This window comes from Oculina patagonica, chromosome 14 (genome assembly GCF_052425735.1).
Source record: "Oculina patagonica isolate OP01 chromosome 14, crgOcupat, whole genome shotgun sequence".
Taxonomy (NCBI): domain Eukaryota; kingdom Metazoa; phylum Cnidaria; class Anthozoa; order Scleractinia; family Oculinidae; genus Oculina; species Oculina patagonica.
In genome coordinates, this window is record NC_135771.1 from 24,483,504 (window position 1) to 24,607,907 (window position 124,404).

At 37.9% G+C, this 124,404-nt stretch overlaps 10 protein-coding genes, 1 long non-coding RNA gene and 1 pseudogene across 16 annotated transcripts; 4 read left to right on the top strand and 8 right to left on the bottom strand.

The window, feature by feature from the left end:
- Positions 1-3,135: 3,135 nt before the first annotated feature.
- Positions 3,136-6,314, bottom strand: LOC144637912 (uncharacterized). The gene is made up of 2 exons (XR_013567823.1): positions 6,096-6,314; positions 3,136-6,035 (listed from the first exon to the last, which is right to left on the bottom strand). It is a non-coding gene; the product is annotated as an uncharacterized LOC144637912 (long non-coding RNA).
- Positions 6,315-6,431: 117 nt separating this feature from the next.
- Positions 6,432-7,979, bottom strand: LOC144639321 (ELAV-like protein 1 pseudogene; annotated as a pseudogene).
- A 7,577-nt stretch (positions 7,980-15,556) lies between these two features.
- Positions 15,557-22,654, bottom strand: LOC144639328 (S-methyl-5'-thioadenosine phosphorylase-like). Its single transcript, XM_078498648.1, has 7 exons — positions 22,526-22,654; positions 21,292-21,378; positions 20,569-20,627; positions 19,680-19,950; positions 18,507-18,746; positions 16,895-17,017; positions 15,557-16,099 (listed from the first exon to the last, which is right to left on the bottom strand). Exons 1-7 carry the CDS (start codon positions 22,538-22,540, stop codon positions 16,061-16,063), a joined length of 834 nt encoding a protein of 277 aa, XP_078354774.1. The 5' UTR covers positions 22,541-22,654; the 3' UTR covers positions 15,557-16,060.
- On the top strand, positions 22,626-27,181 carry LOC144639310 (N-sulfoglucosamine sulfohydrolase-like). 2 transcript variants are annotated; one of them, XM_078498620.1, is made up of 4 exons: positions 22,626-22,970; positions 23,822-23,973; positions 24,445-24,631; positions 25,663-27,181. In XM_078498620.1, the coding sequence occupies exons 1-4, from the start codon at positions 22,712-22,714 to the stop codon at positions 26,616-26,618; spliced, it is 1,554 nt and encodes a 517-aa protein (XP_078354746.1). In that variant the 5' UTR covers positions 22,626-22,711; the 3' UTR covers positions 26,619-27,181. The 2 variants fall into 2 exon arrangements, with proteins under 2 accessions (XP_078354746.1, XP_078354747.1); XM_078498621.1 differs by having other exon boundaries at positions 22,816-22,953.
- Positions 27,182-34,260: 7,079 nt separating this feature from the next.
- Positions 34,261-36,101, bottom strand: LOC144639314 (ELAV-like protein 3). Its single transcript, XM_078498628.1, has one exon. The coding sequence runs from the start codon at positions 35,974-35,976 to the stop codon at positions 34,894-34,896; it is 1,083 nt and encodes a 360-aa protein (XP_078354754.1). The 5' UTR covers positions 35,977-36,101; the 3' UTR covers positions 34,261-34,893.
- A 189-nt stretch (positions 36,102-36,290) lies between these two features.
- On the top strand, positions 36,291-40,087 carry LOC144639332 (uncharacterized). 3 transcript variants are annotated; one of them, XM_078498654.1, is made up of 2 exons: positions 36,291-36,643; positions 36,888-40,087. In XM_078498654.1, the coding sequence occupies exon 2, from the start codon at positions 36,928-36,930 to the stop codon at positions 37,705-37,707; it is 780 nt and encodes a 259-aa protein (XP_078354780.1). In that variant the 5' UTR covers positions 36,291-36,643; positions 36,888-36,927; the 3' UTR covers positions 37,708-40,087. The 3 variants fall into 3 exon arrangements, with proteins under 3 accessions (XP_078354780.1, XP_078354779.1, XP_078354781.1); XM_078498653.1 differs by having other exon boundaries at positions 36,292-36,682; positions 36,888-40,086; XM_078498655.1 differs by having other exon boundaries at positions 36,292-36,559; positions 36,888-40,086.
- A 1,566-nt stretch (positions 40,088-41,653) lies between these two features.
- LOC144639334 (gamma-glutamylanilide hydrolase-like) lies at positions 41,654-42,881 on the top strand. The gene has a single exon (XM_078498656.1). The coding sequence runs from the start codon at positions 41,770-41,772 to the stop codon at positions 42,529-42,531; it is 762 nt and encodes a 253-aa protein (XP_078354782.1). The 5' UTR covers positions 41,654-41,769; the 3' UTR covers positions 42,532-42,881.
- A 2,633-nt stretch (positions 42,882-45,514) lies between these two features.
- On the bottom strand, positions 45,515-54,426 carry LOC144639340 (calcyphosin-like protein). Of its 2 annotated transcripts, none has more exons than XM_078498665.1 (8): positions 54,298-54,426; positions 52,561-52,679; positions 50,932-51,028; positions 49,697-49,777; positions 48,641-48,738; positions 47,960-48,068; positions 45,699-46,685; positions 45,515-45,605 (listed from the first exon to the last, which is right to left on the bottom strand). In XM_078498665.1, exons 2-7 carry the CDS (start codon positions 52,641-52,643, stop codon positions 46,584-46,586), a joined length of 570 nt encoding a protein of 189 aa, XP_078354791.1. In that variant the 5' UTR covers positions 52,644-52,679; positions 54,298-54,426; the 3' UTR covers positions 45,515-45,605; positions 45,699-46,583. The 2 variants fall into 2 exon arrangements, with proteins under 2 accessions (XP_078354791.1, XP_078354792.1); XM_078498666.1 differs by lacking the exon at positions 54,298-54,426 and adding an exon at positions 53,082-53,212.
- A 1,128-nt stretch (positions 54,427-55,554) lies between these two features.
- Positions 55,555-67,125, top strand: LOC144639338 (calcyphosin-like protein). 2 transcript variants are annotated; one of them, XM_078498663.1, is made up of 8 exons: positions 55,555-55,794; positions 58,426-58,550; positions 61,624-61,720; positions 62,935-63,015; positions 63,648-63,745; positions 64,374-64,488; positions 66,353-66,457; positions 66,812-67,125. In XM_078498663.1, exons 2-7 carry the CDS (start codon positions 58,462-58,464, stop codon positions 66,452-66,454), a joined length of 582 nt encoding a protein of 193 aa, XP_078354789.1. In that variant the 5' UTR covers positions 55,555-55,794; positions 58,426-58,461; the 3' UTR covers positions 66,455-66,457; positions 66,812-67,125. The 2 variants fall into 2 exon arrangements, with proteins under 2 accessions (XP_078354789.1, XP_078354788.1); XM_078498662.1 differs by having other exon boundaries at positions 55,556-55,794; positions 66,353-66,477; positions 66,803-67,125.
- Positions 67,126-67,191: 66 nt separating this feature from the next.
- LOC144639304 (uncharacterized) lies at positions 67,192-77,141 on the bottom strand. The gene is made up of 9 exons (XM_078498604.1): positions 76,437-77,141; positions 75,712-75,893; positions 74,462-74,576; positions 73,531-73,700; positions 72,846-72,976; positions 71,773-71,894; positions 70,402-70,519; positions 68,621-69,135; positions 67,192-68,062 (listed from the first exon to the last, which is right to left on the bottom strand). Exons 1-9 carry the CDS (start codon positions 76,561-76,563, stop codon positions 67,536-67,538), a joined length of 2,007 nt encoding a protein of 668 aa, XP_078354730.1. The 5' UTR covers positions 76,564-77,141; the 3' UTR covers positions 67,192-67,535.
- A 6,970-nt stretch (positions 77,142-84,111) lies between these two features.
- Positions 84,112-89,488, bottom strand: LOC144637629 (pancreatic lipase-related protein 2-like). Its single transcript, XM_078496687.1, has 6 exons — positions 89,434-89,488; positions 88,749-88,985; positions 88,274-88,573; positions 87,339-87,524; positions 84,868-85,086; positions 84,112-84,236 (listed from the first exon to the last, which is right to left on the bottom strand). The coding sequence occupies exons 1-6, from the start codon at positions 89,486-89,488 to the stop codon at positions 84,226-84,228; spliced, it is 1,008 nt and encodes a 335-aa protein (XP_078352813.1). The 3' UTR covers positions 84,112-84,225.
- Positions 89,489-95,242: 5,754 nt separating this feature from the next.
- On the bottom strand, positions 95,243-102,131 carry LOC144637630 (pancreatic lipase-related protein 2-like). The gene is made up of 6 exons (XM_078496688.1): positions 102,055-102,131; positions 98,267-98,503; positions 97,449-97,695; positions 97,108-97,160; positions 95,581-95,772; positions 95,243-95,481 (listed from the first exon to the last, which is right to left on the bottom strand). The coding sequence occupies exons 1-6, from the start codon at positions 102,107-102,109 to the stop codon at positions 95,243-95,245; spliced, it is 1,023 nt and encodes a 340-aa protein (XP_078352814.1). The 5' UTR covers positions 102,110-102,131.
- Positions 102,132-124,404: the final 22,273 nt, after the last annotated feature.

The following is a 124,404-nucleotide window of genomic DNA, read 5'->3' on the forward strand; positions in this document are numbered from 1 at the left end:
ATAAAAGATAAATCCGGCGCAAATCCGCTCATCAGTAAAGGAAAAAATAATCTTTCCGCAGTAAATGAAACTGTGAATAGCCTTTGTTACTCTCGGAAGCCTTCATTAACCGCTTTCTTTCATATTTCTAAACCAATTCATCACAACAAAATAGAGCTTAATGATCAGGGAATTATGTTGGCTTCGCTTTGTTTTCCCGAACGCCTTAATTACGTCAGTGTAGAAGATACGTTGTTCTCAGTAAACGTGCAACATTTTGAATGTTTTAGGAAATGAATTCCTTAAGCAAACACGTTGCAATTACTGGAAATGTACGTGGTGTTTTCAACATGTTAAAGAATAAACGTTAATTAAGGGTGCGAAATGTTCTTTAGTTCGCTAGGAATTATCACCCGCCGAAAACAGACTCATTAGTAATCACAAGAACTTTGATGAACCTTCCAATTTTTGTTGTTGTTTTTTAACCTCGCAAAATTAACATTTCATTTTCTCCTGTGAAATAGAAAACATATTTCAGTGCGAAGGGAAAAAAGAGTTAAATAATATTATAAATATTTCTTTCCCCAAAAAAGCCTGCGGTTTTTTTGATTTGATTTCTTTTTTTTCTCTCGAAATGGAGCCATTTAAAAGCAACATTTTAATGTTAAAGACAATGTCACTAATCAGCTAGCGGCACCAATTAAGCCGTCGGTTAGCGACCAACACTACTCGTAAAGCATTTTCTCGTTAGCGTAGGAAATTACAACAAATGCTTTTCTTACTGACAAACAAAGCAGGCTCAATTATTTTATCGCCGAGAGAAATTAACGGGAGGAATAACATTAACATATTCAGTTGAAAAAGAAAAGATGAAAAGGCTCTGAAAATTATCGTTTTCAATTCTTGTTTCGTTGAGAACTTTTCCGTCAAATGACAGTCAATCAAAGAAGAATCCAAAAAGCTGTCTTTATTTTTTTTTTTAGTTTTACGCATCTTGTTTTGGCTAGAAAAGTGAAACTGTTTTTTTTTTTTTATTTTAACTTGCAATTTTTAACTGAGTTTAGTTAGCTTAAACTCTACTTTAGCGAGGGTTTATTGTTTTGTTTTCTCTCTTTCTTTAATTTAGATTTTAAAACGTGTCTTCAGCCCTTATTTTACTAGTTTAATTTTATTATTAAATTTCATGTGCTTCCTTTTTCTTACGAATAATAAACTACTAATAAACTGCTAGTTAAAATGTTTTTAATTCTGTCGTAAAATCAACGTTCTTTTTAACTCACTAGCAAAGGACGTGAAATGTCTCACAAAAGTGTCCATCTAATGGAAAATCGATTTTACAACACCAATGTAATGATGCTGGCCTGACGATTGGCAAGTTGATAATGTTGGACAAAAAATAAGAAACTAGGAGGAGTAACGAGGTTTAAGACTGTCACGGTTGAGGGGTGCAGAGATGGCGCAGTGTTGAGAGCGCTCGCCTCCCACCAATGTGGGCGGGTTCGAATCCTGCACCCGGCGTCATATGTGGGTTGCGTTTGTTTTAGGTTGTCGTCCTTGCAGCGAGGATTTTTCTCCGGGTTTCCTCACTCCACAAAAACCAACACTCCCAGCTCCAATTCGATCTTTAATGCTCTTCCGTGTTTAATACATTTTTTTGCAGTTCCAAAAGGCTCCCGTCTCGTCAGCGCACGTAGCTGACGAGATTTTCGCGCGCGTTAAGTAGCAAAAAGAAAGCACTCGTGCGCAACCCCCGCGAAATCGTTCCCGTTGTCAGCAGATTACACTTTCATTGCCTCCTCGTTTTTCCTCTCATGTACATAATGTAACTTTCCAGATCGCACCAACTCTAGCAGCCTATCAAAAGAGGAACTCTGGGGCCGAGTCTTCCACCGGGCCGCGTAGGTCCGCATTTGCGTACATAATAGTAGAGACTAGAAATTCGTGTAATTCGTTAAGATAAATCTTGCAGTAAGCGCGATTGGCGAGTCTTAAGAGGTGAAGATGCGGTGTATTCATTTTATTGCATTGAATGATCGACTATATTTTTATGGCTAGCATTTTAAAAGCCCTCCATTTAGCGTGATGAGAAGAAATGGCTTCATATTCAACAATTCGACAAAGAAGTCAGTCTGTGGTTATGCCCGGCGTATCCAATCGATGAAATTCGATAATCGATAGCAATTAATCGATTGATATCGGAAATCGATGAAAATCGATGACCCAAAGTGTTGTGAGTATCGATTTTCATCGATTATATCGATTGTCAGTTGCAATCGTTTAATAATGTTCTCAGATACGTTTGCGCTACGCATTGGCAATTGAGTCTTAATCAACTCGAAATGCCTCCCCTCTGTCGCCAATTTTTTTCTCAAGGGATAAAGACCCGCCTGTCTTTACTGAAAATGGGCACTCGTGGTAGCCCTTCACAATAGCCTCTATTATTAGCACGTTCATTTCGTGCTTTGTTTGACTCGCAGAACTTCGACTGGACTAAGGATGCGTAACGTATCGCCTTACAAATGCTGCCCGATAATAATCGATAAAATCGATGAAAATCGATACAATTAAGTGGACGTGAATTGTGAGTATCGATTTTCATCGATTAATGGAACCAATCGATATTAATCGATTGATTTTTATCGATTATATTGATTATATCGATTGGTTTCCGATGATCGATTTTCATCGATTGGGCACGCCGGGGGTTATGGTAAGCACCCTGTAATTTACCAGTTTTTAATATCTTTTACTAGTACGTATACTGGGTTGGTGACCTGGGAACCTGAGCATTTTGAACAATCTCACTTTCTCAGAATGTTAACACTGTACTAAGAAACACGGCAAGTCACAAAGTGTATCCCTGTTAATCCGATAAGGAAAAGAATAAAGCCCACCCCTCAGGACTATTCCCTGAGACCAAAAACATAAACAAATACTTTTTAGTACTATTTTTATTTATAACGTAACTGACAACATAGAATTGAAAACAAAATATATTTTAATAAGGAATGCACTGAAAACCTGAACTGAGTGTAAATTTTGCAATCTTAATTCATCTATCATCGCTATTGATTCTATTGGATTCCTAACAGATTAACACTACAGTTCAACATCAAAACCATTACATGTTATTTGTTGGCGTACTTTTTTGGTATCTCAACAGGACAGGACTTAAGCTGTAATTGTTTGGGTGGCCAGCCCCACTCCCCTCTAAGTCCATCAAAAAACATAAAAATAATCACATTGAAACAGAAAATAAAAACACGAGCACATTTGGATGTGTACAACACGTCATACTTTAAGCTAAAATAAAATAATAACAAAATATATTTTATGGTGTAATTGGTGTGCCTGTTGTGATACAATTTTCAATTTATTATTTTCCAGTAAGCATGCCCAACCTCTTCAAAAATCCTTGGTTTTACCCGGTTGAAAGTTTGAAAAAAGAAAATACCAAGTGGCATTGCGCTAGAAGAGAAATGCTTGCTCAGCATTTCATGGTTTTGACACATGCATTATTACAGTCAAACATTTATTAAGCTAACGCCATTGGAATAAGAGACATTATCGGCAAGCTATACCGTCAGATGATTTTGCAGCTGAAGCCCTTTACTCGCACTGCAGGCCAAGAAAACTTAGTAATTAATGTAAAAGTTTGCTTTAGGTCCTTTAGTGTTCTGGTCAAAACAAATAAGAAGATATGTAACCCTATTACCTACATTGAGCAAATTTTATTGAACTTAATATGACAGCACCAAAACATGAACAACCATATTAAACTGGTTGGCCAAGCTAAGTGCCTGTTAAGTGATGGCTAAGTAATTAAAGCAATTAGAGTCCTTTTCAATTGAGTGCCATAAAACAAACCAAAGTAATCACAAAGGATGCAAACCATCCACTGATCCAATCTGGATTTACTTTTGATTGACTGAGAAAGTGGCGAGAGTGTTTTAGTGTTACACCAATCATATAAAGCAAAGCAAGTCAACACCTAAGCACATGCGAATTCCTTTTCGAAACTCAAGTGAAAACTGCTCTTACACTTGTGTCTTTATGAAGTGTTCTGGGTGAGCTGCCTGCACACTACTGCAGGGTTTCTGGTTAAATACAGGGTTTGACTGTAATTCACAGTGGGAGAATTTTGTTTCAATTTATGCTTTTTGTTCCTGAGGTAAACAGATTATGTATTTACATGATTTACTAACCTAATTTCTCATAAAAAGGTAAGAAAAGCTATAATGTACGAGGATTAACATGTTAAATATACAAAGATATAAACTAGCTTCTATAAGAATATAGTGAAACCTCAACAACTGGACACAGAACTGAAAAATCTTAGTTCTTATGTCTCCATATTATATACCAGGAAGTAGAGTAAATATGAATTTTAGACTCTCTTTTTAAAAAGTTAGTCTCTCAAGCCGCTATTTAGGTTGTAACAGATCTACATCTACAAGCACAACTGAGTTACTGGATCTTATGTAAGGGGTATAGAATTGTCCAAAAAATAATAAGTCTTGGTAATTTTTAGCTGAGCCTGAATATCTCAGCATCTTAAAATAGAATCTTGAATTTCAGAAATGAAGCAAATCTTGACTCTCATGTAAAGCAAATGAAGACATTGACACTAGTCTTGGTAGCTGACATAATGCACCTATCAATGTTAATCTACAGAGGGAAGGCGGTCTCAGGGGGGGGTACTCCGCGATCAAAGTGACGGAGATGATCAAATGGAGGCAGAACTCAGGACCCAAAAAAATCCCTAAGTCTCCCGACATTACCCAAAAATCCCTGGACCAAAAAAAATGCCCAAAAAAATCCCTAGTCAAATTACCCCTAAATTGCCAAGGCACTTTAGTTAGATTTAATACCCAAAAAAATCCCCTATTTAAATCAAGTCACCCAAAAAAATACCTGCCAAATTCTCCTACCCAAAAAAATCCTGGAATCGAAAATTTCGACCCCCAAAAAATCCTTCGCACATCCCTGTTACTTGGATCCCGGAGTACCCCCCCTGGTGGAAGGCTGGGGATAGGCGGGGCATTTGAACTAAGCTAAGTTTTCTGTTCACATGCTCCACCACAGGGCATTAAATTTTGTAGATGGTCAAAACACTGCAGTGGATTAAGGATAGGGGCAAGCTGGCCCCACTCCTTATTTTTGGTAAAAGACATTTTTTTGTGATGACTAACCCCACAAAAAAGTTTTGGCTGTATACACACAAAAAAGGACCTCTCCCTTGTCGTTCAAGGTCTGTATCTGCACTGAAATAGTCATTCAACCAGGGCTCGAGACTAACGGTAGCCAACTAGCCAAAGGCTAGTAAAAATGCAGTTTTGGCTAGTAGGTTTTGGCCTTTCACTAGCCAAAATGGCTAGTGAAAAAATCAGGAATTAGTGGCAAGAAAGCGCATTTATTTAAATTGTCTCTCAGAGAATATAACTAAGTAAACTGTTGACATTATAGAATGTGAAGCTTTAAACAATCTAGTTGACAAAAAGGCATGTACATGTACAATAATTATAGTGAAGAACAAAGCCCAATTTTGTAAGAATAAAAAAACATGAAGATTTAAGAAACATTTTACGGCTTAAGGTTTAAACATTATCGCACATTGTCCCCCCCCCCCCTTAAAAGAAGAACTATGCTCAAAAAGTGTGGCTAGTAGAAAATAAGTTTTGGCTAGTGAAATCATAGCTGTCACTAGCCACTTCGCTAGTTAACAAAAAGTTAGTCTCGAGCCCTGTAAACTCCAATTTTATTTTGTTAGAAAGTCCTCTAAAATGGTCAAAGGTCAGCACTACAAGCAGACGACTGCTGTCAAATCCCCCCCCCCCCCCCCGGCTTAACATAGATAGGCAATAAATGTAAGCTTGTCCTCACTCAACATGAGCATAAGCAGCAGTAATGGCAGATGTGTGATGAGTTGATTGCGTTGTACTTATGTTTTTGTCATCACATCCTTGCCAAGTTCTGCTTTAGCTTATGCTGCACCAAGATACGGTGGCCCACAACTGTCACGGCAAAAGAAAAATACTCGCGGCAAAAAGAAAAACCTCGCGGCAAAAAGAAAAGCATCATGGCAAAAAGAAAAACCTTGCGGAAAAAAGAGAAACCTCACGGCAAAAAGAAAAACCTCGTGGCAAAAAAGAAAATCTCACGGCAAAAAGAAAAATTTGCGGCAAAAAGAATATTAACCTCACAGCAAAAAGAAAACTCCTCACGGCAAAAAGAAAAATCTCACGGCAAAAAGAAAACGCAGTGGCTATTCGTACGGCACCCAAATTCAAGTCAAATTCAAGTCCTCGTATGGGTGCCGTACGAATAGCCACTGCGTTTTCTTTTGCCGTGAGTTTTTCTTTTGCTGTGAGAAGTTTTCTTTTTTGCCGTGAGGTTAATTTTTTTGCCGCGGTTTTTCTTTTTGCCGTGAGGTTTTCTTTTTGCCGTGAGGTTTTTCTTTTTGCGCAAGGTTTTTCTTTTTGCCGTGAGGCTTTTCTTTTTGCCGCGAGTCTTTTTCTTTTGCTGTGACAGTTGTGGGCCACCGTACCAAGAAGATTGTTTTTCTCAAGGCCTGTTTACAGAGGCGATTATTGTCGCACAATTCAATGCAATTTTGGAGTGCCAAAGTTGCAACTTCGTAACTGCACCTGTAAACTAGCAGCGATTTCATGGCGATTTTATCCCCACCATATTGCACAAGTTTCAAACCTGTTCGAAACTTGATGCAACAAAACTTGCATTAAGTTGTGTGACACAAATCGCCCGTGTAATTATGTATTATGGATTTACATGATTTACATGATGTTAATTTCATCCTTTAAGGTTTGTGCAAATGGTTACATCATCAGCAAAACCCAGCCTAATCAATTGACTGTTGTTAGGGTTTGTTTTTCTTAAAAGACACTTGTAGACGTGTATTATGTTGCTGAACAAAATATCCATTCAAGTTCATTACAGCTTTTAAAGCTTCATCGTATCTAACCATGTTGACAAATCCATACCCTGTACCTTTCTTGGCACAAATTGACATTATAGCTCCATGAGGAGCAAACAGTTTGTATAAAAGCAGCTCATTTTCTGCCTCCTCGACTGTAGAGGGCAGGCCATATATAAATAAACAGTGTTGATTTGGCGGAGAATTTAGATGTAAAGAGGTCAGAAGATTCGGATCGCTTGGATGATGTGCGTTGAAATTTGGAGCATTACGAGCAAATCCGGCAGCTCCTAGAGGCGAAAAGCGATTGTTGGCGGTTTCGTGATGAATAGGACCCACTCCTCCAAGATTTAACGCTGGCCTCAAAAGTTCGTTTGCAGCTGACGGAGTTTGCATTAGTTGTTGTGATTGTGGTCCTTTCGGAGGATTTGCAAATTTCACTGAAAGAGTTGAACCTGGAGCTAAACTCACGCCATTTAGAGCATCAATAGCAGCTTGGGCTTGAGCGCGTTTATCAAAACGAATAAATCCTACACCGCGACTTTCACCGTTTTCCAACATCAAAATCTTTGAAGAGATGATAGATCCATACACTCCAAACCATGTTTTAAGATCGTTTTCGGTGACAGCTTTAGGTAACCCACTGATGTACAAATTCGCGTTTTTGATTTCATCCGAAGACGGCCGAGCGTAGCTCACTCGTATCTTCTTGCTGCTAAGCTGCTGTCCGTCAAATTTTTCAATGGCTCTAGCAGCTTCTTCCTCACGACTGTAGTTCACAAAAGCATAGCCAAGACTTATACCCGAGGACTTGTCTCGCATAAGTTTACAACCGACAATCGATCCACACGATCCAAACATGTTCTGGAGAAAAGTTTCCGTGATATCTGCTGGGATGTAGTTGACGATGACATTTTTTCTTTCTTTTCCGTCGCTATCGCCGTTCAGCGGTGTGTCAACCATCTTTTACGATACCAAAAGGCTAGGGACAACCCCAAAAAACCACAAAAAATTGAAGAAAATCTACAACCTTAACTCTTTCCTTGTCGAGTTTTCACCGACGCTTTGCTTTGAGCACATGTTCATGCCCAGTCCTAACCGGTCGTTTTCAAAGTAGGCATGCAAGGTGTGCTAAGAATCCGCTGTTTTCAGCGTTTTCAAATAAAACAAATGAACTAAGACTTGCGGTGTTTTTCAAGTCAACAGTAAAATAAGAGGTGCCAAAAGTAAGGGTAGTCAAGGTGCTGTGTTTCCTTAAGGGGAAAGGGGAGGGAGGGCAAAGATGAACAATTTACAGTTCTGGGAAATCTCCATACCCAACTTACCATCACGGAATTTTAAGTGGGCGTCCGTGTAAGAACCGACCACTCGATTTTCGGCCCAGAACAGAATTCCTTCAAATTTTCTGTTCAAGACAATTGATCCATATGATAAACAAAAATAGCAATATTTTGGCTTGTAGTGTTATTTGTCAATATTTTTGGCGATGATTGCTGAGAACGGTCAAAAACCGAAAAAATCATCCTGTTTCGAGTCAAATTTAGGCGTCGCGCTCAACGCGCTGAAAAATTACTCTTTAACTCAAATAAAATGAAACTTGTTTATCATTTTATTTTATGTCTTGTCTATTAGTTCATGTTAAAATATTTGAAATCGGACTTAACAAAAATTAATTATGATTTTTTTTAAACACCCCATAAAGAGCCATCGCAAAAATCACGCAAACATACTGTTGGTTAGAGAGGTTTTTCTCAAAAGTTTAACGCGATCTAGAGCCCTAGACACTATCCACGATTAGTACTAGGGTTGGTGTACTAGAAACAAGAAAAAAAATTTTGGGCACTAAGCTTTTCGAATTTTAGGAGTTCTATCAACAAAGCCTATTTTTAACGGTCGTAACGCGCGTCACGCAATTTCTTACTATTGTGTTTCCTATCTTTCCCACATAAAACAGTTGTCCGAGGGAGCAAATATTTTCGAAACTAGCTTTCTGCTCGGAATAAGGCATGGACAATCCTACATTTATCAAATATCGCCCCAAAAATAAGAATTAAGAAGGTTTTAAAAATCATAGCGGCTCCGGTGTGAGTCTTTAGTTTCACCGGAAAGCTTCGAAAAAGACGGCGTTTCCGTGATTTGGATATCATAAGGAATGAACTATGAAAAAACCCTTCGCGCATTTTGACAACGAGATTTTTAACAACAAGAAGTTTTATTCATAGTATAAAGTGCCTTAAAAAATTATGTACGGCGAATTTACATCGACAAACTACGGCGAAAATCTTTGCAGGGAATGTAGATTTCAATCGGCTAACACGCTGGAATGTAAATGTTATTTTTAGGATGTCACGTACATTAATATTTTGCCCTCCCTTTATACTTCATTTCTTAAATTGTTACGTTGGCAAAGCAAAACGACTTCTATAATTGGTTTCGACTTTTGAAAATAGCCCATATGCCGTCATCAAATAATTCTCAGTCTTCGCTGAATTCAATTTATGCAAATTTGTAGAAGGTTTACACGTCGCGGCGTATCAAAACAAAGTTGATTTCAATTCTGGTAAAATTGACCCCCCAAAAAAGAAAAAAAGAATTGGGTGTCTGCTTCCACTTTTATTAAAAGATACTGTAAGGCTTACATCGATGGCGAATCGAAAAAGAAGAGAAGTAAGGGACCTGTCAATGCAATCGAAACATTACTCAAGCGTTATTGTAACAACTGGCGAAGCTGAAATCTATAACAGTCAACTGTGCAGCGATTTCTACCCAGCCGATTTCGTTGAAACTTGCTCAAATGAATTTTTGGATAATTTTAACTTATTGACAGTAATAAAAAAGCTATCTTTGCGTTTAGAAAAATAGTATTACAGTCGAAGCTCTCATAAGCGGACACCCTCGGAACGCGAAAAAAGTGTCTGCTAGCCTGTTCCAGGCGTTCGGTTAGTTGGGAAGCGCGAAAAACGCGGTTACCGCTTCCCAACTAACCGAACGCCTGGAACAGGCTAAGTGTCTGCAACTGGTGCTAGCCGCTTACGAGAAGGGTTCTTGTAAGCGGCCACTAGAGGTGTAGGGGGATAGATGGTTGCTTACGGCAGCTTGTGTTTCAAAATGTAACCGGACGTGAATGACGACAAAACAAACACTGAAATATGGTTCTGTAATTACAGTAAAATCATTGTGACGAACGGCGATGTGAAGTTGATTGATTAATACAAGATACAGAGGTTTTTTTATATGATTCTCTTTGCGGTGTCCGCTTACGGGAGCTTAAAAACAAAGAAAAAGTCTAAGTCGTAATCTCGGAAAGTGTCCGCGGCCGCTTACGGGAATGTCCGCTTACGAGAATGTAAAAATACAGAGTTTGTATCAATTGTATGGGAGTAAAAACGGGGTTTCTAACAAGGTGGCCGTAATAATAAAAATAGAGTAATTTAAATATGCTGATATTTCCTGTTCATTTATTTCGTTTATTTTATAGTTCTAGTTTGTCATTACGACTACCGAAAAATAAGAAAAATCGGTTTAACTTTCCATGCCCAAAATTCGATTTTTAAAATAGCATCTCCGCTCCTGGAAATACCCGCGGGCACCCTTAATAGACTCCAATTTGGGGAGGGTCACAATTTTTGGTTCCAGTGTGGGGGAGGGTCATAATTTGTTAGCCCACTTTTTCCACAATTTCGTGGGCCCTCCACCCCTGATAAATAATGACCGGTCTCTAAAGTGGATAGTATAACTAATTTAACTCAGCAACAAAAAAGAACGACTTTAATCCTTTCCTACATTAACAGTAATACAGGGCTTTAAACTATTTTTATTTTCTCGGTTCACAGAAAACTATTATTAAACGTTTGAACAACAGCCAAACGCATCCGCGAATTAAATAGATAGCAGTTGAACGTTTTTTCCTATTGGCGACAGTCACATTCTTCCAAGAATGAGAACAAGTTCACTACTAGATTTTTTTTCCGATCTCGTGAACCAAAGGGAATCTCAAAATATCTTAATATCTCCTTAAGCATAACTACACTGAAACTGTCAAGACTCTCGTCTCGTGCCAGTTCACACAGGCAGTAAGAATCATAGCAGATTGGATGCCTGGGACTGAGTTCAGCGGCGACGCTCTCTAGCACTTCACGCCTTTCTTCCTCTTCCTCCTCTGCGTACACATCCTCCATCTGTAACTCTTGGTTCCCCTGCTTTCTTCGTGTGGCCGCTAGTCTCGAAAAAAAAAACCCTGTACTTGACTTTTCGTGAGCCAGTTTTACCTGTCAAATATCCGCAAACCATCTGGTCTTCTTGCTGTTCTCATGTCTGCAGCCACTTTTCCGGGATCTGCCTTGTTGCCGGTTCTCTCTCCAAGGTCGAATTTCCTCGTTAGGTATTGTTTAACATCATCAGGAAATCGCACACCTTGATTTCGCGCCTTGTGTAGAGCCCAGCCAAGCTGTAAGTCACTGCAAAAACTAGGAGCTTGATATTCAAATTCGTCTCCTCGCTCATCGCAATGTGCTACCGGTGCACTGCTACTTCCCTCGTTGTTGTCAACAATAAGGAATTTCTCGGCCCAGTCTCTTCTGAGTTTGTCATACACCGTTTCGGACCCTCCGCGCATTTGGCGGTGCTCGCCAACATCAAGATGATTCTCAAGCTCACTAACTTTTTTGAAGACCATTTGACACCCAGGCTCAGGGCAAGAGAAAAGACCGCTGGTTTCCTCACCATCAGTTGATGTGGCGTTATGGATTCGTGCTTCCTTGACTGGAAAAAAGTCGACATCTATAACAAGATCTGTAGGACCCTGAGGCTTGACGATGATGTCTTGGTAGGGAATGAGCCTCCCTTGCCCTACATTATAAGCTCTCCAGATCCTAATGCCATTTGATTCAAATTGAAAGTTATGATACCTGCTGAAATGATCTGTCATTTTTACTTCAAGTGTCTTTTGAGACTCATTCACAGAGCAAACACTGGCAGTTGTGCCTCGGACAGGACGTTCGGAAAGCGCTGTACGCATGTCCTTTGCAGAAAGAACATCGTGTCCCTCGTTGCAATAGCGTCGGATAGCTGACTTCATTGGGCAAAGGATCCTATCACAGACATCTTTCCCGTATTGTGGCTCGGAAAAGTCGTACCGTGTGACGGTGATACCAACTCGGTTCCCAGCATCTCTTACGGCCGCCACGAGAAAGTTGTTGTAGTAACAGCCTGCTTCGTCACTTCTAAAGTTCACCTGAGTTATGTGAGGATGTTCCTTCTTTAAGGCCTCCAGTGTGTTCTCGATGATCGAACAGACTGCATACCAATTCTGCTGGCAGGAATCAAGAATGTGAGCATATGATTACCAGTGCTGACATTCTTGGTTATGACGGTGGATATATGCCAGCTGAGCCCTCGTTTTCCGAACCATTCGGACTGCTTCTCACGATATTTCAGTTGAAGAAATTTCATGGCCCAGTCCATTATAACAATGGCGGACGTCGCGTCGGCTGTTTTCAGTAAATCTTGCTTCGCCTCTTCCTGGTTTATTGAGCGGACAATGTGCGCTTTCCATAGAAAGATATCTGACTTTGCGCGGTCAAAGTCGTACAGTAAATCTTCTCGTTGTTCTGAATTAACTGGCGTCCAGGATGGACCTTCGATCTCAAGTCGTAGTTCCTAAAGTACTTTCTTTAGCCCTTGGCAGTCATCGCAAGTGGATAAGTGCTGATGTGAACAGGACTTTTGAAATTCGGGTTCTACCGGATCACTAAGTGCAAAATTCCTGCAGTGGTCGGGTTCGAGTCCTGGCCGGGTTCAATATGTCGTGTTCTTTGGGCAAGACTGGGGGTAACCCTGGGATGGGAATACTCCTAGTCGCTTTATGCTACGGAAACGTGATGGGCCCCTAGGCTCGTATACATGCTTTACATTTTTATATACTTAAACTTGCAAAATTCTGCCCATTAATATACCTAAACCATGCAAATGGGCAGAACCTCCACGTATAGTAACCCCCCCCCCTCCCCCACAATCGCCTTCAACCAACCCTGACGCCTGTGTGCGCAGCAAACTTGAAAGAGTAATTTATTTAGTCACGGTTAAAAACATCAGGTGTTGCAAACTATGTCACTAAGAATAAATTATTAAGTCGCATTCAAATTACTTTATAATAACATTTTATCCTGTGTTTGAGCCGGTCTCAGGTAAGCTAACAGAACGCGTCCAGAGAACAGTTGTCACCATGCAACAATAGTAATGACCTAGCATTTCATATTTACGGAAGTGAAATCTGTTTCAGCCTAGGGCTTAACAATGTAAACAATTTTTAGCGATTAAGAACAATCTTTAACGATAAAACTTACGGGAACCAACGGGTGCAGCTTCTCCAAAGAGGTTTTTAATTTCCCTGGCCAGCTTGAAATTTATAACATGAGTCCCTGTTACCGCCGATTTCTTTCCATGATGTCTTGGATACTGGCAGGTCTTCGGAGCTTGCCAGTACTTTCCTAAGGTAAAACGATGGGCTGGACAAACCATCATATTCTTAATCTGTTCTTCAGTGAGTTCTATTAGATCCCTTTCACATGAATTTTCTCTTGACAGGTGGTGATTTGCTAGATGCAAACTGATATCGCCGTCACAATCATTAAGGGCTATACAATCTGTATGTCCACGACTACTTTCGCACTTACCACCTAAAATTGCCGAGAAGGAACAAAATCCTGCCATTTCACAGAACGAAACAACACGAAACGCAAAGAGCAAAACTATTCCTGCCGTAATGTAAGCACGCACGACATCAATTGTCACAAATTTGCATAAGTTAAATTTAGCACAAGGGCAGTGCAAAAAGAAAAAGTGAAGAAAATAAATATTAAAGGCAAAGTTTGTAGCCTATTCACAAAATTGAAAAACAAATGATATAAAGTAAAACAAGAAATAGTTTTAGCAGCAAGCATTTGTCACACGGGTTGAAATTAACCTACTAAAAATAACTTTCATTGACATTCCCGCGTGCATCAAAGCCGACTGAAACAGACATTTTCTGAGAAATTCGCTTTGGCCTATTTTCATTTGTGTTGTATTTTCTCTGGGCGTACACTTTAATAATACAATGATAATAATTTCTAGCTGTTAAATGTGTTTAATATGTTAAACTATTAAGGGTTTCTTTCGTAGTTCTTTCCCTATTTATGATTACCGAATCACGGAAACCGCTTTTCGAAGCTTTTTGCACAGTTAAAGACGGAACTAAAGACAACTCATACCGGAGCCGCTCATGATTTAACCTTCTTAATTCTTATTTTTGGGGCGATATTTGATAAATTTAGGATTGTCCATGCCTTTTTCCGAGCAGAAAGCTAGTTTCAAAAATATTTGCTCCCTCGGACAACTGTTTTATGTGGGAAAGATAGGAACACAATAGTAAGAAATTGCGTGACGCGCGTTACGACCGTTAAAAATAGGCTTTGTTGATAAAACTCCTAAAATTCAAAAAGCTTAGTGCCCAAAACTTTTTAACTTGTTTCTAATACACCAACCCTAGTACTAATCGTGGATAGTGTCTAGGGCTCTAGATCGCGTTAAACTTTTGAGAAAAACCTCTCTAACCAACAGTATGTTTGCGTGATTTTTGCGATGGCTCTTTATGGGGTGTTTAAAAAAAATCATAATTAATTTTTGTTAAGTCCGATTTCAAATATTTTAACATGAACTAATAGACAAGACATAAAATAAAATGATAAACAAGTTTCATTTTATTTGAGTTAAAGAGTAATTTTTCAGCGCGTTGAGCGCGACGCCTAAATTTGACTCGAAACAGGATGATTTTTTCGGTTTTTGACCGTTCTCAGCAATCATCGCCAAAAATATTGACAAATAACACTACAAGCCAAAATATTGCTATTTTTGTTTATCATATGGATCAATTGTCTTGCACAGAAAATTTGAAGGAATTCTGTTCTGGGCCGAAAATCGAGTGGTCGGTTCTTACACGGACGCTCACTTAATAGTTATAGTCTCAGAAAGTCACGCCAGTCACGGCAACTTTCGCGCCGAACGTTCAACACATTCCAGTTTCGAAATGGCGGAGATTGGCTATGAAGACTGCTTCTGACAAATTGATCCTGATCTATGTTGAAAATATTATGCATTTGCAGGTTCACTTGAATCACTTCTGGTGTAAAGTTTTGCCTGTACTCAGTGTTTATGGTGAGCATTTTGAGCGCGAAAGTTGCCGTTACGGTCCGCTAAACTTCAACGTTTGATGACAAATCATGCCATGTTTGGTACCCAATTAGATCATGTTTCGGCAGCGAGTCTTCTGATGCAAGTGACGGTATTTTTTAAGAAGCCAAAGTTCTAAAAGTGAAGTATGAAGCTAAACTGGAATTTTCCAGAAGGGTAGGGACTCAAATAGAGAACTAGTCTGGGGGAAGGGTGGTGGGGGCAGGCTTTCTTTGCTCAAAAAGAGGGAAATTTTGCCCTTTAGGCCACATTGTTTTTCAACAAATAGTTTGTTAGCCTGCATTGCAGATAGACGTGTTAAGTCTATACCGGTGGTTTAGACTACCTGTAACGCAGGCCATTAGGTGGCTTGAGCTATGCCTGAAACATGAGCTATTTTACCTTAACAGTAGTTTTATAGTAATCAACTCCAACTTGCTGTACAAAAAAATGCTTTTATTTCAATCCTCCTGCAGATGCATCAAAATGGCTCCCTTAAAAACTCCTTCTGTAATCCATTTTTCAGTTAATCAAGACATTAGTTTGCATTAAAAAATCACAAGGAAGTTCACACTGTTTCAAATAAGTTAATGTCAAATGTCTGGTGGGCAGAGAGTTGACAAGATTAGTGTGAAGCAGGTAGACTTGCTGCAATGCAATTGATGCAATTCAGTTCCAGACATGTTCCAATGTGTTTTACAATTTATGTCGAGGTGAAATCAGATGTCAGCATGTAAAGGCACCAAGGCAGCCACTATCAGTCGTAATCTCACCACACCCACCCATCCCACAATACATGTGAAAAAGACAGACAACATCTGTGATGTGTACACTTTAAAGAGAAATCTAACTGAGTTGTTCATTTGTCCTGTGTTAACGGCATTTAAAAAACACTAACTACAGACCAATATTAATTACTACTACTATTATGATTAGTTATCAGCTTGCATGGTGCAAAATGTTATTTGTGACAGCAGCCTACAAGACAAAGAACAAAAAAAGAGAAACAAATCACTCAGTGATTCTCTTTATATGAAATAACTAGAGGTAATTGCTTCTCCCTCATTAGATACTTAGGATGATTATAGGTTGCGCCCCAATTTTTTTCTGTCAGATAACTTCAACAATTTGTCAGTACCAATCTTATACTCCAGAGTGGAAAGACAAATCAAGAAACTGTGACTGTAGAGAGGCCCTGCCAGGGTAAATTCTGACAAGCGACATGGCCCAAAAAGTAGCGACAGCACATAAAATAAAATTGCGACAAACGACAACCCTTTTGGAAAAACTTAAATTCCGACAAGGACAAGCAATTTTCCTTCAATTTTACTACCAACAGCGACGTGGAGTTTGATAAAACAGCGACAAGGCGCATTGTTAAATTAAGACAAGTGACATGGGGAACCCCCTGGCAGGGCCTCTGTAGAGGGGACAGGGGGTGGGTGCCCAGGGAGATAGGGGGTGGGAAGGGCACAGGATTTGGGAGAAGAGAGGAGGGGAAACAAGATTCCCAAGGTGCAGGAACTGGGAGAAATCATTTGAGAAAAATTTCATAGCATTTTGTAATGTTTTGCAACAGAAACAGCAAAAAGAGATGGGAATCACTACAGAAAGGGCAGAAACCGGGGGTAAGAGGTACTGGAAGTGGGGGTTAGGACCCCCCTGTTTCCCCCTCTCCACATGACTGGGGACTTGTAAAACAAGTTCACCACCTTGGACAAACTTATTAACTACACTTAACATATGTACATGTATAAGAACTTTTCAATTTACCTGTCGTTCTTTAGTGATATCTTCCCATTCTTTAGTAGCAATTTGTGGAATTGCAGCTAGAAGAAGAGTCTTGACATGTGCCACATTGGATTTAAAAATTGCCATCACTGACTCGACACTCACCTAGTGTACCATGATAAGACAGATAAATTGTCACTGAGATTTAATTTATTTATTTATTTTTTTACTTTTTAATTCATGATAATGATAATGGTTTCAAGCAACAAGCAGAAAAGTAATTATAAAAGTGTTTTCTTTTTAGTTTAACACGTCTGACACTTCTTTATATTTTTATTCCACTATTACCCATTTTCCCATATTGGGTCAAAAGAATGTGCAAAATATGAGTCAGTAATTACACTCCTTCTTATAAAAGCGTGAACACTAAAAAATATGTCTGGAATGTTTATGTTTAGCCAATCACATGCAAGAACTTCAGACCGCAGAAACCACAAACAACAAATGGGTTTCCATCGGTCACGGAGCAACTTTAGTTCTTTTTTTGTTTCAGGATACACGCTCTCTCTTTTTCAGGAATTTAAAGAACTGCTATTCTGTCGTATCGAGGGCCATCCAGAACAAGGTTTCAGGGATTTTTGAAGGAAAAAAAAAGGACGGTTCCTTCAGCGACGTTATACGACATAGTTCAGTGCATGCAGTATGTTGTAGACACGTCTAGACATAAGATGTAAACACAATAAACCAGAAGTAAATACAAAATTGTGGAGTTTTCGTTACTGATTGTAAATCTTTTCGGTAGAACAAGGGATTCGATTTATTTCGGCAAACGATTTCAACCCTAAGGCAATCAGAGGTTCCGTGATCGTAAGACTGCAAACTGTAAAGGCTCCAGACGAAAATTATTCAAAATGTTGCCGTGATAACAGATTGGTGCAAAGTAAACACCTCAATCGCTTGATTTTCGCTTTTCCTTCCCGCTATCGTTTCGCTGATATCGAAGAAACGAACCTTCCTTCTATCAGTGTTTAGGTCTGCTACAATAGTTGGGGTGAGATAAAAACCGGAAAATGCAAGCTTACCTCAGTTCAAATTGTAACATGCCATCAGGCGAACGGTAACTGCAGAAACGAATTCGTTACAATTTTTGAAAATTGGCGGCAACTGGGGCAAATCGTGGCATCGGGCTCATTGGTTTTTCAATTTTTTCTATAAAAAAATCACTCATACATATTCTTCAGTACGGCAGTGAATGTTCTCAAAAAGAAAGGAATTACAATTAGTGTTTCCTTGTAAATTGGAGCGAAACGAGAACCGAATATTGTTCCGTGACCGATGGAAACCCATCATTCGTTGTTTGTGGTTTCTGCGGTCTGAAGTTCTCGCATGTGATTGGTTAAAACACAAAGAACATTCCAGACATATTTTAAGTGTTCACGGTTTAATAAGAAGCATGTTAATACTCTGTAGAACAGGGAAAAAATAGGGATGGAAAGCGGATCAGCAACAAAATGGTCGGACTAAACATCCTTCAGGCTTGAAATAATAGTGAAATAATAAATCCCTTATTCGATGATTTAATATATAATATATGTGCAGACATTTTGCTCATTGCTTGTATTTGAAAGCGTTTAAACAGAGAACTAAAACTTACTGGTTCATGGTCATCTCGCCAACAGTCATAGTCTGTAACCATAGCAATAGCAGCGTAACAAAGTCCAGCTTCGTTAGCCAAGACAACTTCTGGGACAGCTGTCATATTGATGATGTCTCCGCCCCACATTTGGAACATTTTGCTTTCAGCTTTAGAAGAGAATCGGGGACCTTCAACGACAACATTTGTTCCTGAACTATGGTGTTGCAAATTTAATTCTTTGGCAACTTCAGTAAGAATCTGAAAAAATAATGAAATGATGTATTTGTGGTGATGTTTATTCTGAGAGCCCACTAAATAAGTACAACCAGATAATATGGTGTACGTCCATAACCCAGGGGGTACTCCGGAATCAAAGTGACGGGGATGATCGAATGGAGGCAAAACTCAGGACCCAAAAAAATCCCTAAGTCTCCCAACATTACCCAAAAAAATCCCTGGACCAAAAAAAACGCCCAAAAAAATCCCTAGTCAAAATCCCTAAATTGCCAAGGCCGCGCCAAGGCACTTTAGTTTGATTTTAATACCCCCAAAAAATCCCCTATTTAAATCAAGTAACCCAAGAAAATACCTGCCAAATTTTCCTACCCAAAAAAATCCAGGAATCGAAAATTTCGACCCCAAAAAAATCCTTCGCACATCCCCGTCACTTGGATCCCGGAGTACCCCCCCTGGGGTCCATAATAGCCAGGTTCCACTGTACCAAAATAATTATTCACTAAAAGAAGAGGAGTAAAACCAGTATGTCTTCTGTGCATCAGAATAAAAACAGGACACCAGTGTGAGTCTAAGGACAAGTTTTTGTGTCTGCCATTTTGAATCGGTCATGAAGAATAAGTGTCTTTGGAAAGAAACTCGGGATGGTAGCACAAGCAAAATCAAACTCTAATTTTTGTCCCTGTGAAAGTATAACTTCATGCTTCAGATCGATTTTGTGTTGCTTTCAACTTTTTCATGTTCCTTTACCCTCTAGTAAAGGGACTTCCTGTAAACCTACTGCTCCCCTTAAAAATTTCTGCCTTTAACCCCTCCCTGTCAGAATTTTCAGTGACTTTCCTTTGGGGAGGGGTGTACGGATATTTTCCGGAACCACACATAACATATATGAATTGTGATGAGAGCTACACTTACTTTGTTTAAAAATTTTCTATAAGAAAATTGAAATTTACAAACCTTCCTAGTATGAGAACAGTAAGGATCATGCATAGGAATGTGACAGATTCCCACTGGGCTCCCTTCTTTACCATCATAAAATGTCGACACTCTTTTAGTGGTCCGATCAATGAACTGATCAGGAAACACAAGATCACCAGGCTTATACTCTTCTTTTAAAGATCCACAGGCAGTAGTCACAACAACATGAGTGCAACCTTCTTCTTTCAAGGCATAAATGTTTGCACGGTAGTTGATGTCTGTTGGCATAACAGTGTGCTTTCTTCCATGTCTGTAGAAATATATAATTCTCAAACTCATTTAATATGCAATAATTTAAAACAAAGGAAATCATAACCGTAAAGGAGGTTTCAATACCCGGTCTTAATTAGTATAGATTTTTACCATTTTATTTCTTTAGATTATACTCCATAGTATTTGTTTAAATTGAGAAGATATATCAAACACTTGAGACAGTGTTTCATTGGCTATACAAACACCATGTGCAAAATTTGCCAAAAATACTCTGCTGCATGGGCATCGTATTTTCCATTCCCTCCTAGGTGTTTGGATATCCTGATGAAACACTGTCTCTTGTTTAATATATATTTACATTAAAAATAAGGAAGGCCTATATATGGCAACAAAATGAAAAAACAAAAACACTGTACAGTCATGTGACCGTTTGAAAATTAATCTTGCAACAAAAAATACCATTCTATACTTATATTTATAATGATATTATTTTTTCAGCTTGTGGCCAGTGACCCTCACTGGTATACTGGTAGATCACCTGCATTTAAGACTTCGTCATTTGAGGGGAATCATATTAGCCAGAAAGAAATGAAGTGTTATCTTCAGTGATAGTAAATATTTTTAACAAAATACATTGTATGTGTTAATGATGTACCTTGCCAGCAAAACACAGTCCACTCCAGCTATTTTACCAAGGACCAAAACATCAGATGGCTGAAAAAAGTTAATAACATCAACATTAAAACTCATAAGGTCTGATAACTGCAGGAATGTTGTAAATGTTTTCTTCTGTCAATAAACTCACAACTTGATTCTAAACAAAATGGTTTTAAATGGCTAAACTCACTTCTATAGATCACAGATCACGATTGATCACTTGCCACGTGCTCTCGAAAAAGCAACAAACATGTACCCCATAATGTTTTGAGATGGTTCCAGTCCCAACCCACCTGGGCCGGTCATACCTGACAACTCTTACAAAATTTGCATAACTCAAGTCTCTAGTACAGGAATTCATGGAAACCAATAAAAAAGGCAAGGGAAAGTCTGTGTTGAGCCTTGTGGCTCATCAGGCCAGAGTTTATTCTGGTTTCTGTAGCATGAAGTGAGTAGGAGTATTTCTACACCCCCCTGGATGGGTCCAAGCCCATCGCAGGGTTATCCCTCAGCATTAGTTCGCAATCCACATTTATGCACCTGGGTAGAGAGCTGTACTGTGAGAGTAAAAATGTCTAACCTAAGCAGACAACACAATGACCCTCGACCAGAGCTCGACCCAGGCTGTCCAGCGCGGTAACCATTAGGCCACTGCGCCTGTCCCACAATCCTTTCCATCATAGACATTAATACCATACATAAGTCTGGTAAGACATAATACCTCGCCATAAGGAGTTGAAACACGTTTTTCTTGCCTGTCTTCTAAAATGTCAGGATCATACACTCCACTGCCACCAATAATTCCAATCTGTAAAGTCAAAAATTAAATGTGAGGTTCTTAAAAGCAAATTTTTGTTATAGTGGAACCCCGCTTTACAGACACTCGCTTAATATGAGCACCTGCTTACTGCAGGCAGTTATGTTGTCCCAACAAAAGCTCATTTTTCTCTTACATTAGAAACAACAGAGTGTCACTTTTCTGTGACCTGAGTGATCACTCTCATAAAAAGTCAACCATGTCTTACAGACACTGGTTGTCTGCTCACTACATGTATTTTCTCTGTCACCATTATGTACTATTCTGAGAGCCCACTTTATAAAATTGGTAACCCAGATTATACAGACACTTTTGCATGTCCCTTTCAGGGGCGGATACAGGGGGGGGGGGTGGATAGGGTGGATATCCACCCCCCATTTTTCAGTAAAAAAAAATTCGAAATGTCACTTTATTTGAAATAGAAAATAAAGAAAGAAAGAAAGAAAGAAAAATTAGCTCTCGCTCATGTCTGGTTGTTGTTACGCCACGTTTCGCCGTCTGCCGCCACTTAGGGTTAGGGTTAGGGTTAGGCCTTAATGGTCTGCCATCCACCCCCCCTTTTGAAATCCTGGATCCGCCCCTGCCTTTGGTGTCTGTACTGAAAAATATTGAATGTCTGGGTCAAGGTGATCTCCTAAGATTGTCACTGGCATATGTCTTGCTGAGAAATATTATATTTAGGAGACAAAATAAACATGATTGAGACTCCATTTTGAGATATTGAGCAAAGCAGAATTGATGATGATGGAGATGGGTTTAAATGTACAAACCTAGGATCAGATCTACATTGCAGTTGTGTGCCAATCAAATTGAAACTTCAACATCCCCCCGGGCATTTGTTTTGTCAACTTTCCCAGGGTCTCCCAGGGGGCCGGAATTTGACGTCAGTGGTTGCTATTGGGGTGGGGGGTTTATAAACATATAGGACTATTAGTGGGACATTTGAATTCTATTTTTAGCCCAGGTGATGGGAACTTGAACTAACAAACAAAGCTCCAAGCGTTCAAATGCACGGGGGTTGTCCGGGGGGATGTTGAAGTTTCGATTTGATCGGAACATTACCTCCTCAGTTCACTTATAACGCTCTTTATGTAAGCTTTCAATAACAAATGTCTCAAGAGAAATGTTTCATTCTTACCTTAACCTTTCCCATGATGGCTTGAAATCTATACTTCTTATCGTAAATATCCTAATCACTTGTTCTTTTCCACGTCGTCCCGTGCACGTCTCAAGCCGAAAGCAAGCAGAAATCTACAAGGCGCGCGTGTGAACTGCGCATAGGAGTCTGGATCCAATATCACAAGACAACGATCAAACACTCAAAATGGCAGATCAGCTGGATTGTGTTTTTGTAGCAATTTTCATTCTATTTACGGCTTGGAGCTGTACGACAGCTAGTTTAAATGAGAGAAAGAATGTCTTAGTCATCATCGGGGACGATGCAGGCTTTGAAACACAAGTGTACAACAACATGGTTTGCAAAACTCCAAACATCAACGCCTTGGCAAAACGCAGTGTGATTTTCAGGAATGCCTTCACATCAGTGAGTAGTTGTTCTCCAAGCAGGTCAGCTATATTAACAGGTGAAAATGTGAAATCAGTTTTACAGTGTTGATACAGAATAATCAAGTATAATTCTTGTAGGAAATTACATGTGATAGTTTTATGTTTATTAAATTTAATTATTATAAGTTTATTTTTAGCTTTAGCTTAATTTAATAATTATTATTTCAGCTTAAAATAGCTTAATTCAGAACTCCCGATTTCCTGAGCCAATTTTTGTTTCCTTTGGAAAGTACCCCTTGACTCCTGAAAGCAATTTTCGTTTCCTCTTTAGTCTAGAGGTTCAAGAAATTGAGATTCTGCTGTATGTTGAAGCATAAACTTATACTTTTGCCCCGGGGGGAGGGGGTTACTCCCCAAAATTTTGTCCAGGTGTGCCGCTGAGTCTCTGAGATGCTGGACCTGTTCCAGAGAAAATAAGGTGAATTTGCGACCCTGTTCCAGACAAATATCAGAAATATAGGTACCCAGTTCCAGACAATATGCACAATGGAAAAAATATCTACATACAAAAAACACTGGTCAGAGAATATCACAATTGTTCACTGGACTTGGTCTGTGGCATGAAGATAAAGCGACCAGGGGAGCGGAGTTTCCTAGCTATATTAGATCATGCTAAATCAGGATTCTGGGGAAAAATCGACCCTGTTCCAGAGAGAAAAGCTTAAATTCTATACTCTGTTCCAGAGTCAGGGAGGCAAAAAAGAATACCCTGTTGAGTGGCACATACCTGTATAGCACATATATGGGAGTACCCCCCTCCCCCAGGTATTATGGAAACCAGTGCAAAACAAATGTTTATTTTTGTGTTTGTAGTCTTTTTGGGACCACTGTGCAAATAGCTAAAAATTTATAATTAATTTGATCAAAGGTCTTCCTCAACATCAGAATGGTATGTATGGCCTTCACCATGCCGTGCATCACTTTAATTCATTTGATGCAGTCCAGAGCCTGCCTCTGCTGTTACAGAAGGCAAATGTACGAACTGGAATCATCGGGAAAAAGCATGTTGGACCTGAAACGGTAAAATTATTTGTCAACGAACAGGGCTGTCATTAAGGGTTGTAACCCATGACATCTTTTACGGCTGCGTAAACTTGATGATCAATGCCTTTATATAATACAGGTGAACTAGCCTGTTGTTCGAATACTAGAATATTATTCACCAATGGGTAACAAGTTTGCTACAGGACGTTATGACGATCTTAGATGACTCAGATCTAAGTGACAGCCCTGAATTGAATTTCAGAGGACTTTTGATAGCTTTTGATTCTGTACCTTTTTGGTAACTATGTACACAATAATACAGATATTTACTTTCAATTGATGTTGAGCTGATCATGATGTTTAAGTATTAGTTTTTTAAAAATTTATGGCAATAACATAATAGTGCCGCAACCAGGTTGGTTTTACAATTGGCTAGCATCCCTTTCTTTGGCAAAGACCAAACTTTAGAAAGCAGCTTATGCGTTTTTTTCTCTCTTCTTGTTATAGGTTTATCCATTTGAATTTTCTTACACAGAAGATCATCATTCCATTCTTCAAGTGGGACGCAACATTACTTACATGAAAGAGTTGACTCGTAAGTTTTTACATGGATCACAGAATGACTCACGACCATTCTTTTTGTACATTGGTTTCCATGATCCTCATCGCTGTGGACACACCCATCCTGAATATGGTGAGCTGAAATTTAATTTCTGTACAGTGGAATCCCACTTTCTGGAACCTTCACAGGAAATGAAGATTGGTTTGAGAAATCTGGGAGTTCGAGAAATCAGGAGTAAAAATAATATGGTGTTTGACTAAGGGATGGAAAACAACTTTTGGTTCTTTTTATTTTTTTATTTTTTATTGGAACACACAGAAAAAAATTTATATATATAGCCTACTTACAGAACAATTACTTAGGTTACGTACATGACTTAAGTACAATTACTTACATTTTTACATTTCACTGCATTAGAATTGCTTACATTCTTCACACTACTTACACTACATTCATTACTTACATGCCGGTTACATTTACCTAATGTACAATAAGTTACATTTGTTACGAGACATACTACAACACATTGCTTACGGAAACTTCAGTTATTAACTTTTGGTTCTAGTTATCAAGAGGTTTCAGAAATTGGGAGGATTCCACTGTATTTCAGTTTCCAATAAAATTTCTGATTTTGTCATATTAAAATAAATTGACCTTTAGTTAACTGTTTCTGGTTGTTAATATAAGATTATACTATGATAATTATGATAATATCCCCTATTTTAAGGGGGGCAAGCGTGGCCGGGTGGTTTGGGGGGCGGGTGTTTTATGGGGGGTCCCGGTCGGGCCCCCCCCTTCCTTTTTTTTTTTTGTCCTGTTTCCCCTTTTTTTCCTCCCTTTTTTTTTTTTTTTTTTTTTTTTTTTTTTTTTTTTTTTTCTTTTTTTTTTACCACTATAAACTATTTTTTTTTTTTTTTTTTTTTTATCCCATCATTGGATGCTATAAACAAGCCAAATTTTTTTAAAGGAAAGTATGACACTAAACGGGAATTTCTAGAGGGGTGGAGGGGGTGCAAACAATTAAACCTTTTGTGGGGAAGGTATGGATATATTCTGGAATGTTCAACACATTATACCATCCTGTAAAACATCATTACCTTTCAGCATTAAATTTACAATGTTAGTTCCTCATTATATTTTGTTTTTGTTTTTAATTTAAACAGGAAATTTTTGTGAGAAGTTTGGAAATGGTGAGCCAGGCATGGGCTTGATACCCGACTGGAAACCACTACACTACTCCCCTGAGGAGGTGATCGTCCCATACTTTATACAGGAGACTCCTATTGCACGGCAGGACATTGCTGCTCAGTACACAACAATCAGTCGCCTTGACCAGGGCATAGGGCTGATCTTAGAGGAGCTTCGCCAGGCAGGTTTTGAAGAAAACACCTTGGTTATATACAGCTCTGATAATGGCATCCCCTTTCCAACAGGTCGAACAAATCTCCTTGATCCTGGAATGGCGGAACCTTACCTTGTTTCATCACCTTTTGCACGTGAACGCTGGGGCCAGATGAGTGATGCTGTGGTGAGCCTATTGGATATAGTGCCTACTGTATTGGATTGGTTTGGAATTGATTACCCTTCTTACAAGCTGTTTGGACCTCATGGCGTTCAACTGACAGGAAAGTCTGTATTGCCAGTGTTACGTCAAGAACCGCAGTCGGGATGGGATACAACTTACGCCAGTCACAACTTACATGAAGTGACAATGTATTACCCAATGAGGGTAATTCGAAACACGTCTTTCAAATTGATACATAACCTTAACTACAAGATGCCGTTTCCTATAGATCAAGACTTCTTCATATCGCCCACTTATCAAGACTTATTGAACCGCACAGAAGAAGGGAGACCCACAGGGTGGTTTCGCACATTGGATCAATATTATTATCGAGCTCAGTGGGAACTTTATGACTTGAAGACTGACCCTGAGGAACTGACAAACCTGTTTGGTAAACCTGCTTATCAGGATGTGTTTAACGAGTTTCACGGCAAGCTAAGGGCTTGGCAAAATTTAACAAATGACCCGTGGATTTGTTCACCTGGTAGTGTACTTGAAAACAAAGGAAGGTTCCCTCTTACAGGTGTGTGTTTGTCAATGGACAATGGTGTTTAATTAGAGTTAATTAAATCATTAACTCCTTGGACAAGTTTAAAAAATTCCAGATGAGTGTATTTTTATAGTAGCATTTAATTATTTTTATAATAGCTTACGTTCTTAGGCAAGTCAGCTTGCTGAATGGGAACTTTTAATTTCTCAATAAATAATTTGCAAAGCTGGCCAGGGCCCGGTTGTTCGAAAGCCAATTAACACTAACCCAGTTAATCGAGGGTTCAATTTCTTTTATATAAAAGTGTTTTTATTGCTTGCTTTTTGTAGAGTTTTAGGTAATTCAACGGCAAAACTGAATGACCAAAAATATAAACAGAAAATCTCACTGAAAAGTTGAAATCAAAATTCTTACTGATCCTGGATTAGTTTAATCCTGCTTTGAACAACCCAGCCCTATACAAAAAGGTGATAAGAGTTAAAAGAGAATGATCAACAAAAGAGCATTGTCTGGATGTGTTGTTCCATAAAATATCCATACCTCCCCCACGAATTCAAAGGTTTTTTTTGGAAAAAAAATAAATTTGGGTTTTGAGACACCCTCCACTTCGGAATTTCCAATGACCTTCCCTTGGGAAACTGCCCACCTACCCCTCCCCAAGCCTAACATTTTGCCCAAAAAAAAAAGTCAGTTTTTATTTTAGGTTGGGGGGGGGGGGGGGGGGGTTTCCCAAAAAAACCACTTGATCCTGGATATTTTTCCTGGAACCCTACATAATACCAGTACCAAATCCTCAGAACATTAATAACAAGAAATGTACTTGACACAAGTTAGGAGTGTAAATTCCTAAAAATAAACCCTGGGTTGGTATTTGTTTAATATGCAACTTCTGTGCAGCTTTTGGGGTGTAAGTCAATTTTTTTTTTTCAAAATAATTTTGTCTTAAAAATCAACCCATTTTGAAAAGGATTTTGCCCTTCAAAAGAATAGCTCCCAGATGGAAAGAAAAAGACTTGGAACATAACAAGAAACAGAAAGCAAGTTGTTCTGTTTGCAGTTTACTCCAAGGATCGTCAAGTCAGTGGCACTTAAATAAATATAAGCCCAAATTTATGGGATTTAAATTATTTTGATGTGAGGTCTGTTATCAGAGTGGGAGGGATTTTGCTTTCAAGATGTGAAGGGCTTTTTTCGAGGGTGGGGTGGGATCTTGTTTAACATATTTTTTTAGAGGGGCTTTTTTCAGAAATTTACAGGATTTAGTTCTTGGAACTGACTGGGTAAACAATGATTATTTTAACCTGTATCTGTGAAATGTATTTTTTTTAGTTTAAGTTTATTTTGAGTTGTAACATAAATTTTAATACACATGGTGATCTTTGATGTACTTCATTATCCTTGTTTACCTCTGAAAATTAAAGAAAAGGAACATGTTACAAGGACAAATGGGCAATTCATTTATCAAATCAGCAAAAAAGGAAATATGTGTGCTTATTTACTTATCCTGATGTAAACACTAACATCAAACATCATCTCAGTTTACAGAGCTCACGTACGCGCAAGTATGTTTGAGTTTTACCTGTCTGACTTAAGTGTTTGCACCAGGCTATGTAAATACAAGACGGCAGTTTCCTATTTACTTTTTAAAAAATTGTGATAAAGATGTCATGACAATGGGAACCACTGTATATGGCCTCACGCAATCAGAGAAATTTTTAAGCTATGCAAATTTATATAAATTGGTACTCACAATATGAATTCATTTGACCATAAGCATGTCTTATAAATTTGCTATGTGTGTGGCTTTTTCCCCTCCAAAAAATATCTGTTCTTATCTTGACTCAGTAATTCTAATCCCCACTATTTTTTTTCACGACAAAGTTATTTTGTTTGGTTATTTGTTTCCTTGCTCGCCACAAACCATAGGCAAGAAGATGCGGCATGAAAAACCCTTTAAATTGCTAACATTGATTTAATCTAAATTCTCCAAACAAAAGAAGTACAAAGGCCATGAAAGTGACAGACCTAATTTTCTCTTTAAAAAAAACAAATGGAAAGTTGGAAAACTATATTCTTCTGTTGTGAATAATAGAATGTTTGATAAGTGGAAAGGAGAGTATTGATGTTCATCAGTTGGAATTAAAATCATAAGAACAGTTCATGGAACAGCAGGCTTTTTCCAAAACAACCAAGCATAACAAGTTACTTTTTTTTTGACGGACAAAAAAAAATTAATATAACAGCATGAAAATTTGAAAAGTCAAAGGCATTCTATTTTTTCCTGTGTCTAATTTTAATACACCTTGGGGTCAGATCTCAGTTAATGACACAGGGTTAATGCAATAATAAAGAGGAACATTTTTGGACATGCACTTAACTGGTTGATTGATAGATTGGTTTCAAAACAAATGACGGGAAATTTCATGGCTCTCGGATTAATCAATCAATGCCATTATCCTGCTGTAAGGATAAAATATACATAAATGCATTCATTGACATTCTAGATGTCAAGACTTAATAGTCGCCAGGAAAATAACACCCACCCACGTGCTTTTAGCTAAATGGTGTTTACGTTTTCACATGCCATCTCGGCAGCATCAGAATTAAGACAAAGCAAATTCAGATCAAGAAGTTATTTTTTGCAGGTGTGTATCTTTTCCTGCATTTGCTGCGGGGTGTAAGATACCCCCTCAAAGAATTGAGCGCTGATATTTCAAGCAAGTTTACACATAACCCCAGGTGATTTACTAAAAACAACACTAAAACTTCCTATGCCAAGGATATGGGTAATTATTTAATTACGTTCTGACACGGCCAAAGTGGATTCTAGTAAAGCCTCTTAGAAAAATTCTTCGTGTTTACAAATATCTCAGGCAGGAAATTATCAACCAGAGGTATTATTTTTACAATTACTTCCTCTGGGGACAAAATGGAATAATCCTTAGATTCTAAAAACCTCCACAATTGACTTCCGTTATCAGGTGTTGCTTTTGCAATGTCAGTAATATGCCAGAACAAGTTGTTTCGCGTTCTTAAACATGCTTGCTGGTTTATTACAAGGGGCTTGTCACATGGTTCTCTGGTGCAGGACTGTAATTTTACCGTCAAAAGTAAACCCTTAATTCACAATACTCCCTTTTAGAATTTTTTTTGCTTTTTTTTCATTCAAAGGCTTGCAATTTTAACATCAAAGTGGAGTTTGATTGCTTTAAAGTGATGATATTATAGAAAGCACAACAAAATGTACTTAGTCCCTTTCAGATCTAACGCGATATTTGACAGCTTTATTCCCAGCTGTCACTGCATTTAATAACAACCATCATCCAATTGAAATGACAATTCACAAGCAAACACCATTCTGTTTCAATGCTTGTCTACCTTTTTTTGACAGCTAGGGAAAAAATGGCGAGAGTAAACATGGAAATTGTATAGAAACCAAAAGAACCTTCGATGTTGTTCTAATCCTTGGTTATCAATTCAGCAAAGTGCATAAATTCACAATGGAAATCAATCAGTATTTATTATGTAGGCCACACAAAGAAAATGTCAATAACCTTATGCAAATGTTTCCTTATCTTAAGCTGTAAAGCTTGTAAAATATCTTTAATGTAAAAAGGCATAGCAAAAAAACCATTTGAATTTAATGTAAGAGCTAGCAGACCAACAATGGAACATTTAAGATATTTCAAAGTGTACATTTCACAAACCTTTTTTTTTCTGATAAAGACTTTCTATTTATTTTTAATGTTTTGTGCATTTTTATTTAAGGAAATTGGTGACAGCGTGCCGATTTTTTCAGCTGCATCTAGCCCTATCATAATTTTTTGTTTCACATTATCTGACTTCCTTTCTGAACCTTGAAGACAAATTACAAAAGATGATGTTTACAGGTTATCACAAAACGAAGATATTTCTGTACTCTTGCAAGTATTTTGTAATTACAAAAACTGATATTTGTCACAACAAAACCAAGGGGTTCCAAGATTACAGTTAGTGAAAGCTATCGCCAGAATCTCCTTTTAATTTTTTATTTGTGTGATTTGAAACTTTGAAGCAAGGAAAATTTCACTTTATGAATATTTAATTTAAAAACTTTAGAACAGGAAAGTGCTTAATTTATGGTGCAAGGATTTTCACACATAATACTCAAAAGCAGAATTATATTTTAGATATCTTAACGATTAATTTACTTCGGTCTTTCTAATGCACTAATCCCATGGATAAATTCAAAAGACTTATGAAAAGCTTCACACATTTGGTGCCATCATTATTATTCTGCAAGCAATTACATTTTTAGATGGAAATTTTCATAACAATTTCACAGAAGGTCAATTAGCTTGATGAGAAAAAGAATAACAACTAAACAGCTGATTTCTTTTCAAAATTCTTCAATCCTAGTAATTTTTTTTACTCAAAGTGTAGGTCTAGAAAATTGCTTTATTTCTTGACAACTTGAAGAAATCTTTACGCAATGCTTTTTGACCCTACAATTCTATATTTTTTGTTTTATTTGCTTTTGAAAATATATCTGAGTGTGTGATTACAATGAGAAAGAAATTTACATTCTCTTCTTGAGCAGATGTTTATTTTTTTGCCAAAAAAGTAAACTGCCTGAAGAAAAAAAATGTAGAATGAATTTAGTTTATTCAGAGGTTAAGTTTGTTCCTAAAAATGAGAAAAAAAATCAAGAACTGAAATTAAAAAATATTACATTTTCATGCCGAAAAGCTATCTGTAAAATGAATGTTTTGATGTAATTTGTTAGTAGGTTATGAATGCCGCCCAGCAAGAGTTGGGTTCAATGCCCAAAACAAATTTAGCGATGGATTCAAAGGAGGAGGAATTCTTAACAAAAAATACATTACACTACTGAATCTAGTTTTGATTAAAGTACAATTATTGTAACATTTTTTTCTAGAACATAAACTGAAAGTATTTCATGGATGAAAATTGTCTCTGGGATTTTCAGTTATCCCCAAATGTCTTGCTTTAGCTAAGCAAAATTTTCAACCAAAATATAAGACCAATTTTTAATGAAATGTGTGTATGAATATTCAAATGACTTATCTTAGAATAATAGACTGCTGTCTGCATTACCCAAATATGCATTTGAACATGACGAATGGAATTATTTCATTGCCTTCAAATTTCCTTAACTGACACACTTTTCCTTTGATCTGAGTCAATTAAAATTCAAATCGCTTCTACTTTCCTTACAGACCAATCATCCTCTATGGACAGAAAAAAGCCTTTAATAAAAAAAACTCAAGAAAAACAGGAATTGAATATAGATGAAAATTATCATTACTTCCCTCAATTATATTTTTAGACTACAACCTGCTGAGAATCATAAATATAATCTGGGATATCATATTACATCAAACTTGCATTCACCGTTTCGGAAAATACATATTGCTTTGCTAAAATGTGGTACACACATTGACTTGGCAAATCAGAGGATGCGAGCCCACTAATTAAGGAAAACACCAGCTGTGCAGTCAGTGTCCATTTCCTTCTCTTGAAACCATTTATTGATTGAAAGATGTCTAGACCAAACACTGTCAATTCTTAGCTGACCTGCCAATAACCTGAAAACACTGAAATTTTGCATTCCAACAATATAGCCGATTTATACCAATGAAAAAATATTGCTGCACTAGGAACAGATAAAACACAATTTCAAAATAATACAACATATCTTTGCAGATGTGCTATGAATTCTTTTCAAAAGCTATGTCGTATAGAATCATGCAGGGATTTTCAAACAATTTGTTTTTGAGTTTCTGCTGCTAATGACCAATACTCAGCTACAGGCATTCATCTACGTAACGTCACTCAGGAAATGTTCTTGAAAATTTGATGTCGGGTATTCTGATCAATTTTGCATGTAATTAAGCATCACGTTCAAAATCCTAAAATTTGCTACGCCCAAAACTTCAATGAAGCAAAGGGCTCCGATTTTGTAAATATGTGAATTGCAAGACTACAGATGAAACAATGAGAAACATTTGAATTGCTGAAGAAAACTGATTTCATTTGAAAAACCACGATCACCTTTTTAGCCATCAAGCTTTCCCACGCCTTTTCGCCTAAATCTCATTTTTTATTTGTTTCATACAGACATAAAAAGCTTATATAAATGGATTTAGCCAATATAGTCTGAACCAACCATTGAAGCCTAATTTTAGGTTGAAGTCCATTGCGATTTTACTGGAAAATTTGCCAATTTTTAGATGACATACCAGGAGGTCTTATAGATTTTCAAACATTCCTTTCCTTGTTTTTTTTTTTCAAAATCCATGTTTTTTTTAACAAAATATGTCTCATTCCATTAAATTCACTACATCTGACGAATGAGTGAGTAGGCTCTGTAGCTCTTATTAATTTAAAAGCAATCTTTCCCAATTTTTTCTTCTCTTTCATCAACTCAGGTGGTCATATGCAAAGCAGGCAAAGCTATGTGGTAGTTATTTTAAAGAAAACAAGTTAAATTGAACATTTTTCCTACAAAAAAACTCCCTAGGTACCCATTAATGGATAACTCTTGTAAGTGCAACAAAAAAATCTGTGCAAATGGTTAAATGTTCCTTAATGATTCTCAACTTACAACATAAATTTAAGTTACAGGGTGGAAAATCTATCAGAAACCTCAGCCTAAATATTTATTCTCTGTCTTCAGAATCAATTTTGAAAGCAGGTAGTTCATACACAATGCCAGATTAATTTTAATGAAATGAGTTTTTTTTCAACCAATCACATCACACAATTTTTCTACACCCAGCCCACTGCCACTCTGTCAAAACCGATTCATGATTAATTTCATTTTTTTCTTTTTTTGCTTCGAGTTCACAACACCTGTACACATTTAGGTGAAATGAACCACTTTGCCATAGCAGCTGTTTTGGAAAAAAAGATTTCCCTGGTCAAAATCTAACCAACCAAGACGGAAAAATAAAACTTGACCCGGGAAGAAATGTGCACTGTTCCATGAAATATTAAATCAAAAGAAAAAGGAAAAAATAAACTAATCATTCATGCCATTCTTAATCTTTGATGATCTTTGTGATAAAACTTGTGGCAGTGTATTCATCAATTTTTAAAGAGATGGTTACCTGCTTCATATTCCTGCACTTGGGTCCTTTCCAACCAGGCTTTCGACGTTTTCATCCTTTGACCAATGTTTGCTACCCCACTCGAATAAAAAACCTTACTCCCTTCACATCTACTGCCTTAATTAGAAAACTGAGAAAATAAACACAAAACTGAAAGTAAATTGAACTCCAATGGCTTGCTACAGTCGCACTTATATAAACTAGGAAATTTGTTGGAGTGGATTTACTTTAGCAAATTCTAAACATTTATTGCTTGGGTATGATAAACAGACGAAAAAAGGAAAAAACAGAAATCGACTGAAATAACTTAAATAAATACGAGTGTCCCCAAGGAAACTAACAATTAATATTTTCGACACAAAAGTGAAAGCAATAACTTTTTATCTAACGAATGATTCTCGAATGTTATCTTGTGCGTTCTTCCCAATCACCAAAATTTAGAACAAATGAAATTAGTAATTTTATCTGTTTTTTTTCGGCTATCTTATATAATGGCGCGCAGAGGGCGAAATGAATAAATCGAAGAGATCAAACTGAGAAGAAATATTGAAGGGACAACACAACTCAAAACAAAACAAAAATCACCAACAAGAAATACACTGAAGAAAAATTTAATGAAAACAAAATAGAGAAGATTGTGGAAACGCTCGATCCAAAACGGAAAGAGCGATCGCACAAGAAATCAAAAATACAACAAAGTAAATAATAAAGATTCAACCAAAGAAATCGCAAACCATGGCTATTATGCCGAACTGTCAAAACACCTACAACTCGGTCTCACAAAAAAGTAAGAAGGTCCTAACGAGAAATAGCTCGAATTACCAAACAAACATCGTACTTATAGTAAGATCTGGCCTAAAATATAACGAAGCATTCGGTGAAAATGCGGCCGATCTCTAAGAATTCCAGTATACCTCATACAGACATACTCTATTTACCTTTCTAATTAACACACAAAGTCAAACTAAAATCTAAATTTTTCAACTATTTTCAACGGCAGAAAGCTCTTTGCCAAATGGCAAATAAAGCTTGTACTAAACTAAACAAAGTTCAAAATATTAAACAAAAATCTCCGAAAAATTTAAGCAAAAAGGGAAAAAATCAAAGCCTTGGGAGCGAGCTTGATGTGGGGCGGAAGGAAGGGCGAGACGACAGCGACTCGCCATCTTTCTTGGCACTCTGGTGAATGTTCGGCGAATGATTCAAGTTAGTCAAAGTGCTCCCATATTTATTGCTTCTTGACGTTGGGCGTCTTAAATGATACTTGAAGAGGTGGTTTGTCCTCATGTCCGGCTAGTCGATGTCCGTTGAGACCAGTGATCGCTTGTTGAGCATCATCATAGTTTTGCATGTTAACGAAGCCAAAATTCTGGCCTTTCTTCACGCGCACATCTGAAATAGCGCCGTATTTGGCGAATAGTTTGTACAAGAGCTTCTCTGGGTCTACTTTAACTGTTCCAGCCTCATCTTTATCCGAAGGCAAGCCATACACGAATACACAGTAACTTCCAGGAACGAGAGCATTCGGCGAATAGCTGTTGTTGTTTGGGCTTTGAAGAAACGTGAGCGGTGAGTAGCGAAAATTCGCGCCTTGGTGGTACAGAGGGCCTACCCCGCTGGCGCTGAACGGCGATCTTGCATTTGAGCGAATTTGTGGCGGAGTTAGACCAAGCGGTGACTGAAAGGCAAACGGAATCTGAGGCTTGTTGCTTGGAGGATTGGCAAACTTCACGGTCAGTTTAGAAGATTCCGTGGGACTAACACCCGGCATCTGCGCTCCATTCAGCGCGTCGATCGCAGCTTGCGCTTGCGAGCGCTTGTCAAAACGGACGAATCCGGCACCACGACTCGCAGAGTTTTCGTCTTTAAGAACTTTTGATGTAATAATCTCTCCGTATTTTTGAAAGAGCATCTCCAGTTCTTCTTCGTTCATTGCCTTTGGTAGTCCACTTATGTACAGATTGGCATTTTTTATGTCATCGGACGAGGGGCGAGCATAACTCACCTTGATTTTCTTGGACTGAACCCGCAGTTGATTCAACTCCCTGATCGCTCTTGCCGCATGATCGGGCTCCAAAAAATTCACGAACGCGTAACCAAGGCTGTTGCCAGATACTCTATCCCGTACGAGTTTACAACTCGACACGGTTCCGAATTCACCGAACAAGTTTTTGAGTTCCCCTTCGCTCATCGAAGGCGGTAGGTAGTTGATGATCAAATTTGTCTTCGAATGGTTATGGTCTGCGCCGTTTTCCAGAGATTCGCCGTTCATTTGTACGGGAACTGAGGTATCATTCATCTTGTCCAACATCAAGAAAAGAATTAAAGCAAGAGGGGAACTCTTGGAAAGATAACGAATAAATTACAGGGTCACCAAATGAACTCAATCGTCTCGTGGACTCAACCGAACGTCAAAAATTCGAATGAGAAATGAACTGTCAGAGATGGCGGCAAAACTTATTTATGTTCCACGTGGTCAGACTGCGTACAATTTCTCAATAAATGCTTCACCCTCTAGGCGCAATAACAACTAACGCAGTGGGGATGGTTAAGTAATTAATTTTTATCTCACAATATTTATGTGTGTTTCTTTGAGGTTTTTCATAATGATAAGGATTTTTGAGACATTTTTCGACCGATATAATTCAATAGAGTTTCCGCCGATTTATCTTTTTGGCAAAAAAGCAACGTTCGAGCATGTTTACAAAACGTAATGGGGTAGGGTGGGGGTGATCTGATTGTCGGCGGCGTATCACAAAGGACCGGAAAATCGGAAATTGCAGCTGAATTCGCACGCTTGAAATCCATGAAGAGGATGAATATGTCTGATCTCTGGCTAAAGGGATTATTCCAACACTTTTAAGCAACTCGAATTTGAAGTTTAGGCGACAGAAGTGAGAATTTTTCGCTTTAAAACTTTGACAGATGCGCAGGGACTGAACGTCGCCGACGTTCGTTAGCTGTACATTGTTTAGCTGGTGTGAAGTGCTTGATCTTCAGTTATTTCGTAAATTAAGGTACATATTCATTTTATTGTTAGATTGTCGTCATTTCGGTGAAAGCGTCGACACTAAGCTGTTTTGTTGTGGCCTTTCATTCTTTAATTTCTTTGCGCCTTAGGGGAAAACAAAACCTGCAGCGGCTGACAATATTGATGTTGAAATTTTCAAGTTGAAAATAATTCCACTTCGTTCATTTCCGTTGTTTGCACATTTCGTTTAGGCGCAGAGCGATCACTCGCACTGTTGGTCGAAGAATCAAAATGACATCAAACACAGGAAGCTGTCAACGGACTCGCTATGGTGTTGTAGTTTGTGATAACAACGAGAAATGGGGAGGTGTTCCGGGCATTGGAAAGCGATTTATTGATGCTTTCGGAAGCAATTCTGAGTTGGAAGAATGGCGATTGTTCGCTGCCTGCGAGGGTGAAGTGCCTACAGAAAAGGATTTGGATACTTTTGATGGCTTCTTCATATCGGGAAGCCCACATTCCGCCAATGATAACATCAAGTGGATCAATGATGTAAAGAAATTCATTTCCTCTTCGGCGCAAAATTCATCGAAGGCTCGTGTTGTTGGAGTTTGCTTCGGCCATCAGCTAATTGGCGCAGCGTTGGGCGGTAAAGTAACAGCGAATCCATCACAGAAATTCGTCCTGCAGAGCGAAGAAGTCAAAACAGAGAAGAATTTTCAAGGAAATGAAGCCATAAAAAAGATCATTGAAAGCGGCGACGGTGCTTTACGTTTGCTTGAATGTCATGGTGAATGTGTTGCGTCCCTCCCCCCTGGGGCACAAAGTTTGGCAAAGTCAGCAACCTGCCAACACGAAATGATTCAATTTACGGAGAATGTATTTGGAATTCAAGCCCATCCAGAATTTACTGTACAAGATTACAAACAGTTGTTGATCCCCGATTTGTTCAATCTTGGTAAAATCGACGAGAATGGTAAAAGACTTTGTGAAGAGTCCATTGAGAAAGCCTTAGATTCATCCAAAATTGCGGCTGCTTTGAAGAAATTTGTCAGCAAAGAAGATAATTAAGCTTAATTTACTACGGGAAGTTCATCAATGAAAAACCTAGAACAATATTTACATATAAATCAATTTTGTGTAGTTTAGATGCTAAGATAAGCTTACAGGGTATAGGGAACTCCCACACATAAATTTTTTTGACCAAGATGATAGAGAAAATAGGGACGGAAAATTTCACCAAGTCGAAGGTGACATTAAAAGGGGTATAGAATGTTATAACCCACCGATTAATTTTAGTGGGCGCTCACTGGACAAAACGCATCATGTGGTACAAAATGGGACGATGGGTATCAGACATTATAACCCACCCATTAATTTTTGCGCACGCTCATTGGACAAAACGCATCACGTGGTACAAAATCGGACGACGGGTATCAGCGAATATACCCCGTCCGATTTGATATTCGTCGCCCGATTTTGTAGGCAAGCACAAAACAAACGAATAAAGTCACCTTATTCAATTTTTTTTTTATGAGATCACAGAGTTAAAAAATCACGTAAACCAATCAACTTGCATTTATTTCAACCATGTTACGACGGTTTAATTACGTAGGTTTTTTCTTATAAATTTACAGGCGATAAAGCGCGTTGTAGAAAGTAATCGGAGGGTTATAAAATAAATAAACCCCTTTCTGGCTTGCTGGTTTATTGGAGGATAATGCCCTTGGCTGAAAGATTGTCCTCAAAATTTCACTGTTTATTTTTCGCACAATCTTTCAGCCTCGGGCATTATCTTCCAATATACCAGCCGCCTGAAGGGGTTTATTTACTAAATAAATCCCGTCTGATTTGATATCTGTGGTCCGATTTTATAGACAAATACAAAACAAGTGAACAAAAACACCTTTTCAGGTCTAACTTTTTAATCAATTTAAAGTGTTAAAAAGGTTATGTAAACCAATCATACTTGCATTATTTCAAGCCAGTTACGCTGTGATTATCACCATAGCTCCTTTTTACCAGCTATTAAGTCAGACCTCTCAACCTTAAAGCACTGGAAATCTGGAGATTGAGGTAAAAAAATCTGGAGATTTCAGTAAAAACCGGGAGATTGATCATTGACGGACAAAAATAACTAAAAGTCCTAAAACCAGGCGCTAATCAAATGACTTGTTACTTTGTTTACCGTGAGATTTCTGTTTCTTATCGTGAGATTGAAGTGAAAACCCTGAGTCTCACGACAAAATCGTGAGACTTGAGAGGTCTGTAAAGTGCATTTTAGAAATTAATCAGAGGGTTATAAAAAATAAACCCCTTATGTGTCTGGGAATCTTGGATTTTTAAAACCTCAAATTCAAAGTTTTGCAAAGTCTTGAATTTGACCATTCTATACCCTGGCTTTACAAACATAAACGGTTAAGATTATCACGCAACTAGCAATTTGAAGGTTTTTGTTTCTAAACCATGCCAGTTGCAGAATTGTTCTTCTTTTTGAAAAATTAAAATAGGATTTGCAAAGAAAGTTTAATAATTTGTGGCACATTGGGGTTATTTAAAATATGGAAATTATTTAAATTTTTGAAGTGTTTGTCTTAATGTTGGATAATATAGGATATGAATGGCACCTTTGAATGATTACATTACTTAGGGCTTGTTTTTTAATTCACAATTCTGGAATAGGAATGGCCAGAATGTAAAAGGCATGCGTTTTTCTATTCCGCATTCCTATTCTGGAATGGACAGAACACCATTCCATCCATTCTGCTCCCAGGGGCAGAATGAACAGATTGTTGTGATTTAAATTTATATACAAGATGGCAGAGAGCATAGCCAGTGATTTGAGGAATGTGTCTCCTCTACTTTGTGAATAGCACTGCCAGAACATTCAGCAAATCCATTACAGTCTCAACACTTTCTTCCTCCTCTTTATTAAAGAATTGCTGTGCTAATGGCTGCAATTGCAGCCTCTTCGTTGGCCGCCATGTTTGTTATGCAATGTTTACTTGTGCCTCTCTTCTCCGCAGAGGTTCCCGATGGGGTGTTCGTTGTAAAAATCCGCTGGGCAAGGTGAGTGCAGGCGCAAAAGATCGAGATCCACTTCGCGGCCGCTCTTGCCGTTTTATTTTGCCTGCACTCTTTTCGTACAGCGGACTCCCCACCGAAAACCTCTCTGAGGAGCCTCTGCAGAGGAGAGAGTACTTGTGCCAGGTCTGCGCATATTATCTTGACTACATAGGTGTTTTAAAATGCAGTCAATCCAAATTATTCCCAACATTTGGTACCAACCATATAAGTATAGATTAGTTTTGTATGAGATATTATAGTTTGGTATAACATTTGTAACAGTAGTTTTTACAGCAATTTTATACAAACTACTTGAGAAATACTCCTAAATTCATTGTAGTTCCCTAGAAATTAAACTTTGTTTTTAATTGCATTAAATCTATTTTAATATGTGTTGCTTTGATGTAACTTCAGATTTTTAATTATCCATATACTTATTTACTGCCCTATTTCAATAATGAGTGTACACTGAAGGCCAGGGGGGGGGGGGGTACTCGGGGTTTTAAGTGACAGGATTGATCGAAGGATTTTTTTGGGTTTGAAATTTTCGATTCTGGGATTTTTTTGGGTAGAAAAATTTGGCAAGTATTTTTTTAATTTAAGTAGGCTATGTTTTTGGGTATTCAAAACAATCTGAAGATTTGTGGTAGTGCCTTGGCTGCGTAGTTCTGTGAATAAAGTACAAACAAATGTGTTTTTCTGTTGATTTTTGAGGGGTCAATTTTTGATCTAGGGATTTTTTTGGGTTATCTTGAAAGCTCTAGGGATTTTTTTGGGTCATTTTGGAAGCCCTAGGGATTTTTTTGGGTCTTGATTTCTTCCCCCATTCGATCATCCCCGTCACTTAAAATCCAAAGTACCCCCCCCCCCCCCCTTGGGCACTGAAGTTCAAACTGTAACTATAGCTAGTGATGGTTTTTTGCTGCTGTTACCGGTAATCATAGCTATGATGACAAAAAAAAAAGAGACAAAGTGGGGATCAAAATCCACCAATCACAATCCACCTTTTGAACCTGTAAAGTAAACTTCTGTTTCCCTTGAGGTCTTCTAAGATGATTGGCAGCAGCGCAAACCCAACCATTGGTTGAGCTGAGCTTGTATGTTATTTAAAGGCACAGTAAATATCCCTTCTTAGCTTAGGGACGGACCATTATTTTTTGGAAAAGGGGGGTATAAAACTATTGAAAAAAAAATTGTTTGCACGGCCTAGAAAGATAAAATAAATTGTTTGCAAACACAATATGTATAACAAAAAAAAAATAGTTTGCATGTTGAAAAAATGTTTGCAGAGGTGCAAAAACTAAAAAAAAAGTTTGCAAAGGAATTTTTTTCATATCCCCCTCCAAGAAAATAATTGTCCATCCCAAAGCCTTTGCAACAGAACTTTTGATTTTAGGCTGTGTAAAATATAAATCAACCCCCTCCCACACTGGTAGTCTAAGTGTTTAGACCCACCCTCCCCCTGATAGTACTCTGGTGGATCTATCTAAGGCTCGGTGCCACTTCCGATTTGTTTCTGTACAATGTCTCAATATTTTCGTTTCGTCTCAATTAGTTCAGAACGACGAGACATTTTGAACCAAAAGCTGTTGAAAATCTCAACAGAATTATATAATGGTTAGACGCTGCGTCATGGCTTGTAAATTATGCTGGTATATGACGTAAGTGATGTCACGTAATCTAACGAGGTGAGGGGTGGGGGGACTGTCTCCAACAAAAACTGTTTCTTCCCGGAATGAGAAAGCTTGAAAGCCCTTGATAAATTAAGCACGAGATCAAGAAAAACGTTTATTGTGTAGTATGTTGGAAAACAATATGATGCAACATCGCTATTGGGAAGATCAATATTTTAAAGACCTTCAACGTTATATAGATGAGCGCTTACTACTCACTCCCTCCCCTCCCCCGACTAGTTGTTCCGAGTCCAACCCCCCCCCCCTCCCGACCCGTACAGACTACAACATCCGCCAGATACGCCACAGGTCAAACAAGGGTTGTGCAACAGGCGTTCGTGTATCAAGAAATAAAGGACGTTTTTATAAGCCTCATCGTATCATCTAAGAAGCAATGGGTTCTGAAGCAAGCAATGATCCTAAACGATTCGCAGTTTTAGTCTGTGAAGATGCAGAGAAATGGGGTGGACCACAAGTTATCGGCCAGCGTCATGTAGATCTTTACCAACAAGAAGGCGATTCAGAATGGCGTGCATTTAACGCTTGTAAAGGAGACATGCCCGCCACGGAAGATATTGACAGATATCAAGGCTTCGTGATCTGTGGAAGTCACTATTCAGTGAACGACGATAAAGATTGGATACGAAAAACCGAGCAACTAATTCTTTCGTTGTCAAAGAAATCGCCTTCTCCTCGAGTGGTTGGTCTGTGTTTCGGCCATCAGCTTGTGGCCAAAGCTCTTGGTGGAACCGTCGGCCGTAATCCTTCGGGCAAGTTCATCTTACAAACGGAAAAGGTGAAAGCTACGAAGAAGGACGCTGATTCAAACAAGATTGTGTCCAAACTGTTTGAGAATGGCCCTTTGGATATGTTAGAGTCACACAGCGAATGCGTGACACAACTCCCACCGGATGCTGAGAGCATCGCCAGTTCGACTTCCTGTGAGCATGAAATGGTTTTGTTTTCTGATAATATTTTGGGAATTCAGTCTCACCCCGAGTGTACTGCTGAAGAGTTTGAAGAAAAAATACTCTCTGCCTTGTTGAGCAACAATGTGTTTACGGAAGAAGACAAAGTAAAAACTCAAGAATCTTTCAAAACTCCTCTACATTCCAGTAAAGTGAACAACATCATAAGAGACTTCCTTCATGAATAGACAGTGGAAGGCATCTTCACCACCCGTCTGGAACAGAACACTGTTTTGACTTCTCAGAAGTACCCTAAGTCACGTTACGCAGTTTTATTCGGGGGGGGGGGGGGGGTTTAGGTGTTTTAAATCCCTTTCAGAATATTCATTGGTGTTTTTATTTACTTTTTGTTTTACTGGGAAGTCATCCAAATTTATGGGTAAAAAGGTATCAAAATCAATATATGTTTTTGACATGTCTACAAAATGCACATTTTGTAGTGTAATCAACAAAGGTCACATGACCTGAAGGTCCAGAAACTGGTAAACATTTATAAAATTATGCTGTATTGGGCAGATAAAACGTTGTGTTCATCAAACATACTGTCTTGGGTATCTTTTTTGCTTATCCAGAGTACTATTACAATAGCTAGTGTCCGCAATCCTTTTACAAGAGGAGCGGTTGGGGGGGGGGGGGGGGTTGATTGCCACACCTTTTAGAGGTTAAAATTCAGAGTTGGTGTTTCAATTTAAAATGACCACTATTGAAGCTGGTGTGATGCTCGCCTGTTCCAGAAGTAAGAAGTATCATATCAGGGGTTCCTTTCACAATTTCCAATCATCACACTCCCAGTCAAGCTTTCTCTCTGATAGGGTTTTAAAAATAGTACAGTCAAACCTCTTTAAGCATTGCAGGAAACAAAGTGTCATTAAAAATTATGAGCACAGTAATCATTTCTCTCTGAATTGTACAATGTGGGACTCGATTACTACTTAAACATGAAAATTCATTTATAGCCTGTGTAGCTGGCGGGATTGTTTGGTTTTAATGCGTGCACAAGCAAGTGGCGAAGCCCGCAAGGAGCGCGAGGGGGGGGGGAGGAGGAGGCTCGCCCTTCACCGCCACTTGCAGCTGCGCCACTCATTGTCGCTGCTTGCGCTTGCTTTTGTTCACATTAAAACCCAACATTACCACCAGCTACACAAGCTAACTCATTTATTACTCCCAGAATTGCATTTGGATGACTGATTATAACAGTTACTTATCACAATTGCCAACTGAGGTTTGACCATACCCATTTATACACTGTCCAGGCCCATAACACAATGACGTGGTCAGGTTTGAACAGGCAAGCCAAATTCATTCCTATACCTGCCAACTTTTTCTGGGTCAAAGGTGTGAGATTTTATTCCTGAGAGTGCCGGGATTTCCGAAGAAGACACAACCATCTCCGAAGATTTCCGAAGCCGTCCAAAGTATTCCGAAGACGTTCCGAAAGTATCTCGGTTCCAGTTTCAGGACGTGTTTGGCTAAACATGACATTGTTTCCAATGCATTTCTTGTCAGAACTCTGAAATTCTCGGAAAACATATCGTCATTTACTCATTTTAAACGGAGTTTTCGTTTCTCGCATTGGTTTGAGTTGACATTTTTTCTGGACTGTGCGTCAGTTATGACTTTAATAACTCACATTTTTCGACAGGCTTGAGAAATTGGTTCGTAAGCGTGAGTTGGAGCAAGATCGAAGTTTTGAACTCGCAGGGGTGAGACTTTTGCCTAAGGGGTGAGAGTTGGCAGGCGTACATTCCAGGGATAAGGCCACTGCGCTTTTACCTGCACTTAATGTCTCATACGGTATTTACTCGATTAAACGCCCCCGCCCCCGAATAAGCGCCGCATTTGGAAAAAGGAAATTTTAATATGTATGTATGTGTCAGAATGATGCGGAAGAAGCGTATAGAATATTATTATTATTATTATTATTATTATTATTATTATTATTAAAAGTTAATAAGCGCCGCCCCCGAATAAGCGCCGCAGTCCCAATGCGGCGCTTGTTCGAAGAATTTTGTATAAGTAAAAATGGCACTACAAAGCAACTTTGAAACAGCCTTGGAAATTCCTTTTCATCAAAAACAATGTTTTACAGTTCAGTTATCACGTTTTACCACTTGCCCATTCTTTTTTTTTTATCCAAAATTCTTACAATACGAAGTTCTCAGTGTTAACGTTTTGAAGGCCGTGAACTTTGTCGGGACAGCAGGCGCAACTACTTTCTTCCGTAAGAGACGAATACTGACAATCAAAATACCCTTCTTTTAGCGACTGTGGAAGTTTCGTCTAGATGATATTAATTATGCGCCGCCCAATCGTTAAATAAGCGCCGCACTTGTGACACGAAAAATTTAATAAGCGCCGCGGCGCCTATTCGAGTAAATACGGTAATTTATTTCCTCTTCTTCCCTATAGAGATATAGCCTGCATTGCAGATGAACTAAACCCTGGTATAGTCTAGATTAGTATATACTTGAACAGCGGATAGCGTTTTTTGCGCGCGCTGATTGGCTACTCAAACTCCAAATATCCTTTGCTATTCACCTCTGAGCAACTCGCATGTGAAAGCTTTACTCGTTCACTTAATAAGCTAGGCAAAAGTCATCCTTTCAGGCTATATTATCTCACTGTTTTAGTAGTATACCATTCTCAATCATTAATAATGGCGCATGTCTGGAGGAAAGAAGGAAGAGGGGAGAATGAGCGAGGGTGAGAAGCAAGGGGCGAGGGAGGGGGAGGGAACCCCAGACCCCAGCGCGACCCAGCCCGACAAGCAAAGGGACAAACAGCGATGTGCACGCACACAGCCCGACGCCGACGCCCAGACCCCTCCAGGAAGGGGACAATGGAGGGGACGACGCGCCCGGGAAAGAGGGAGAGGAGAGCGACCACCGACCACGAGAGGGTGGCCGGCGAGGATGGAGGGACGGAGCGCGGGAGGATGGGAGGGAGACCCTCCCATCACCCGGTCTTGCAATTTTTGCATAATAGACGACTGGGGTCAAGTCAGCTACTAGCCACCTTCACTTTGGTGAATAGTTGTTAACTATACTGGGGTTTTATTCGTCTCCAATGCAGGCTAACATAGGGAGAATAAGATATCTACATGCAGGCTACTGCACCTTTCTGACACCACACACTTTAACAGGCAAAATCAACAGAAATACCCGGTACACATTGTGTTTACAAGTTAAACAAGTTTATTCATATAAGTTTTAAAAATGACCATAGTGAGTAAAATGATGTCAAAAAATGCTTTCTTAGTCTACTGGAGTTTTCCTAAAAGTCCTGTTCAGTATGCAGTTATCATGTTGCTTTCCAATAAAGAGTGATTTTTGTCTGCATTTAGAATTACTTTTACAGACACTTAAGTCTTTCCCTTGTAGGAGTTTGTCTAGTATAAGAAGCTGGGTTTGGGTTGCCCACAAAAGGACCGGTGTAAAATAATAAAATAATACAGTGCTATTTTACCCAGAAATTATAATGCACTAAATAGAATTGTCTGGCTAAAATGTAAAATACTCACTAAAGGTCTCACTCTTGAAAATGTTAAGTATATTTTAACGAGTTTTAGCTAATGTTACAATCTTAAATCATCAAGGAAATGTTTTTGAAAAGCCGTCTTTTAACTAAGGAATACTCCAGGTTTCATTTGCTACTAACAATAAATTTAATTTATTGTTTTGTTGTGAAATCCTTTTCATGCAAATTAAATCAATAAAAAAAAATAAAAATGCTCAAGATGACACAGAAAACTTAGAAATTTGCAATCAGGATCCAGTTGTTCAAAGTCATTTTTTGCTAATTGAGCCTGGTAAGTATTGACTTTGAATCCAGTGTTATAAGGTATCAATAATCATTTCTCTCTGAATTTATCATCACAAAATGACTTTTAATGCCACTTATTGGCCTTTGAACAACTATTCCCATGTTCCAAAAGTCTTCAACAATGTAGTGTAAAATGGTAAAATCTAAAAATGATGTTAAAAGTTAAAAAAAATGTTAAAGGTTATATCAGACATATCTGAATAGTGAACAATCAAACGGTGGCAAATCTCTTGGAGACTGCCGACTGAAAAACGTCAAATACACATTGATTGTACATTAATTTTGTTAAGCATTTTTAGATGCTTTCTAAAACACTAATATCTTTTTCCAAAGGGATCTGCTAAAAGTTCTTGCATAGTTAACAGTAGCTAAATGAAACTCAGAGTAACCAAACAAAGTATAGGATGATAAAACATGACTATAATTTCCATGCATTTCTGACCATCAGATCAAAGTAGGCGTCGTTGTCAATGCCTGCTGCAAGACATGAGTAGTACTCAATAAATTCCTTCTCAGTAACCTAATGGGTGGAAAAGAAAACAAGCCGTTACTGCCTGCTCTGACCTGTCTACAACAGGGAGCTTAAGCAATGAGAAGGGTGGCGCTGAGAAAAAGGCTAGTGAAAAATGATTCATTTTTTACTCGAGAATCTCAGGATACAGATTGCACCCGGAAGAAGCAACACGTTTACGTGATGTCAAACGCTGCGTCAGGTGTCAAACGAAGAAGACAGGACGCCGCCGCCCGCACAAAGGGAGCGGCGCCCCAAAACAGACCACGCCACTGAGATGGGGGGTCACCGGGGAGGGAAGACATGACCTCCCAGCGAGAACGGATACACACATGAATGACGCCAACAGAAAGAAGAGCACACCCAAAATGAGAAAAAATTGAAGGCACCAGGCCGAGGAGAAGTGACAACCCCGCAGACAAGACATAGAAAAAAGCCGCCAGTGATGTGTGCGCGCGGGCGTGCTAGAATCGCGCAGAAGGATGCGCATGCAATACAGGGCAATGACCTTAAGCAATGACAAGGGTGACTGAGAAAAAGGCTTAGTGAAAAATAATTCATTTTTTACTCGAGAATCTCAGGATTACCATTGATTACGTCTACCCGTGAACGCACACGCTAAAAACATGTTTTCACGTGACGTCAAACGTCTGCGTTTCAGGTGTCAAACTTTGAAGTTTAGCAGACCGTTACAGCAACTTTCACGCCGAAAGTTCAACACATTCCGGTTTCGAAATGGCGGCAAGATAAGATAAAGAGACTTCTTCCGAGAAATTGATGCTGATCTTTGTCGATATGCATACACAGGTTCACTTGAATCATTTCTAGTGCAAAGTTTCTCCCATACTCAGTGTTTATGGTAAGCATTTTGAGTGCAAAACTTCGCGTTAAGGTCTGCTAATCTTCAAAGTTTGACACTTGAAACGCAGATGTTTGACGTCACGTGAAAACATGTTCTTAGCGTGTGCATTCATGGGTAGATGCAATCGACGGTATCAGATAAATTATATCGGTATTCAGTGTATCTATTGGTATAGCAACTAGCTCCAGCTGAATAATGTAAAGAGAACATACAACCCCCAAAAATTGCCCCATCCTCCCCCCCCCCCCCCCCCAAGTAACATCGTAATTAAAGGCTGGGTGCTTATTAACTTTCCCTTCCTTCAGGGTGGGCGCTTATTCAAGGCTGGGCACTTGATCAATACGGTATTCCAATTTGATTGTTATATGATAATTATGAAGACCCTAATTGCATTAAATAATCCACCAATATTCTTACTAACCTTTCCATCCTTGTCATCTGGTTCAAAGTTATTCAAAAACTCCTCAAACACCTGTTTTTCGGTGTATTCTCCATTTTTGTACTTAGGGTGCTCTCTAGCATTATACACTCTGAATGACAAGAAGAAAAAAAAAGTACTGTTAACAGTTATCGGGAAGCGACTAGGAATATTAATATTAAATCCCGCCTAAATGGGATGCTAGTCCATTACAGGGTTACCCCCCAGCATATTGCCAGTACCAATTTATACACCTGGGTGGAGAGAGGTACTGTGTGAGTAAAGTGTCTTGCCCAAGAACACAACACAGTGTCCCTGGCCAGGGCTCAAAAACCTGGATTGCTTGATCCTGAGTCTAGCACCAGGGATGTCACTAAGAGTCAGCTGCCGGCTAATTTCACCGGCTGTAAGAGAACTTACTGTAAGTCCGGCTGAAGTTTCACATGAAAACAAAGACTATGGCGAACTTTTAGAGCTGCCAAGGCCAGAAAAGCCAGCTGGGCCTGTTGATGAGCCAGCGAAGTGTTTTCTTAGCTACATCCCTGCAGCACACTAAGACTTATACATGACCATGCCTCTTTGATATGCATAGGGTATCAGCATTTTATCTTGTGCTTAAAACATTGTTCAGTCAGTGCTACAACTTACAGCAAGGGATAACATAACAAACTGAAATTAAATTACTTCTTTAAATCATCGCAGGTTATGACACCATCCCCAGTCTTGTCAGCTTTTTTAAATGCCTGCTTAACCACCTTGAGTCTTGAACCGTCCAAGGGTTTCTACAAAGTAAAGGATTAAACTTCAGTTAAGATTTTGATCTACAACGAAAGACGAATAACATTGCTTTACATCTACACGTCTCTCATATCGAGAGACAAGACTCTCATAAATTGCGAGACCAGAAACATGTCTTGTGAGAAAGAGATGAGAGATGGTAACTTACTTTTGAGCAGTACTGTATTATTTGTTTTCTTGTTTACAAAATAAACAAACAGAGTCACATTTCAAGGTACCATTGTCACACCCCGGACTGCCATTTAGGGCCATAACCCATACTACCTGTTATGGCTGACTTCACTCGATGTTATGGGTGAACATTTCAATTGGTGTTACGTTACACTTGTCTTACGTACAGAGAGAAATGCTACGGGTAATAACTTCAATGTAACAGTCTTTTAAAACTTAATGACAGCCCTGACACCCTTGATAAACATCAAAGGCGAACCATCTAGTCTTTAATTAAATTCATTATTTGTCGCAATCAAAGGTGTATTAAGGCTTGCCAAAGGTATACCGCTGAGTCAAAAGTATAACAACAACAATAACAAATGTATTAGTTAACTTTTATTATTTTATGTGTTAAACCCTAAACAAGAATAGAAAATTAATTAGGAATGTACATTCAGCTGACAGTTTCACGTCTATCAATTTATTGGTCTTAAAATTTCAACTGCCGCATTGATGAAATACTGTACTTTATTCGCATCTTCACATACCTGCCAACCCCCAGAGTACAAAAATCTGGAGAAGGCTCGAAATCTTTACATTGTAAGGATACTATTTAAGACAATGTATGAATAGTTTACGAAAATCAGACCGGGAGATTTGATGAAAAACTTGGAGACTCCCGGGAAAATCTGGAGAGTTGGCAGGTATGTCTTCAGCTGTCTGTTTAATGACCTATAGATACAAGATATTGTAACAAGAAGTTAAATCTTGATCACAGTCATTGCTTACCCTGAATGCAAGTATGAATTCATCAATATTTATTCCCCCTGCTCCATCCTTGTCAAAATAACTGAACAAGTCCTGTGCTTCCTGTGCAAAACAACAATGAAAACTGTTACATGAAACATGGTCAAGAAGAACTGTTGAATTTGGTGATTATAAAGTACTTTGAATAATGGTATAGTCAGTTAGAATCTGAGTGTATTATGCTTTTTTGAACAAATACCTTGAGCTGCTTGAAGGGCTGACGAAACTTTTTGAAAGGATGCCGTTCGAATGGCTGACAGCTTTTTGAACAGATAGCTCGTAATTTTAGGTGATACATACATGTATGGCTGAAAAGCATACTACAGTGGAACCCCGATATAACGATATGCCAAGGGGGATATATCGTAAGAGGAATTATCGGTCCGTCCACATTTTACTATGCGGACATAACAAACATCGTAATCGGGAAATCGATATCGAAGATCGTATATCGGGGTTCCACTAAACAGCCCCCTTCACATTAATCCAGATAAATTTGAAACCCATATTTCTTGTCTCATGTTTGGACAACCGTCCACACCAAATCAGCATTTTCACTCACTGAAAACAGAGCTTTTCAAAAACAGTCTTCCGTGTGGAAAATTTGAAAACAATGGCTAGGTGGTGGAGTGTGGACAGTGAAAATGGAAGTTTTCAAAAATGCTGATGTCAAATGGTCAATGCGATTTCTAGCTCTGCACAGGCATCATTGACACATTTCTTTCACCATTCTCTGAGCAACATGAAATCATCACCAGTCAGGTGGCACACCCTAACATTGACATGAAGCAAGGAAAAATGTTTGCTAAAGTCCTGTCGCATTTACATGAAGATTTTTGGCACAGCGTGTATACAAAAAAAAAAAGAATAAAAATAAAAAAAAAAAAAAAACCCTTCCAGAATTAAAAGTTAACATACATGGGCAGAGTTGTTTGAAAGCAGATCAACACTAACCCATGACTAAAAGTTATCCAAGGGTTCAGTTTCTCTTGTATTTAAGTGTTTTTATTGGTTATGTTTAGTGAAGTTTGAGATAAGTCAATGTCAAAACTGGAAGATGGAACATTTATCCAGAAAACCTCACTTTTAAGTTGAAAAACTAAAAACCAAAATTCATAAAAGCTAATCCAGGATTAGCTTTACTGTGGTTTCAAAAACCTGACCCTGATCTACAAGAAGAATAAAATAATTTATAATTGTTACATTCATGTTCGTACCTCAGGAGTCAATCCAGCACCATAGTCCTCAAGACCTGTTTTAAACTCATCAAAGTTCAGTGTCATACTGTGGTCATCATCATAGATTCGGAAAGCTCTGCACAATGAACAAAAAATGTTTTTATGAAAACCAAAATATTAAGCTGAAGTAAGGTACAGCTGTAATGTTGGAGATGTGAGATAACCCTACATGTGTACATGAACTTTCATAATCACACCTTCAATCATTTTTTCAAGTAAAGTTGGGTTAAGACAGGCAATTTTTATGTGACATAAAAACTCATAAATGGCACAACAATTATTTGTCAACAGCACAAAGTTAAGTGCGTCAGTAATGACCTTGGACAGCAGAAATACGCACAGAGATACGACACATTTGCTGTTGCAATATAAAAATAGTCAACTAAAACAGTGGAAAATGATTTTCCCTTCCCTACCTCAGACTTGACCCCAAAATCCATTGCCAAATTTAGGCCAGACTCTACCCAGGATTTGTTGGTTTGTATAAACATTTAGGATGGGATCCAAATTACTGACATTTTTCAACCAACTTCTCATGGGTAAAAACCGTAATAATATACATGTATACCAATTATTTCTGACCAAAGTGCGCAAACCATACCCTGTTTCAGACCCAATGGCCAAAATCTACACCCTATTTCAAACTAAAACCATACCATTTGGTGTTGTGCATCCCCCTGTAGCTACGGGGTACCCCCCTCCCAGGTTTTTAGCCAGGAGTTAAAAAGTGAGAGTCCAAAGTTTTTATAAGACCTGACTTTATCCCATAGGATGACATGAGGAGCATGCAAGGTGTTTTTTCTGCAATTATGAGTTCAAAGGTATCTAAAGATTTCCAAACTTGCTAAAAAAACTCTGTATGTTAATTTTTCTCTGAAAAGTGGCCTTCCATAAGACTCCCGGACTCCCACCTGGCTAAAAGCCTGCCCTAAAAAATCCTATGCTTTCCGAGAATGAGGTAGCATGCAAAGCTAAAACTGGAATGGCAGTCAAAGGGGAAAAGTTTCCATTCCCTATTTGATTTTTTTTTCTTTGCTTGTTTGCACTGTCTTGCATGCCAGGTGCCAATCATGTTTTAGGGAACTGCCATGAAAACTTGTATCCACTCCTCAGCCTCTTTACCCAAAGTATTGTCACTTGCTTCTAAACATGAACATGTGATGCCGAAACATGATCTCATTGGGTTTAAATGTGGCATGATTTGTTGTCAAACGTTTGAAGTTTGACAGACCGTAACAGCAACATTCACGCCAAAAGTTCAACACACGCTGATTTTGAAATGGAGGAAAGATTGGATATAAGAAATTTCTTCAGAGAAGATCTGTGTCAAATGCATACACCTTTTGAGAAAGTGGAACTCCAGATAAAATTTAATGTTTCACCCGTAACTTGTTTGTGGTGAGAATTTTGAGTGCAAAAGTTCGCGTTACAGTCTTCTAAACTTCAAATGTTTTACGACCGATCATACCACATTCAATACCCAATAACTTCATATTTTGGCATTACGTGTTCATGCTTAGATGCAAGTGACGGTAAATGTTACAGATAAGCTTAGGTGTAAGGATAAACACTAGTTTGAAAGAATAAATCTTCGTATGGATAAACAACCTGCTTAAACCCTTGACACCAGTGGCTCCTCTCCTCTTACAGGCAGCACGTACTTTGTCCAGTGAGGCAGGAGCATCAGCCATTTTTTAATGTTTCTTCAGTAACGGGTCTCAAGAATTCTAAGTGAGATTTATAAAGGACAAACAAAATCATTAGCAGACATCACGGACATTATTTCTGCAAGTAGCTAGCTTTAATTGTTCACTAGATTTCTTTGCGAAGTATAATGTAAATAACAGTTTATCTCGATTCTATATTTAGTGGCTAGTGTATTGAAGATACGGTTTGGTGAACAATTAAACAAAGCTAAGGGTGACAAGTAGGGGACCGCATCATTCCAGTGAAAGGGAAAGCGAAAATACTTTAGCACAAAACACAGCTGATTCAAACAGCTCTCAGTTAGTTAATTGCAAACTTCTCTACAGTTAAGCAAATTAACACTAAACAAAGGCTTCTAGGAACAAAATACAACATGAATGCAAAACAATTGACACAAATAAAGCAAATATAGACAAGCTTACTTTACTCAATGCACGATGATCGTTGGAGAATCAACTGTGAACACTCCCTGGAAAGTATGCTTGCTTAGCAACCGGGCCGGAATTTATTTTTAGAAACCGACAGATAGAACCGCGAAGCGTGCAAAATCTTTGCTAATGAAAATAACTAAATTTCTTCGGCATCATGTGCTTTGAAATGTCATTTCAAAACCCCATTTACTCTAGTTACTTGCTTGTTATCAATTCATTCTTTCCATTGGATATCAAGGCAGAAAATTCTGGTTTGTGGTAACAGTGGTTTAGTTTGGAAAAAAAGATAAGAGAAATGTATTCAGAGAATACATGATCCTCCTCTGTAATCGTCTTTTCTTCTTCCGAGCAAGGACGGCAAATCCCGAGAAACCGATCGATAGACAAACAATGAAAATTGCGGTGGCGTCATGGGGAGTCTGATATTTAAAATGAAATTAATATCTTGCTTGTGTAGACTTGAGTGTTTTTATGAATATTTAACCTGAAAAACCCGTGTGTAAATACTTGTCGACAACAAGTGCCTTCTAGAACAATTCTCAGATGAACCACTCAAAGTGAGATCAATTTGACACGTTTTCTGACTTCAATTTGGTTACTAAAGTAAACTTGACACATTAATAAATGAAAGAAAAACTACAAAAGCGTAAACTAAATCGGCTAATGCTTGGCTTGGTTTTAGCGTTACACGTCACGAAATGAGTACCGAATTTTCAAACGCTTTTTGGGAGCTCTAGTGATATCACAGAGCGATGGATGAACTGAAAATGTTTGAAAACTTTTCGACATGTTTCCCTACCGTAACTCGATTTTCTCTCAGCTGCAATTTCTAACCTCGTGGCGGTAGATTAGATAGAATTCTACCGCACTGACAATGCTTTTGCCGACGTGGTTGAATATAGCCTTGAATATTCTCGGCAAAACTGGTTCTCACACTGAACTAGCGCATTAAATGTAGCCAGGTGACAGTGTTAAGCAAACAGATTATTAAGCAGAATGTTTTTCTGTTCTAGAGCAGCTGCAATTCACGATCTTATGCGTAATACATGATTCTACTTAAAGATAAACTACACTCTTTGGGAGCGAGTCTTTAGCTGGCATGCCGTGTGCTAATATTTCCTGCAAATCAATACCTAGCCTATTCGAAACTTCTTCAATAGTAGACGATCTTTAGACTTGTGCAACTCTTAATCATAAGCTTACTCACCTTTTAAGAGCAGAATGTAAGTCTGTCAACACCGAAAGGTTTGGCAGCCTCTAGAGTTTTCGTTGTAGACGCGCGCAAGAGAAATGTGTAAATGAGCTGGGTCGCGTGTTTGTTACTGCGACCAGTAACATGCAAGCCTCTTTCTCACAAGTCATTAGCATTCATTGGAAACGCCTTAGTAGCTTTCTTTGTGATTATGGTAATTTTCAACTGCATGTCTTCTGTTTACGGTTTGAATACAAAGAAATTCGCGATATTGATTGCAAATTAGGCCCATTCTCGATGTATCAACAACAAACGCACAAATTCTAGTGCAATAAGCACGGGATTATTTATTCTTTGTTCGCGTATACTCTGAATTAAAATAGAATAAAAAAAAATAAAAGTCCTGATTACGTTTTTGTTGTTTTTATATCCCGATAATTAACCTGACATCGTAATTTTGTTTTTTCAACGCATTTAACAACTTTAAACTTGACAACATTTTTATTTGCCTAAGCTTTTACACTTTATTTGCACTAGTGGTGTCTTGAATAGCACACTATTCATAATGTCGCAAAGCTCAGGTGAAATAGTTGTTCGCTCTTCAAAATCATTCATGCTTGATTATACTGCTCAATTTGCATGTAAATATAATTCTATTGTCTAGGTCCTTGGGAAAACATATCTTCTTAGTTATTTATAGTTTTCCGGCAGAGCTGCAAGATCGATTAGTATATCTTGCCAGACATTCACAGCGGTACTTGAATCAGACCTTTATGGCGGTACTTGAATCAGGGAAATTAACAGAATTAACGTTAAGACCCGTGCAAAGAAAAACTCTTCCATCAAGGAATTTATATAGGGGGGTAAAAGAGAGCAGAACTTGTCATAAAACTTAAAAATTTCCCATGATGTTTTATTTAATTTATTGACAATCAATCAATTTGCCCGAGCTCCGTGACGGGAGTTTTTTTTTATCAAAGAAACGTATCGCTCTGAATAACTGTTTTTCTTTTCTTATTTATTCATGTAAAAATATCCCTTTTAGCAGAAAGTAATTGCATTTTGCTCTGCATATTTTTGCATACTCCTAGCCAGATAAGTGAAACAATCCATACTTTTATTCGTTTACTTATTGGTGTATCTATTTTATTTTCATTCTGTTTCGACCGCGCTTCTCATTGTGAAAAAATCATAACATCCAGTTTTGCCGAAAAACTGTAAATTTTAAGATTTTGCACGCCATGCGGTTCTAAAATTTTCGGCTTGGCTGCTAAGCAGGCATACTTTCTCCAGGCAGAGACAGAAGTCGTTGAGTGAACTGATTTGGATAAGAATGGCAGCTATTGTCTATTTCCTCGTTTTAATTTTGAATAGCTGCTTTTCTTATTCAAATCAGCGATCCGAGTTGATCTGGTCCGACTTCTCCTTGTCCCCGCCTCTTTCAAGGAAGTGTTCACAGTTGTTTGGCTTGTTTCTCCGCCCGTCACGTTTCCGAGCAGATCGAGTACTACGGTATGTAGGTTGCTTTATTTGAGTCGTTTGTTTTTCATTGATATTCTGTCTGCCTTGTTTCCAGGTGAGTAGCTTTCATTTAGTGTTCATTTGTGTAACTGTAGAAAAGTTTGCATTAATTAACAAACAGCTGTTTGGATCAGCTGTGACTGAGTTCTTTTCGCTTTCTCTTATCTTTCACTGGAATGATGTACAGTCAACTCTCTCTCTAAGGGGTTGGGGTTTTTATTTTTTTTGTAGTTCCCTAAAGGTGGTGTTACACGGGGCAACTTGCAACAACGATTTTTCGCGCAACAATTTAACACCACGTCAACTTTTCGTGCATTGTTAAACGAGTCAACTTTTCGCACAACATTGTTCAAAATGTGCATGGCAACATGCATGTTACACGAGACGATTTTCAGCACAAATATGCCAACTCGCAACATTTTGCGCACACGTCCAGGCCATGTTGAACAGAATTCTGGGAAGGTGTTGCATGAAAAATCGATGGCGGCCCTGTTACACAAGCCAACTTCTGAATATTCGTCATCTTGCATTGCGAGTTTTTGACTTGGTTTCAAAAACTGAACGTGGTGCCAAGTTAATGGTGCACAAGAAATCGTCCCAGGTACCATGTTACACGGTGAATGATTTTTCGCGCAACAGTGTTGCACGAAAAATGGTTGTTGCAAGTTGTCCCGTGTAACATCACCTTAAAGCCCTGGCCAAACGACAACGCAAGGAGACACAAGTTTAAAACTTGCATCTACTTACATCTCCATTTGGTCAGGACTTCCATGCACTTGCGTTGACTTGCGTACACTTTAGTTGAGTTTAAATTTGCACTTTAGTCAACGCAAGTTTTTCACTGTTTGGTCACCCAGCGCAAGTCAACGTAATTTTTGCAGTTTACTTCAAAAGCTGTATTGAATTTGGTAGCATTTTGAATGGCTTTTTGCAAACTTGCATGCATTTGCGACTAAACTTGCGTGTCCATTTGGCCACCCAACGCAAGTTTGTACGTAAGTTCAACTTGCGACTACTTGCATCCACTTGCATATTTACGGTTTGGTCAGGGCTTCATTTTGGGACCGTACTGGTCATTATTCATATATGAAGGAGTGGGTGGGGGAGAGGGAGGAGGGAAATAGGGGGGGGGGGTGGGTCATTTTTTTTCCTTAATAAACTAGGGGTGGGCTGTGTTTAAATCAAGAACATCAGAAAGAAATTGAAAATGGTCTAGAAATTAAATGATGGTCTTGACATTCTTAAATTCTGTAAAATATATTGCATAGCAAGAAGTGACAAGTCACTGAATTGTGCCCCTTTAATTTTTGATTTTCACGTCTTTACATCATCATGTTTCATGCTACTTTTGAGCTTATACGAGGCACAATACTCTACTATTGGTTACGACATGTTATAAATTATAATAATAATACCTATAAGTAGAACTCAGTCGTGTTCTTTTAGAAATCCAAGAATCTGATTGGTCCTCCCATTGTTTTCTGTTCACTGATAGAACATGATGGCATTCACACATCACTCTTTAAAGGGACAATCATTCTTGACTTTTGGCTTGAAAGTACATAAAATTTTGGACTGTGACAGTCCTTTAGAGTTTCTACAAAAACAATTAGACTACTTGCCCTCCTTTTGTATGAGCAATGCACCTCGTTGACTATTCTCTGCGGAGGGGGCCGGGGGGTCTGAACCTCCTGGCTCCCCTACCTTTTACTCCTTTTACTCTGCCCCTTTCCGTAGTGGTTCTCTCCTCTTTATCCCACATATATTGCGAAATATAACCAAATGTTGCAAAATTTTACCATTTTCTCCCGGTTCCCACCACCTTAGGAATCCTGCTTCTCGCCCTCCCTTCTCACACTTCCAACACTTTTTTTCCTGGGCTCCCTCTGCCCCCCTCCACTTTTCTCATAGAAAACTCAAGCTGTTAATTATAAGGGGGTTGGAGAAAGGATGTGGGAGGAGGGGGGTGGTCATTACTTAGCATGACCTTTGAGAGGGAGGGCTAGCTTGCTGCTTGTCAGTTTTTGGCCTTGGGGGGGGGGGGGGCTTTATTTTCCCCACACCCCTCCTTCATACAAATAATAACCAGTCCTTAATATCACCCTCCATTTAATTGTTTCCCCACACGGTACCTTAAATGGACTTAGCACTAAATACACGATCTGGATATTAACCTTTTGTATCATATTAGCAATGAAATTAACAAACAGAGCTAGGACTTGCAGAAATAATAATATCCATGTATAATGTTTTCTTATATCAATTAGTAGAAACTCAACCGTGTTCTAAAATTGAAAGTCCGTGAATCTGATTGGTTTTCCCACTGTTTTCTATTCGCTGATAGAAAACGATCGCGCGCTCGTTGCTCATTTAAAAATTAATTTTTCTTCATCTTTGGCTTATAAGTACGTAAAATTGTAGGTTTTTGGACTGAAGTCCTTTAAGAGTTTCTACTAAAACAATTGGACTACTCACCCTCGTTTTCTATGAGCGATAGTCCACTCAGCTGCGCCTCGTCGACTATTCGCTCATAGAAAACTCGGGCTCGTAGTCTAATTGTTAATTATAAATATCTTTCGGTTTAAAGCTAAATTTTGTTTGTTTTCTATAAATTCCAATTAGATTTCTTGAGACAAATTGCTGAAGAAACATTAAATAATGGCTGATAGTAAACCCCCTGCTGCACTGGAAAAAGTACGAGCTAAGGTTTTGGAGAGAGGAGCACATAGTATCAAGGGAATTGGAAGGTAAATAGTGTAATAATAACAATAACAAGTCACTTTTCTCGCCAATACAAAGACAATACAGTCAACTCTCTCTTAACGGACACCTCTATAAGACGGACACCTGGTGATGGTCCCTGCTGTTTTTAAATCATTTTACTTTAATAGCAAACTTCCTATAAGACGGATTGGGCACTAAAGAGGTTGTTTTCTACTTACAGTATTACAGTTTGTAGAAGCTCTCAACAGGAGAGAACTTTTCTGCTTTGTCTACAACTTCATGTCTCTCATGTGATCCCACTGTTGGGAAGGATAGGATGTTGTCTGTAAAGACTTTCCTTCGTTGGCTTAATTATTTAGAACTCATCTGGAATATTTCAATCTTACAGGAGAGATGCAATGAAAGCTGAGTAATGAAAAAAGTTCTTTTACAAATTAAAGGACCACGCAGTTACAACTTTTTTCAAGTTATAATAAATTTTCATTAGAAAAGAACAGGTTGTCTTCTGACTGTTGTCAGTGACACTATTTCCATGCGAGGGCAGGTGAGCCCCCTCAAACAAAGGTTTCTCTTTTGTTTATAGGTACATGTACATCCCGATCTGTTCACCAAAAAGAAAATTAAGCATCTTGTCTCAAAAAGCAATCTTGACTCTAATTAATATAAACATACAGACTTGAATTTCCCATCAGGCCAGGGCTTGGAGCAAAATTGGTGGCCATTATGAAAGTGTTCTCCATTTTAACTGCTGTAAGAGCTTGGGTAATTGTGAAGAACAGCTCCCCGTAACCGACTGTTGGCCGACAGGTTACTGACAGGCCACCGACAGACTACCGACAGGTTACCGACGGTTTTCCCAAACATCACTTTTACTGTAAAATAGAGCAGTACACACAGGAGTAACCCCGATGCAAAGCGAAGATGATTTCATCCGAAACTTAGGCAAAAACTGTACAAAAGCTTATCAAGACACACACTCACTCAATTCGCCCTAGAATGCTTTGCGAACCTAAACCTTATGGTATGTCACGTATTAGTGTAAATAATGTTTACCTTTTAACATTTTTAGTGCAGAATGCACTATTGTGATGGTTTGGTGGGTTGTCGTCTGCTAAACCCCTCAGGCGCTAAAGCACTATGGTGTAAACTTTTAATCACCAATTAATTAATTAATATCAATTAATTAATTATTTCTGTAAGGGGGTAGGGGGTGGGGAGCAACAGACCGTGGTTGGTAGAATGGGAAGTCTATTTACGACACAATTGAAGAGCTCAAAGGTATATATTTGTTTCAAAAAGCACTATGCTCTCCTTGTGGTACTATTCTTTCTGGAAGAAAATTCTTTGTGCTAAACGCATGCGCAGATTAATAGACGTCATGAACATCACGTAATTCTTCCTGCGGAAGGATTCCTGTAGACTCCGTGGCGCTAAGTTAAACCGCAAATTAATTGAATTAGACACTAAGGCGTCACAGCAGTTCATGTGAAATAATTATTGTTATGGCAACGCTGTTTTCTTAGAAAAGATGATCTGTTGTAACATCTCATAATTCAGAAAAACCGAATTCTTTAATTAATTGATAATATCTGTATTATAATCGATGTCGCCCTGTTTGCAGAAAATAAATCACGTTACCATGTCATCACGTTACATCCGTTTTCGACAAAAACAACGGTATCATGTTAAATTCGTTTTCAAGGAAAAGGAAAATTATCTCGTTTGCTGTTTCAATATCAAACGGAAATTCAAACTAATGAAAATTAAAATAGCAGGACGTGTTTAGAAATTTTGTATCAAAGCCTAACGTGATGTGTATTTCAATGCGGTAGAATTCTTGTAGAATCCGTGGCGTTAATTTAATTAGACTTTAAGGCATCACAGCAGTCTAAGAGAAAAACAAGGTATAATGTTACAAACCTTTGCACGGAAAGCACAAATATCACGTTTGCTGTTTCAATGTCAAACTGAATTCAAACTAACGAAAATTAAAATAACAGAGAGTGACGTGTTTAGAAATTTTGTATCAAAGCCTAACATGGTGTGCTTTTCAATGCGGTAGAATTCTTGTAGAATCCGTGGCGTTAATTTAATGAGACTGTAAGGCATCACAGCAGTCTAAGAGAAAAACAAAGGTATCATGTTACATCCGACACTTCCTTTCCTTTGATTTGTTCTTCATCAGTTGACTAACTTCCGTATCATTTTGTAAAATCTCTGCCTGAGAGGGGCTTCGTGTGAAAGCGAAAAACTCTTTAGTGTTTGAACATGCTTTCGTGAAAGAAATCTTCACACTACGTGCTTCTCGGCTTCATGCTTGAGTGAGCGTGTGACGTGTTCACCAGACTGTGGCGGGAGCATGACCTGGAAAAAGCCGGCCCGGGAAGCCGGCTTCCTTAACACACCTTCATTTTAACATTGATTGATCGGCCGTGTGTGTGACCTTTTACTAAAGGAAATCCTTCTCCGGTATCTGGGCTGTCAAATGATTTTGTGATTTGCTTCAAGGAAATCCTTATCCTGTATATGGGCTTTCACATGATTTTGTGATTTGCTTCATGTCAAAATCGAAATGTATCACGATCAGTCGTTCAACATCTTACAAGAAAACATGAAACAGCGCTTTAAACTGAAAAAGTGTACTCATTGTATGTATTCTCAATCATTACCGGTAATTATTATAACAATGTCAATTGATTGGCCATATTGCATTCTGCACTACCCTTTGAGTCTCTGAGTTCTCTGTTTGCATTGCAGGTAGGAGCGTAAATAGTCCGTGAATAGTTTTTTGGCCGACATCACAGCCAAAACCTGTCGGCAGGTTGTTGGCTGACAAACAGCCAACAGACAGCCGACAGACGGACAACAAACGGCAGACTGTCAGCTGACAGACGACCGACAGTCGGTTAGGGGGAGCTGTTCTTCACAATTACCAGAGCAACTATCATAGTTTGTTTTAAAGATTTTGAGCTTAGGGCAATAGCAAAACCTTCCAAGGAACAATAATTATGTGATTTCCATGTACAAGGTTTCTCACATTAATGCACCCTAGATAATCTTTGTATTAACCAAAAAACTGTTTTATTTGTTACACAGAACTTTCCGAATGTACGATGATGATGGCGGTAAAAATCTGAACTTTGAGGAGTTTGCAAAAGGTCTTAAGGACTATTGTCTTGATTTGACGGAAGAGGTACAAACTGCTTGATAATGTAACGGCCCGCGGTTATTTATTCGATTAAGCGCCCAACCTAGAATAAGCACCTACCCTTTCGTAGGAAAAGTTAATAAGCGCCCAGCCTCGAATAAGCCCCCACCCCCTAATTCCCTCATAGAAGACCCCCTAAATTAAAGTGCACATGCAAGAGGAGTATTGATTATTATTGAAATTGCGCTTGAAATTGTCTAAGTGCTACTAAGAGACTTCCGCGAAGGCTGAGTTTTATCATTAAAGTCTTGTTTTGGTACTTCTTCACTTTTTTTTATTACCTAGTCATTGTTTTGTTGCAAAAAAAAAACTAACTACTTGATAAAAATGGTGAAAATTCAATAAGCAACCGCCTCAAATAAGCACCCACTCTCAAAGTCCAAAAATTTATTAAGCCCCCAGGGTGCTTACAGCAAGGCGCGCAATGTGTGACCACTTTAATTGATTCACATTCTCGTGCAGATTTAATCCAATCAGAAGTCAAGCCAGCGATCCACGGCTTTTGATTGGATTAAATCTGCAGAAAGAAGTGAATAATTAAAAGTGGTCCATTGGGCGCCTTGCTGTAATCTAATAAATACGGTAGTAACAAAATTTGCTTATGTGTGCAAATTCTGTCGGCCAACAGTCGGCTGTCTGTCAGCCATTTTTTGGCCGACTAATTTGGCCAACTGTCAGCCAACAGGTTACAGGTTATTTTTATATTTCAACAATATGTTGGTCATTTAAGCCTGGTTTCCATATGATCGCAGACGATCACAATGGATCGAAGAGGATCACAGAATTGTAGGTTCTGCGATTTGCGATCATATGGAAACACACTAACAAAGTTCTATTCTCTGCAATTGTCTGCGATCGTTGCGATAATGTGGAAACACAATTGCGATCGACTGCGATCAATTGCGATCGAATTTATCCGATAATATTGATAATCGATCCCATCATTCAACACTTCTGCGATCGTCTGCGATCTTTTGCGATCATATGGAAACAGTTCACTCTTCGATCTTTGCGATCACACGGTTCGGTAAATTTCTGTGATTTTGCGATCATCTGCGATCCACTGCGATCGTCTGCAATCATATGGAAACCAGGCTTTACCCATGCCTAAATTTAGCTTAAATCTGTGACACAGTCACTTTTAAATGTTTATAATTATGTTCATTGTTTATGTTGATGTTGTTTTGCTCACCCACCAGGCGGTGAAGAAGGTGTTCAATTATTTTGACAAAGACGGATCAGGGCAAATAAGTTTTGATGAATTCTTGGTTGCATTGAGGGTAAGCAGTGACTGTGATCGAGATTCAACTTCTCATTACAATATATGTTATCAAAAAGACAGCTGACGTTGAGAATAAAGAATTTCGTCAAGAAGGCAGTTGTTGATAATTTAATTAGAACTGTAGTCTTGTCTCCTGACTACTTCATTATAAAGGGAAACCCACAAAACCCACATCTTGGCATAAAAAAGAAGATAATACTTAAATTTTACAACCACCACTCAATATATATTTTTTGGCACACATAGGGGGGCGCAGTGGCCTAATGGTAATTGCACTGGACTCCAGATCAAGCGGTCCGGGTTCGAGCCGTGGCCGGGGCACTGTGTTGTATTCTTGGGCAAGACACTACTTTCACAGTCCCGGCCTTCTCCACCCAGGTATATAAATGGATACCAGGGTAAATAACTGCTGGTGGTAACCCTGCAATTATTTTGCATCCTATCCAGGGGGGAGTGGAAATAATCCCAGCTGCTTAATACTACAGAAACTGGGATAACCTCCAGCCTGATAAGGCACTTGGCTTGACTGCAGGCTCAACTTAAATTAACTTTCCTTCCTCAAAAGCAAACCTAAGGCAATGCAATAAATAACTATTGATATTTTATTTTGTTTAATTCTTCACTTCATAGGGTAACCTTGAAGGTTCAAGACTAAAGTTGGTTAAGCAGGCATTTAAAAAAGCTGACAGGACTGGGGATGGTGTAATAACCTGTGATGATTTAAAGAGGTAACGTAAGAAGCAAAAAATAAGCAGAAAATAAGCTCAAAAAAAGAAATGCTGATATTCTATGCATATCATATTGTGAACCTTCCTGGTTTTTACTAGCGACGCAAGCACAAGCACAAGCATAACAGATTATTTGCATGTCATTGAATTAGAATATTTAATTAGCATCTAAATGAGTTGGACCAAAGTGGCCCTGAATCCTGTACATAGTTGCTCCCGACGATGCACTAACATAGGCCTACATATAAAGGCGAAATATTCTTACTTATGAATCTATCATCTGAGCACGTTAAAAGAAAAAGCTGCCTCTGCCATTTCTATGGCAGAAGATATCATTTATACGATCCATGTCATTGTTGACTACAGAATTGGCATATGCCCTTCCATTGTTAATAAGTGCGATGTTACTGACGAGTTGTTGCCCCATGGTGATGTGGAGGTATTAAAGTCTTAAATCTGCACAACACACTGAATGATCTTTCTGCAGAGCACGCTATAGCAGGTATTACTGCAAGGATATGTACCACATTATTTGGCATAAACTTCTTATGCTTAGGCTTGTGCTTTCGCTTATTCTTGTGTTGCTAGTGAAAACCAGGCTTAACAGTCACTTTTTTCCATCATTCAGAGTGTATAAGGTTACAGAGCACCCTAAGTACAAAAATGGAGAATACACCGAAAAACAGGTGTTTGAGAAGTTTTTGATGAGCTTTGAACCAGACGAAAATAAACGTGATGGAAAGGTTAGTGATAAACTTGTGAGTGGAGTATTAAACCCATCCCACCGAGGTCTGGAGTTTTTTGAAAAAAAAATAAAAAAACAAAATGATGTCACCCCCTTAAAAATGCGGGCTTGGGTATAGAATGCAGAGTAAGCATATTAATAATATATACGTGAAAAAATTTCTCGAATCTGATTGGCTTAGAGAAATTCAGTTTTTAGTAATTTCAATGCAGCAATGAGTTAATTTAGTGCAGAAATAAGAAATTTAGTACAAAGGAGAGAAATAACAGGGCATTCTGATTGGTTAATAAACAAAGGCACCCACAGAGAGCCAATCAAACGCTTCCACGCGATATAAATTGCGCGAAGTTTGGATCTGCTTAGAGTTGCAAGTAAAAAACAATGGCTGGCGTTTTGAGCACAGTAGAAGATCAGAAGACAGCTCTAGATACCATAACTCTGAAAAGGAGTGATCTAATGTCGGAAACAGAGCCTTTTGCAGTCTTGCATTGGACATTGGACGATTATTTTATTCATACCATGTGAATCAAAGATATTCTACTTATGAGAAGTAAATGTTTACGTTCAACTAGAGTCTGACAGCATAAGTTAAAACACCGTGTCATAAAGGCAGTTTTAGCTAATGACTGACCCAGAAAATGTCCAAAAAGTGCGATTTGTTTTGAAAATCTCCAGGTGTCAAAGGTTAAGACCTTGTAGTTCAACCTCATTCCCCGAGTCTCTCGGGGAATGAGGAGCGGGAATGGCGCAGTGGTGAAAGTGCTCGCCTTCCACCAATGTGGCCCGGGTTCGATTCCCGGACCCGGTGTCATATGTGGGTTGAGTTTGTTGTTGGTTCTCGTCCTCCCTCCGGGTTCTCTGGTTTTCCACCCTCCACAAAAATCAACACTGCTAAATTCTAATTCGATCAAGAACAGTGGATGAAGAGCCACCCTGTGGAAGTGCCACTGCAAATTCCCATTTATTTTTTGTTTTATTTTATTTGTTATTATTAACGAGAGACCCTAGGAACGAGGTGGCTTGTATTCATGATACAAGTAATTTTAATAAAAAAGCTCCATATATTAAAACTTTTCTTGCTGCAACCTCAGTGACAAGTTGCAAACTTAACGGGAGTAGACACCCAAAAAAAGGGAAATTTGAGATCAAAGACTCGTGGTAAATACTTATAAACGCAACACACAGCTATTTCAAAAAGAAATAATGTGTCGTGTCCGGATTGTAGAACTATAAGAAGGGCGGGAAAGTTTGAGGATAGGTGGGTTTGTGAAATTTTGGAGAAGATCCTGAGGCCTTGTAACCAACCTGTAAGCAAATTCGTTTGCCCTTGCCTTTGCTTTCATTTGCCCTTGAGCGGTAATTCTTCCGTGCGAGCAAACAGGAGACATCCGCCGATGTCTTCTTGCTCTTCCAGGCGCTCTTATTAGTGAAATTTTCTTGCCATGTCAAAAAAAATATAATGTAGAATGTTTACATAACAATTTAACACGGAAAGAGATCTCTTTATACTTTTCACCCATACATCCTTTTAGTCGAACTAAAAAGCATTACAGTCATCACTGTTTTTGTGTCTTCCTGACGATTATAATTTTGATATTCGAAGAACATGTTTTTACCAGGTAGTTTCCCTTAGCTAAAACGTGTTGACATTGCGATTACAAGCGTTCTTCTCATTGAATAGTAGCCCCCACTTTGTAAATAGTTCACATCGAACTCAAAACAATATTGCCTCGTTTCTGAGGAAACGAAACAAACAGTTGTAGCCCCTCCCCCATAGACGCCCCTCCCTCCCCCCCACACACACGCACACACACAAAATAATGACCAGCCCCTAACAATTTTTTAATTTTTTTACTCATTAGGTTACATTTGAGGAATTTTGCAATTACTATGCAGGCGTCAGCGCAAACATTGACAATGATGCCTACTTTGAGCTGATGATGAGAAACTCATGGAAATTATAGTCATATTAATCACCACATACTTTGATTGATTCCCGGGGGGGGGGGGGACTCGATGAAAGTGACGGGGAGCTCGTCGCTCGCTTAGGGGTGTAAGTTTTGGACTTTGGTCTCGCTTAGGGTGTTCCGGGAAAAAACGCCCAAAACGCCAATATTTTTAGCCATAATGGTCTCGTTTAGGGTTACACACGAAGAATTATACAAATATAAACTCCATTCTTAGTTTTTTGGTATCTTTAGGGGTCAAGAAAGGCTTGAGCCACGCCCAGATTGTCTCTTTTAGGGGTTATTTTCAAAATTTCCGACGAGCATCCCCGTCCGTTTCATATAGGAGTCCCCCCCCCCCCCGGGGATTGATTCCCCTTAGTTTCATATTGTTACTGAATGTAAGATCTGGTCATTATAAATTTCTGTAAAATGCCGATCTCACTGATAGCAACAGTTTCTTTTCCAGGTTCTACTATTTGTAATTTAGTCTTCCTCCCAAAACAATTTTGCATTCATGAAGCACTGATTGGTATATACTTTATTATGGGAAATAAATCATTTGAATTGAATTGTATTTAGCTACAGTAACTAAAATATGTAAAAACTTTGAGCGAATAGCTTTGATTAGAAGATCAGTGCTTGAGAACGCATCTAAAAATGCTTAACAAGCGATGTGCATTCTGTCATCGGATGTGTTGAATTCCGTAGTCGCAGTTTGATTTTGTCTTGTTCAACCATTCAGAACTGCCAGGTTAAACTTTAAACATTTTTTTATTCAGATTTTCCCATTTTACACTGCTTTTTTTTTAAGACTTCGGAACATGGGACTGGTTTCTCTGGATTCAAAGTTGACACATTATCCTAGACTAACAGAAACCTGCTTTCTCAAACTCATTAATAATTCATCAAATTGAAACAAAGGAAATCAGAACCACCAAAGCCTGGTGCGGAAAAATAATAAGATAAACATATTTCCTCTTTCCAATGATAAGATCACTCTTTCTTGAACAACTTATTTATTGTCCAAAGGAGCAGTTGCACAACTAAACAGTAAGTTTTGTTTTTTCAGATAAATTAATATTAATATTTGGTTTCCTTAAAGTTTCAAGCAGTGTGAAGACAGCTTAGCATTTCTCCCATAAACCGCTCGGACTTGTTCCGCGCCAAATTGGCCGTAAACGAAAATTTGCTCGCTGGAGAAACCCATTTGAGACAACACATGCATCACGGATACAATCATGGTGGGGCCGCCACACAACAGTATTTTATGCTCCAGTTCTTGAGGTCCTGCCAAGTGATTAGAGATCATGTCCTTGTCGATGTGGCCCTCTCCTCCTTGCCAGTTCTCTTCCTCAGCACCTTTGGACAGCGTGTAAAACACGTGAAAGCGGGAATCACGTGAAACGCAGTCATCTAACTCGCTCTTAAACATCAGGTCTGACTCACTGTCCGCGTGATACAGCATGGAGATGGAGGTCTGGTCTCCAGGGTCCGCCATGGTGTCACGTACCAGTTGAATACACGGGGTGGCACCTGAACCGCTGGCCACAAGACTCAAGTGTTTAACAGAGTTAGGTTCGTACTCAAATCCCCCGCATGGACCTCGGAACTCTACGAGGTCACCTAAACATAATCAAAGCAAACGAAATAAGAATAAATATCGTAGTCTTCACCAGCGCCGGTACAATTTTCTACACATTTCAGTTTTCAAGTATTCATTCAGCGATCACACTCTCCCAACAACCGCAAGAAGGCAGTTGGGAATTTGATGCCGCATAGACAGAAAACTTAAAATTTTCTAAATTTCCCACATTGATTTTTGGTTCACTGTTTTACAGTCGGTCAAGAACCTGAAGAGAACTTTGTCTATCAAAATACATGTGGCCTGATGTGGGGGCTACCGTCTACCGACCATAAAAGAGAGTGAACTGCAAGCGAAGTTAACTATCATCATCATCATCATCATCATCATCATCATCATCATCAATCTTTATTTAAACACGAAAATCTTATGCAACAGCTTCCAGCCCTGTATGTGTTTACCAGTTTTTTCAGCGTGCTTGTCGATGCATGAGGTGATGGGACGTTGTAACATGAATTGCGTAATATACGAACGCAGGATGCGCACAAACAATTTGCGATAATGTCTTAAACTTAAATATTGTTGACTTTTAATCCTACCTGGACTCAATTTGCGAAATCTCTGTGACAACTGTCCGTGACTTTCAAACCTAATGACCAGGTCTACTCGGCCATAGCTGTTTGTAGCGCTTACTGGCGAAAAATACCGCTGGCAATATTTATCGCCGTCCTTGTCCATAAGCACTCTGACTTGAACATACTGGCCGGGAAGACAACCGGTATGTTGTGAGGCCTGGGGTAAAGCGAACTGAAACTGGGCTTGCTTGTCTCCAAGTGGAATAACCGACAGGAGCCTCAAGGGGACAAAACGATCAGGGCTCAGAGCGGGTAGGTGCCCTATTCCATCCCCATCAGTGAAGGGACCTCGAGTGGCCGGAGGTTTGGTATTAAATGGATTGTCAAAATCTGTGTCCTGGTAGTCGTTCTTTTCACTGTTCTCCAGTGGTTCATTCACTGCCACTTCACGCATCAACCTCTGAGCAATTTCTATCTTTTCTTCATCGCCGAGCTTCAGTAACTCTGCATTCAAGGCACGTCTATCTGCTGACTGAGACCTGGGATAACAGAAAAAGATTAGAAGAACTTGGCCAGAGGCGGCAGAGCGTTTTGGATCGTGAATCGTGAGGGGGCTAAGACTGTCCCAAAAATACTCTGCAGGTTTTCATATTTGGAGCAACTTTTTTTCCGTTCTAACAACTTTTTGGTTTCTGAACAGTTTCTAGAGCGATGATTTCATAAGATTCTCCAATTGTTGTTCGAGAGCTCAAAGAACGTTTCTGGTCATTTTCGAACTTTTCCGAAGATAAACGAAGTTTTCTGGAGACTTCCAAGGAAGTTTCGAAGATGTTTAAACTCACTCACGAGACGGAAGATCTTGACAAACCAATTTTACGCTGCGCACGCGATTTTTACGGCACCAAAACGTGGGGCGGCTGAGCCCTCCCCCTCCCCCATACTCCGCCGCCTATGTGGTGCTTATATAATGCTTGTTTAATGAATGAACAACTAACTACAGTTAACCCTCTCTTGACGAACACCTCTGTAAGACGGATACCTAATTTCCCTGTATTTCCTCTCCGAGTCTGCAGCCTTAGGGACGAAGAGGGTGAGTGAGTGAATCTCTCTGAGGCTGGACCCCTCTCTAAGACTGTTTTAGGGAGAGTTGGCTGTACAATCAAAGCGTCATCACGAAGTAATCACTTTTGCAAATGACAATGGACACAGACAATTAAGTGAAAATTAAATCTCGAAGCAAATACATGAAGCCGGTACGAAGGGCGGTTTTGTTTTTACTTCTGATTGGATTAAAAAAAAGTGGCGCGAGTTTTTTAAACCAATCACTAGCGTAGTAAAGCAAAACCAAAGCAAACGCAAATTACTTTCGACACTTAAAAGAACAACTTGTGTTTTAGTTTGAAAGTTGGTTCACGGTAAGACTTTTCCAGGAATAAGAGAACTGTAATGAAGTTGAAGTATTCAACATGACACGAGCATGGGACAAAGAAAAAATCTGAGTCCCCGACGGAAATCGAACCCATGGCCTCCCAGATACCGGTTGGGCGCTCTAACCAACTGAGCTACGAGAGACTCGTTGTGAGCTGGGCCATTTACTAGGTTGATATGTGACACGCGTCCTACATACTGCTAGGATCAGCAATGTCGAAATCATCAAGTTTGTAGTAAATAATAAAGATGGTAAATTTTAAGCTCGGTAATAAATAATGAAGTTGAAGTATTCAACATGACACGAGCATGGGACAAAGAAAAAATCTGCGTCCCCGACGGGAATCGAAGAGAATTGTAATATTGGTGTGCCTTACCAAAGGTCCAAAGATTCCAGACCAAACAGCGATGACTTGCCAACAAACTGCCTTAACACTTCATTGCTTGGACCCATCAGCCAACCTGCTCGTCCGTCTCTCAACAGGCGTTCAATATCTTACACACACAAAAAAAAACATACAGCTTTAAAAGGGAGTAACGTAGCGGCCTAACAGCTTGGGGAGGGGAGGGCGGGGGGAGACTCTTTTATGAAAGGGACGGTGACGCTCTTCAGAAAATTTGAATTAAACCCCTAAAGGAGACCAATCTGGGAGAGGCTGAAGCTAAGACCTCGAGGCTGGATAGCGTTGTCTGAAAAAAAAAAACCTAGATGTCCTACGAAAATTAAAAACAGCTACCATGGTCTTTAAGTGATTAAATGGTCTTGCTCCTGAATATATGCGATCTATGCTCACTGACCGTAGTGAAATATCCACTTATTCACCGAGGGACTCCGAGGGTAAACTTGCTGTTTTAGCGCCCCCCTAAACTCCAAAAAACAGCTTTAGCTATAGCGGTGCGGTGTCGTGGAACAGTTTAGCTGTAAAACTGCGGCAAGCACAAACTCTCTCTAGCTTTAAATCTGGCTGCAGCGGTTTCTTTTCTGGTTAAATACACGGCATTTATGGAAAGCAGGCATTTTTTTCTCTATTGTAATTGTTATTGTTTTATATTTAATTTAGTTAATTTTATAATGTAATTCATATAAATAAGGCCTGATGTTTTTAACCGCGTTGAAATAACGATACTTAATTACTCTCAAATGTAAGCGTTTTCGATGATAACGATGAGCGTTTTCCATCGTGTCAGTGTGGACGATAGGCGAAAACGCATAAATGATAACGCATGACGAAAACGCATTTGTGGGAACGGCCGAACGAGGCCTTGTGAGAAAGCCAAGACCGTGATAATGGGTGTTTTAGTGCACATCCACACAAGGGTGAGTCTGCTATAGGGGAATCTTTCTTTACAATATTTGCCTCATTAGCATAAGTGCTCCAGTTTCTGATCGTTCTACAAAAATATCAGTTATGACACGATTAACTTTCGCCCGAAATTTGAGCCTGACGTAGTAATCCTTTTTCTTTGACGCGGGTTTGAAAACTCAAAATTTTACAAAGAATATATGGGCTCATTAGCGATTTTGCCCCCACAAATTTTGCAGTTTTTGAAAGCTAATATTTCCTTCGATATTACACGTAAAGAGCTGCAAATTTCGCCGACTATAAAGTTTCACAAGCTCTTTAATCTTCTGGAGTTATTTTGGATATAACAGGATGCCTTCTCTACGCAAAGTCGTATGGTAACGAGGCAAAATGTAAACTATGACGTCAGCAAAGATCGCTCTATAGAATGGTTCGTGTCCTTACCAAGATCTTTTTTGTACCCAGCTCCCCCGCAGGCCTGCATCATCTTGTCAGTGGCCTTGTTCACATTCTTGGCACATTCGAATCTCATTTGCCAACACCAGCATGGATGCAAGCTCCCAATCCTCGCAAGAAACATGAGTTAAAATTATAAACCAGGCAGAAAGAACTACGTTAACAATGAATTTGTCATATATTTATTAGAGCTATTTACAGCGGCGCTAATGTGATTTAGCTAAAAACATCAATGAAGTCTCTGTTGTAAATCAAATAACGGAATTGAGGACCTCGCCGTACTCCAGGTGTACATCTCTTCTCCCGGTCGGGCAGAACCGGAAATCCCCCATCATGGAATCTGTACAATTTCTCTTGTTTTTAGTCCGTTATTGTAAGAAACGAATTGTACGTGATAGAGCAGTTTTCAATTGAGTGTCGTTAAACCAAAACCATAATCACTCTGACTAATCACTAAGGACACAGACAATCCAGTAAACCAATCAAATCTCGAAGCAACACATGTAGCCGGCACGAAGCGCGGGAAAACATGCGTGAGCGAGTCACGATTAATTTTGCCTTTACTTCTGATTTAGTTGAGAAACTGGCGCGAGATTTTTAAACCAATCACTAAGCAAAACGCAAATTACTTTCGATACTCAAGTGAAAACTGCTCTAACTGCCATCTTGTTCTGTTGATCAGCTGTTTTAATACGTCTTTACCATGTACAAATCAAATGGTTACTCCAATTGGTGAACAGAAAATTGCGACGATATCAAGTTATGAGTCTCAATTAGTCACTCGCTTTTGGATAAATGTATCTGCAAATTTGCTACCAAGTTTGCAATAATACTTTAAAAGCAAATTGCTTTTTTTCAACGTAATTCAAGCAGAATTGGTATGATTAGTAAAATTTGGGGCAGTTTCAGAAAGACCTTTGGCTGGTTCTTTAGTTGCTTCTCAGAATTGTCATGTGACGCAGAATAATGCCTTCAAAACATAAACATAAACTACGATGAACATGACCCTAAATGACGCCTGACGTTCCCTATGGAAGGTTCTAAACAGCAGTTTTACTCACGGTAACGGAGCGTTCCAATCTTTGTAAATATTCCAATCATTGTTGTTAGTGACTTTGTCCATAAGTTGAGCCATTGTGAAAGCCATCATCCGGCATGCATTGGTGCCGCACACTGCTTCTCCAAAGTAATCCTTGTAAATAGTAAAACGAACTTATAATGTTACAGCTTATGTATTATGTATGACTTTTAAGAGGGTGTTAGACCTGTGTTAGTGTACTTAGTTGAAGTACTAGAAGTCTTTAACGAGTAAAATAGTTCTATTTAGACTGCCATGGAACTACACCAAGCTCTAAAGTCTGTCCCTGTTAATTGAGACGAGGGGGCTAAAAAAAATTCCAGAAAACTGGAATTTTGTTACGCGGACTGGGAATCACACCACAAAATTGATCAATGGATCGAGATTTGAGGGGTGGTGTGAGCGCGGTTTTTGTATAAGTGAGACTAAAGTTAAGCTTAGGATTGTTGTAATGTGTGGTTCGTTTACGTTATAACCAATCCACCATTCGTACCGTTCGTTGTCCGCGATGTCCGTCGAAAAATATAAAGTTGTATTCTTTCATTCATTAAGGAACCAAGGCTCTGCTACCCTGAATTTCAGACAACTTCCTCTGGTCGCTTACCCTCGAGAAGGGGAACACGTCTGAAATTCAGGCTAAGGCTCTGTCCGAGATTTTCTCTGCTTACTTGGATCGACGGGTAATCAGCAATGCGCATGCCTATGTCAGCGTGCTCTTTAGTGGTCACGTGACGTCGAGCTATGTCAATGGCTCCCATGGCGATGCCATTCCAACATGCTGACACCAGTAACAAGAATCTGGGTGATCCAACTTCGTTAAGGGATGCCATGCCATCACCTAAAATGACAGTCAAAACACTCTACAACTGTCAGTCAGACTCCCACTAGGTTTTGTCTTTTTGTTTGTTATAAAACTTCTTAATCAACCAACCAGTCAGACAGACAATCGGTCAGTCAGTCAGTCAGTCAGTCAGACAGACAATCGGTCAGTCAGTCGGTCAGACAGACAATCAGTAAGTCAGTCAGACAGACAATCGGTCAGTCAGTCAGACAGACAATCGGTCAGTCAGTCAGTCAGTCAGTCAGTCAGTCAGTCAGACAGACAATCGGTCAGTCAGTCAGTCAGACAGACAATCTGTCAGTCAGTCAGACAATCAGTCAGTCAGTCAGACAGACAATCGGTCAGTCAGTCAGTCAGTCAGACAGACAGACAATCGGTCAGTCAGTCAGTCAGTCAGTCAGTCAGACAGACAGACAATCGGTCAGTCAGTCAGTCAGTCAGACAGACAATCGGTCAGTCAGTCAGTCTAAGTCAGTCGGTTGGTCAGGCGTTTTTTGAATGATTTTCACATTACTCGAAACTACTTGATATCTATTTTTTTACCAAAGTTACCTAAATTATTAAAATTGTTAAAAAAGGGGGAAAAAGTTCGAAGGAGAACTCAGATCAGAAAGGTGCAGAAAGGGTGTGAAAGGTATGAAACTGCCCAAAAGGAACATAAAACTTGCTCAGGTACATTGATTCGCGGCCGGCAAACGTGTAAATTTTATTAACAATTCAATTGTTTACTAACTGTAGTCCTCAGTACAGTTACTTACCATACGGCCCTATAAGCTGATCTTCAGTGACGGTGCTCTCACAAACCATAGGCCCTGATTGGTTGCCGTGCATTCCTAGTGATGACCAATCATCCGTGTTGGCGCGAACGTCGTCCTAAAAAGATATAAAGGTAAAATGTCACTTGTTTCCCTCACTAAAAAGGCCTTAAAATATTATTATCTGCAGCGTGCTAAGTAAAGTCTGCGTTCGAGCCTAGTGGCCCATCATGCACCTATCAATGTTAAGCCCGAGGGGGGGGGGGGGGGTCGGGCAAGGGGTGGGGATTTTGACATTTTCTATAAAAAAAAATTCAAATTCCCCACCCCCGGGACAAAATAATTGGTCAAAATCCCCACCCGGGAGCAATGAAAGGTGGTCAGATGTCCTTCAAACCTTGTTGCAGGGGATCATATACGACCAAAATCCCTACCCTGGGGCCATCATGTACGATCAAAATCCCTACCCTGGGTACCGACCTGACGATCAAATTCCCGTGGTTAGCCCGACCCCCCCCCCCCCCCCCGGGCTTAACATTGATAGGTGCATCAGGCCGAAGCTTATCCCGGTTTCCGTAGCGTTAAACGACTAGGAATATTCTAACTCTAACTCTCCCCTGGATAGGATGCTAGTCCATCGCAGATACGCCAACATTAAATTCGCCAGTGCCCATTTATACACCTGGGTGGAGAGAGGCACTGTGAGAGTAAAGTATCTTGCCCAAGAACACAACACGATGACCCTGGCCAGGGCTTGAACCCGGACCGCTCGATATCGTAGTCCACTACATCATCGATTAGGCCACTGCACCTCCCTGTGCGTGCCAAATAAAAAGATTACATTGAGCCGTGGTTAAAGCTTTCCTTTAAAGTCCTGGCCAAACAGCAACACAAAGTGGACGCAAGTTGAAAACTTGCGTCTCCGTTTGGCCAGGACTTGCGTGCACTTGCGTTGACTTGCACTCACTTTGGTCGGGATCAAATTTGCACGCAAGTCAACGCAAGTTTTTCACCGTTTGACCACCCAACGCAAGTCAACGCAACGAGTTTTGCTGTTTACTTCAAGTACTGAATTGCATCACGCGCAGTAGCATTGAAATGGCTTTTTTTTTTTTTTACACCTCGCGCGCACTTGCGAGTAAACTTGCGAGTCCGTTTAGCCACCCAACGCAAGTTCAACTTGCGACTTCTTGCGTCCAGTGAACTTGATTCACTTCATATTTTTTATATACTTTTTGTACATATATACACACCTTAAAAAGAAGGAAGCATGACAAGTTGGAGAAATTCCCGTCAAACTGAGGACTTATTGTGATGATCACATAGAAATCTGCAAATCCAGCGCTTGTGGCCCAGGACCCGCACTTCAGTATCTTGATTCTTCCATCCTCGGTCATTTGAGTCCGAGAGGACAATGGGTACCAGAAGTGCCCACCTGAAGAAAAAAATCCCTTATCTGTTTTAAAACAACTAGACTACAAGCCCGAGTTTTTATGAGAGAATAGTCAACGAGGCGCAGCCGAGTTGACTATTCGCTCATTAAACGAGGGCGAGTCTAATTGTTTTAGTAGAAATCTGAAGATTGCACTCCAAAACTTACAATTTTGTACATGTACCTTAAAGTCAAAAATTCAAGAAAAATTGTCTCTTTGAAGAGCAAAGCGCGCTCGCGATTGTGTTCTATCAGCGAACAGAAAACAATGGGAGAACTAATCAGATTTGCGGATCTCGAATAGGACAAAGTTTTTCCAAAATGTATTAACGCCCAAAATGTACTGTTTTAGTATAGTTTCCTCAATGTATCAGCCTACATAACGAGAAAAGAACTGAAAAGTAATACTTTGGGCTAGAGGCTTAAAGAGTTAGTCATTCGTAGAAGGACTAAACCAGTAATCAATCAATTAATTAATAAATTATTCAATTAATTAATTAATTAATTAATCAATTCACTTATTTCTATAAGGAATACATTCCGAACCTGTCGCTGGATCACTGTATGAAACGGTCCCGATCAAAGTCTCTTCATTTACTCGTCGGAGAAGGTCCTGGACTCTAGTATTGTTGTGATGACGTAACAGCAATGCACTGACTGCGATGTAGTGCATAACTACAGGAGCAAATAAAAGAAAGATTAATGAGAATTCCCTCTTTATTTATGAAAATATTCTTCCAGAAAAGTGCCGAATCCTATTGTACAATGATAATACCAGGAGAACAGTGGAAGTTTGCTTGGTGCGTCTTGTCAAAAACTATGATGTCATCTTACTTAGACTACTTAGCATTATCTTTGTGTCAGTCAATAGAGCAGTTTTTAATTGAGTGTCGTAAAACCAAAACCAAAGTAATTACTCTGGCCAATCACAAAGGACACAGACAATCCAGTGAACCAATCAAAACTCGAAGCAAATACATGTAACTGGCACGAAGCGCGGGAAAACGTGCGCGAGCTAGTCACGATTGGTTTTGGTTTTGCTCCTGATTGGCTGAGAAAATGGCGCGAGATTTTTAAGCCAATCACTAAGCGTAGCAATGCAAAACCAAAGCAAACGCAATTTACTTTCGACACTCAAGTGAAAACCGCTCTAAGCTGAAAGTGGAGTTAGGTCTCGAGTGATAAGAGAAGAACGTCAAAGTTGACCACGTAATCTTTTTAAGTTGTTCTCAACACATTATTTTTCCGTGATTTGTTCGACCCAAGTTTGCTAATGCTGCACTCATCTGCGTAAAATAAATAAAAAATAAAAAAATCAACTTTGTTGCACATAACCGTCTTAATTTCGACTGACAAACCTGTGGCCCTCGGATTCCTGATCTAATTGGAATTTTGAAGTGTTGGTTTTTGTGGAGGGAGGAAAACCGGAGAACCCGTAGAAAAACCCTCGGAGCAAGGACGAGAACCAACAACAAACTCAACCCACATATTACGGCGGGTCCGGGAATCGAACCCGGGCCACATTGGTGGGAGGCGAGCGCTCTCACCACTGCGCCATCCCTGCTCCCCAGCGTACTTAAAACAAAGTCGGATTTTAATGGTGAGCGTTTGTTTTTATCTTGCTTTTCGTTAAAACATGAACATTTTCAAAATCTTATATATTTTTAGGAAGTTAGCGCATCGTGCTTTGATCAAGTAGATATCAGCTAGAGGCTCGTGCTAAACCCCAGACCTTCCGTTTATTAATTGCGCAGTCTTGTGTCTGCAGTCTGTAGTTGTAATATCTCGAGTTTTTATGTAATGTTTAATAAATGAGCAGTAGTGTTTTATCAAGTTTAAAACACGAGGCGCAGCCGAGTGTTTTAGACGTGATAAAACACGAACTGCGAATTTATTGAACGGCTTAAAAATCGTCTGATGTAGATCAACTCATTCATGCACTAATATTTAGATTTGGGGTTATTTTGGCCTAGAAAATTGGACGTAAAGTTTAGCCGTGTCTTTATCAGATATAAAGACACTCATTAAACATTTATTTCTTTTGTATTTTCTTTATGAATTATTAATGAGTTGTTTAATGGTCTTTAGCTGTGACATTGCAAATTTGAGTTCTGATTAGTCTTATGGTTCAAGTTTTGTATACAGTACAAATACAGCTGAGACCCTGTTACCCACCAGGGCCCAGTTGTTTAAAGGGTGGATAACGCTATCCACCGCATAAGTCACTATCCGGTGGATAGCGTTTTCCAGCCTTTGAACAACTGGGCCCAGGCTCCCAATACTCACCACACACCATCGCAGTACTCGGGCAGCCATATCGTGCTATTGTTTCTATGACCATTGTCATACACACGTGATTCTGACCCAGTCCACCAAATTCTTTTGGTATAATCAGCCCCAAAAGGCCTTGCGAGGCTAGAGCCTTCATGTTCTTGTAGGGAAACTCGTAACTTTGATCCGATACCAACTACAAAAACAAGTAAGTATCATCTTTCAGCATATATCACCCTTCCAAGTCTCGAGTTAGGTATATTATTGGTAAATATCTGAAAGTATGAATTATAACTGATTGTGGAACCACTTGGAGATTTTGAGGTACCATGACTATTATTCGTCTTCCTTCAATTAGCAGTGGTAAAACGGAAAAAGTCTTAATTGGGCGGTCATTTCAAAAATACTCGTGTAATGAAGTCTTTTACTTTACAAAATAATAAATTGAAAGAAAAAAACTTTAAAGTGGCTTTACCAAAATCTTTCTAATAACCACGCAAAACTGGCTAAACCGGTTCAAATTGACTTCACCAATATTTTTCGATTATTTCTAAAAACTAATTTCTGAAAAAATCAATTAAAACTGCTCGCTTTTCAGCACATAAAAAAGGTTATTTTAAAGTTCCAGAACGGGAATATGTTTGCGCTGCGCAAGCAGGAACTCAAGATGAAACACAGAAGTGAAAACAAGTAGAAACTGAACTTACAACAGAAATTAAAATACAGAATTTCAAACAACAGAAGTTACCACAAGCGGGAACTCAAAATGAAACACAAAAGTGAAGGCAAAAGAGAACTCAAAATGAAACACAGAAGTTAAAACAAGAGGGAACTCAAAATGAAACGCAGAGTTTAAAACAAGAGGGAACTCAAAATGAAACACAGAAGTTAAAACAAGAGGAAACTCAAAATGAAACACAGAAGTTAAAACAAGAGGGAACTCAAAATGAAACTCAGAATTTAAAACAAGAGGAAACTCAAAATGAAACACAGAAGTTAAAAGATGAGGGAACTCAAAATGAAACACAGAAGTTAAAACAAGAGGGAACTCAAAATGAAACACAGAAGTTAAAACAAGAGGAAACTCAGGATTAAACACAGAGTTTAAAACGAGAGGGAACTCAAAATGAAACGCAGAGTTTAAACAAGCGGGAACTCAAAATGTAACACAGAAGTTAAAACAATTGGGAACTCAAAATGAAACGCACAAGTTCAAGTAAAACAAGAGGGAACTTAAAATGAAACGCAGAAGTTAAAACAAGAGGGAACTCAAAATGAAACACGGACGTTAAAACAAGAGGGAACTCAAAATTCAACGCACAAGTAAAAACAAGAGGAAACTCAAAATAAAAGACAAAAAGAAACGCAGAAGTCAAAACAAGAGGGAACTCAAAATGAAACGCAGAAGTCAAAACATGAGGGAACTCAAAATGGAACGCAGAATTCAAAACATGAGGGAACTCGACATGAAACGCAGAGTTTAAAACAAGAGGGAACTCAAAATGAAACGCAGAGTTTAAAACAAGAGGGAACTCAAAATGAAACACAGAAGTTAAAACAAGAGGGAACTCAAAACGAAACGCAGAAGTTAAAACATGAGGGAACTCAAAATGAAACACAGAAGTTAAAACAAGAGGGAACTCAAAACGAAACGCAGAAGTTAAAACAAGAGGGAACTCAAATGAAACACAGAAGTTAAAACATGAGGGAACTCAGGATGAAACACAGAAGTTAAAACATGAGGGAACTCAAAATGAAACACAGAAGTTAAAACAAGAGGGAACTTAAAATGAAACGCAGAGGTTGAAACAAGAGGGAACTCAAAATGAAACGCAGAGTTTAAAACAAGAGGGAACTCAAAATGAAACGCAGAAGTTAAAACAAGAGGAAACTCAAAATGAAACACAGAAGTGAAAACAAGAGGGAACTCAAAATGAAACACAGAAGTGAAAACAAGAGGGAACTCAAAATGAAACGCAGAAGTTAAAACAAGAGGGAACTCAAAATGAAACACAGAAGTTAAAACAAGAGGGAACTCAAAATAAAACGCAGAAGTTAAAACAAGAGGGAACTCAAAATGAAACGCAGAAGTTAAAACAAGAGGAAACTCAAAATGAAACGCAGAGTTTAAAACAAGAGGGAACTCAAAATGAAACACAGAAGTTAAAACAAGAGGGAACTCAAAATGAAACGCAGAGTTTAAAACAAGAGGGAACTCAAAATGAAACGCAGAAGTTAAAACAAGAGGGAACTCAAAATTCAACGCACAAGTAAAAACAAGAGGAAACTCAAAATAAAAGACAAAAAGAAACACAGAAGTCAAAACAAGAGGGAACTCAAAATGAAACGCAGAAGTCAAAACATGAGGGAACTCAAAATGAAACGTAGAAGTCAAAACATGAGGGAACTCAAAATGAAACGCAGAAGTCAAAACATGAGGGAACTCGACATGAAACGCAGAGGTTAAAACAAGAGGGAACTCAGGATGAAACGCAGAAGTTAAAACAAGAGGGAACTCAAAATGAAACGCAGAAGTCAAAACATGAGGGAACTCAAAATGAAACGCAGAAGTCAAAACATGAGGGAACTCAAAATGAAGCGCAGAAGTCAAAACATGAGGGAACTCAACATGAAACGCAAAAATTAAAACAAGAGGGAACTCAACATGAAACGCAGAAATCAAAACAAGAGGGAACTCAAAATGAAACGCAGAAGTCAAAACATGAGGGAACTCAAAATGAAACGCAGAAGTCAAAACATGAGGGAACTCAAAATGAAACGCAGAAGTCAAAACATGAGGGAACTCAAAATGAAGCGCAGAAGTCAAAACAAGAGGGAACTCAACATGAAACGCAAAAATTAAAACAAGAGGGAACTCAACATGAAACGCAAAAATTAAAACAAGAGGGAACTCAACATGAAACGCAGAAATCAAAACACGAGGAAACTCAAAATGAAACGCAGAAGTTAAAACAAACGGGAACTCGATCAAAATGCTGAAGTTAAAACAAGAGGGAACTCAAAATGGAAGACAAAAATTAAAACAAGAGAGAACTCAAAATGTTACGCAGAAGTTAAAACAAGCTCGAACTCAAAAAGAAACACAGAGAGTCAATCAATTAGGAATTTTATGAAACGCAGGATTTAAAAAAGAGGGAACTCAAGATTAAAGTTATGATATAGAGGGGTTTCAAAACGAAATGCAGAAGTTTAAAACAAGCGGAAACTCAAAACGAACTTAATAAACCGAAGAAAGGCACTATTTGCGTACGCATAAACGACCCTTATATTACTGTTTAGTATTACCCCTGATAATTCCACTGCTAACCTAAAGGACCGATCCCATTTCTCAATGGGCCTTTTCGGTTTTTGTATTACACTAGATTTTAAAAGCCATTTTTATATACTATGCAATAATGAAATGACTGAAAGTGGATTGTTATAAAGCTGTAAATGAAAACGCGTTCTGCTAAAAGGAGACTTTTGTGACCTTAATAAAGGGTCATTTCAGTTACAAAATGCAATCATATTCATTTGCAGTCAGCTGCTACCACTGAAAAAGAAAAAGCAGTTTACTCGACAGGAAAGTTTGGGTACCGACCCGTCGCATTCGGTTCGGACCGATCTTTTTTGTAGAGATATAGTCAAGTTCTGAGGACTTGAAGCTAAATGATTTAAATCTACATATTTTTCACAAACTGTACGTTTTAGAAAGATTTCACAAAATTGAGGTTTAAGTTATCGATTTTCTACACCAGATAAAAGCATTCTTTCAAAGTACTACTTTGGTTGTTAGTCAATTAAATTGTATTTTTGATCTCTTACTTTGTCGGTGGAATTCTAAAGCTATTTAAGCTTCTAACTTTGCTGATGAATCAGGAACAATACCTTACTAGACTTTTGAACTTCGATCAGAATTGAGGAAACCCGTGAATAAATTCTTTTATGACTTCCCTTATCAACAAATCGTTTGTAAGCCCAAAATATCCCTTCCTAAGCATGTTTTCCAGGAAAGATCAAGCATTTTCAGTGTAACCAGAGCCAGAAAAAATGAGATCAATGCCTAAACTTTAAGTCAAATTTCAGTGGTGTCGAATTCAAGCCCCAGAAAACTCGCTGAAATTGCTTTAAATCAAAGAAGGTCACTTTGCGTAAATGTACAATGAAGCTGTGCCACAAGATACCAGCTATTACAAGATTCCTACTGCGATTTTTTTCGACACGACGTAAATAAGCTCAAATACCACCTATAAATCAGGCCTAAACACAAAACTCACCGCGTTGGGCCTCAAAGTTGTTCTGCAAAGTTCAATCAACCGTTTTTGTATTTCTTTTTGCTCTTCTGTCAAAAACCACTGAGGGTCATAATCAAAGGGCAAACCCCAGAATGGACGATTTCCCCAGCGTTTGTTTTCGGACGCCGACATCGTAGCTTGGAATTTTTTCTGCGGACTGTTGGTTGCAACACGTAGTATACTTAAAAGTTATGGCAACTGGGACTAAATTTCGTCGCTTTAACATTTTATACACCTTTTAACTAATTTTTCTAGTAAATTGGACATTATGGCTTTTCAAGTTGTACTGTCTCGTCTTGTAAAGACTATAAGTGGTGTAATGGCGTTAGACAAAGCTCTAGATATTGTATTCACGGATCGTCGCTTTGAAGATGCTTTTAAGGTTGCACATTAACAGTGCAAATATTTAGTGGCTTAGAAACACTTGTAATTAAAAAATACTACAGAATAAAATGTCTTTTAACGGCCTCTATCGCACTTTAAAGTGGGTATTATCATGATTGTCTCAGAGGGTAAGCGGATATTATGCTTCAAATAATATAAGCGAAACAACGGAAAGGCATTGCATAACTTATCAACATTTCTATTATGAGTCGTTTCAAAATTGAAAAGGTTTGGGCGATAATTTCAATAAGACTTGTGTAAGCCAACTAAAAGTCCTTTATTCTGTTAAATAAACTGAAAAATTGCTGCTTTTTTTATTTGACGCATTCATATAGAGTATCAAATTGACTTTGCCAAAAGTTTTAAACCACGCAGCCAGCCGAAAATGACGAGAACAACTAATATGCTTCTTTAAATATTAAGTAGCCCATACCACACATAAAAGACTCCACAATATATAACCCTCAGACATAAAACCACTTCTTCTTTTGCGTACCGTCCTAACTTTCTTAGATAAATAACTCGAACGTAAAAACATCCTTGCCAACGGAAATGGTTTAAACAGATGTCCTGACGTAATCGCCGTTATTCGATTTGTTTCGCACAGTGTTTATACAGTCCAGTCAAGTTCAGTAAAAAAAAATGAAAAGACTTGGAAAAATTCTTGTTAGCTCCCGGGTTGACGTGCCAAGAAAGCTTCGAAAAACTTCTCACACATACCCCTAAAACACTCAAGGTGATAGATAAAAGACTAAAAGCGCGCGCGAGAAAGCGTGCGTGACGATAAAGGTTACTATAACACAGTGTTTTTACAGTCAAATCCGTGAAAAATTGACTTGGAAATATTCTTAGGAACTCCTGCGTTAACGTGTCAAGAAGGTTGCGAAAATCGTCTCGCAAATACCTCCGGGAATGTCAAAGGCAATTCAAGTGGGACTGAAAGGGCGCGCGCTAGGAAACGCGCGTGGCGATAAAAATCACAATAACCTTGTTTTTACAGTCAAATGCGTGAAAAATTGACTTGGAAATATTCTTGGAAACTTCCTTATTAACGTGCCGGGAAGGTCTGAAAATTGCCTTTCACATACCAGTCAGGATTGTAGAAGGCCATCGATTTAGGACTGTAAAGCTCTGGCCAAACGGTAACGCAAGTGAACGAAAGTTGCAAACTGTGCGCGCGCTAGAAGACGCGCTCTGTAGCTCTTGACCGGCAAAAAATGCAGTTGCTTTTCGCAGCAATGACAAAACGCAAAAGAAAACACTGTTGAGGTTTTGACTACATATTTTAATGACAACTATATCTGCAAAAACATCCGCTGGAAGGCATAACACTAATTATAGTAAATGACTTGCATTATCCCTGCGCAATCTTTTCTGAGTGTACTTTAATTCAATCCTGGAAGAAAGTGAAAAAGAATTATTATATAGAGGCAGTAAAACCAGTTAATCCACAGCAAACCTAAACCCACAAGAACTGGAAGAGCCAAAAAATCCAGATCAGGAGAACCCATAGCACCAGAAAAAAAAAACAGAAGAACAAGAAAATCCGGAAGAACATGTTGAGCTAGAGACTCAGAGAAAAAGCAGAATTTCAGTTTAAATCACTACGTTCGCTCGCCCAACTGAAAACATTTTCTCAAGAATTTATGAAATACAACAGCGGTCAGGTTGGTTGGTAACTCACGAGGAGTCCATGATAAATTATTATAATACTTTCTACGCAAGATGTGAAACATGCCCACTGCTCCCGACTATCCATACACTTGTCCATGTAAATACACCCTTGTGGTGGAAGCTAAGACCCATGCATACTTAACAAAACATTACGTAGCAAAAATGCATATGAATTTGAGATAGCAAAAAGGGTGTAAACACGGACGCCTGCAATTAACTCCTATGCAAAATACATGAACTAGAAGAGCTATGAAGATCAAGAACAGAAAATCAAGGGGAAGGGGGGAGAGGGGGGGCAGAAGAAATAAAGATCCAAAAACGGGGATCCGGCAGAGCAAGAAATGCTCACTCACCGCAGAATGGAGCCTCGCTGTTTGTTTTCAGATAGAAGACCCCAGGCCGTTTGGTTTTGTCAGCACCGTACCCCATAGTGGGACATTTGCCTTCACACTGCAGGCACTTTCCTGTCTCAAATTTGGCGTAATCTCGACAAGGAAACGCTTTCCATGAGCATCGGTTTTGCACTGATGCGATGTAATATTCCGTAGCCCTCAAGTGGTCACAGACTGAGCCTATGTCAAGAGCAAAAGACTAACAATCATTCCTCTTTCCTTTCTGACGTATGCCTGCCAAATGTAATGTGCCCGGGGGGGGGGGGGTACTTGACCTATGTTTAGGTATAGGGGTGCCGCTGGGGGTTTGAAACCCTGACCCTGTTTAGGACAATAAAAACTTTTAAAAATACCTACCGTTTGTAGGACAACACCCCTATTTTAAGACCCTATTTAGGACAAAGGACAAAATCGACAATCATTTACGCTTTATTGTGATTGCATCCCGTACGCGATGTTCGACGTATTGAGAAGAGAACACCGATCCCAGCAAATAAAATAATGCTTTCATTAAAGCGAAAGCGAAAACAATGTAAATAGTCGACGACAGTCTTGCCGCAATACCCTGTCTAGGACAGATTCAGACCCTGTTTAGGACAGAGGAGCTTGAAATTATATACTCTGTTTAGGGCCGGAGGAGTCAAAAACCATACCCAATCCAGCGGCACGTCCCCGCATAGGCCATATAGAAGAGTGCCCCCCCGGGATAGTTTTTACAGTGGGATTTTATATTTAATGGTCTCAACGTAAGCTTGTAGCAAACTACTTTGCTGTTCGGCTGCAGTATGATCAAACACGTCTGCATCAAATTTTAGTAGCCTCCAGGCTGTTAGGAACTTTAAGGTCGGAAAACAAGAGGGGACTCGTCCCTGCGACTATTCCCCGGGACCAAGTCCCTTCGTGTGAACTACCATTTCGTCAAAATATCTAGTCACAGCGACCAATTTTCGTCCCTGCGTCCCTTCGTCCCACAAATTCAAACTGGTTTGAATTCATGGGACTAGTCGTAGCTGTAGGGACTAGTCCCATGAAATTTTTCTTGTCCCCTCGTGTGCGACTAGTCCCTACGACCAAAATAAAAAAATTAACCAATCAGAAGCCAAAGCAGTCGGTCCCTGCGACTAGTCCCTTCGTGCAAATACTACAAGGGCTTATTCCTTGCGACTAGCCGCACGCTAATAGGCGTAACTAGCCCCTTTGTGCGTACTGTGTGTATGTCTAGTCCCCTCGTATTAACCAATTGACTCCTGGAGATTTTCCAAAATATCGCCACTTTTGCACGTTTTTGACATTTTTTGGTCAGGTATGGGCTAATTAAGCTCCAGCCTACTCAAAACGCTACTTGCAACATAAAGGCATGCCTTTCTTTCAAAAGCATCGTATTTTATGACATTTTTCCTCGGGCATGCGCAAAAGTCAAAGTTTGGGGATTTTTGGGTTAGAAAGTGCTCTACCACTTTAGGCTTTTCGTTTTTTCCTTTTTTTTTTCGCTTTTTTTTTTTCTCCTTTTCTTTTCTTTTTGCTGCACTTGTTGGCCATCTAGTGGGCCGGAATTCTCCAAAATATAGGAGCTACTTTACTGTGGAACTGCGAGGAGTGGTTGGCAGAAATTTTCCTTTGAGTGTTTCGCTGAAATTTCTATGCGTTTTCGTGCATATTTCTCTCTACATTACCCCAATCACTGTGGTCTAGGTATAATTGGAAAGATCTTTTCCTCCTGCAGATTTTGAGTATAAATGGTGCCTTTTTGGTCCAAGATGATGACGTCAGAAGCGGAACAAAGGTCAACGGACGTCAGGGCCGGTTACGGCCTGTGTAGGTGTCAATGACCACATCACGGCTGCTGTACGCCAGCTGTGATAGTTGCCTATTAGGAGGCAACTGTTGTCTAGAGATTCAGTTATGATCTAAAAATATAACAAGCTAATAAGCTAGCACCACCATAAATGCTCACCAGTGAACTTAGCAAGAACTCTATAGTTCATGATCGTCGCACTCGCAATAGACCATATTCGAATTCTCGGTTATGGATTGTAACTAGCTTGCGACAGAGGCTAATGCGGGGGATATCATTTACAAGAGCTTCTTGTCAATTGCATTTGAAAACTTTCCCTGCATTAATTAACCTCCATTGCAAGCTAGTTCCAGTCCAATGCCGAGAATACGAGTATGATCTGTTGGAAGTAATTGCAAATCCCGAAATGTAGAAGTACCTCAGAACAATGGGAATCTCCATTTTAGAGCGGTGAATACATCGAACAATCTAGATAATAATATAATATATGTTCATACTTCTCTTAAGTCTCTCCTCAATGTGTTAGAGGTGTAGTGGCCTAATGGGCAGTTTGTTAGACTCCGCATTAGCTGTAGGGAAAACGTTTTATTTCTAAGCGTTGTACGTAATATAGACTGTATCAAAAGTGATTACTTACTGAGTAGACTGCTACAGCCGGGCTGTTTGGAGCCGCCATTTGGGAAAAAGTCTGTGTGACCAACCGTTTCTCTTGTCCCTAGACTCAGCTTACTGGTATGCATGCTGTCAACATACTTTGCGTCACCTGGATCCAATCGGAACCTGGCGTCCACATCTCTAAAAAGTGGTCCGGCAGGATCTAAGCCTGTTTTAGAAATAATAAAAATGCTGGGATGCTACAAGTTGTACGCTGTGTCACTTTAGGCTCCTAACTTTGTCCTAAGTTGGTTCAAAAGTAGGTTACTCCTAGCATATGGGATGCCGAGTCACTTTTTAAGGGACTGTGTCACAGATTTTAGCCAAATTTAGCCATGGGAAATGACCATCAAATTCGGTGAAATATAAAACATAACCTCTTAAAACAGTGAAGGAGCATTTCAGTAACACAGCAAATACAAAAGAAGGTACGGATGGCCAAAAGTGACGAAGATTGAAACGGATTGCGATATGAGTTTTTGAAATATTGTTGGGCTGAATGGTTTTCAACCGAGACGTTAGTCTCGTTTGCTTGTAACTTTACATTATAACGCAAGGGATGCACATTTGGTTGCATGAAAGCTCTGGTTTTGTCATTTAGATCGATAGAAGTAATTTCTTTGTAAACATTCAGTTTCATAGCAAGTATTTCGCAAAGCAAAATGAAACTATTTCATTTGCCAATAATAAAAAAAATGATTTCAGTGTTATGTCGCGTAAAAATAACTTTAGCTACGTTGTATTTCTCCAGTCAGTGAAAAGTTTTATTAAAAATTGCCACCTGCATTTGCCACGTAGTTCAACTTTCGAGATTTTAAAGACATTAACCAAACGACGCTGTATTTTTGGAGGTGATTCTTTTCTTTGATTCTTCGGCGGTTTGGACTACAAACAGTAAAGCCTTTTCTCAAACCCTACCAGTTATGCGGCCAAGAGTCATTCCACGATCCTTCAGGTAACTGCCAGCGTACCCTGCGGTGTGAGCGCCAAGACTGAATCCCACAATGTAGAATCGCTCAGCCAAAGCGGGAGAACCGGAAGAACTGGAAATCAGGAACCTTATAAGCTCTGCTACCTGAGCCCCTACAAGCCGAGTGTTTCCGGCTGCCTGTCGGTAAGGAAATCTCGCTCCTTGAGACCAGTCCACCAAAACCACATTGCAGTCTTCTCGTTCCAGCAAAACATCTTTAATTCGTGTGGCATATCTTTTTATATTTGCTGGATAAAAAAAAAGAGAATTGCTATTTTCAGTCTAATAAGGTAACGCACTCTCCCAGTGCACAAGAAAAAGAAGAAGAAGAAGAAGAAGAAGAAAAATGCCACATCAAACGCATTGAGAAGTAATTATTATTATTATTATTATTATTATTATTATTAATTATCAGACACTTACCAGTATACCCATGGATCACAAAGATTGTTCTCCGTGCAATGCCGTACTTCGGAGCTGTCAGTTTACTTTCATCGACGTCATCAATTATCCCAAAACCATACCTGGTGAACATGTGAAACGATGTTCCAACGTCGGCTGGTGATTCTGGTAGATTTACGAGGAACCCGTTTGCACCTGGTTGCCGCTGAAAGCAACCGTACTTTCCATAGCAGACTTCTTTTGGTCGAAATAGAAATCCTGAATGGATTGAAAAAGAGTCAATGAACGTCACCGATCCTTCATCTCCCTGCTGTAAAGGTGAATTTTTTAATAACTTGTGTACATCTCTCGATCAGAAAAGCTACTTAATGTAGAGAAGAATGTCAGTAGGTACGTAGGTAGGTTGGTTGGTAGGTAGTTCATAACAAAACTTTTACTTAACGTTTCGCATCAATTCATATCAAAACATAATAATGTAAATTAACAAGACAGCTTATCCCTTTATCCATTATAAAAAGGATAAGTAAAGTATCAGTGAAAAAGGGTATAAAAAGTCGAAAAGTTTGTGTCTTATTTTTGGACACTTGTTGAAAATCCTGACTAATCTTTTACCAATCGTAATCGCAGCACTAAGAAAGTGATTTTTTTCAAGCTCTGCTAAGCAACAGTTATATGGGAATTAGAAGTAATGCGAGTTAATACATACCCTGTGTTCGAACTGTTAGAGTTATAAATAGGAAGATAAATCCCCTTGTAAACATTGTTCTTTTGCTTGGCTTTCTGCTTGGACTCCTACAAGATGTCACTAATAATCGTGTCAGTTATGGTATTGCTTATTGGTTTGGCATTTTTTCAGATCACGTGGTACAAAAGAACTAATTTGAGGCCCTTAGTTGTCAGAATAGTTGGAACACACGCAGGGGTCCCAGAAAGACTTTAGAGGGTAACGCAGGTGTAACCATGGCAAAATGCACGCGTTTATGCGCATGGGATCCAAAAGAGTAACAGCATGTTCACCTGCAAGAGAAAGGCCGAAAAAACAGACAGAAATGCCTAAGATAACGATCAGGGAACGCACGGGTTAAAACATGCAAAGGCGTAAAAAATGACACAGCGATTTTTGAAAGAGTTCTGAAGGTAATACAGTTAGAACCACATGAAACGCGCGTGTTTACACGAGTGGGATTAAAAAAAATTATAAAAGGGTTAATACCCAAATACCGAGAAAAAGGCAAACGGAAGTGCATGATGTAACGCCCTGGAAACGCACGGCACTTTAAGTAAAACTTTTCATATTCCAGTTGTTTACGCCAAGAACAGAAATCAAGGTTTTGCTGGATATTGAAATCTTTGCATATGCTCTTCTCGGTGGGATTTAAATAAAGTATTACACACACGATAAAAAAACAACAACTTATAATCACAGAAGAATAAATAAACAAACAATGCAACATTACCTTAACTCTTTTGTCCTGTGTGAACTCTTAGGGTTTCAAAAGGACTGAGATTTTTAAGAGAGTGGCAATACAATATTCTCGAAAGAAGTAAGATGTTCCGTAACTGTCAACCAGGCCAACAAACATGACAAGTATTCCATGTTGACTTTGTTAATAGTTACTAATGACGTTTCAAGACATGAAACGGTTGAGTTGCCAAGGCGTTTTTACACCAAGATGAACGAGTTAGGATTTGGATCATTTTAAAACGCAAATTTATCTTCAAGCCCGATTCGCTGATGAAATCACTGTCTTGAGCTAACGACTTCTTCATGTCTAAAAAGTTTGCTTCCAGCAAAGTCAAAACAGCTGTGTTAACACGCTCGACGGCTCGTATTTTCACAGCTTTTGTTTGAGTTCTTTTCATTAATTTAGCTTGCTTAGTAACATTTCAGATACAGAACAGTTTTGAGAATGCGAGAATTAGAAACAGCTGCTGTAACACGCTTTTCGATTCTTAGAAACAGCTATGGAAACACTGTTCTAAAGAGCATGGGCGGCCTTTGTGATGGCAAACGTTACAAGCAAAGATTTGCTTTCCAAGTTTAGTAATAGCTGTTATTGCAGTTGAGCCTGCGATAATATATTCTTTTGTTGAGATGGTATGCAAACCGACTCGTACCCAGTCGCTTCTCTTGCAATATGAGCGGCGCGCTATGCATCAAGGGAAGGGTGAACTTTTTCTGTCTCCTTCCTATCAACCTCTTCGAGCGTAGCGAAAAAACGAATAACGACTGGGTACGAGTCTGGTATACGAACGAGGCGAAAGGGTTAACACATTAGTTAAAACAATGCAAAATGACCCTTTTGCCTCGTTTGTATGTCAAAACGGTGGGAACTTTAATAACAGCTTTTCTTGAATGAAGACGGGCTCTCTGGTATCTCGAGAAAAAAGAGGCAATCGCTGCTCGTCAGATCTGGATGTCGGCACTTTTTCAGACCCCATCGAGAAATAATCTCGGCAGCAGTGAGCCGACTGGTCTATCCATTCTTCGATAGGTACAGTAGAATCCCGATTTCTCGAGTCGACTCGAGCCTTCAGGGGAACGAAAATTGCTTCGAGAAATCGGGGATAAGATTACAGAGAAGTACTATCCAAGGGAAACGAAAACTGGTTCGAGAAACCAAAGATTCTAGAAATCGGGATTCTACTGTATTTACGTTGTCGCCTTCATTTTCCAATTTGTCAAAAACGCCAAACTGACGAAGCCAAACTGGCTTCTTAAAAGCCAAAACAGATTTTCTTTTGTGTCATTCACGGCTACACGGTGAAGTCACTTTGATGCGGGCCGCGATTCACATCAAAGTGACTTCATCGAAAGAAACCGTTGTTATGAAATTTACTCCCCTCTCCGTTGTATTTTGACCAAATATGGCAAAGCTGACGGCTGTTAGAGTATTGACCAAATATGGGCATAGTGGAAAGCAACCACAAGGTTTTGTAGGTAGTCAGTTTTGGAACGATGCTTCACGTTTAATCTGTTCTGGGACACATTTTGGACATTGTCTTCGGGCAATGACTTCTGTAGACATTTTGGTTTGCAAGTGGAGGCTGTGCCAGCAGATAAGCTTTGAACTTTACCGTATTCTTTCGTACAGAGTTGTGTTTACTGTTAGTTTGATTCTGTAATGTTTACATTAGTTTACAATAACTCAAATGTTGTTGTTATTGAAATATCGCTGGTCTTGTTACACGTCTGTAATAATTTTCTTTCAGCGTTGTTGTAACTTTGCAAATTTTTGTTTGAGAAAATCGAGCAATAATGCAGCGAGTGCAATATTTAAAACTCCTGATTGGATGAGGTCGCATTTAGGTACGGCAATTTCTTTATAACAGAAAAATAAAGAATCAACATAACTTTCCATCGTTATTTCACAACCTAAATACTGTATAAGCGCAATTGCCACAAGCATGAGTCGGAAATATTGTGCAATTATTCAGTCGGTAACGTGCAATTATTCACCGCATGCGCAATGCAGGTGAACAGTGGATGATATTTACTGAGCCGCAAAGCGGCAAGGTAAATATCCACCAACCCCAACATCAAATAACCCCGGCTAACACCAACACTGAGATAAATAATCTTCCGTTTTAGTATATACCAAACCAAGGAAATAGCCGGCCCGAAACTAAAGGTTATTTTAGGACGAAAGATCAAAAAATCATTTGATAGGGGAATACTTCGTGCGCACGCGATCGAGAAAAGCGCTCAAAAAGTGACATGAAAGCATTAGGCGATCAATCGTCTGTTGAAGGTGTTTATGTCGATTTCAAAGTTAATGACAAAACGCAGAGTAAAAACAATGGTGAGGTTTCAACAACATCTTTTAATTATAACGATGTCTGTAAAATATCCCGATTGAAAGCATTACATTAATTGAAGTCATTGACTTGCTTTATTCCCGAGCAATCCCTTCACCGAGAGTTTGTTTGTTATGCCAAAGGCATTCAGTTCAATCCTAAAAATAAAGAAAAAAGAGAAAAAAATATATCACAAAAAGAACAGTAATTACCCCTATCACTCTTGTCCTTTCTTGCAGTTTATTCTTGGAATGCTCAGTAAGGAAGCGTTCTGTTTGAATAGTACTAGTCCAAGGCATGGAGACTTTTCGTTTAATTAGAAATGAGAAGAACAAAAAAGCGACCAATCCGTACATTCATTAGAACTAACCAGGACAACCAGTAGAAGACCAGTACAACAAATCGACTGAACTAGTAGAGCCAGAAGAACCAGAAAAACAGGAATGAACCAGTATAACAAGATGAACCAGTGGGACCAGAAGAACGCAACAAGAACTGAAAAACAACAGAAACAGTAGAACAAAAAAAGCGAGAAAAAAAATCCAAATTAAAAAAGCAACAGGAGTTCCAGCAGAACAAGAGATGCTTACTTACCGCAGAATGGAACTTTGCTGGTAATTGTTTTCAATCTGCAGAAGAGCTTTTTGGAACAATTACTCGTTCATCTGCGCAAAAAAATAACAATACCAATTTACGGGAATTGTCGTCAACATGCGAAAAAATTAATTAGGAAAGTAAATCGTCATGCGTGTAGATAATGGAAATCTTTTTTATACTGAAATGAAAATACTTTTGAATGCTTACTTATTAAATTTTCATAAGTGTGCCTTACTAATTCTCTCCTGAAATATCATTTGTAAGTATAGGCTCCTCCTAAAATGTTCTGCAATTGGTATAGGATTTAATGGAGCCGAAACCAATTGTGGAATTGCACGCATTTTAGGCATCCTACTGATGAACGGTTACGGCAATTAGATATTTTCAGGAGCGCCATTACATTCGTGGTCTGTCCCCTTAGAATTGTAATCGCGAGTAAATTATTTTTCATTTTTTAGTGTGTGTTGAAGGAACTTCATCACGAATTTTAGCCAAATTTAGACACAAGAAAATGGTCAGCAAATTGAGTGAAATATAAAAATAACCATTTGCAAGGTATAACAATGAAGAAATATTTTAATGAAACGGAAAAATTGTAAGGATGGACAGAAATGAAAGAAGATTGCGATATGGGTTTTGAAAAACTGTTAGACTGAACATTCAGTATTATTTTTCTACAATCAACACCAGCTTTTGCACAACTGCATCTTTAAACTCACAAAGCCAAATGAACTTAGCTAAATACGGCTTAATTCTAGACATGTTTGGGTTCTTGGACCGTAGGAACTGAGACGACCTCTATCCTACCCTCAAACTCAAACAAAAACACACCAAAAGGGCCAAGGCATGTAAACGTTGTCGAATCAATAAACATGATCAAAAAATAGTTTTTAAACGTAAATTAAACATAACTTAAACTTTCGCGAAGGTCTCAACAAAGGTCAACAAGAGTACCAAAACATGACCACTTAAAACTTGAGCCATTATTTAAGGAGACAAACTAAGGGCCTGTTTACAAGCAGGCGGGTAACCCTAGTGCTAGGGTTACCCTACCGCTCCCACATTTCTTCTTTTTTTTCATCGACGTGTTTACAAGGCAGCTAGGGTTACCCTAGCACCTAGGGTAACCCTAGCTGAGTGCTAGGGTTACCCTAGCTGCTAGGGTAACCCTAGCGCCTTGTAAACGCTCTGCTAGGGATAACTCGCCTACCCGGGACAACTTTATTTTGGCTCCAAAAAGCTAAATATGTTTAAAAATACCGACAAAAACAGCGAATTGTGACCAAGAAACATCGTGTTCATTCACAATTTGTCGTATTTTTGCACTGGAACGGAATTATTTTCGAATAACAGTTTCTAACGACAAAATTTTACAAGGTTAACTGAAGCGTAACCGGTGTAAGTTGACCCGGGTAAGTAGGGTTACCCTACCTGCGAATTTTGCTTGTAAACCCGGGCTATCTTCTAACCCTCTTGCTAGGGTAACCCTAGCACATAGGGTTACCCTACCTGCTTGTAAACAGGCCCCAAAATTAAGGGCCCATTTACATGGAAAGAGGATGATCCTAGCACAAGGATCATCCTCCTTTCATGTAAAATGGAATGATCCTAGTGCTAGGATCATCCTAGTACTAGGATCATCCGACCGCTATATGTTTTCAGCTTTTAGTTTACATGTGAATGGTTGCATTTGGCCCTAACGCTAGGATCATCCTAGCGCTAGGATCATCCCTCATCTCAGATAGGATGGTCCTAACGCTAGGATGATCCTAGCGTTAGGGCCAAATGCAACCATTCACATGTAAACTAAAAGCTGAAAACATATGGCGGTCGGATGATCCTAGTACTAGGATGATCCTAGCACTAGGATCATTCCATTTTACATGAAAGGAGGATGATCCTTGTGCTAGGATCATCCTCTTTCCATGTAAATGGGCCCTAACAATTAAGTAATGAACAAATTTAGCTTTCCTAAGAGCTTTTCAATTTAGAAAACGTGGCATTAAAAGTGAAAAAACTAGAAAATCTAAACAATCCAGAAGGTCGAGAAAAAAAACAAACAAACAAAAGAAAATTCAGAAAACCAGGAGATCTATAGCTAGCTAGCAGAAACGTGATGATTACTCACTGCAGAATGGCGATTTGCTGTTCGTTTTCAAATAGAAGTCTCCAGACTTTTTGGTCTCGTCAGCACCGTACCCCATAGTGGGACATTCGCCATTACACTCCGGGCACTTTCCAGCCTCAAAGTTTTCGTAGTTTTTGCATGGAAACGCTTTCCAGGAGCATCGTCCTTTCAATGATGCGATGTAGTATTCCGGAGCCCTGAAGTGATCACAGGTAACAGTTTCGAACAATTCTAAGGAATAAAAGAAGAGGCATTTACCTTCCCGGAATGCATATGGGCGAGAAGGACAGTGCTCTTATATGCTGTAAATTACCAGGAGATGATACTTACTGAAGGCATTGTTTGTGATACAACCAGGCTGTTTGGAGCCACCATTTGGCCAAAAGTCCGTGTGTCCGACGGATTCAATGGTCCCTAGAAACAGTGCATCTGTGTGGATGACATCAACATACATAGCGTCACCTGGATCCAATCGGTACTTTTGGTCCACCTTTGTAAAATATGGTCCGGCAGGATCTAAGCCTGATATTTAGAAGAAACAGAGAAATGCTAAGTTACTATAAGTTGCACTAAATGTACTGTATTCTTGGTTTTCACGTGACGTCATCATAATTCTAAAACCAAGAATCGCAAGACCCCTGAGTTTTTCTCCTTCACTGGCTATTAGACGTCTTTAATATATATCTTGTTGGAGGGTTTTAGCTTTTTAGCATTCGCCATCTTTAAGATAGAGCATTTTGAATTTCGGAGTTTCACGGCACACGAGATCAAAGATGGCCGCCAGAAGGCCGTCGCGTTTTCTTTGAAAAATGATCCTCTGATTTTTAACAAACTGGACAGTTGAAGTATTGCGGGAAATGTTCATGCCAATGTTAACTTGTTCATGAAGGTGAACTGATGGCTTTTTCTAGCAGAATTTAATGCCAGTTGTTTCATTAATTTCTGGCCGCCATGTTGGAGTCCAAGCAGTTTAACTCCAACATGGCGTTTCCATACTGTGCTCTCTAGATTTGCGTGAAACATTTTGATGGATAACTCGAGTACGAAATATCGTACAGACTGGAGGCTTGGACAAGTAGTTCATATAGTAATTTTCTATAACCTGTAATATTCTTGATTGTTTTAACTCAATAGTTTTGGATTTATTTTTTCGCGGCGTGACAGTGAAAACCATCTATATGGATTGCAAGCTACCAACCCCTCTAAAGTTGGTGTTGAAGTAGGTAATTCTTGGCAAAAGGGAATGCCAAGTTGCCTTTTGAAACATCGATTTTCGTGATTTGAAAATTGATTTTGACACCTATTTTTGTTCTTTCTCTTGAAAACAATTTTAAACTTCATTGGTAAAATGTATAGAGCGGTTTTCACTTGAGTGTCGAAAGTTAATTGCGTTTGCTTTGGTTTTGCGTTCACTACGCTTAGTGATTGGCTTAAAAATCTCGCGCCACTTTCTCAGCCAATCAGGAGTAAAACCAAAACCAATCGTGACTCACTCGCGCACGTTTTCCCGCGCTTCGTGCCAGCTACATGTATTTGCTTCGAGTTTTGATTGGTTCACTGGATTGTCTGTGTCCTTTGTGATTGGCCGGAGTAATTACTTTGGTTTTGGTTTTACGACACTCAATTGAAAACTGCTCTATCATGGGTTTCCGTAATATAAAGTCAGTGACATTTTTTGGTTGATACTTATCCCATGATGATGATGATAATAATGTTGATGGTGATGATAATGATGATAACAATGAGGAGGATAATGACGATGATGTTGATAATGATGATGACGATAATAATGATAACGATGATGGTGATGATGATGACGGCGACGACGATGTTATGCTTCAGCAGCTCGTACTATACCTGTTATGCGACCAAGTTTCATTCCAATATTCTTCAGATGAGTGCCAGCATACACCTAATTGCAATAAGGTTGTCATAGAAAAAAAGGAAAAAGGAAAAAGTCAAATAGGAATTAATTAAGTGCATGCATGAAATTTATTCGTACAAATGGCCTCAAAATGCCTCAAAATACAAATAAAGCAATTTATCTTGTCACAGCAAAAAAGTGACTGAAAGTGTGCAGATAAAAACTCGCGAGTTTTCTGTAAATGCTCTTAGTTGTGAAACTACGCTAATTAATTCCTATTTACCTTTTTCTTTTTTCTTTTTTTCTATGACAACGTTATTGCAATTAGGTGTATCCTGCGATTTGAGATCCAAGGCTGAATCCCACAATGTAGAAATTCTCAGCCAAATCAGGAGAACCAGTAGAAGTGGAGATCAGGAACCTTATAAGCTCTGCTACTTGAGCTCCAACCAGCCGAGTGTTTCCAGCAGCTTGTCGGTAAAGATCTCTCGCTCCTTTAGACCAGTCAACCAAAATCACATTGCAGTCTTCTCGGTTTAGCAAGGCATCTTTCATACGCATCGCCCAGGTATTTATACTTTCTACATGGAATATGCACGAAAGAGATTGTTATGCTCAGTGCGATTATGTAGCACACCCTCCTAGCTTATAACTTTGGTCAAAAAGTGAAACACATTTAACATTTCTGTGCGAGTTTAATTTTCACTTAATTTGCATTTTCTTCTGAATGCTTGATTATTTTCCCCGAATGCAATCCTAAGTTTGGCTAAAATCCATGACACGGTCCTTTAACATGTCGTGTAACGACAGAGTTAGCTCTGTCGTTACACAACACGTGTGTTTCTTTTCGAATGTTTATAATACTACTTATTTTCCGCTTCGTGGCGTACAAATAACGCGCGAAACGAGTAGAAACATCTCATGGTATTTGTACTCCACAAGACCGGTGGAAAAGATTAAAAAACGTGGGAGGCCATGGCCAGTATTTTGTGCAGTAAAAGGGTACATTTTACTCGTCGTTTGTCAGATTTCAGCTCGCTCTTTGGGCTCGCCAAAAACTGCAAGATTAATAAAAATAGACAGCGATGCTACACACTAAAATGTTTAACAATCTATATGTATTTTGCTAAATACAAAATAGTAGATACCTACCAGTATACCCATGGATCACAATGATCGTTCGCCGTGACATGTCGAACTTCGGAGCTATCAGTTTTCCTTCATCGTCATCATCAATAATCCCATAGCCATCCCTGGTGAACGTGTGGAACTCTGTTCCAACAGCGGACGGTTTTTCTGGTAAATCTACGAGCAGCCGATTCATGCCGGGTTGTGGTTGGAAGCAGCCGTATTTTCCATAGCAGACTTCTTTTGGTGTGAACAAAAAACCTAGTAAATAGATCCAGTAAAAGTCAACAAATACCACCAATCCTATCACCTCCCTGCTGTGGAGGAGAAGTCACAATTTATGTATTTCTCTCTTACAAGAAACTGAGGAGAAAAAACAACTGAGGAGAGAGTGCTGCCTTTGTAATTACATTTGCAAATAGTTAGACATTCTAGTCTTCTCAGAAAAGGACGATAAACCGTAGGTCCCGTCTCCTGTATCTTCAGTCTTATAGCAGGGGACGTTAAAGAACCCACGCACTATTCGCAGAGAGTAGGGCAAGGAGCTCCCAGTGTTGTGGTTTGGCCTTTGTGTGTAGTTAAGACAAGAACAATATATGTACAGCGGATTTGAACACATACATATAGAAAATGCGCTATATAAATATGTCTGAATTTATCAAAACCGGGTCAAAGAAAAGTGACGTCAGTATTCTTGAACAACTACGTTACTGTGCGAAGTGCCTTAAAACGCAACAAGAAAAGGAAAAAAAAAGAAATACAGCGCTGAAAGCGAGAGAAGAGAGAGGGGAAGAGAAAAAAAAGACTGACATTCCCTTAAGTTTTTATATCGTCGAGTTTCTGGCGAGAAAAAAAAACGCTTTTACAGCGAATTGCGCTTAAACGGTGAACATTTCTTTGACCTGGTTTTGATAAATCCAGACATAAATACATTATCTTTATCGCTATCATTAAGAAACCTATCCAGGTATATATCTACCAACCTACCTGCATATAGGTATCCTATATGAAGATAGGTTGGTAGCCAGGCAGGTAGGCAGGTAATTTGTTAGGAAGGTAAAAAGGTAGGATGGTAGGTAGGAAGAGAGGGGAAGTAGGTACGTAGGTACATAGCCAGGTAGTTATGCCGTCCTTTGTATGCTTTGTCACACGGCATGCACTGTTCAGTCTTCCCACAAACTTCTCCTGTTACGACAATACTTACGTTTCGTATCTATTTCTAGTCTAGCTTGTTCTTAGAATAACATAGACATTCATCTTTCTTGAATTTACTCTTCTCTTCAATATTTCTTTTTTTTCTCTTGATGCTTCCAGTCTGGCGAAAAATCGCCATTTATTATATCATTTATGTGATTGCTTGAATGTTTTGATATTTTTACACGTCATGTGATATAAAAGGACTAATCAGGATTTATTTTGGAAATTCTAAACTGTATGTCAAAGTTTAACAGTGCCCTAAGAGTAGTTCAGTTCTCTGTTCGTGTTCTCGACAATAAAATTGTAACAATCAATGTAAACAATTCTGTGGGTATCTCGTAGAACGGAAAAAGGCCCTTAGTTATCCTTCAGGCAAGCGTGGCGCCATTTCGTAAGAAAAGACATACAGTGGGCGTGTTGCTATGATATATCATGAAAGATTGTGAAATTTTCTCCTGCTGACGTTTGACAGTTGAGTACTAAGACAAACACTACCTGGGGACTACTTTTTGTTTCACTAAAAATTATTAAAAGTATTTTAACTTTTTGCTGTCCTTTGAGGGAAATAACACCTGCTGAGCTGACAGCTCGGCACTTTAACATCATTGGAAAGAAAGAGGGCAATGTTTCCGCGAGGCAAAAATTTTTAACCCAGGTTTGCATGTTTGCATAAAATTTTTCTTTGCGAACTCCTTCTGTCAACAAACTTTTAAGGCAGTCTCAAAAATGGTGATATTTGATTTTCCACTGTTGTAAGTTAGCAGTTATCTTAGTCACTGACCTAAGTTTAAACTTTACAATAAGTTTCACTTAAAATACATTTTTTATTTCTGCATATTAAAATAGCAGTCGTTATGGGTTTTCGTGGCATAAGTTAATGTTTTATTCATTTATATTTTTCTTCTTTCTTGGTTTAGTCAGTACAAGCACTATTCCTACACTTTGAATTAGAGGGCTTTGAATTGTTAGGCTTCTTTTCCCAGGTCGATTTAAAAATCGGTGCGCTCACGCTGAGGATCATGTCATTGCTTGCTCACAAAAAATTAGTTTTTCATAAACATTCATCATGTGCGTAGCTATAGGTGGATGGCTTTCCTCACGCGATGCCAAAATTTACAACAGCTGAGGACCCGGAGAAAAGGAGCCTTGTAGTCCACTAGGTTAACAAACAGCAACCACACTGTGCCATTTTGGTACAAAAAACAGAAGAATTATGTATCAATGTATATATATTATCTGGTGTCGAGTTGGATTTAAATATTTTCATAAACATTCATCGTGTGCGTAGGTGGATCGCTGTACTCACGCGATTCAAACTTTAACAGCTGCAAAACCGCCCATCAACGAGGAGAAAAGAAGGAACCTGAAGAGCCGCTAGGCTAACAAACAGGCTATACAATTTACTTTACAAGAATGGACGGGTGAAGTATCAATTGATGTGTAGCTGAGGTTTAAGTAGATTTAACACCCGTTTGTTTGTTTGCTTGTTTGTTTGTATTTAATCACGTGCAGTAAATTCAATTATACCAGTGCGTCTTTCGTTTAATAACTGATCACCTGGTTAGTTTTTAAAAAAATAAAATTAACTTTTTTAAATAAAAAATAATAAAAAGTAATAAAACGTCCATCGAGAAGAAGCATTTTAACCGTAGAACTCTTATTAAAGCCCATTCAAATATCCATATTTTATTCAATATTTAAATTCCATTTATTGTTTTCTCTGCTCTCAATTTAACTCTTATTCAAGCAATCGCTCTCAAAAAATTCCTCGAGGCAGCAGAAGATCTACTGGTCTATACTCCTCATTTGATGAGTAAGCTGTCGCCTTCATTTTGCATTACGTGTCAAAAAAAAAAACAGTTATACCAAAAAATGCCAGTATAATCGGCAAAAGCCAGTACGTGGAAAGTGTTTACACCTAAACAAGTGAAAAATTTCCCCCCTGGATAGCGATGATTGATCCACAACAAAGTGATTTCTTGCCATAAAAAACAACAAACACGTCATTTATAAAAATTACCCGCCACTCAAAAGCATTTTCTGGCCTGGTTGTAATTTTGCAACATTTTGTTCATTGACAATTAGAGCAGTAATGTACAATGTGGCACGTTCTTTCCCCATTTACTGTCCATATTGTGGTAGAATATCAGGTTAGCGACCGCAGTTGGTATCGCAAAATAACAGTACCAATGTTAGGGTACGGGAAGTTATAATAACGGTCCGATAAGAACCGAAAAAAGTAGATGAAACATATAGAGATTCAACATTACTAAACATCGTGAGCTCTCTAATGTCACAAGAGTAACATTCTCTGCCCACAAATCCAATTGTCACGAATCAGCAATATTTTCTTACCTGGTCTAATCTGAAAAAAAAAACTAAAGTAAAATACAAAGCGTTTACTTGACTGTCTGGCAGCTGATATCAAATTAAATAACACTTTACTCAGGTGTTTACTAATCATTTATAACAACTGACACTTTTATGTCTTAAGTTTTGCAACGTGTTAGAAATATTGACTGACGACGAATCGTAATTGCAACATTATAAACGCGATTTCATTCCTGATGTGCGAAGCGACAACAATATGGGAACTGATGCAAGCCAATACATACCGTGTATTTGGACCGTTAATGCAATCAACGGGAAGATAACTCTTTTAGCAAACATTGTTACTTAGTTTGGCTTGTTCTTGATGCTTTGAGCCGAGCAAGATATCACTAATAATTATATCTACAAGGGTGAGGGTTTGATATTGTGACGTTTTTCTATTTAAACGTCTGGCAGGACAAACTGACCAATCAGAAATAGTTCACATCTTACGCACATTTTGAAGTCAGTGTTTAATTTTAACAATGCCCTAAGGCTAGTTTACTTTTCTGTTTAAGGTGCTATTGACAAATATATGTGACAGTCAACTTACATGCAGGAAACAATAATTCTATAGATATCTAGTGGAACGGTTAAACGTCTTTATTTAGCTTACTTGTTCTTTTCTCAAGCGTTGCGCAAGCAAAGTTTAGTTATTTCACGAAAAGCATATTGTGGGTGTGTTACTATGGCATCACGAGGAGCTTCACAAGGACGGGGAAAGGTTCTCTGCTGACGTTTGACAGTTGAACACGCAAACCGTTATCAGGGGGTGTAATTTTGAGTCATCAAAAAATTATTAAAATTATCTAAATTTTGTTTTGTCCGCTTCCAAGAAATAACACGCGCTGGTTCGGCAATTGAATATGCTATGTGGTAGTTATTAGCGAAAACTGCTCTATGGAAACTTTTCAGTTAGATAACTATTCTTGACGTAGGCTTAAACGTACAAGCGAACAAACGTGCTAAAATAAAAGAAATTCATCTGTCAACAAAAATTAAGATTAGTTCAACAAGTCACTTAAAAAGGTGACGTTTCGAGTAAGTGTCATATCTGAGTCAGTCAACTTCATCTTAAACTTTCCAAAAAAAGGTTACATTTTGGTATATTGCAAAGAGTATTTGTTATGAGTTTTTGTGATGTTATAAACATTCATGTGCGGAGGTGGTGGCTTCTCTCACGCGATGGCAAAATTAAAAGCTACGAGCCCAGAGGGCGGTTGTTTATCGTGATACGTGAAGGGCCTCGAGTCCTCCCGTGAATTGAAAACGTGATTTGTTTACAAAATCGTAAACCTCGAATCGACATTTTTTCACGAGAATTGCGAAACGATTGCTGTCGTGCTGTATTGTCTAAGTTTAATTGCATCCACGTCGCACATGTCTCTCCCCTTGTTTGTTTTGGAAACCAAATTAACACGGACTTAATAGTTTTATGTCTTGATAAGTGTGACACATGATACCGACTGACTACGAATTGCAGATGTGGAAACTGATACAAGTCAGTAGTTTCTTTGTGTTCGAGCTTTTAGTCTTTGTGAAAATTGTTCCTTTGTTTTGCTCTCTTTGATGCTTCGAGTCCTCACTAGTTTTTTTATCCGTTATGGCGCTGCTCGATGTTTGACTTTTTTACGCGTCATGTGGTACGAACAGACCAAACAGAAATTACCCTCCTTGCTTTTGCATGAATTATAATAATATCCCCACGGCCAGGTCATATTTCTGTAGATTTTATTGCTGAATATATGTAACAGGCAACTAACATGCAAGAAACATAACAATTCCGTGGTTATCTCGTAGAAAAGAGAGAAGCTCTTCGTATCGTTTTCCGGTTTTCTTCCCACCAGAAAAAGCAACACTTCGAAATTCCATTTCGATCGGGAATACATGGGCCTTCAAGCTTCTAGCTTTAAACCCAACCGTGTATAAAATAAAATATGGAGTTAATTTATTTTCATTGACATTTATGATCGTTGGTGGCTGATCGCCTCGCGCAGTGCTTAAAATGAGTAGCCGTGTACCAGGGAAGGAATTGGGGAGCTTGATAAGAGGGTCATGAAGGGGGGGTCCTAAATCCCAGTTCCCAGCCCAATTTTGGTCCAAATCCCAGTTCCCAGGCCTCAAATTCCAGTTTCCAGGCTAATTTTGCTCCAAATCCCAGTTTATGAACAAGATCCCATTTCCATAAGTACAGGTTAAAAACCTGTGCATATAATGACTATAAATTTGGCTTCATCGTTTCTGGGGTTAAGACACCCCCTCTTCCCATTCCATGCCACATTGGACCTGTTATCATATTGACTGTATTCTGACCACCAAGCTATTTCAGAGTTTTTAAAAAATCTATGACTTCAGGATCCCACGAATATTCTAGTGGGGATACATACACTTGCAGGAAAATCCCATTTTTGGTATTTTCCCTTGTTTGACAAGTTTGTTTAATGTAAAAGCAACTCAACATATAGGAAGTATATTGTAATCTGCGTAATTTATTTCAAGTGGATCATTAATGGCACCAGAATCTTGTGAAGTTTTCTCGTCGAGTATTACAGATTCTGCATCCCTTTTCATCTCTGTAGATTTGAAATCAAGATCAAGACAAAATTCTTCTGTGTCATATTCACTGTCCACACCACTAAGACTTTTATCAACTTCAGTGTGATCCTTTTGATAAAGATCAGTCAGAACATCATTTGAATTACGATATCACTTATCACATGCTGACAAGCTTGCCCTGTTTCAAAGGTGAATGAGCCAAAGTTTATCGATATTAATTTGAAACATCGTCGGACCTTCCTCGGAAATCTTTGGTTAACTTCGATAATCTTCGGAAATTTGGGGAAAATGTTCGGAAACATTCGTATGACTTTCGGACAACAGTTTGAAAATCTTCGGAAATCTTCGGAAAATCGTCAAAAACCTCGTTATTGGTAGGTTTATAAAATAAACAAAATAATACATGGTTGCTTGGAGATATGAGTTGAACACTCACAACCATGTTTTATTCGCTATTTAAACAAACCGCTGATCACAGACATAATAAGTAATATGACCACAGCGTAAAGCCTGGAAAAATACTGACTTTTTTGTGTCATCAAAGTGGAATAATAATTATTAGAGTATTTGCGTGAAATTATAGAGTCAGAGACTTGCAAGTCACACAAAGAAGAGAAATCCCATTCCCATTTTCCAAAGTGTTTGTCCCATTCCCAGTGGTAAAATCCCAGTCCCAGTGCACGAATCCCATTTTCCCAGCCCAAAAAGAGGCAAATCCCAGCTCCCATTTTACCCCTTCAGGACCCTCTGATAAGCCACTATTGTTACAAACAGAGTATTTTTCTTACTTTTAAAGAAAAGACGAATTATAAAGCAATTGACATAATTATAGCTTTAGTTAGTTGAATCTCGTGGAATGTGAGGTGACATAAGGGTTATAGAGGCAAGGTTGTAGAAAACGTTTTATGACCGAACAAGAGGAAAGGATAGTGATGGATACTTCATCTCCTGAAGTTATAATCCTGCCTGGAAATGACCTTCATATTTCACAGGATTGAAGTTACATGAAAAGACAACGTTGAGTTTTCGACTACATCTTTTAATTACAGCGATATCTCGCAAACATCCACTTGAGAACGTTACATTAATTGTAGTCATTGGCTTGATTTATCTGAACAATCCCTTCAAAGCGACTGCTTCAATTCAATCCTGAGAATAAAGCGAAAAGATAAAAAAGTTATATACTAAATTGTAAAGAAATGATCTTTCACAATCCTTTTCTTCAACTATTTCAATACTAATTTTAATAGTTTTAAAGTATCACTTGAAGTATTACTTAAACATTGTTTGAATAGGCTATGCCGAGAACATGATCCCAACTCCCTCCCCCACTTCACAAAAAGCCGGAGAGGAACCACACGAACCATAAAACCAGAGGAACCAGTATAGAACCAGTTGGTCAAGAGCCAAAATAACTAGAAAAACCCTAAAACCCACAACGGAACTAAAACGTTTAATAGTACCAGAAAACTTAAAGGAGCTATAGTAAACCCATGAGAAATAGTAGAACCAGAAAAGCCAAACTCCAGGAGAAAATCAGGAGAACAAGAAGAACAAGAAAAAATTAACCAGTAGAGCCAGTAGAACTAGTAAAACAATGAAATTAGTAGAACCATAAGTTGCAGAAGAACCAGAAAAGCCAGAAAACAAGGAGAACAAGAAGAAATGGAGAAATTAAATCTGTACAGAGCACAGAACAAGAAAAAGAATGGAGGCAGTAGAATTAGAAGTCCCCGGCAGAAGAACCAATGAAGACAGTAGAACCGTAAACTGTAGAATAACCAGACAACCCTGAAGAGCTTCTAGTAGCAAGAGACCCAGAAAGAAAAAACCAGTAGAACAGGAAACTCTTTCCTCCAAAAAGACTTACAACGGCCAAACCAACGAGAAAGCCAGAAGAATAAAAGTAGTAATGTACTACACTCTGAGGCAAATTTGCCTTAGAGATGTAGTACATCACTACTGCCCGCCGACTGGTACAAATATGGGGACAAAAATGGATTCAAATATTGGAATCAAATATTAGAATCAAAAACTGAAATTCAAACCCTAGAAAACCAAGCCTGTAAAACCAAGCCTGTAAAACCAAGCCTAACTCAACCCTAGGTTCAAAATAAAAAAAAACTTCTTATACTCTTTTTTAAACTTTTTTTATACTGCGTTCGAATGGGATTGTCTTATATGGGTCCACTTGCTACCCAGACTGTACTCTTTTTTACATTGCTCACAAAACCATCGTGTATTTCGCATATAACGGGCTTTTGTGCGCCTTATAGCTTTCATTTTGTCTTCTTTGGTAAACCATCTCTGGTATCGGGCATTAACAATATTATCATTCCAAAACATCAATTGTTATATATTAATAACACAATATATTAATTTCTTATATCATTAATAGTGCGTTTAAACAAGCCTTGATATCATAACTGAAATATCAATCTGGAAAACCAAGCGAAGCCGAGTTTTATGCTGTTTTTATTATCATGGTAAATCTCTTGTACTGAATATCTGTTGTGAATTGTCTTCTAAAACGATTATGATTTTTGTTATTTTTGAATTCATTTTTTCTTTTTCAAGGTCGGATAATACACTGTTTAAATCATTGTAAATGTTACATAGGTATTTGCTTGTTTCATTTTCTTCATTTAATAATTTTGTTAATGGCTTGCAATGTCCATCTTCCTTTAGTTTTTTATCTAAATATACTAAAGTGTCTAAATTTTCATATACCAAATCTCCGAGTTTTGATAATTCTTTTAATGTTACGATATACTTCAGTGTGTTTATTGCGTCATCAGACATATTTTTGAATGTATTTGCTTTGAAACATATTTTCTTTAAATTTTCCATGTTTATTTTCATGTTTGTCATTTATCTATATATATAGTGTATGTTTTTATTTTTATGCGTTTTTTCATGAATCTCTTATACTCTTTTTTAAAAATCTTGCATCTTAGTGCGTTTAAAACAAACCTCGTTGACATAATGAAAATCAAAACCTAAGATTATAACCTAGGATAAACAGATGAGTTTGTCTTTAATATCCATAAGGATATGTTTCTATACAGCTATCCGATATGTGTTTTATTGCGCGCTTGTCATATCCAAAGCTGTATACCTTTTCCTCATATTTGTTAACAATTTGTTTATTCTGTCTGGTTATCTTATTTTCATTTACTAATGTGAGTTCTTTAAAATCGCCCTTAACCATCTTAATCATATTTGTGTGATTTAGTATTTGTGAATTTTCATGATTAAGGGAAAAACCTTTAATAACACATTTCTGTTTATTATCGCCATATATGAAACTGTAGTTTTTAGGCCCACCGCTTACGAAGGTACCTTTTATAACATCACCGTCTAACTCATCTGTTAAATCGCCTAGCATATCGCCTGTTTTTATTGTCTTACCATTTTGGGATTCGATATACACAATACTATCTGTATCAAAATATAATACCTGTTTATCTAAATAGTCTAGTTTTTCATATAACATTAGCCGAGCTCTGCTAGTTGTAAAGCATGCAATGTATATATTCGTATTATAGCTGTTATCAACGAACTGATTTTTGTAAGTGTAGCTCATTTGAACCATTTCTTCATTTATGAAATTCATGTTTAAATTATCTATTGTATCGTCGAGAACTACTTGATAAAATTCATTTATATCAGTTACGTATTTACATTGATTCATGTTGGTTCGTTGTCCAAATTTTCCCCAAAGTGAGTTTAAACACATTTTTGCAATAGCTCGTAAACCTGAATTTTCATTTAATTCACCTAAATCAATATCTAAATTCTTTTTGACTTTATTTCTGAAATTCATCTCGTCATTGTTATTTTTAAAATTATATTTCGTTGATTCAAGTTTGAGTTTCATAAATTTTTTTATATATCCCTTGAATAGATTGTCGGATGAGTTTTCAAAATGCCAAACTTCATATATTTTTGTAATTCTATACCCTTTTTCAATGGCTTTGTTGACTTCATCGGTTGTCCATGTGCCTATGAATGATCGTTCATTTTCATTATGTTGGCATCTTTCTTGTTGCTTTGATTTAGCACATGATATACACAGAGGGAACATTAGCTTTTCAGAATTTTCACATTTTATTTTTTGAGGCAGAACAGGATGGTATAGTTCTCTTGGTGCCAAAATTTTACATTTTATGAATCCATACCATTTCTTATCGTATTTTTCTGGCGATATAAATTTTTATAGGGTGTCCTATGGGGTATTTTTTGTAGAACTGGACAGTGGGGTACAAGGAGCAAAAATCTACGTATTTTCCATATTCACCATCTTTGAATTTGTATAAGAGCTTGGTAGCATTTGTTCGTCCACCAAAGAAAGCATCTCTAGGGTTTAGTGGGGTAACCACTTCTCTATTCCAATCATTTTTATAATATTTTTGAAAACTTTTGTCATTTTTCAACTTGCATTCCCACATTTCAATAAGATTGTAACCAGCAGTTGTTATTTTGTTATTTTTTTCTTGTGTTTTATTATACAAAGTACCCATATCACTTTGATTCTTGTTATTGATAACATCAGCCTTGTAGCAATCTGGGCATCCATGCCAGAAGCAACCTTGGAATTCAAAAACACTATTTGTAGATGCACAAAAACCATCTACTTTTAATTTGTTATTGTTACATTTGATGACTTTTTCACCTCCTTCCAAGGCATGTTGAATTTTAATTTTATTTTTCTTACTTATGTAATCAAGCCATGCAATACTGACTACACTATGGTTTTCTATTTGAACAACGTTATCGACTACAGCTATGGTATTTTTTGGCATATAATTCCCTCTATAGATAGCCATACAAACACCGGCTATTGTGATGTATTTTAGTGGATCAATATTTTCTTCATTTATAAAATCTTGTCTAAATTTTAGCATGCATCGCCTCAATATATCAACATCCGAACGACAGTATTCAACTATCTCTTTTTTGAAATCGAAAACATAATTTTCATTAACACGATCGTCATACCATTGTAAAAATTTTTGTCTATCTTCTGTTTTCATTTGATTATAGCCATAATGTTTTTTGGAAGGCATCTCTCCTATATACTTTTGATTACAAACTTTGTTGAAATAATGTGGAAAATATCCTTTTTTCAGCTCGTTTAAACCAAACGTTTTAGGAAACGATGATAACGATTGTTGAATGAAATTTAAGCTGTCGATTATTTTGATTCTTAATTGTGAAATTTCCATCATCATAATTTTTGCACCATTGTAAATACAATAAGGTTTGAAACCATTATCTATACACCATTTTAGTATAAAATGACTGTCATACCCTTTGCTATTATGAGCCAAAAGTGTATATCCTTTATATTTTTCATTGACGATTTTATTACAAAAACTATTAATATCATTGAAGATTAATTCATTACCATCGAAATCATGACAGATAGCTAAATTGACTTCGTGTATTCCAGTGTTTTGGGTACATTCGAAATCAAAAAATAAATATTTTTCATTATACGTTTTACATGAGTAGCAATAATCTTTTTTGAGAATGTTTTTATTTAATCGGCATGGTTTTTTGCTATTTTTGATGCAATTTCCACCCATAACTTTTATCTTTTTCATGAAACATTCATGTTTGCTTTCACAATATTTATTACAATTATTACACATTTTGAAACCGCATTTATGTAGTTTAATATATGGTTTTAGTATGATTTGATTGCATTTTAAACATTTTGCTACACTGCTACATACTGAATCATTTCCATCTTTTTTCGATCGGTTACTAGTATGGTTTTTGAAGCAAGTATTACCATGAAAAACACGATTGCATTGATTACATGTAACGTCTTTACCATTACATTTATTTCCATCTGGAAAATATTTGAAACAAGATAGACATTTTTGGGGGCATTTGTGTTTATCACGTCTCGTATAAGCTTTTTTACAAGAATGGCAGTAATATGCTACATCTAAAAAAGCTGTCATTGATTTTATGACATCGAAATGATTCCGTGTTTTGTATAAATAAATTTTGTCTGTTTTACCATTATTGGATGTATATATGATTTCATTGAACTGCTCAGAATCGATAATGTTAATCTCAATATCTAAATGTGATGCAAAGCTATTTACATCTTCTAAAGAATTTCCATAATCATTAATTTCAACATTAGCATTATTATGAAGTTCTTTGGCTTGAATTTGTTGTAGTTTTCGACTTTTATTGAATCCATCTTTCAACTGAGTTGTGGTGTAATTCTCAGGGTGTAAATTAGCATAAGCTGTTACAATGGCTCTTGCTAAGCATAATGTATCATTATTTTTTATCGTAATAATACATTGTTTTCTATTCACTGTTTGTTTTGATAAATATAACCGCCCTTTTCCTGCAGGTATTTTAACAGATTGAATAATTATTTTGCAATTTTCTAAATCTATTTCTTTATACTCCAACGTATTGATTATATCTGAAAGTTGATTTAACTTGAAATCAGAAACTTTTAACAATTTTGTTGAGATAGGATGATCTAATTTATCATTTGAAATTACCAATCTGAATCTATCATTACCTTTTAACTGCCTTTTCTTTATTGTCATTTCAACCATTTTTTCAAATACACTGAAAACATCATTTTTATCACCAATGAAATTTTTGCGTACATTTATTTTAAATTCGTTAGTGAAAGCATTGAATTTTTTATTAACCGTATTCCCAATTTCAGTTATTTTGAATAGAGGTTGGTCATTGGATGTTGTATCAAAAATGCTGTCATCGAAATTAAATTCATTGAGTGTCCTGTTTAAGGTCTTATCGTTCTTATATTTTTGAATTTTATTGATTACTTTTTTCCTTGTTGAGTTTTTTACAAGATCTATCCATGTATAGCCTAGTGCCTTTGCATCACTCAGGTAACTTTTTGATAGTTGTTTAAGAGTATTATGGGTTTTTGTTATTGGTTTGGGAGTGTTTGAATGAGATTGGTATGTCTTCTTTTTTGGTATTTTACGCGAGGGGGTGGGGCTTTTATTCGGCTTCTGGGGCTCGTGTGCTTTCGGCTCGACCTTTTTGTGCTCGTGTGCTTTTGGTTCGGCTTTTAGTGATAAAATGAGTTTTATAAGGTCGGTTTTAGATAGATTGTTGAGATCAGATTCGTCCATATTAATATTGGTTGAGATATTTTTTTGTGTCATTTTTTGTGTACTATATAGAATTACCATTTCTTTAAGTATCTATAGTAAAAAATTATTTTTTAGATTTTTGGTGCGTTTAAAAGATAACCAGAAATAAATATATTTTTGGTCACCTAAGGCAACAGATAACAGCAATTCATATATACTGTGCTATACAATATATAATTATATAATTTTTCTTTATATGTTATTCATCAGGTATAATATTAAACCGATCATCATCTTCAAGAGCTTTAATAACAGCATTTTTAATATGCTTTTTGGTCATCATATGACTCCATTTTCCTGCAAGGCAACTGTGATATTCACAAATATCACAATACCAAGGCTTATTAAGCATGTATTTCGTTTTTGATTTAGTAATAGCGTTTTGTCTGTCTTCATCATTATCGTATTTAAGATTCCTTCCCATTAATATAATACTATATATTATTTCTTTATACTAGTTTTTTATAGTGCGTTTAAGTGATAGATATAAACAGATAATTATTTTCTTTATTAATATATATAGAATGTGTGATATTAAATTAAATATCAAACACCTACTAGAAGCTGATGAAAGCTCGAATGATATAGTCTTCATTAATAAATGTGGTGTATTCAGAGCATCCTTGAAGCTAATATTTGTATTATTAAAATGCTATCTTCGAACCTAAATAGCAGATCTGAAATATCAAATGAAGACAAAAATCATGCACGTTTAGAGTGTATACCTGAAGACCAGAAACGACGACGTGGAAGGCCTCGTAAGGATCAACATTAAATACATAATTATTCAGTTTACGGTTTTAGCCATAAGTTATAAATGATTAATGAGTAAACATTGACCGAAAAAACTGGTGACGCGTCAGCAGGTATTTTAATGGCGTGATTTCTATTGACCAATCATATTTCAACAAGTAAAAAGTTTTTTATATATAAACTTTTTGAGTAAAATTTACAGTTTACTCAAAAAGTTTACTCAAAAAGTTTATTCTAAAATTTACTGCCAAAAACAGCTGTGCCGTGAAGTTATGTGTGTTATATATATAATGGTTTGTAATTCTGAAATCCACGATGAATTAAAAATTTTAAAAGAACCTATTTGCCCTTTCTGCGATCAACTATTGATAGAAGGTAACAAGGATGCTGAGCCCATGCTGTAGTAAGCAGGATATGTCAAATCAAAACGGTATAAATGTTTGTATTAATTGCGGTTTGGTTCATGGTTCTATTTATTACAATGAGTATCATTGATTTTTACGCAGAATATGTATAAAATACGGCGTAAAATCAGTCTATCATCGGAAATACCATATTGAGAATGTTCTAAACGATTTATGTATTGAAAATGGGGTACAATTGTCTCAGTGATCAAATCGCGAATAGGATTTACAAAGTGTTTGATATGATCGAATCCACTATTCTTCCTATCTATAAATAAAGGAAGAAAAAGACTGATATCAACCAAATTATATTATAAGACAGCTGTTTTTAATGCTGAATCTACCTTGCGAATTTATCTATATTAGCTAAAGCAAGAAAAACGTTAGCCTTTTATGATCGATATTGGACAAAGATTTTAGAATTGAAATTTTGGAGAGATATAATGCGCCTTATCATAAAGTAAATTTTTTATCATATTTTACCATAGGTACTTATCTATAATCGGGCTGTTATCACTTATGTAATCATCGATGTTTTTCATCGTTATTAGGACACTAGACGGGTTGAAATCACCCGTTCTCATAGTGTTTTTTATTGTGTTGAGTATATGCTTGTAGGACTGGGTTGCATATATACAATTTTGAATTTTCAAATCGAGATTTTGATGTTGAAGCCAGCCTTGTATTAATAAAGCTCCCGTACTGATTGCAACCAGACTGATACCACCAGTTGAAATGGACGATACTTGATGCCAGGGAGCCGGAAGCAAATAGAATAGACAGCGAATTGCCTATTAATTTCAACCTTCTAAAGTGTTTTGTAGCTTGTTTATAACCCCAGCACTTCTTATGGTATACTTTGTAGTATTCTTTCAATTCTTGAATTTGCGATTGATTTAACTTGTCACTAATATGGTTCCATTCAAATATATTTTTGCGTTGTTTCGGCATATATATTATTGATTAGACAATGTTTTTGTCTTTTCTTTTCTATTTTTAAATCTGTTGTATAATTTTCTGATATTTTGAATCAACCGTTCAATAGTTTTCAGCATCTCATGTATTAAATTTGCAGTTTTCATATAATAGTGAGTTAGAAATTAAGCAATTTTTATTCGAAGAATATACCCATTGTTTTATCTAAAAATTGGACTTTGTGATACTCTCGACTATTAACTGACATTGCTGTGTTACTAAAACCGATTCTTTGTACAAAGTAATCTGAATGAAATTTTAATGTTGCAGATGCATTGATATTAAACCCAGAGAATGTTCGATCAATACTCATAGCATTATTGCAAACAGCGATTCTAAATTGATTCCCTATTTTAGTATACCAGAGGTTTAAATATTTATCTTATATATCCACCTCTGATTTGCTCTGTATATGAATCTAAATCATAATCGAGGGTATAACTTATTATTCTCTACTTTTACCCAAGGAAAATCAAAGCTACACCCTCGTTGCCTAATTCTATTTTAATTCTTTTATTATCACCGACCTTATAATCATATTTAAATGTTATATAAAAAGTCCAGTCATCGGAGTCAGTGATATTTTCATTTAAATTAATTATGAAATCACCCATAAAACCCTTTTTTGAATCAAAATCTGCTAACAATTTAGTAGTTTGAAAAACGAGATTACTACCTAAGCCAGAAACAACAGCTCCGTTGGTATCTGACATAATAAAGCTATTGATACATCTAATAAATCAAAAAAGTATTCAAACACTTCATTATAATAACTTTTGGGTTGGAGTGATAATATTTTTGTTTCAAGATAGGCCTGTAAGATTATCATTGATAGCTATTCATTTGTTTATAATTGACAGCTTGGTTATCAGTAGTACCTTCCGCTCTAATACGCCATAAATGGCCTTTATTATCCATATTGATTGATGTGTTGAAAGTTAATTTAGTCATTATCTATATAATATAGTTGATCGTATATACTGGGTTCAACATTGGACTTTGATAATCCTGATATCCCATAAATCAGTAATATATGTTTGCAGTTTTGGGACATAAGAGCGTCCTGATTTTATTTTTCATAACTATATCGAGATAGAGATAATTGTTTCCGTTATGTTGTTGACTTTTTGTGAACTTGGCATATTATTCTGACTATAACTTTTGTGTTTTAAACGTTTTTGTGCTAACTTTATGAATAGTTTCTATGGATGACATGCCATACTATATCCAAACTATTCTCAGGGTCTATATCATCACTGAACCCACATAATCTCAAGAACAGCATGTATATTGATTAATTGGTCAATAGAATACAGATTGAGTACCTAATCTGCTTGAACTGTAATAGCCTTTAGAACTATCAAGAAGTAATTTCATGTATCTACTACCTTTTTATTTACCTTATGATGGACAGAATTTTGAAATGGATTACAACATTCCCCAAGTTCGACATCATCTTCTTCACTAAGTTGTTAGCACTGGGATCAACCATTATATATTTGAAAACGTTTCCTTTCACCATTAGCGAGTTAACATGACTTTCACCAACATGATCAAGCATATATTTTTTGTTTACAGCATCTGTACCATTTATTGGTTTTTTTAGATGTGTTATGCGATTATACCCACCCATATGGAGATTTGCCTGCATCATGTTACTACCGTGAATATCAAGCTTGCTTAGAATTTTTTGAGTCAAAACGCGTCCTACGACCTTCTTTAAAAAAGTGTTATCAACGTACGATTTGTCTGCTTTGTTTTGAAGGCTTTGAGCTAAGACACCTCCTGATTTCTTCGTTAAATATGTATTATCAGCGTACGATTTGTCAGCCTTAGTAGCAAGTTTGGTATCAATTTCAGTCCTTACTTTGTTATCCTCAACACTAACATAGCCTACGTTTGGTACAGATCGATCGTTATATAAACTTGGATAATACACTTCGGTATTTTGCAATGAAAGGCCGGCACAATCAAACACTGTTTCATTTCTGTTCTTTTTAAGGAAGAATTGGTTAAGATATCGTTTATTTACGGCCGTCTCGAGATCCCTTGAATAATTTTCAATTGAATCATCGATCGCAACGTCATCAGGCGTTTTTAGCCCTATTACTCTCTTTTTGTTCAAATTGAAATTACCTTCAGGCGTAACATCAAAGCCGACTCCTGGGTCACCCTTTTCACCTCGAGGGCCTTTAATTGGTGTAATATTAGTGTTATTTGATTGTAATAAACCGTTTGAGTAACTCATATTATATCAATCAGTTATATTATATTATATTTTTTCATTGAAATTCTTAGTTACGAATTTTCGTGGCTTATCAATATATAAAAAGCTAAATGGGTCTGCAGTTGCTTTGATCGTATAGCTCGTTTTGGAATACTGTTCAAGTTCTCGGCATATTAGACTCCTTGCTCATTAGTAGTTGGGAATTCGTATATAGAGAAATGTGAACAGTTTAATCTTATTGTCTTTTGGTGTCTTATAGTAGCTTTGATTCAGATATATCACGCTACAGTTTTTATTTCTTCCTTGTATAAAATAGTCGACTAATTCGGTTTATTGGTTTTTATCCCGATTGAGATAATCGTCAAAGATGACTATTTTCTGAGAGTCACCATCTAATGTCTCCAACGGGAATAATCTCATCATTACTTGCTTCAATAACATCATAACCAGCTTCATTACTTATTGGCTGGAAGATATTGATAAGATCTTGATATTTGGACTGCTCTAAGTTTTTTCCGTATAAATATATTTTATCAAAATATAATAGCTTGTATATCATATGCATTAGTAAAAGTGTTTGTTTTCCCCGAACCGCTTGGACCGCAAACCAGCATCCGGAAACATTGATTTGGCATGAAATCGTATAGTTGTCTAAAGTTTGAGGCCATATCGTCTTCAGTGTCATAATTCGGTATTCTCATTATATTATATGGGTATATTATTTTCAGTTCAACAAGGTGTTCAACACGGTGTACATCAAGGTGTTAAACGCTATGTTAAATGTTGATTTTTATATTCAATTTTCATTTTTTATGTAACGTAATAATATAAAATAAAATGAGTTTACTTAGATGGAAAGAGCTTGCAAAGAGTAAATCTGATTTGGGCGATAAAATCAATTATGTTAAAAATGCAATCACACAAAATAATATCGGTCAGCAGACAAGCCAAGAGTCATTTTCGAAGGTATTCAAACCAGTGACAAGTAAATTAGATGATGTAATTAAAAGTAATTTGCAGATAGCAAAAGTACCCAAAAATCGTGTCAAAAAGGGGATGAGAGGTGAAATGGAAGCTCCAGATTACTATCCTGAAGTTGATCCTTTTGAGGATATGGACGTAGATAATTTATTTGATGAGCCTGTAATGCCACAAAATGAAAAACAGATTGTACCGAAACCACCAACATATGAAGAATCTTTAAAAGATCTTTTAGAAGGAAATAAGGAGATTTATGTTGATCCCCAATATTATCCTGAATATGTAGATGAATTACCTCCTGAATACGATGAGGATGAAATTGATTATGCTTTAGATGCTGATGATGAAGTAAGTGAAATACTAGATGACGTTGGTATCGACGATTATGATGTAGTGCAAATGAAATTAGATCAGCCTGAAATGACACCAAAGAAAACCAAGAACTATCTTAATAAGATTTTAGAGAAAGCCAAATATAAACGGAGACAATTGAAAGGTTTCAAGGCGAATGTTACTAAAGAATATAATAGGGGAACTATATCTGAAGCGGAAAGACAGATTAAAAATAAGAGAATAAACAATGCAAGAGTTGCATTAAATGACTACATAAAACATTACGAAAGTAAAGCCAAAACGATAAAAGGTTCTGGTATTCGAAAAAAACAGAAAGGTGGAAATGTTATATTTTTTAACGATGTAAAACAGCTTCTCAAAAAATTGGAATTGATCATCGGTTCAATAAACGCAGGAAACACATCAGTTAAAATGCGAAATATGGGAGTCGCTATATTAGACACACTTTTAAAAAGGTCTACTATAAATAAACAACAATATAAACAGATATATAATCTGTACTTTAAAGTCTAATTTATGTAACTGTATTATATATATGGATCGTGAGTTAGTATTATCATCATATAGTGTTAAAAATCAAGGGAATAACACTCCTCAAAATTTTACAACTAAATTCAACAGGCCTATAACATTGGATAGCAATTACCAATATATGATAGGCCTCAATCGTATTATTAACATGTCATTTACATGGTTTAATGTAAATCCCTCATATGGTAATCAGCTAATTAAATATAGTTCTGATAATGGGAATAAATTTGAAGACATAACTTTCCCTGAAGGTGTTTGGAATTATTCTGAATTTGATGAATATATTAAAGAGATTACCAAGACGGGAGATGATGATAACCCTATATATCCCATCTCTATTGATTTTGATTCAACAACATTCCGAGTCACAATCACTTTATCTCAAAATTATCAACTTGATTTGACGCATAGCAATTTCAACGACCTTATAGGGTTTGATAAAAAGGTATTAAAGGATGCGGTTAATATTGGTCCAAGAGTCCCAAATCTAAGCCAAGATACCGATATATTAAATAATAATAATAATAATAATAAACTTTATTTATGAGGAATAAAAAAAACCAAAAAAAAAAAAATAAAAAAAAAAAAAAAAAAAAAAAAAAAAATACATTGCGATCTAGTCAATACTTCTTTAGTCGATGGCGAAGAGTCGGATATCATTTATACTTTTTCGACCAGCGTACTACAGCCGAGTTATTCGTTTACAATCGAGCCTCGTAGGGTCACATTTAACCCGGTTAATAAGCAACAGATAAGTAGCATTCGAATATACATCACAGATGGGAAGAGACGGTTAATTAACCTGAATGGAGCGGATACGTCTTTTTCATTAATTTTGAAAAGGATAGAATAATATAACATAATAGTATATAATGAAACCATATGAATTCAAGAGGTTTTACCATCCAAAATTTGGTAAATTTGTATATAAGCACAAAGGGTCAGGGATTATCGTTGATAACATTTTCAAACCGATGAAGAGTGTTATGTCGTCTGTTGTTAAAAAAATTGTCAAGCCATTAGGTAAGAAGGCGATAAAATCAGGTATTTCTCATGCAGGTGATAAACTGGGTAAAAGGGCATCAGAAAAAGCCGGAGACCTTATAATGGAAAGGCTTAGGAATATGAGGAAGGGAAATGATGGGCAAAAGGCACTATCCCCAATCTTACAGAAAGTAAATGCCTCACCTGTCAGACACCAACAGAAAAATGAAAGTACTGATATGATCATTAATAGATTAATATCAGGATCAGGTGTAAAAAGAAGGCGTTGAGTAAAATGAATAAAATGATTAAAAAAATTGGTACATAATTGCAAAATTATGTAACATAATAATATATGTCTTTTAGAACAAGCGAATACTTACAGAGGTCCGAGTTGGTTCGATTTCAACTCGATGATGTTATTCGAGTCCCAGCTAACGGTCAGCACCAACTTAAAAACGGCTATAAGTTCACGATTAACGATAGAAGTTCATTCTACGATTGGTATAATGCGTATTTCGAGGTGCAATTTCAGGTGCAAATGTTAGCTGATGGAGCAACCACGGGGGCGAACCGTATCACAGTTATTAATGGAGCACATTCATTGATTGCCCACATGATGATTAAATCAGCAGGAAAAATCGTTTATGATACCGATAATCTCCATAAAGTTACTTTCGTTAAGAACCTCCTCGAATATAGTGACGATTTTAGTCGCTCAGTAGCAAAAAATAGTCTTTGGTATCTAGATACCGACCATAGGATAGCAAATGCTAATCAGAATGCAGGGTTTGAGGCTAGGCGACTTTTGACGACAGGTCTCAATGATGTCAATGTTGTTATACCTCTAAATCGTTACAGTTTCTTTGAAGAGCTGGAAGGTCGAATGTTACTCCCAATGCAACTCCAATTCAATATACAGTTACAGAATGACGCCGAATTACTTAAAAAGGCCGATGATGTAGCTGATGGACGAGTGGTCCTTAATAGATTCCTTCTATGGGTCCCAAAATTGACTCCAAAGGACAGCCTATATGATAAGTTTGTTAGTTCCTTCTTGGTAAAGAACACTTGGAAGTATATGCGCGAAATGTATGAGGTTTCCGCACCAACGAATAGCAGTGGATTCTTCCAGATCTCATCCAGTATTGATAATGTTAAGACTATCTTTGTATATCTACAACGAGCTAAATCAAACAATGCAGATGAAAATCCCTATGAATTTGATACCTACAATATCAATCTTGACCGTGGGAATGGTAGTTATTTGACAACATGCCGATTGGAATACGGCAACGGAGTGTTTTATCCTGAGACCGAATATGATAGTGAGTCCAAAGTTAGGATCTTCAATGATTTGATGTCTTATGGTATGAGAAAGAATGATTACAACAGCGGTACACAACTCAACTTGGCAAATTACAACTCTCTCTATCCTATTATCTTTTTTGATTTATCATATCAAGCAGAGCGAGTAACTAGAGACCCCAAGCAGTTGATCTTCAGATATAAACTAAACGCTAATAGTGCGGGAGATAGTCCTTTCAACGTCCATGCCATCGTTCTTTATGATGAGACAATCGTCATTGACAAGGTGGGGAATGAGCTGGTTATTGTATAAATCAATCAATTGAATATTATGTATAAACCATTCTATTTTGTATACGTTTTATAAACAAGAAATTATATAACATATAATATATATACAAGTAATGACAACTTATCACTCTCATAAAGTGAATCTGTCAGAAGGACAGCGAAGGAAGCTTTTGACTGCTTATAGAAATAAAAGTGAGATCACTATTCGCTTAAGCAATTCAGATATGACTGGCAATGACAGTTTAATGCTAACTCAACGACAAATCAATAAATTGAATAAGGCTAAGAAGTTAGGTGTTGGATCTGATTTAAACATCTCGAAGACACAAATTCGAAAGGTCATTAGGGTCGGTCATGGGGCACCGCGAATTGGTTTTCCAATGATTGGAATTAGTGCTCCGAAAACAAAAACAAGATCAAGAAGGTCAACAACTAACAAATCAACAACTGATAACACTTCAAAGAAGGATGGGGGAAATATTAGACTACCAAGTAAGAAAGATGTATTAGCTTACACACCGCCACCATTCATTGGTTCTTGGGATGAATATGATAAATTTCTTAGAACAGGTGGATTGGTGCTTCCAAAAAAAAAAGATCTTAAAACCGAAAAGAAAGTAAGAAAGCCAACATTCCATAAGAATATACCAATGAGTAATTTTGATTTAATAAACTGGTGTTTATATTTGAATATACCGATAAAAGATGTACTAATGAGAGACGAGACTGTGCCACATAATCACAAATTAGGAATATTCATTTACAATCTCCAACCGTCATATCTGAGTGGTAGTCATTGGGTTGCAACTTATGTAAAAGATGAGGTAATCAATTATTTTGATAGTTTTGGTATGCCTCCATTTCAAGAAATAGTCGATCACGCAAAAAAGAAGAATTTAACATTGATACATCAAAACAATCAGATACAGAGCATAAAGACTACCACCTGCGGATACTTTTGTCTATACTTTCTCAACGAAATGAATAAGGGGAATTCGTATTATAATTTATTAGAAGTGTTTGACATATATGACACAATGAATAATGAAAAATTCATTCAACATTATTTCAAAAATATATAACTTATATATATAATGGTTAAATCGTATTGCGTAAAGCAGAAAAAACAGACAGAATGCGTACCAGAAAGTGAAAAATATGTTCAAACCAAAAATGGGCGACTTATGATGAGATGCATTTGCTCTGAATGTAAAAGCGTTAAAACCCGTTTTGTGAGCGCCCAAAAAAAGACAAAAGGCCGAGGAGTTGGTGAAACAATTAACAAAAAGATCGGCGATAAGATTCCGGGGTTTCAACAGGCTCAAGATATTGCATCCTTCATTATAGGTGCTACTGGAGGTGATAAAAAATTGTTTGATAAATACTGGAGTGGAGATATCGCAAAAGGTGCCTTCAACACGAAAAACGGATTATTCTCAAAGAAATTCTGGACATCTCCAAGTGAGCATCAAGATCCGTCATGCTCTGGAACCGTTTGGGATAAAAAAGCAGGAAAATGGAGGAATAAATACTGTGATTAATATCTAATCAATATATATATAATGGTTAAATCATATTGTGTAAAACAGAAGAAACAGACTGAGTGTATACCAGAGTCTGAACAATTTGTAATGGCTAAAAATGGACGTTTAATGCTTAAATGTAAATGTGTTGAATGTGGAATCACTAAAACTAAATTTGTCAAAAGTCAAAGTGGTGGAGCTCTTGCTCGTTATAAAGGACCATCTACAACTGATAAAATAGCATACATGGCTTCAAATTTTGTTACCCCAGCACCAAGTTTTGGTGCTATGGCTAGACTTTTAGCTGGGCAAGCTTTCAAAGGAGTGAAAGACAATGTTGATTACTACAGAAAGGGAAAAGGTATCGATATCCATAAAGCTATTCTGAAAGTAGCACCCAAAAAGGGTTTTGTTATTCCAGGGCATAAATATACCGGACCTGGAAATCCTCTTGAAAAACAGGTAAAATGGGATCCAAAAACAGGTAAAATACTAAAAATATATGAGCAACCAACTGGCAAAACAGACGCTGTTAGCATGCAACATGATGTAGATTATTCTGTATGTACTGACAAACCATCAAAAGATCAGGTTAAATGCAAAAACGAAGCTGATAAAAAGATGGTAAAAGCCCTTGATGCTATCCCATGGAAGGACAGACAATGGGGTCATGCTATTGCTCGTAATACCATTGCAACCAAGGCTAAAATAGGTATGGGTGTTAAAAAGCCAAAAAACGGAAAACGGCGTTGAGTAAAAATGATTGGTCTCAACAATTAGCCGATGAGTTACATAAACCAATCAGACGAAAATTTAAAACTAGAAGAGTAATATCAAATGGAATTGACGACATATGGTCTGCTGATTTAGTTTTTATGGATAAACTTTCAAAATGGAATAAAGGTTATAAATATCTATTGACTATAATTGACGTATTCAGTAAATTTGCTTGGGCTATACAATTGAAAGATAAGAAAGGTGCATCAATAACTAGCGCTTTCAACAATATTATCATTAATGACAAGCGTAAACCTGAATATCTCTGGGTTGATAAGGGATCTGAATTTTATAACAAAACATTCAAGGAATGGCTAAAGCAAAATGATATTAACATGTATTCCACTTTTAATGAAGGTAAAGCTGTTGTTATTGAGAGATTTAATAGAACTTTGAAAAATAAAATGTACAAACAGTTTACTATTCAAGGTAATACACAGTATCTTGAAATACTTCCAAAAATAGTAAAAGAATATAATAATACAAAACATAGCTCTATCAAAATGACACCCACAGAAGCTTCAAAGAAAAAGAATGAAGGAACTGTTTACTTTAACCTATACGGTGATATGGAGCCATTATCAGCTAAACCAAAATTTAAGGTTGGTGACAAGGTCCGAATATCTAAGTATAAACGAATTGTTTTCGATAAGGGTTATACACCGAATTGGAGTGAAGAAATGTTCGTAATTACTAAGATCCAACATACTAATCCCATTACATACAAATTGAAAGATCTCAATAATGAAGACATACAAGGAAGCTTTTATGAACCTGAATTATTAAAAGCAAAACAGGATGTATTCAGAATTGATAAAGTGATCCGTAGAGACTACAAAAAGAAACAGGCTCTTGTCAAATGGAAGGGATACAGTGATGACTTTAACAGCTGGATTCCAATGAAAGATTTACAACATATTTAAACTTTGTGCTTAATAAAGTGAAAATGTCTGAAAAACTTAGATAAGATAATCACTTCAGTTCTTCATCATTGAGATTCAATTCTTGAAGTTTTTCTCCAATATCTTCTTCAGCAATTTCTTCATCTTCATCTTCATCTTCAATTTCTTCTTCATCATCATCTTCTTCATCAATCTTCATCTGATTTTCTTTGAATTTCTTTTCTTTATCCATCATCATCTTCATATTCGGAATAACGAAGGGCTTTGATTTCATCTCGAATTTATTCTTCATTGTCAAGCGTTGGAGAGTTTGCTTGTGTTCTTTAGCCTTTAAACGACGTCGTATTTCTTTAGAATACTTTCGACGTTTTTTCTCCAAATTGAAAATCTTCTCGCATTGATTTAAAACATGGAGAGCTCTAAAAACAGCTTCAATGGCTGCATCAAGATCAATAGTTGTCAAGCTGTTAATAACACCTTCCAAAGAAAAGTCGAGCTTGTAATTGATATCACCAGACTCATCAGCACAAAGACCAAGTGATTCTTGGATACTTTCCTCGCAATTAGCTATCTGATTTTTCAGAGTGAGTATTGATTTTGGCATTTTGACTGAATTCAATTTTGAGAATAAAAGTTTATTTTATGACAAATGTTTATATAAAAGTTTATTGTGATATGATTGGTTTGTTCAATACAATAGATTTAATGTCTATTGTATTGAACAAAATATTAACTATAGGGTCTATTGTATTGAACAAAATATTATGAAACTATAGCAATAAGGCAGATGTTTTATATAAAAATAGAAAATTCAAGAAGCTGTTAAAATATTAATAACCTTAAACGAAAAAATTTACATA

Coding starts and splice junctions, on each gene's coding strand:
- LOC144639310 (XM_078498620.1), top strand. CDS start 22,712: ATGGCAGATCAGCTGGATTGTGTTTTTGTAGCAATTTTCATTCTATTT. Junction 23,974..24,444: donor AGCATGTTGGACCTGAAACG/GTAAAATTATTT, acceptor TTCTTGTTATAG/GTTTATCCATTTGAATTTTC. Junction 24,632..25,662: donor ACACACCCATCCTGAATATG/GTGAGCTGAAAT, acceptor TAATTTAAACAG/GAAATTTTTGTGAGAAGTTT.
- LOC144637630 (XM_078496688.1), bottom strand. CDS start 102,109: ATGTTTGCTAAAAGAGTTATCTTCCCGTTGATTGCATTAACGGTCCAA. Junction 97,161..97,448: donor CTTGGATCTCAAATCGCAGG/ATACACCTAATT, acceptor TTGCAATTAGGT/GTATGCTGGCACTCATCTGA. Junction 95,482..95,580: donor TATCACAAACAATGCCTTCA/GTAAGTATCATC, acceptor TTTATTCCTTAG/AATTGTTCGAAACTGTTACC.
- LOC144639340 (XM_078498665.1), bottom strand. CDS start 52,643: ATGGCTGATGCTCCTGCCTCACTGGACAAAGTACGTGCTGCCTGTAAG. Junction 51,029..52,560: donor GGTGTCAAGGGTTTAAGCAG/GTTGTTTATCCA, acceptor TTCATTGTGCAG/AGCTTTCCGAATCTATGATG. Junction 48,739..49,696: donor AATTCATACTTGCATTCAGG/GTAAGCAATGAC, acceptor TTTACTTTGTAG/AAACCCTTGGACGGTTCAAG.
- LOC144639338 (XM_078498663.1), top strand. CDS start 58,462: ATGGCTGATAGTAAACCCCCTGCTGCACTGGAAAAAGTACGAGCTAAG. Junction 63,016..63,647: donor AATTCTTGGTTGCATTGAGG/GTAAGCAGTGAC, acceptor TTCACTTCATAG/GGTAACCTTGAAGGTTCAAG. Junction 64,489..66,352: donor AAAATAAACGTGATGGAAAG/GTTAGTGATAAA, acceptor TTTACTCATTAG/GTTACATTTGAGGAATTTTG.
- LOC144639314 (XM_078498628.1), bottom strand. CDS start 35,976: ATGTTGGACAAGATGAATGATACCTCAGTTCCCGTACAAATGAACGGC.
- LOC144639334 (XM_078498656.1), top strand. CDS start 41,770: ATGGGTTCTGAAGCAAGCAATGATCCTAAACGATTCGCAGTTTTAGTC.
- LOC144639328 (XM_078498648.1), bottom strand. Junction 18,747..19,679: donor ACTGTTCTCATACTAGGAAG/GTTTGTAAATTT, acceptor TTATTTTTTCAG/ATTCTTACTGAAGTTGCCAA. Junction 16,100..16,894: donor ATATCACTAAAGAACGACAG/GTAAATTGAAAA, acceptor TTTGTCTTGTAG/GCTGCTGTCACAAATAACAT.
- LOC144637629 (XM_078496687.1), bottom strand. CDS start 89,488: ATGTTTACAAGGGGATTTATCTTCCTATTTATAACTCTAACAGTTCGA. Junction 88,986..89,433: donor TCTAACAGTTCGAACACAGG/GTATGTATTAAC, acceptor CAATCCATTCAG/GATTTCTATTTCGACCAAAA. Junction 87,525..88,273: donor GACTCTTGGCCGCATAACTG/GTAGGGTTTGAG, acceptor TTTCTAAAACAG/GCTTAGATCCTGCCGGACCA.
- LOC144639304 (XM_078498604.1), bottom strand. CDS start 76,563: ATGCACTACATCGCAGTCAGTGCATTGCTGTTACGTCATCACAACAAT. Junction 74,577..75,711: donor CATGCTTCCTTCTTTTTAAG/GTGTGTATATAT, acceptor ATATCTTTTTAG/GACGACGTTCGCGCCAACAC. Junction 68,063..68,620: donor ATTTCGCAAATTGAGTCCAG/GTAGGATTAAAA, acceptor GATTATGTTTAG/GTGACCTCGTAGAGTTCCGA.
- LOC144639332 (XM_078498654.1), top strand. CDS start 36,928: ATGACATCAAACACAGGAAGCTGTCAACGGACTCGCTATGGTGTTGTA.